Below are 140,938 nucleotides of genomic sequence, written 5' to 3'. Positions count from 1 at the left end.
AACTTCTGTAAAACCGCATAAAAAAAACTTCTACTTTCTCCCGTGCACGCCCACACGCTTGTTTACCAACTGAGACTTATTGATCGGGTTGAAGCTGCTGGTTGGTGTGTTGGATATTCAAGTGATGAGACCGAAATCTGCAAACTAAAACCAGCAGCCGAGCGAGAACGAGATGTCAATCAAACCCAGTTTTGCTTTACACCCACGCGGATGAAGGAAACCAACAAGACATTTAACAAAGCAGACGTTTTGACTCGTCACCGGTGGGAGAAAACCACGTGGCTGCGTTCCACTTAGCGTAGGTCCTGCTTTTGTTGCATGCCGGTTCACCGCCAGGGCTCCGCTGGGACACTTAATGGAACCGAGCCGTCGTTACGACACCTGCGTATTACTAAGTGTGACAGGCGCTGCTCTGAAAACAAAGTCTATTGAAAGTACTTGCGTGGTCGTATCATGGCTGTGTGTTTTTTTTTTTTTTAACTAGGGCAATATTACATAAAATTACTATTATATGTGGCACCTCGGTGCATAATAAAAATAAGATATTACAAGGAGAGCCAATGATAAACCTGAGATTTTTCTTTTTTTAAGGAGTTATTATGTAAAATTGCACTTCCTCTGCAGTGATGACAATGAGCTATGTTTATCTCACACCTCCTGTGATTATTTTAGCTGCGCACAGGAGGGATGAAAGGTGGGTTTACCAGAATCTTATCGGCCATCTGCTGAATCTGCTGGGCCTTGCTCTGGATCTCATCCTTCAGTTTGGTCTCGCGGCGCTCGACGATCTCCAACCTCTTCACCTGGTTCTCCAGAGTCTTCCTGCCGTCCTGCAGACGACGAAGAAAAGTTACGCGCAAAAAAAAAAAAAAAAAAAAAACACAAAAAAATGACTGAGTGTTTCTTTAAGGTTTAAAAATGCAGCATCAATTTAAAAAAACAAAACAAAAAAAAAACAGTCCAAAGTAGCGCTTTTTGCTATTTGGACAATCGTGACTGCAGGAACGGTAATTAGCGTTTAAAACTTCCACTTCAAGGTAAAAATGACTTTTTAAGCATTTGCATTTGCATTTGTGTGTGTGTGTGTGTGTGTGTGTGTGTGTGTGTGTGTGTGTGTGTGTGTGTGTGTGTGTGTGTGTGTGTGTGTGTGTGTGTGTGTGTGTGTGTGTGTGTGTGTGTGTGTGTGAGAGAGGTCTTTGGAGCTGCGTGTGAATTTGACCCTGTGCATATTTTTCCTTCCTTTAACTAAGCCATAACCAAATTTACATGTCTAGTGCTTGATGTGAATTTCTGCTTTAGAAGAACTCAAAACAACCTCAGAAAATAAAGTAGATTCTATATTTAACTAGTGACACTGCACAAGCAAATATATTATATATATATACAAATATAAATATATATATACGTATATATATACATACATACATATGTGTGGCAGAATTCCTGCTGGTATCTGCTTGCCTGCATTGTGATGAGCAGGAAGTTCCTTGTTTGTTTATATGAGATCTTCATATATTATATTATATTTGAAGGACTAATTAGTTTTCTCAAAAGTCAAAATTCAGATACATGAAATGTCCTATTGCATATTGTCTTGCATATTGCAGAAGCTTGAACTACTTAAAATGTCCTTTTATGTGATGCAGGAAGTGATGCAAACCAAAACACCGGAGCCAAATGAGAGCGGCAAATTACGGAGGTTCAGTTAAATAAAAGGTTTTTAAAAGCTTCTTTTCTTTTTTTTTTTCGTTTGAGTTCAATTTAGATGTGAAGGCATTCATAATTTCCGCTCTAAAATTGGCCTGTAAAAAAATAAAAACTGTGTACAGAAACAGTTTGTCAGTGTTAAAGGAGACGCAGGAGCTCCGAGCCTCAAGAGAATCAATTAGTAGAAACGTAACATGCAGCGTAATTAGCTTCGTAACAGCAGTCATCATAACTGCCTCTGTGTTTACACGGCCACAGATTTGACACTTCACAGTAAATAGAACATATGTTTGGGCCTTATTTATAAAATATATATATATATATATATATACTTAATTCACTGTGATTGTTGGGGCGGAGGAACAGCCCATAAACAATTCTGATGTGAGACGGATCCGCATACCAGGAGACACAAACGTCACGTGATCACCGGGGTCTGTCTCGACGTGTTAATGTGTCCTCACGAGACGCAAAACCACGTTTACGACAGAACATACTGTGCTTTCCGGAGCCAGATTTGTTTACCCGACGAGGGAAGTTTGCGATGTTGCAAAGCAACAGATGTAATCCCGTGCGGCGGCCGTACCTCGGTCTCGCGGAGGCGTCGGCGCAGGCTGTCGCTGGAGTCCTCCTTGTGCTGTAGCCGCTCCAGATCCCGCTCCATGCGCTCTTTGGCCACTTTCATACCCTGAAGGTGGTCTGTGGCCTCCGAACTGGCCCTTATTGCCTAGAGGTTAAATCAGTACAAACAAAAATAAAATAATACATCCCTAATTTCCAAAATCTCATGTTTAATTACTCACGTGGGTCAAAGCAAAAATCATATGAACAGGAACCAGTATAATAAATGTGTATAATAACAATAATTGAATGATCAAATAAACCACTTGTGCAGTATAATGTCTATAAATGTATTATCTTCTTAGTATTACATACATATTGTGATGTGTGCACATGTGAGGAATAACTGTCATCCTTTTGTTAGCTTCTGTTGCTACAGGTAAGCAAACTACTGTATTTGGCTAATATCAAACCAAACTACCTACTTCATACTGATTATTTCACTGAGTCTTCTCCTAAATTTGGGCTCAGTCAGCCTTGAATATCACCACCGCTGCCTCGGGTACTCGTGGCCAAAAAAAAAAAAAAAAAAAAAAACCATGGCACTTCTTAAATGTTCATTCGCAGGGAAAAGACAATTAAGGACGAAATTATCTTTACTAATGAGGCCAAACTGTTTGATTGCCGATAATTAAGCAGTAACTCCGGCTTCATTATTCTCCGGCCACAGATTAAATCTGACTGACAAAACCACAGTTTGAGAGAGAGACGGAGAGAGAGAAAAAAAAATAAAAAATAAAATAAATAAATAAAAAGGGGGGAGGGGAGGTCAGAGAAGGTAAAGAAGGAGTTTATACACTCATCTGAAAGTGTAAAACGATGTAACATCTCTTGCAGTCGGAAGCACAAGATCATATAAATTATTCATAAAGCATCCAAAGCGCATATATTCTACCTTGGCGAGCTTCTCTTGAAGTTCCTGGATCTTGGACTGCTGCTCAGTGTTGGTCTAAAAAAAAAAAAAAAAAGACAAATATGCATATGTAAAAGATTATCATCCTTTATGGAAAATGTCCTCATCTGGAAAATATTTTTTCAACCTCACCGATCACACAATGTTATTGCAACGGAAATAACTTCATAAACTACCTTCTCCAACTTGGTCACCATCTCCTCCGCTTCTGCTTTGCTTTGCTCTTTGGCCTGCAAAGATTTCGGGAAAACACAGTGATCTCCCTTCCAGAAGTGATCGTGCCAAATGCTGCCTTTTGTAACTCAAGGAAAAAAAAAAAAAAAAAAACACCTTACAGTGACTTCAAGTTTACATTATCTTGATAACATCGTGTTAAAACGCTACATTGAGGGCACAACTGCAGTAGAGAATATGTACAATATGTGTTGAAAAAAAAAAAAAAAAATGTGTCCGAAGACTTTTGAATCACGAGCAGCTTTAGTTACAGTGTGAACCTTCTGCATCCTGTGCTGGTAGTCCGCAGCCTTCCTCTTAAGCTCCTCGCTGGCCTGTCGAGAGTCTTTCAGCTCCGATTCGTACAGGTCGCTACGGCGACGGGCGGCGGACAGGTCCTCCTCCAGCTGTCTGATGGAAACGCGCATCTCCTCCAGCTGAGCATGATATTCCTGCACAGAGGCATTCAAACATCGGAACAATAACAATAATTCAAAGAGCGCACGCGTCTGCGGGGAAAAAAAAAAAAAAAAAAAGAGTTTGTATTCGTATCCAGGTAACTTGACCGTATTTGTTTTGCATCCGTCAAAGGCGTCCCGAAACCAGCGAAGCAAAATTTGGAGAAAGCTTGCCGGAGCAATTATTGCATCTCTAAAGTGGGAAAACAGCCCTGCAAGCGGCCGTGTTGTCTGACTTAAACTTGAAGAAAAAAACGTTCTTGTTGGAGACAGCTGCATTATTCATCACGGGAAATGTATTTTCACATTAGCACGCGCTAAAAAAAAAAAAAAACAAAAAAAACTCAAGCGCATTAAATCCCCCTCTCCTCCCCCCCCAACGTAGAGCGAAGGTAAACAAAGGGTCGATGCGTAAACGTCGATGCGTAAACGTCGATACGCGCAGAGAAAGAGGGAGCGCGGAGAGGAACAAAAAAAAAAGTTGATCGGGCCCGACGTCGCTCGCACGTGTCTGTTAAACAGTAATCAGTCACGGCCAAACAGATTTAATTTCAACCACCTCATCTGCTTACAAGGCACATCAGCCCGCCTGTCAGTCTAATAAAAAAAAGTAGCATCGTGTTGCAATCCAGGGAGACACAGATTAGAGCAAGTGAAGCGGACGGCATCAGACATGGTGAAAACCTGCCCAGGGACCACGGGAGGAAAATTAGCTCCGGCTTACTCCGGCACATTTGTGGTGATGAGGAAACTGAAACGTTGATTAATGTGCTCTCTCTCTCTCCGGGTAACCAACGCGTCTATCTTCTTTCGTTGTTTTTTGTTGTTGTTTTTAAAGAGCTTCGGCGACGCACGACAGGGAGGTTACGTACGTAACCACTGATCTCTGAGTGAAGAGGCCGTGTGCCTAACCGTTCGCATGTACTGTATGTAGGACCGGTGAGGGTCAGATAAAAAAAACAACAACAACAACAACAAAAAAAACCACCAGTATGGTGTCTTTGCACAGAATAATAGAAACCTGTGCGACTTCCCCTCCGATCGTCCGAGCAGGTTGACGGTTCCCATCGGTGGGGATTCACTGGATCTCCCCGGGGAACCGCCTTTTATCCGTCAATAAAAGAAGAAAATCCAGGCAGTTCTTAAACATAAACGGCGACTCGGTTTAAGGAAATCAAAGATGTGTGACTTCCGATGTGATGTAAACAGTTCGGGGCCAGCGGAGCGCTCAATCGCAGTTTTATTACAGAAAACCCACTTACACCCACCGGTGTTAGAAAACAGGAATTGGGGATCGTCATACTTGTGTCGGGGGAAAAAAACAAAACACATACGAGACCAGAAACGACAGATAATCCAGTGCAAAGTCTGACCGTCACCCTCAAAGCTATCAACCAATAATAATAATAAAAGTTAGCACGAAACCGATTCCTCCCAAAGGTTTTTTTTTTTTTCCTGCTAATCCGCGAATTAACTGTCAACTAAACCCCTCGCATTGCGCAATAAATGTTTCCTCTTTGCTCCTTTACTTCCAAACGGCCTCTTTTCCATACGTTTGCAGCTTCTTTTACTGTATATTGAATATTTTTACTGGCTTTGGTACAGAGTCTTTAATTTCCTCTGCAAAAATTAGTCTCACCCTCCCCACCCCACCCCACGCCCTCCCCAATATCTCCACTGCCTGCTGATCCGACACTCCTGCGTGAAAACGATAAACACTGCGGTCACGTGACGGCGCGTGGGCGACAGATGCTTTTCAAGATGTAGCCGGCGTAAACACCCTGCCGGGAGGCGCCGCCGGGAACACGGAGACGCACGAGCAGCAAACTATCCTTGGAAAAATTTGAAGATATGCGGACTGCGCGGGTTTTTATTTTTTTAATTTTTGGGGGGGAGGGGGTGTTTCGTTACGATTTATCCATTAAAAGGTTTTTCTTTTAAGGAGAAACCATGAAAAAGAAGCTCTCACACGTCCGGCTACGAGGCGCTCGGTTGAATATTCATACTCACATTTTGCATTTAAAGACATCCTACTAACACGGGTGTATATTTTGAAAGGCCCGGGGACGGAAGACGCTGATCGAGCTTGGAAAATTCCCAACAGTTGCTTTTGTATCACTGCATGCCACTTGTCGACAGTGAATACAAAAATGCACACTCAGCTTTGTTGGGCGTAGCTCTACAAAGACACGTGCTAAAATTAATATTAGCTTTGCAGTGTTGCTCGCAAAAAAAAAAAAAAAAAAAGAAGATATTCACACCCAAACACCCTTTTTTGTTTTGTTTTGTTTTGTTCTCCTCCTCCTGAGGGATCCCCCACGCTTCAAACAAGAGACAAGGCGGATGGTGATACCGGTCTGCATCCAGAGCAGACAATGTGATAACTCTACTCACTTCACGCAGGGATTTGACAGTCGTGTCAAACTTGTTTTGTCATTTTTCCAGCATATATTTTCCATCACTTTCTGTGTGTGCCATGAATGCCTTTGAGAGGAGACCGTATGTAAGTATGGACCCTTATGTATGAGTCACTGCAATGAAAGACCACCGTCCTCGGAGAAAGCAGTCAGCGGGTTGCAGCCAAGATGGCGGCCTTTTAGTAAACCCTTTCTTATATCGCACTTTTCAAAAACAGGGTTATAAAGTGCGTCGTGAGGCGCAACAGAAAACACGCAATGATAAAAGCAAATGAAGACATAATTCAATCAAAAACAAAAGCAAAAATACAAATTATTAAACAGAATGAAAAACAAAGGGGAACAAATTGGGGCAAGGAAGCGCCAATAAAATGTCTTTAGCTAAGTCATGAAATCAGATTTAAAACACGAGTTTTCTGTCCGAGCCCCACAGACAAATTCTTCCATAAGGTGTGGACCAGGATAGAAATATCAAAGATTAAAGAAGGCCCCGAGGTTTCTGGAAGCCATCTGCCAGTTTAAAGACAGGAGACCTTATCAGATTGGAGCCAAACATGAGAAGTTTGGTTTTGTTGTGATTCAACAGTCGAAAGTCACAGATTTCTGTCTCATGAAAGTTCCCCAGAGACATAAAGCTGGACATCATCAGCATAATAATGATGACAGACGGGTAAATGTACTTATAAACTGTACGACAGGGAACCGAACTGCAGGAACCCCTTTTCCTACTACAGTATATAACATGAGGTGTAAATGTAAATTCTGAACTACAACGAGTTATTCAGCGTTGGCATGTTCTACCTCCAAAGGGTAAGCGTATGCACGTAATAATAAAAGCAGATTTCAAATCCTAACATTAAGGGGATACGATGTAATCCTCTAAGACGCATCTTTACTGTGTACGAAGTGATGGTCAGAAAAATTCTCTTTGCGAAACAAGAGCGAGCCGAGGCCCCGGCACCTCATCACGACAGCCTGCCCACTGCATCAGTGCTCACTCCACTCGTAGGTATATGGCTTTGGTCGCCATGGCAACCCTTGCACGATGTATTCAGTGCTTGGTAACCAGCACTAGTGTAGGCTGAGGGAAAAAAAACCACCAAAAAAAACAGGGTTGCTTTTTCTTTTTTCTTCTTTCTATTACCTTTTAAGAAGGGGAAAAAAAAAAAAAAAAATACCTGCCGCATAATGCCAGGAAGACGATTCGTCACGCGCCGCATCTGTTGTCCTAAACTGTCAGTTTTGTAACGGCTTAATTCTCGCAGCTGGCAAACGCTCTGTCGTGAGTGCGCCGCCACGCATGCAAAAAAATGCATGAGCTCACACAGACACTCGTACATGACATGCCACACACTCATCACTTTTGGATTTTGGTAATTAAGGGCTGTTTGTACAGTAAAACTGCTCTTGTCTCTTTAACGGCGCTCCTGATTCCACAGAGATTCCCACCGAGCTGCACTTTACATGGAGAAACTACAGATTGCACCATCAGACTTGACTAAACAAACTAGAAATGTGGTGTTTTGCTTTTTCTTGCAAATAAACCAAACACATGAATGTATTTTTTTCCTTTGTTGTGAAGTGATTTTTTTTTTTTTTTTTTTTCTCCCTGGAGTCTTCAAACACTGAATATCTTCACAGAGAAGGTGCAAACAATAACAAAAGAAAACTGTGCAGGATCTGCATTTCTTTACAGGGTTCCCTCTCTCATTCAAAAGGTAAATTCTCTGACATAAATGTGGTGATTAATAGGGATAAACTGCAACGTACATATAGATACAATCTAGTAAATTTGCTGATACATTAATGGAGAAAATATTTATAGATAAAAGAACTGAGAGTCTGAAACAGTCTGCGTTGATTTAAACGTTAGCGATAGTCCAATAAATCCAGGACAGCTACATCTATAGTCCAATAATATATATATATATATATTATTTTTTTAACATAATGTTAGCCATGTGAAGATCAGAGTTCCCACTCTAAGTCAAATGTCCAAGAGCCATCGTGAAGAGAAAAAAAAACAGCTGGCATGTCTAAATACCGGTTGAAGAGGCAAAGAATTGATCTAATATTAAAAGGTAACTAGCTCCCAAGCTAATAAGCTACGTTTTCAGTAATGTGCAGAAAAACGTGCACATTAAAAATAACTAGCGAACTCGCGTTACAGCTAGACACATGGAAGATATTACATTTTGATAAATGGCAACTAAAATTTAAACATGCCAACAAAATTCCCAGATATTCCATGATTTAGCCCGAAGAAATGATCAAATTCCCAGAGTTTCTCGGTCCGGGAAAGAGTTTTTAAAATTCTCTGACCAGCGGGAACCCTGTTTGTATCGTTTATTTGTAGAGATGTTCAAGGATGAACTAAACTAATTCAAAACCTGGCATACAGCTGGAAACATGTTTGGAACACCGGAGGGGCTTTTAATCTGAAAGGGAAACAGGAAGTCGCAGGATTCGGATGGTCTAACTTCAGCGATTCGGTCACTCATGTAGTGACTTTGCTGTTTACAATCCCTCCCCCTCAAAAAAAGGTGACAACAATAATAATTGTAAGACATAAATAACAAAGAGGGTCCTGCATCACGAGGCCTTTCTGCACATGCTGTAGCTGTTTCATATTTAGCTGACTGCACCCCTACAGAGTGTGGTGGGGGGGCTCCAGCATCATCTGCCTGTCTAATTAACACTCACAACCCACACAGTCAGCCTCGGTGACTCGACCTGCTCCATCTGACTGCTGTTATGAAATACTCTTAATCTGCTTCTCCCGTGACGTTTCTGGTTTACGCATCGCAGTTCTCCCTTTCACTGCAAAAAAAAAAAAAAAAAAAAAAAATCTGCCACTAAAATATATATACTGTATATATATATATATATATATTTTTTTTTTTTTTTTTTTTCATGTGGTGCATAACAAGGTGTCAAGAATTCACTCAAATGGACAGAAGTTTGGTTGAAATGTGAAACGATTGCAGCTTCAGATAGATAATCGCCGAGCTCCCTTATTTCCTCGAGAGCGATTTAGTTTTAATCCCAGGAGATCGGGGGTAAATCGAATAGATATCGAAGACGCGGTCCTACCTGCTCTTTGATCTCTTGCAGTTTGTTGCTCTGCTCCCGGATGTCGTGGAGGAGCTGCAGAGCTTTGTCGTCTTCCTGTGTCACCTCCATTCGAGCCTGTTCCAAACTGCGCTTTAGACTCTGAAACCGACACAAACACAAGTTCGCTCAGTCGACAGTTTTGTAGAATAATTACAAAAGCTTTGCAATAAATGGTTATTACGTAAAGTTTTTGTGTTTTCGGTGCTACTTTATGAGCATTTTAAAGGCTGGTTAATTCAACTAAATCCTTCAAATCCAGCGCACCCACAGCAGACAAATCCTAGTATGCATGTACACACACACACACACACACACACACACACACACACACACACACACACACACACACACACACACACACACACACACACACACACACACACACAGTGTCCACTGAAGTGGCTACGGAGCCACTCACACTGCATTCTGTGATGTAAGTCGCCAGGTCCTGCTCCAGGATCGTCCTCTGAGTCTCTGAGGCCTTCAACTCGATGTCCTTCTGCTGGAGCACTGACTCCAGGTCAGACATCTTCCTCTGGACAAGTGAGATCTCTTGCTCAACCTGGAAAGAAAAGGAAGAAAAAAAAAAAACACGTAGCATGGGCCAAACCTTTCTTTTGACATTTTTTCGAAAACAAATTTTACGTCTAACTCTTACAGGGTGGGATGTCTTCTTAGTAACAACACACTTGTAGCGTGAGTGTGAGTCTGTTTGTCTGTCTGTCTGTCTGTCTGTGTGCGTGCATCCATGCAAGTCACCAGGTCTTGCATTTGTTGGGTGGCACATGTCATTTGGTAGTGATTGATGGTACAATTAGATTTGTCCATTACAGCAATAAAGGGCTTTAGGAGCACTGGGGGACGGCAGCTGGCAGCATCGGGCACAGATAGTCTCAGCACGAGAACACAGTCAGGATATAAACACATGATCGCCAAAACACAAACACCACAACAACACACCACAACACACCACTGCACCACAGCACCACGACACACCACTGCACCACAACACCACGACACACCACTGCACCACAACACCACGACACACCACGACACACCACTGCACCACAACACACCACTGCACCACAACACCACAACACCACAACACCACTGCACCACAGCACCACAACACACCACTGCACCACAACACACCACTGCACCACAACACCACAACACACCACTGCACCACAACACACCACTGCACCACGACACCACAACACCACTGCACCAGACCACAAGAGACTACTGCACCACAACACCACCACACCATGACACCACTGCATCACACCACAACACAACACACCACTGTACCACCACACCATGACACCACCACACCACACCACCACTGTACCACAACACCACACCTCAACACACCACACCACCATGACACCACTGTACCACAACACCACACCACAACACACCACCGCACCACACCACGACACCACGACACCACAACACACCACTGCACCACAACACCACTGCACCACAACACCACAGCACCACAACACCACAACACCACAGCACCACAACAACACCGCACCACAACACCACAACGTGGGGCTGGAGCCAGAAAAACCAAAGGGTCAACATTGTACTGGAATCCAGTTTTACTGCAAATAATCAGCAGAGATTCTACAACATTTTTAAAAAGAGACACACAGAATCATAAAATGTTGTCGTGTCATAAGAAATTATGGAAGTAAACATACTGTACTTATTAACTCATTGGGTTCTTGTAGATTTCCTATCGTCATCCTTCTTGCGCAGGCATGCGGAGGTGTTATTGCCGTGGACTGGATCATTTCATATCACACCAAGACATCAGTTTGGAAATCACACGGACGTCATTGCCCAGTCATATTATGACAATAAGTCAGCAAGGGTTGTTCTTGTTAAGACTATAATGTATGTCTGTAGTGGGATGGAGGCGGTGAAGTGGTTCAGCTATGCTGGTCAGGTCCACACTTTCCTGAGTGGAGCACTCTTTTGTTCCACAACTTATTTTACACAGTACTGCAAAGCTGATTGGTGGAATGCATTTAACTACATGCTAAATTTGACTTTCTGTGTTTTGTTAAGATTTCAAAGTAAATAGGTTAATACACATAAACTGTATAAAAGGGGGACGTACTGTAGCTTCTGGGTCTGAAAAATGAAGCCGATGCTGCAGTGACTGTAATACCCTCGATTGCCACTAGAGGTTGGCTCCATAGACTCCCATTCAACTTCTCTCATTAAATACAACGTAAATAAATTCTCTGTGTTGTTGGCTAAAGTCGCTCCTTCTTATTAGTTTTCTGGTGCTCCATCTAAAAATTATTCCGTCCTTAATTACGTAATAAACTTAGAAAAGCTGTGTTTTTTTTTTGGGGGGGGGGTGCAAGTCTATTTGATTGACAGGCCTGTGGTGCAGTCAGGTTATGGCGGGACGTAGTATCGCAGGGTGTCCAATCAGATCCACCGCTCGCCCCCTTTAACTCTAAAGATAATTTTTATCTTTAGAGTTAACACATGAAAGCGTTTTCACTTCAAATGATACAAGTTGTTGATGGAGAAAAACATGAATTAATTTGGCCTTTTAAACAAAATGAATGATGTTTAAAGTCTTTTTTTTTTTTTTTTTAAATCATTGCCCGAGATAACAGCAGATGGAAAAAAAAAAAAAAAAAAAAAAAAAATAACATGAAGGGAATTTAAGTGAAAATAATGAGAAAATTGGTCGAGGAGTTACACAGCATATGATGGGAGGGGAATTGCATGCTGCCTGTAAAAAGGCAAACCATGTCCACCATACTGATGTGTTGCATTAATGATAGCTTTTTAAGTGTTTCATTATTTAGATGATCCTACTTTGACCCCTCTTATTCACAAGTTTTCCATTTCATTGGAAAGATCATGTAACCTTTTATTATTTTATCTTTTTGTATGCACCAGTTACAGCGTACATTATTATTTATCGCTATATTTGTCTTTTTTTTTATATTTTAAAGATTGTTTCATTTGTTAGATTGTTTCATACGCATAAAAAAAAAGAAACAGCCTCAAGGACAGCCTCATCTTCAAAAATAGTCAAAGAGAGTGATGTGGAAAAAACATAAAACACAACACACACACACACACACACACACACACACACACCAGCTCAACTGATAAACAGATGTCTGATTTTGCTCACTCCAGAAAACAAACTCTTACCATGTGAAGATTAATACCTGTGACATGTGTCCGGCAATTTCTGGCTGGTTTTTTTTTTTTTGGTGGTTTTTGCGGGAACGAGGTTTTTTGTTTTGTTTTTGTTTCCCCGGAGGGAGACGGTCTTATCTGGAGAGTTGATGGATGCAGTCAGTAATCTGTGGGAGAGTGAAGAGAGCGAAGAGAGATGGTCGATAGAGAATAGGAGGAGGAACGTGACAATAAACAGTCTTCCTGCTAAGCCTCTCCTGAAAAGTGAAGGGCTGACTCAACGCTCTTATGTAAAACACTCACCTTTTGTACTCGTACTGTATGGATGACTTTCAGTCTGTCAACTGGAATAATTTACCAGCCATATGTTGTTCTAATACCCACAAGAGAAGCGCACTATAATATTCACCTATATAAATGTTTTTGTGTTGAAGCGGTAAACAAGGGATATGCAGCTATTTAAATGATTAAGCACGTTTTTAAAAACAAAACTGTAATGCCAACAAGCACTTGAGAAATTCACATAGCACACAGGACTCTCGTTTATAAAGTGACATGATTACGCAGATGTATGCTGTATGTTGTTCACGACGGAAGTTATTATGCTGGTAAACCACCGGGGGATCCATATGGTGCTGACCCGATAACGCTATCCGTGTTCTAGCTTAACTGAGAACTATAAATAGCCCGCTCACGCTCAGCACAACAGCCTCTTTTTTTTTTTTTACCACCGCTGGATATATTTGGCAAGCTTTTGTGATCAAGTCGCAGGCGGAAGAATGAACGACGGAGGGAGAGTGTCTATTAAAAGCTCACCTCCCACTCCTCCCTCCAGGAAAAAAAAAATAAAATGCTCAACTCTGTTTTTTTGTTTTTTTTACTGTTGCACGACAGAATATATAAATAAGAAATACGGTCATTTGTTTTGAGTCTTTGTGCTCAATTAGTTACCAGGACAAAGACACGCTGCCCAGAAGATGACACGTATTATCCTCGGTAAAAAAAAAAACAACAACAACAACAACAAACAAACTATGCAGATTTTGCACATGAACAATGGACACTGTGAATCTCAAGCGGCGGCTCTGTTGCCTACTAATATTTGCACCAGAAATCTGGCTGATTCAGTCATTACGCGTAGAGGCACATTTTTTTGGGAGGAGGGGGGGGAGGGGGGTGTTCAGTGACACAGCAGGCCACGCGGGCGCCTCAAGCTGCATCGCAACCTTGCCTGGAACCGGCTCCACTGGCACGGCACGGCGCCGGAGCAGGTGGCCCGAGATGAGTGATCATGCGTGAGCGAAAGCGTCAGCCGAGGTGAGCTTCGTCGCGCACCTGCTGATCCTCCGCCCGTACGCACGTTACGTCTTCTTCGAATTCTCAGTTCTGCGAGCTAAACTCACTTCTTCTTATTCGTTTTCTGGCCGTCCATCTAAAAAAAAAAAACAACAATATCGCCACGGATTTGAAGAAAAAAACAACAACAACAACCCCGAAAGCCGTGTTTTTCAGGGGGCGTGTCTGCTTGATCGACAGGCCTGCGGTGCAGCCCGTCGGTGGGCGGGACGTCGTGTCCTCGGTTTCCGATCAGACCGAGTCAGATCCCCAAAGCTCGTTCACATACGGTCACTTCCTGCTCCAAACCGCTCCCGAACAAGCGAAGTCGGCCAAAATCTGAACTCGAGGCTTCATAACTGCTGCTTGTCAAAACATAATGATTCAATCTAAAGCTCGACCACCGAGGGGATCATCTTTATCTTTAGAGTTAACGCATGAAAGTGCAACAAAAACAAAAAAATCCAACAGTGCAAGGTGTCGATGGAGGTTTCTCAGCAAAAAAACAACAACAACAAACAAAAACTAATTTACCAGTGCGGGTGTGATCCCCGAAAGATTTCCATGTGTATGAAAACCGTTTTGAGACACTGAAGACTTCTTCATGTGCCCTTTTGGTTTCTGAGTCCTGCTGGTTGTCAGTCCGACACCCGCTCTAATGAACACCAACAACACTGCGTGAGCCAGCGGTAAAGTTAACTCGGCGCCACCCCCAGCAACGAAGCGCCAGATGGGATTGGGATCTGGCTGTCTACACACACACACACACACACACACACACACACACACACACACACACACACACACACACCACATCACAAGTGCTAGCTGACTGCCCGTAATGAGCCGAGCTAACAGCAGCTGGGCTCCTCCTCTGCGATAATTAGCTCCCCGAAAGCAATTACTAATAGCTATACTTTTAAAAGCTCATTATAACTACAGGAGATGCCGCCTGACCATCGTCTGTGTTTACCAAGCAGCTCTCCCAGAAAACAATCGCACAGTTCTCGCAGGTAATAATAATCAAAAGCGCCGGCGATCAGAAATATTGGACCAAACGCTCATCGACATCAGAGCAGCAACGTTCACAGGAGAACATCGGCTTCCAGCTCTGGTTGAGGAGATCTTCTGGGTTGTTTTTTTTTTCTTCTTCTTCTTTTTTCTTCGTGGGTTGAATAATGTGTGCTGAGCTGTGACTCAGAGTTGTTGAAGAGGAGGAGAGTGCAAAGAGGTTGCATCCCAGTCATGGTGTTGCTCTACATTCAGTCTGGGTGACCAGGGGCCGGGGCTACTGTATGGTCCGTAGGCAGCGGTGAATCACGGACCTGTTGCAACGCTGTAGTGGCACAGATTCCTCTCTTTAAAAAAACAAAAACAACAAAAAAATAAATCAAATAAAACCCTAAAAAAATATAAAAAATAAAACAAGCTCGCTGTCCTTCGTCCATCTCCTCCCCTCCGCCCGTTTGATCTACCGGACCGACGCGCTCTCCACATAAACTAAACAGACATTTTATGCCTATTGTCATGACAACAACAGATTAGCAGTACCACGGCCGAGCAAAGGGAAGATTGAGAGCCTCGGGCTTCAGCCGTCGCAGCACTTCTCTGCTTTAAACAGGGCTCCAGAGTTTCCTGCTAACATCGACAGTTTTGAAGATTAAGGGAAGTTTAGCCAACATCAATTTGTAAATGCAACTTTAACCATAGAATCTGCCTGATATTACCGAGGCCATACGATGTTTGTTTGTTGTTGTTGTTCTTTTTGTTTTCAGGTGTAATTTTCCGTATTAGGTTTCGCTTTGTATTTGTTCACTTTCGGTTCATTTCTTGTATTCAGTAGGTTTGTGCGTTGATGTTTTTTTTTTTTTTGTTTTTTTTTGGGGGGGGGATCCTTATTGTGTCTTATCCAACTCCATTTATGGTGTCTTGGCAGTTCACATGACTACTCATGTGAATATAGACACAGCTGTTGTCCTTGTTTTTGCTCCAGGTTGGATGTTTTTGTCCTTATTGTCCTCATCACTCTCTGAAAACTCTCTGACATTTTGGAGGCCTTGTGCATTTAGACTGGTTAAAACAACTCGTCCAGACTATTTCGGAAAATATTTTCAAGAGTACTCGGAAGTACAAATTAGAGTTTACATTTTTTACGTTACATTTTTAACCGACTGCTTGACGACGAGTGGCACTGAAGACTCTTATTCTTGCGGCATGAAAGCTCTTCACCAACACAGTCAAAGGAATTCGCAAAGGCACTTTTTGTTATATGAGCACTTAGAAACAGTTAAAAATAAACGGCAGCCATTTACATTTTAAACCCGCAGTTCTCAAGCAGCCACTTGCGGGAACGACTTGCTGTCGATGTGAGAATTATTTCAAGTATCCAGTGGAACACGTTGCAATAAAAAAAAGGGCTGTAAACCCAATCAACTACAGCGACAGTTAGCCTTTAATCACTAATTAGCCGGCCATTTTTTTTTTTTTTTTCGGTTCCCCTGAACTCTCCACTGACACGGCTGTCCCACATAACAAAAAAACAAAAAGGCATTTCGGCTCTTCTCACCGGGAACAGCAATGATTACCAGACCGGCACCCGAAGGTTCTGGCACCGGAGTACGATCCATTCGTGGCGTCCGACTCGAATGATTATCACAAACTTACGAAAGTAGGCTGGAGCACTTGGAAAAGCAGTTCAAAACAAAAACAACAACAACAAAAACCAGCCCGTCATTATATCACAAACCCAAACGACAAAGAGGATCAAGTGTGGGCTTGTGAAGGAGCCTTTCGGGGAAAGTGACACTCGAGGATACGGAGCAGCAGGGATCTCTTCCTGTTTCTCTCTCCCTCTTCCTCTTCCTCTTCCTCTTCCTCTTCCTCTACTCTACCTCTATTCTGCTGAGTTTCTTTTTCAACATGCACAGGTGTCTTTGCCGTCTACCGTCGCTTTGGGTCGCCTCCGCAAACAGGTAACGACAGAAGAAACGACAACAGATGCGGCAAAACAAATTTCATCAAAATATAACAAGCAGATTAAAAACAACAACAACAACAACAACAACAAAAAGAAGCCCACTCCTCGTTAAGTATCGACCACATTATCCGGTTTGTTTACATAATACTTCCTCTGTGCATATACTGTACTGTGGTATTTATGATGATATACTATCTATCTATACGTGTCTCCCCACACTGCCTCAACATTAATATTCTGTTTGGTGCCCGGCCTAAAGAAAACAAAACTCCCGTCAGTACTGTAATTTGTGATGCAGCTGAATAGGTGCCAAAAAGAAGCTCCCTTCACCTCTTCCTCTACCCTTAGCAAAACCTGCTGTTACCATAGAGATACTTTCCTCCAACCACAGCCTTCAACTTGTTAAGACTTCTTCTTCTTTTTTTTTTTGCGCTACCGACTTTGTAATTTCTGCACCGAATCTCAGACCCCACATTTACTTCCAGCATCCTTAAAAGAGACGCACGATCGGCATTCCAGACGAACTTCGTCTCAAAACTTCTTCCTATAGATTAATCTGGCAAAAAAACAAACACACAAAAAAACAAACACACACAAAAAGAAAAGCATATATAAAACAGCGGAGAGTTGGAAACGCCACCGCGGGGGGGAGTGACGGCCATCCATCTGTACGAGTGTATGCTACAGCGGGCTCGGGCGATGAAGTGAGATGGGCGAACAAAGACAGAGTGTCGTGACCGAGAAGAGTGTTCAGCCCTGACAGGACGATACACAGCTGCTGCAGCTGCACGGCCCGACCGACGTTATCCGCTCGCTCCGGGGAAAAAAAAAATCCTCTGTGCCCCTGGTGCCAGTCAATCAATCAATCAAGTGACAGCTCCAACAATAACAAAGCACAGCAGCAGTTCAGGCAGCGATGATTCTGTTTTATTATTATTATTATTATTATTATTATTATTATACCCCCCGCCCCTCCCAACCCACAGCTCAGTCGTCAACACTCGCCTCCTTCTGCATCTTTTAATAAGTCACAACAACAACAAAAAATAGTACAGCACTTACTGAGAGGACCCGCTACAGCCGACAGGTTTTGTGTTGTTTTTTTCTCTCTCCGCGGAGCTCCTGTTTTTCAGACGCGGCACCTCCTCATCCAGCAAGCCCGTTCACGTGGGGTCTCCCTCGGAAGCCACCAGCCGGAACGAGAGCTTCGCTGGTTCATCAAATTCGGGGATGTCATCCTGGCTGGGGAGAAAAGTAGAGCCGGAAAAAGGAGAGAGAGAGAGAGAGAGAGAGAGAGAGAGAGAGAGAGAGAGAGAGAGAGAGAGGGAGGGAGACAGAGAGAGAGAGGGAGAGAGAGGGAGAGAGAGGGAGATGAGCTGTGGCAGGGCAGGAGAGCTTGTGTGAGGCAGGCAGCGAGAGGCGAGAGGAGATTACTGCTTCCAGAGAGCGGAGAGAGAGGGAGGGAGGGGGGGGGGGGGAGGGAGGACGACACATAGATCGCATCGCACAGTAATGCAGCAGACCGTCGATCACATACTGTGAAGAGAGAGTGTGTGTGTGTGTGTGTGTGTGTGTGTGTGTGTGTGTGTGTGTGTGTGTGTGTGTGTGTGTGTGTGTGTGAGGGGGGAAGGTAAAGAAAAAAAAATGAAAAAAAAAAGGCAGATCTTCGTCTCTCTCTTCTCTTTATCACACGCTCACCCTCCTCATCATCACCCCTCTCCCCCCCCCCCCCACCCCAACTCCTTCCCCCCTCCTCTCCCCACACTACTGCAGCAGCCGTCGCTAATCGCAGTGAACGTGCGCAGCCCGACACGCGGAGCTTGTACGTTCATCTCGGTTTCTTTAAGACTCCCCTTTTAAATCGCGCGGCTCGTTAGGTGTTGTTGTTTTTTTTTCTAAACGCAGAAACTTACCAGCCTCTAAATGAGCAGCGGGCTCTCATAGGCTGTCCGGGCCAGAGGATGCTATTCACTGGGAAACGCCGGCTTTCACCTGCAAGTAAACAAGAAGGAAAGTCATTAAAAAAAAAAAAAAAAAAAAAAGAGATGTTTTTTCAATTAGTGCAAGGTTGTTGTTGTTTTTTGTTTTTTTTTGCAAGAGCTGCAGGTTTGATTTATAAATTCAGCCATCATCGTCCGATTTCTACGCATTAAAAAAAAAAAAAAAAACACCAAAAAAACCAACTATATATTTTTTTTCTTTCTAGAGTTTTGACTTTTCACATTTGGATTATTCCTTTAATTTGATTTGCGTACAGGAGCTGGCGAACAATATAACACGACCCTGCACGGGCAAAACTGTGACCGCGTCGCGGAATAATCTCTAAAAGCACTTCAACAAAGTACACTTGAAGCTGATCCGGACAGATCGTGTAAACTGGACCAAAACGGGGGGGGGGGGGGGGGGGGTTGAGGGGGGGGGGGGCAGTAAAACATGTCATGTCCCAACCTAACGAGGTCCCCGGTGGGTCGGACACACTCGCTCACGTTTACTTCAATTTTCTCGTCCTCGTGCAAAACGCGTGGCGAGTGACACGTCACTGTGATACCGACTTGTAAACTACTACACACACACACACATACACACACACACGCGCGCACGGTGACAGATCACACACACGCGGTAACAGATGGCAGAAACCTAACCTGGAGAGCGGCGCTGCATCAGCAGCAAGCGGAGGGGACGAAATGCTTCGAAGGTGACAGCACAACAACACGATCAACGACCACGAGCGGGACTTATTAGTGTCATTAATTACTTCTTCTTTTTTTAGGACCGCAGTGCCGACCAAAGTGTCTGAAAATCCTTGGTTTAGTTGTATAACAATTGAGTTTCTTTTTTTTTTTTCTACCTATGAGGCCACGCAGGCCGGCGTAGCATCATACGCTGGCCTGGAATCAGATCACACCTCCACCATCTCATCTCCATCTCCACCATCTCATCTCCTTCTCCACACATCTCATCTCCATCTCCACCATCTCATCTCCTTCTCCACCATCTCATCTCCAATCTCCACGCATCTCATCTCCACCATCTCATCTCCATCTCCACCATCTCATCTCCTTCTCCACCATCTCATCTCCAATCTCCACGCATCTCATCTCCACCATCTCATCTCCATCTCCACCATCTCATCTCCATCTCCACACATCTCATCTCCACACATCTCATCTCCATCTCCACCATCTCATCTCCACCATCTCATCTCCATCTCCACCATCTCATCTCCATCTCCACACATCTCATCTCCATCTCCACACATCTCATCTCCATCTCCACCATCTCATCTCCATCTCCACCATCTCATCTCCATCTCCACCATCTCATCTCCATCTCCACCATCTCATCTCCATCTCCACACATCTTCCCTACAGATGGGAACTGATTGAATTTGTCTCTTTGCTCCTTGAATCCGAGGTGTTATTGATATTTTTTGGGAGATCAATTGTTTCTTTGATTCAGACAAGCAGATCAGTAAGTGTAATCTGAGGAACTAATCTGAGGAGTTTGCTCAGCCTTTTAAAGAACGGCTCAAATTCTTCAGAAAAAAAATGTGTAAAGGTTTATAAATAGAGCTGCTTTCTTCACATTGTTAGAGGTATGTGACACCTTTTTTTTTTTCTTTCTTTCTTTCTTTCTTTTCTAAACCTTCAGAGCTAATACATATCCTGTTGTGGTAACCAGCATAACTGAGCATCTACAGCTTAGTGATGGTAAAAGCAGACCTGCCATTACAGATTAAGTAGTAAAAGAAATAAGGCTGTTCATGTTCATGTTTAATGTAACAGCTTAGTGATTATAATTTAGTGCCATCAGTGTGAATAAAAGGGCTCCTTCTTACAAAGTGATTTGAAGCACCGGACTGCCTGGCATGGTACTGACGTTGCCTAGCAACATGGTATTGTATGCCTGAAAGACCAATCACAGCATCGATTCTGAGGACGGCGATGGAAAATTACGATGGTGTTTTGTTTTTTGTTTGTTTTTTTTTCCAGCGCGTGTCTTTTCACCGGGATGTAAAGTGCTGTAATTAATCCCCGCCGGATCAGATTCAGATTCCGTTGTCAAAAGAAATCTCAAATGAGACTTGGATGACCAGTCGGAGCAGTTTTACCTCTCCCGGCGGGCGCCGCGAGCTTCCCAAGTCATTTAAACAACGGGGACGCCCGTGTAAAAGCACTGCCATCCTCCGGCAGACCGTTGCAACAAGCCTCGCCGCTATACCCTGGTGTGTTCTGTCATGTTTGGTGGAAGGGCGGAGAGTAAACACTGCAATCTAGAGGCTTGAAGAGGCTGGTTTTTGTTACATAACAGGAAGCCAAACCTTGCATTAGTTGAAATAAATAAATAAATAAATAAATAAAAAAGCATAGTCACGCCTGTATGACTAAGGGTTGGTGTTACATAAGAGCAGAACACGCAGTACTGCTCTCAATATTCACTCTAAGCCGCCACTATTAAACACAATACGCTGAGAGAGATGCTGGAAAACATACAAAACAATGCTTTTGACGTTGCTGACAATCCATCGCAGGCGGCAGCAGCGTGTTCATGTCGTCCGAAGGGGTAAAAACGTCTTTGTCTTTTCAAAGGAATATCTTAATATTTCACACGCTCTTTAAGACCATATTTTTCCCTCATGAATCATTAAGCATAATCTGCATCAATCAAATCAAATCACATCCCTAAAGGGAAAAAAAAAAAAAATGATGATCATTCAAAAAGAACTGCTTGTTTTATAGCACTGATCAACCAACCCCCCTCCTCCCCCACACCCACCCCCACCCCCACCCACACACACACGCAAATACTCGTGATGTGTGTGGTTCTTTGTGATAAAGGATTGTTTACCCGTCGTTTCAGGTGCTGTGAGTGTAATATCAGTCTTTTTCCCATAGAGGGAGCTATAGTCTAAAAAAAAAAAAAAAAAAAAAAAAGCAATCTGGATTTGTCTCCAGCCAAAGAGGAGTCAGTGTGGTCTGATGGGATGATGTGTCACCAACAATAATAACAATAAGCTTTATGCAAATCGCCACATTATTCACCTGCAATTACAACAATGTAATTTTAAGTAGAAAAAAAATATATATATATATAAACGTTACATATGGACGTGCTCATTGTGTTGCAGCGTTAATCGTAATCTGCAAGTAAATGTTAAAACAATACAAGCTGTAATACAAAGGTGTGATTGTTTTTACGCAAAGGTTGTTGTTATTCTCCCCCCCCCTTATGTTTGCCATCAACTCAACTAAGATGATGTGGGCCTCTAAATTAATTCGGCTTAGTCGGTTTGTCAAAGCAGCGAGATTTTGATTTTGCTCTGAGGAAATCATCCATTATCCGCTGCGTGCTACCCCCCACCCCCACCCCCTCCTCCCACTACCCCCCTCCCACCACCACCACCCTAAAGCGATGGTGAACCCTGCCAGCATGTGACCCACTTCTTTTGTGCCTTCCAGTTCATCAGCTCAAGAGGCTTTGTTTGTAATCGTTCCTCACCAGTACCCCCACACCCCCACCCCCACCCCCTCCCTACACCCTAACTTCATCTGTACTCCACCTCCCCAACCCCCCACCCACACACACACACACACATTGCAATATCTCCCGAGGGCCTTCCTGAGTGCATTAAATCTTTAACCTTTGACCTGTACTCACAGTAACCTAAATTTAATCCTTATTTTGATCTTAATCCCAAATGCGTGTCTAAATTAGCCTGTTAAAGTTAGCCAGCACTTCTCTGGAGATGTTTTCTTCACTTTTCTACAAGAGGTCCAATTTAATGGTAGTTTGACCAAATGTTTTGACATTTTATTTTTGATGAATTGAACTAGTAGGTTTTAGATTTAAGTCAAATTTGTACTTCTTATGAGCCAAAACTTGCAAGCAGGGGTAGGATTTTCAAAATGTATCAGTAGTAAAGCACATATGTACAAAATAAGCCAGTTCTTCTCTGTTAATTAAGATGTTTTACTTACTTTCTTTTGAAGTCTGAAGACATCTCCTCCCACCAGTGCGAACAGGAAGTCAACTGATCCGGACGATTAATTGTTTCATGTAAAAGTTGCTTTTTTTTTGTGCCAATTTAAAGGTTTCCAGAAACTGATTTCATGTATTTAAATCCATTGATATTTATTCATTTGTATTTTACTTACTTATTCATTTATTTTGTACTTTTGTTTTTGCTATTCTGTCCTATTAATTCCACGTTGCTGCCTTTTCTGTACGAAATAGCGAGTACTCGTCTGCACTGTTTGTAAATTTACATATTGTTCAATAAAGTTTATATTCTTTCAAAAATTAAAAATAAAAACGTAGCACCACCGCAACACAGGAAACTGCCGACTGGTTCAATCCACTCAGCAAATTCAAGTCTCACATTATTACTTGCTTACTTACCCATTCCCCCCAAAAAGTAGAGTATTTAAGTGTTATTTACAGATATGGAATTTAATTACTTCACTGGCTCTAATATTCGCATTTTACTACATTGTGGACGGAACACTTTTGGAGGACGGGAATTGAGTAAAAGTGTTCAAAGTCGCGTCATCGAAATATCGCGATATTGTTCGTGTTCTCTTGAATTTACACGTGATCTCGAGTCCTTACCAAAAGAACCACAAGACAGAGGAAAGGAATAATTTAATCATTCCTGCATGAACAATAAACCTGCAGTTTCAGGCCCAAACATACCTAGTTAATTAATTAATTTTGCATTAAAGGCTACATGGAGAAATTAAAGGAATGCAATGTGTATAAATGCTTTATTTTCTGGAAAATAACTGATAATTACACTGAGTGACAACAAACGTTTCCTAGTTTTTAATTTTTTTTTAATTTTTTTTTTTAATAAAAGTAATAACTTTCGTCTCTTACCAGGTTCTTCTTTATAATTTCATAGTAATCAGTGTTGGGAAGATAGCTTTTAAAATGTAATGGGTTCACACCAGTGTACTGTCAGTTATTACATTTGATTACTTTTTAAAAATGTTTTTAACACCTCAAAATATTAAAAAAAAAAACCCAGCAGAATAAATTTGATCTATTAAATATACATTTTACACCAAAAAGAATACATTCAAATGTGACCCCTTTGAAATCATCCTAAGTGTATTTAATACATATTTTTGTAACTGTAACTGATTACAACTACATTTATTTTGTAGTTTAATTCGCCTGCAGGTAACTATTTACATCAAATGTGCAAATTAATGTACATTTAATTACGTGTAACATCTGACTAATCCCCCAACAGAAGTCTTAATATTTAAAACCAGGCACTTTTATCTCATTTGTTTTCAGGGGTTGGTCTTGCGTCACCATTTTCGTGCATCACTTAAAGCAACCGTCTGTTCCCGTTTTATATCTTCACGTGCTCGTTTTACTGGATGGCACAGATGTTGTGTGAGCAGCACCAAAATATGGCGCTATCATCTTCAGCCAATGGGCTGACCGTTTGTAACAGGTTTGAGCTCGGCGTCACTACCGTGGCGGGAACGCGCATGCAAGAACGGGAACGAGGCAAGAACGGAGGCGTCGGGACCGCGCACATCATGTTTTGGCTGGCAAGCGCCTCCGGTGTAACAGGCTGATCATTATGGGGGATCCAGGACCCCGAGACGGGACGGACCCTGACCGACCGACGGCCTCCAAGAGCTCATCGAGTCGGTTTATACCGGGGTAAAAAAAAAAAAAAAAAAAAACAAAAAAATATTCAGCGCGTCCGGTGACAAACAGCCAGTCAGCGAGCTGCAGAGGAGGCGGCTCTTGCTGTGGATTCAATCAGAGCCGGAGCCGCGGCTTGCTGGGTTAACGAGGAGAGGACGTGAGGAAACTGGGAAGGCAGCACTTTACAGTCTTAGCTGGATCCAGCTCGGGATTGCGACGATAATGGATGAATTGTCGATTACCAGCCGGTCCGGTCAGCCCAAACCAATCGGAGCAGGGTGGGTTCATCCGGAGTGAAATCGGTCGCCTCCTATTTGTCGGCTTCTCCTCCGCCGGGCGGCGATGTCCGCTTTCTGCCTCGACCTGCAGACGTCTGCCGCCGTTTCAGCACCACTGGAGCTGGACAGCGACTGCATGGAGCCCCGGGCCGGCCCCGCCGCTCAGGAGCCCGGCGGCTTCCAGGGTCACCCGCTGCGGCACGCCGGCTCCGGAGGCCTCGGCATGGCCTTGGAGGAGGAACTGGCCATGCTCGCCGGGGAGCGGGGAGGCGAGGAGGAGCTGTCGGACCTAGAGGCGCCTGCGGTGGGGCACAACGCGGACTTGTTGTCGCTCTACCGCCAAAAGGAAAAGGACTTGGTTTTAGCTGCTAAACTCGGCAAAGCGTTGCTGGAGAGAAACCAAGACTTGACCAAGCAATACGAGAAAATGCACAAAGATCTCAACGAGAAATTAGAGGTAAACTAAGAAAAGAAATATCATGTGCTTTAGTTTTTAAATGCCCTGCCCAAGTTTCTTTCTGGTTTCTCCTCAAAATATCATAATCCGATGATCATGTTTGGGCCTGCGCGATGTAAACAAACTCGAGGGGATCACAACCAATGCTGGCTGTTCGAGCTGCCTACTGAACGTGCTGAAAGTTGATCAAAGTTGCACACAGAGTGACTTATTTCTCACACCGTGTTTACGGTGAAGGGTGGACAGCTGAGCTTTTTTTTATTCTTGTTGTTTTTCAAAATGCTTCAACACAAGCCAACACGTGGCCTCAGAAAATAAAAATAAAAAATAAAGCACAAAGACTAATCCTGTGGCTGTTCAAGGCCTTTACTGTATCTACTGTACATCTGTTCCAGCCCGTTTGATCCATATTCATCCTCACGCTTGCAGCTCAGAGGAAATAAGCCGCCTCTTAATATCAAACACTCCTTATAACCGATGCTGCCAGCCGGGATCCTATTTAACTGTTGTTGTTGTTGTTTTTTTTGTGGTCTTGTTATGATGGCTCTTTGATCCTTCTGTTTGTGAGGGCCATTCATCCAGAGGTGAAAATAGCGGCCACGCAAATGCCAGCTGCTTCAGCCCTCGGACTTAACCACCACCTCAACAACAACAACAACAAAAACAACAACAACAACAACAACCCCCCCCCCTAGCTGAGCTCTGGCAGCCGCTGGTGGTGCAGTGCATCTGTCCACCCATTCATTCCTATCTAGGAAGCAGCCTATTATCTGAGCTGTCACTCCAGGAAGATCGGTTCGCTTCTAAAGATCACTGTTACGTCCTCACGGCGCACTAAACCGGTGGTTTAATTTTTAAGGCTGTCGTCAACGATCACTTTCTGGCACTTTTTATGTTTCTTTTTTTACTGCAACTTTAGTGTCTGCTTTATGATGAAAAATGATTGTTTTCTTGTTCATTTTAAAAGGTTTAAACAGTTACGCAGTCAACTGTAAAATTAGAAATAAGTCTCATAAAGGTAATAAAAAAAAATTAAAAAAAAATTGAGGAAGAGCAACCTGAGCCGTCACAAAACCTTTACCATCAATCCAACGAGTCTGTTGACGGACCGGCATCTTGGTGACACCCTTGATAGTTTCATTTGTAATTATGCTCAAAGCAACTGAATATGATTTTAATCACACCAACTCTCTCTCTCTATCTCCCTCCATGCACACGCAGCACTTGGAGCAAGAGAAGCATGAGTTGCGGCGGCGTCTGGAGAGTCGAGAGGGCGAGTGGGAGGGCCGCGTGGCCGAGCTGGAGACGGACGTCCAGCAGCTGCAGGGAGAGCTGGAGCGCCACCAGGTCCAGCTGAGGGAGGCCGACAGGGACAAGACCAAGGCCATCAGCGAGCTCTCCGAACAGAACCACAGGCTGCTCGAGCAACTCACTAGGGTGAGGAGCGGCGCCGTGTGACCGTGTGCGCGCTTGAGATGTTACTGCTTCGGGCCGGCCGAGGCCAATCTGCAAGGAAAATTTAATTAGTCATTATGTCACGTGGTCTTAATGCTGCTTTAAACGCCCTTCCACTGTAACAGAAACATATCTAAGGGAAATGCCAGTGTGTGTGTGTGTGTGTGTGTGTGTGTGTGTGTGTGTGTGTGTGTGTGTGTGTGTGTGTGTGTGTGTGTGTGCGTGTGTGTGCGTGTGTGTGTACAGTATGCGTTTCTGCCTGGCCTGGCCTCGGGGCCACTCAGTCCAATTCCAGTTTGCCTGGCCGGGTTGACATAAAGTACTCAGCCAAGTGAGGATTCATCACCCCTCCGGGCCGATCCGTTCAACCTGTCCCTCGCCAACTTCACCTGAATTCTGCTAACTCATCACTATAACAGCGGAGCTTCTGGGTGTTTTTTATATTGAATAATTTAGAACAATTGGACTGCACACTTATGCAATAGCACTCTGCATATTGACAGGTAATTTGAGTGCAGTTATTATGACTAGATCGGCTCTCAGGAGATAATCTGACGAAAACTTCAATTCAAATCAATTTTTATTTTAATCATGTAGCGCCACATCACAACGCAGGTTATTTCGAGGGATTTAACACAGTAAAGTTCATACAACAGAACTTTACAGCGTTATACAGAGGAACCCAACAATTCCCCCGTAAGCTAGGAGGAAAAAAAACTCCCTTTTAACAGGAAGAAACCTCCGACAGAGGGAAGGAAGGAAGGAAAAACTCCCTTTTAACAGGAAGAAACCTCCGACAGAGGGAAGAAAGGAAGGAAAAACTCCCTTTTAACAGGAAGAAACCTCCGACAGAGGGAAGGAAGGAAGGAAAAACTCCCTTTTAACAAGAAGAGACTTCCGACGGAAGGAAGGAAGGAAGGAAGGAAGGAAAAACTCCCTTTTAACAAGAAGAAACCTCAGACGGCAGGAAGGAAGGAAGGAAGGAAGGAAAAACTCCCTTTTAACAGGAAGAAACCTCCGACAGAGGGAAGGAAGGAAGGAAGGAAGGAAAAAAGGAAGGAAGGAAGGAAGGAAGGAAGGAAGGAAGGAGGGAAGGAAGGAAAAACTCTCTTTTAACAAGAAGAAACCTCCAACAGAAGGAAGGAAGGAAGGAAGGAAGGAAGGAAGGAAGGAAGGAAGGAAGGAAGGAAGGAAGGAAGGAAGGAAGGAAGGAAGGAAAAACTCCCTTTTAACAAGAAGAAACCTCCTACAGAAGCAGACAGAAGGCTGAAGGCTGAAAAGAAATTGACAGCAGGTGGACAGCGATAGAGCTGAGAGTGCTAACGCTCGTAGCTGCAGCCGATTAATCCTTTGTAAGGAGCTCAGCACAACACCTCAATCTGCTCAATCAACATCAAATCAATGACACGAAATCCAGACAGAGCGGCAACTTCAATCATGACCGCTCTGCGAACAAATATACCTTTTATAGATCAAATATAGCCAATAATATTGCTTTATTGAATGCGACAGTGTTCTTTATTGGGTTTTTTTTGTGGCTTCGCTTTCCACTTCTTCATAAACCGTGTGGCTGAGCAGCATCATCGCTAACAGCTGTTACGTCCGAGGGATGAGCTTACTGTGTCGTGCTTTCTTGCATGTCAGGGCATAAAACACCTGTAGGACCAGTGGAGCAGCTGCAAACGGAGGCATCGCCTCACTGACTGATGTCTATGTAGTCTGGCAGCTGGTCCCATGTCAGGACACCCCCACCCCACCTCCCGCCGCCGCAACCCCCACACCCCTACCTCAGGTTGCTCTGATAACCCAGTCAGCAGGGAGAGAATGCGATCTGCTGCCAGGCAGCCATACGCTCCTCAGAGAGGAGGAGGAGGAGGAGGAGGAGGAAGGAGGAGGAGGAGGAGGAGGAGGAGGCGGCGGCTCTTTGTGGCTCTCTTCTTCATCTTCCATCAGATTTTAAAATCAGCCCTCCTTTGCCCCCGACAACGTCATCACATCGCCATCACGGACCCGTTCAGTCCCTGTGGGTTGCAAAAAAAAAAAAAAAAAAAAAAAAAAAAAGCAGGCACTTAGCATAATTAAACTGCATTTTAATTGAATTGAAACGCGGGTGTCGGGGATCTATACAGATACTCCCTGAAAGTGGTCTGTATTGTGCGGGGGGGGGGGGGGCAGCATATCTTGTGGTCTTTGTGACTCAGTGAAATTCACGAGAGCTAATTGACTGCATCGATCCAGATGTCATGATTCAGTGCGTTGGGCAGACTGAGGGAGACCTGCTGGGTAATAGAATAAATGAGGTCAGCCACAGTACACACACACACACACACACACACACACACACACACACACACACACACACACACACACACACTCGTTTCTTTTTCTTTCTTTTTTTTATTTCATTGGTGAAATAGTCGAATCTATTGAGGACCAGGCCGCTGATTGATGTCGTTGTTTACATTAACGCACAAACAACGAGGAGCAGATAAAAAAAATTAAAAAAAGGTTTAACCGGTTTGTAGCACAGAAAGATTAGCTGTGTTTGATTAAAGAGGCCAAAATCTGACTTATTAGTAAACAAAAACACATTTTAATTCATTAAAGATAAAAAAAAATCTATGAATATATCTTGAAATGAATAGAAAATAAAATCACAATGAAAGAATAATGAAACGACAGGACCAAAAAAAGAAGGACATTTTTTTACATAAATGCAGAGCTATAGACAATTAGAAATAAAATTGCTCAACGATGCATTTATTTGTTTTTTTTTTCATGTTTAGCTACTCGATAATGTATTTCTTTATTAAAAAGATTTAAACCATAGGTCTATTATAAAAAAAAATGTTTTGAATCAGTTTGAACTTTTCCTTTATTTAGTTTATTTCAATATTTAATGATTTCCGCATTTTTATTTGTGTCTTCCTGGATAACATAAGTTAGTTTTTATCTCGGGTAAAGAACTTCCAGTTTTTAAAAGTAAACTTTTCAGCCAAAGATTAAGATAATAAAAAAACAACTGAGGGGTCAGTTCCCTGACGGAGTCTTCTATTGGCTGCAGCGGGACGACCTTGAGGAGGCAGGGCACCTCACAGGAAGTGATGTAAGTCGCCGGGTAAAATACGGCGCTGAGGGGATTAGCTGTAATCCGCGCTAATAGTCTTGCCATATGCATTTAATCGGGAACCCGAGCGACTCCGATCCATACTCTACTTAATTAATAACAGCAGGTAACTCAGATATTTGGTAAAGAAGATAAAAAACTAAACAAAAAAACAAAAAAAACATCTCCAGCTCTGTTGTAACGTCTTATCCTGGGCCGACACAAATAACCCCCCTGTGGTGATTCTTCTGTTGGCTTACTGTGTGTGTGTGTGTGTTCCAATAGCGGGGGATAAAACTATACATCCTACTCAATACGGTCGGAGAAAATAGGTTCCCATCGATCCGGGAGGTGTGCGAGTGTCATGACAGCCAATCTCCTCGGGCCTAATCCGATCAGAGCCGACCAGCAGAAGGAAGGGGACCTTTTCTGTAATTACATTACCGCACATGCTGGAGAGAAGAAAAAGGGCTGAGGTTTGCACCGACTCCTGCAGCAAGTGTGCACATGGCTTTTTATTGGTCATTTCCACCTCCCCTCGAACCTGTAGGATAAACACTTCATCAAACGCTGGCAGCCGCCTGCAGTGACTCATTCGAGTTGTTTATCCGAGGCTGTAATTCGACCATTTCTTTTTTTTTTTTTTTTTTTTTTGGCCTGTCGTTTACGCTGATTTAACAAACCAGTGTAAAGTGAATATTTTTCAATGACTAAAGCAGGAAAGATCTGGCATCCTATGTTTTGTGTGTGTGTGTGTGTGTGTGTGTGTGTGTGTGTGTGTGTGTGTGTGTGTGTGTGTGTGTGTGTGGCCTTAAAAGGTAAACATTAGACTCCGTTTCACTCCTCCGTTGAACACATAAAACGTCTGCTTCCCATCAGCCCGAGGTGTTTGCTCTCACACTGACACCTTGCAGGATTTTGTTACGCAACCGTTTGAACTGTGTGTGTGTGTGTGTGTGTGTGTGTGTGTGTGTGTGTGTGTGTGTGTGTGTGGGGGGGGGGAGGGACTAGACGAGGCAGAGCGCTCTCGGTGTGAAAAGTGACTAAGGAAAATACCAGAAGCACGCCAGCCACTTTCTCCGCGGTTGCTATGACAACAGAGTGACATGAAAATGAAGAAAAAAAAAAGTCCATGTGTCGTTACCATGGGGATGGGCTTTTTCAAAGCGCCACAAGGATACGGAGAGTCTGGCGGCGGCCGGGGTCGCGCAACCGACGACCCACAATGCACCTCTCTCTCTCTCTCTCTCTCTCTCTCTCTCTCTCTCTCTCTCTCTCTCTCTCTCAGCCTGCAACAGGAAGGGATGTGGAGTTTTTGACCCTCCTCCTCCTCCTCCTCCTCCTCCTCCTCCTCCTCCTAGAAAGTAAATGTACAGGACTTGCTGTAATGTCAGAGTAAAGAGACTTTAAAGAACCACGTCCCTCTGCTCAGCCCTACTTTTGATGCCCTGGATTCAGGCCGCAGAGGTCTGATTTTTTTAATTTAGTTTGTCCTCTCGTGCCGATAATGCCTGATCTGGGATCCGAGGACTTTTACGTCGCAGACTAAGCGACTATCAACGAGCCCGCGGTCGAAATCTGTGGGTTTTTTTCGGACACGGTTTTCAGCCCGTCAGCTGGTCGGGGGCCGGTGGGTCAGATGTCACGTTTGCCTCGGTGACCCGCCGTGAACCGCACATCTGTTCACAAACACAAACACACATCTGGCCACTCTCACTGAAGTTGCAGGCGTGAGCTCATCGTGATACGAAACAGTGACTTCAGGCCAGAAAAAGAAATGGCAAATAATTCTGAGAATTTGCTCAACGTTGGGTTTCACATCTGCTCCTCTCCTGGAGGGTCGGGTAATTTTAGGTTGTTTTTAATATATCTAGCGAGTACGCGTCACTTCCTTTCACAGTCTTCTTAATGTTTTCTAGGTTACAGCACAGTAGTGATAACGGACAGCAACTAGCCTCCTCTACTTTTCCTCTGACGGTTCTTGTTTACATGCGGCAGAAATAATCCCTTAATCGTTGCTTTTCCAGACTATATTTTATATTTACGCTCTAGAAGCTCACACGTTCCTCCCGTGTGAGAAACGATCAGCGCTTCCACTCCAAGTTAAAAGTCAAATCCCCTGATTTTCACTGACTGTAAAGCTGAAAACTCCCTGACCTATAATGAACAGGAAAACAGAGCTGCCGTTTCGCTGAGCAGACAAGAAACAGACACATTATTTGTATCGCCATCAGCCTGCAAGCTCACAGGCGTTTTCAGGGCAAGAGGTTTCTCCCATTAACCGTACTGCATAATTATGATCACACACACAAGGTGTGTACAAAAAAAAAAAAAACTCAGTCTCCCATATTTGATAAATCTAGATTTCGCTTTTTTCTGTCGTCTATTTTTATTCTTTGAAGTCATCATTTTGTGGTCGAAAACTCTTGAAATTGACATTTTCCTGCATGTTTGCTTTGCTAAGCAGCAACAAGAAAAAGGCGTCATATCTTTACTGAAGTGTTGGCCACTTGTTGAGGAACGGAAAAGGGGATAAAACCACTCAGTGGGAAACACGTAAGTGTTACAGCATTATACAGAGGAACCCAACAATTCAACAAAAAACGTCTCCCCCCCTCCTCCCTAGACGACCACACGCTGCTACATGCAGACAGACGTGAGCTGAAGTGGACTTAATGCAGCCACACAACCAGCTGTTGAGCCCGCTCAAGATTTACAAAAAAAAAAAAAAAAAGCTGCAGCGGCGCCACCTAGAGGCTGAAATTCATATCGACGACTTTCACTCGGCGATTGAAAAACAAATCAGAAGAAAATCAGGATAATTTGAAGTCAAATTAATGCGTTTTTTTTTTTTTTTTATTAAGTAAGAATCGAGCGCTTTTTTAGGAATTTGCTGTTGCCATGGCGATGATGCTGATGCCAACGGCAGCTTCCCCGACTGCAGCTTTGCGCTAATGGTGCTCCGTGCGGCCCGATCCCACCTGTTCAATAAGCTCCAGGGAGTCCGCTGCCTCGTCCAACACGCCGAGCAGATCGATTCTTTTATGAGGCTTTTTACCCGAAAGGTAAAAAAAAAAAAAAAAAATGCTTTCATTTTTTTTTTTTTTTTGGAGGATCAGAGCTTATCAAAGGCCCCATTTAACAGGAGCAGACTGTGCAGGGCTGATTTACACCGTGTCAGCTGTGTTTTTCACGTGCGTTATGTTTGCTATCAGACGCCAGATGAGTCACCGCTCGGAGGGCAGCAGACGAAAAGATGTGAGCTTTCCAATTTAACGTACCGGGATGATGAAACACTTTTTAATAATGCACGGCGAAAAGAAATGCAGCAATTAAAAATGGGGAACTTCACCGATTCCTTTCAACGGAGACATTTCTTTTTCAAAGTAAAAGCGGATTAAATGAATGTTCCTGTTCTTGTGTGTCTCTCCTGTGTCCAGGCTGCAGAGGTGGAGAGGCAGCTGTCCACTCAGGTCCATTCGTTACGGGACGACTTCAGGGAGAAGAGCATGTCTACGAGCCAGCACATGACACGACTAGAGACTCTACAGGCTGAGGTCAGAGCCGCCACCCCCCCCCCCACACACACCTCCCCCTCCACTAACCTGTACCACACATCTTTTTTTTATTTTACGCTTTTAAGTACAGTTGTACAATTTTAAGAGTGCACGCAGCTTTGAGAGATCTCCTACTAAAAAAGATCAACATCAATCCGAAGACAGAAAAGCTCAGGTGATCTGAAAGAAGAAAAAACAAAACGTGTTCGTCCTCCTACAAGTGAAAAGTTTGATTTATTTTCAATAAAACGCAGCGCTGCTTGATTCAGGAACGCGGAGGACCGTGGCTGGTGTTACTTCGTCTTATATGACCGGGAGGTTCTGGGAACTTTTGCTAGAAAAACTTTAGCGAGATCAGAGGGGACCAAATTCTGTCCAATGAAGGGCCAAAAAAAATAGATATTTATGTTATCCATCCATCCATTATCTATATCCGCTTTATCCTGAACAGGGTCGGGGGAAGGGGGCGGAGCCTATCCCAGCTCACTTTTGGGCGGAGGCGGGCTACACCCCGGACTGGTCGTCAGTCCATCACGGGGGATATTTGTTATATTAAATTCAAATGTATTATAATTTACGGAAAACTATCATTATAAATCTAAATGAACATTTGACCAATAATACAAAAATAAATTTAAAAAAAAGTCTCATCTTTTTGTTGTTTTGTTTTGTCCGAGTTCCGTTCTCCCTCCGGCAGGACGAACGAGGATGTCTCTGAAGGAGACTCGTCACAGATACACCGCATCAGCGTTTACGTTGCGCGGCCGATATACAAAAAAAAAAAACCCAACTTGTTTTACCGAAACATAATGCAGGAAAAAGATGCTTGGGAGTGAATTAGAAAAAAAATGTCTACCTGGTTCAATATAGTTCATTGTAATTATTAAATTCAGTGTGCTGATGTCAGCGTGGACAATAAACTGTAAAATATATTACCTATCTTTGTCATGAAGGTCAAAGGTGTTTAATGATCACATTTGAGGGACCGTTGTAAAAACGTCTGAAAGAATATTAACTAATATATCAAATTTTATCTTTTCATTGGCCTTAAAAAAAAAAAAAATAACAAAGAAACGGTATGAGTTGGGTTCTGCTTTAAAGGGCCGGTGCGTTGTTCTCATTATTTGATAAGTGAAAAAAAAAAAAAAAATCGTACGTTAGTGTTCACATTTCACTCTCCGGTCCTAAAACACGGTGTTTTATTCCGTCCGTGGGAGTTCTCTCAAACTGGATCTTTTCTTCTTCTGCTGTGATCTTAATCTTTACGTCTCTCTCCTCACCCATCCCTTCCTTCTCGGGTTCGGAGCAGCAAGGGCTAGAAGTGAGTGCTCCCCTCCACCTCCCACCTCCCACCTCCCTCCCCACACACACACACCCTCACGCCGTCTATCGGCCGGGCCAGCACGCTGCATGTGACGCCTTGTAAACAAACAGAAACAAGGATTGCACCATTTTCATCTCCCGTCACCTCACGTGACCTCGTTTTTAGGATTTCTTTTTTCCACAACGACTTTAATAATCGAACGGAATAAAAAGCCAAAGAAGGGAATTCGTTCCCTCACATCCTGAATGCCATCCCCGCCGGAGAGAAAACACCCAGACTGCAGAGCCTTGCGCTATAATTGGGAGAAAAGGCTCCTGCTCTATATTTAGCCGAGGTACTGCAACGTCTGGGTGCTCCCACTTCTCAAACGCTTTGGCTTTTTTTTTTTTTTTTTTCTCCCTCTCTCTCTCTCCATGACATGTGCTGATGACTAAAGGCTTTTCGGCCTATTTGTGTGACATATACATATATATATATATATATGTATGCCAACATGGGTGAAGTAGATTTTATTCTGGTATGGTGATGAAAACAACTGATTTCACGCTCCTGCGCTGTGAAGTAGGTTACCAGATGTAGGTCAGGAGCAGTGAGATGGATAGGAAAGAAAAAAAAAAAAAATTAACCGATGTTTGTTGAATGGGGGAGGGGGGGGGAGCTGGGAGGGGAAGCTGCACCATCAGGGATGGGATGGGATGGGGATGGGGATGGGGGGAGGGGGGGAGGACAACCCAACAGGAACATGTTGTGTTGCAGCGGCTCTGGCCTTCTCCTTGAAGGCCGTCACACAGCCGCTATCAGGCTTTTAAGTATCACCCAAAACATTCCTGGAGACGAGGGTGGCAGCGAAACTCCTCCGTCCCTGCTAGGCAACAAACATTCTTCAGGCCAGTGGGAGTGCTTTTTTTTTTTTTTTTTTTTTTTTAATTTAATCTTGTGTAAGAGCCCACAGCGTGCCTCCCAGTGAGAAACAAAAAGATTGGAGCCTTTTAATCAGGTCCATACAGCTGCATCATCCGGTTGGTTGTTGTTGTTGTTGTGTTGGTTTTTTTGTTGTTTTTGTTTTGCCTGCCGTCCACCGGGAAATCTAAATCGGGCTTTCTGGGACTTAACGCTTTTTTTTTGTTGTTGAACACGTTAGATTAAGATGCTGTCGGAGAGGAAGATGGAGCTGGAGCGCCGGGTGCACGTCATGCTGGAGGAGAACCAGCTGCTGCAGAACACGGTGGACGACCTGCGGGAGAGGACGCTGGTGCTGGAGAAGCAGAGTCACGAGAAGGACCTTCAGGTACGGGACACACGGCCGATCCGAGCTCTGAAGCCGTGTTGGTGGACATCGGCTCGGCCTCTCAGACCTCGGAAAAAGTTCTTTGATTATTATTATTATTATTATTATATATTTTTTTTTTAGCAGCGTTGAGAGTCCCCCGGTTTTCAACTCGCTCTCTCTTGCGTCCCAGTTGCGGCAGAACCAGCTGGAGCTCCAGGAGGTGCAGGTGTCCCACCGGCATCTGACCGCCAGGTTGGAGGAGCTGACGGAGGAGAACAGCCTCCACACGTTCACCCCGCATCCGTCCAGCCTGCTGTGCGAGATCGAGCAGAGCATGGAGCAGGAGGAGCAGGAGCAGGAGAGGGAGCAGGTACGGGACGTCCGCGGACCCGGAAAGGAATTGATTCAATCACCCGAAGGAGGCGAGTCGGTCGGTCACTGACGTGTAAAGTTGCGTCTGTATTTTTTTGGTTTTTTTTTTCTTCAGCTGCGTCTCCAGCTGTGGGAGGCGTACTGCGAAGTCCGCTCGCTCTGCTCTCACCTGCGGGGGAACGACGTCACCGACTCGGCGCTGTCCACCGACTCCTCCATGGACGAGTCCTCGGAGACGTCCTCCGCCAAGGATGTGCCTACCGGGAGCCTCCACACCGGCCTGCTGGAGCTGCGGAGGCTCACGCAGAACCTGCTGGACGGCAACGAGTCCACGGTGAGTCCACGGTAACTAACGGCAACGCGGGACAAAAAGCTGGGAGGGAGTTCTTGTGATTTAAGAGAAGAACAAAGTGCTCAGTGTTTATTATAGCGGAGGAAGAAGAAGAGGAGGGACCCACTTATTTGGGTTTCTTTTTGAAGAAAGAAAGAGGAAATGATAAAGCCGGGGCCTCCGTTTCTGTCCGCATGAAGCTTGTTGGAATGAAATGGAGAGTTATTCTGTGTTAGTGGGCTTTTCTCGGTTCGACCACTTATTTCCAAGCGTTCCCTGCAGTTAATCCAAAATTGTTATAATAGAGACACGGTGACCTTAATCGCGGAGTTAAAGCAGCATCTGACCTGAGGTCAGACTGGACCCGAGCTGCCCTCCTGCAGCCGCCTGAACCCTCAAGATTAAAACCAAGTGGGACAGACAGACAGACCGGAGTCGGCCACTTGTCTCTGGACACTTTGCGTGACGTTTAAGTCGGACGAAAAGACAAGCGTGTTTACCTCGTGGGTCGCACGTGTTCCCTTCCAGGGACCTTTGTTTACCTGATCCTCTCTAGGAAACACCTCAGTTTGACGGGACGGAGCCTCCGGGGGACGAAATCTGAGCGACCGGCGGCGCCGTCTGCTGCCAGTGAAGCGTGTTTGTTGAAGTGGTTTGTTGTGTTTGTTGAAGTGGTTTGTTGAAGTGGTTTGTTGTGTTTGTTGAAGTGGTTTGTTGTTGTGTCGGTGTTGAAAAGGGCTCGAGGCGCAGCGACGAGGAGGCTCTGGAGGAGCAGGTGAGGAAGCTGGGAGACGAGCTGAGGGAAGTCAGGGAGCTGTACGACGCCGAGCAGGACAAGACGCGCAGCGGGGAAGGGGAGCTGCTGCAGCTACACAACCAGGTAACACACAGCTACACAACCAAGGTAACACACAGGTACACAACCAGGTAACACACAACTACACAACCAGGTAACACACAGCTACACAACCAGGTAACACACAGCTACACAACCATGGTAACACACAGCTACACAACCAGGTAACACACAACTACACAACCAACAGCTACACAACCAGGTAACACACAACTACACAACCAGGTAACACACAGCTACACAACCAGGTAACACACAACTACACAACCAAGGTAACACACAGCTACACAACCAGGTAACACACAACTACACAACCAAGGTAACACACAGCTACACAACCAAGGTAACACACAGCTACACAACCAGGTAACACACAACTACACAACCAGGTAACACACAGCTACACAACCAGGTAACACACAGCTACACAACCAAGGTAACACACAGCTACACAACCAAGGTAACACACAGCTACACAACCAGGTAACACACAGGTACACAACCAGGTAACACACAGCTACACAACCAGGTAACACACAGCTACACAACCAGGTAACACACAACTACACAGCCAGGTAACACACAACTACACAACCAAGGTAACACACAGGTACACAGCCAGGTAACACACAGCTACACAACCAGGTAACACACAACTACACAACCAAGGTAACACACAGGTACACAGCCAGGTAACACACAACTACACAGCCAAGGTAACACACAACTACACAGCCAAGGTAACACACAACTACACAGCCAAGGTAACACACAGGTACACAACCAGGTAACACACAGCTACACAACCAGGTAACACACAACTACACAACCAAGGTAACACACAGCTACACAACCATGGTAACACACAGCTACACAACCAGGTAACACACAGCTACACAACCAGGTAACACACAGGTACACAACCAGGTAACACACAGCTACACAACCAAGGTAACACACAGCTACACAACCAAGGTAACACACAACTACACAACCAGGTAACACACAACTACACAACCAGGTAACACACAGGTACACAACCAGGTAACACACAACTACACAACCAGGTAACACACAGCTGCACATAAAATGAATGTCAGACGAAGGGAAAAATCGCATGCTGTTGAATTTAAGCCGATGTGCTACAAAATATGTGAAGAGCATCAGATCGTTATTGTTCAGGTGAAAGAAGGTCACTCAGCAGGTTCGGGTGGAGCTCAGCTATGTGAATAAACGTTACCGAACACGAGTAGCTCTCGGGCACTTACATTTGGTCCAAGTAGCTCTCGGATGAAAGAACAAACAGCTGGGAGACGCCCGATTTCAGGAGACGCTCGCGTCTCGGAGTAACACTTCTACGACCCGCTGCGGGTCCATTCGGTCCCGTTGCCATGGCGAGTTGGGCGCATTTTATCTGCAATGTAGGACATCGCTTCAACCCCGTTTCCTCTCTGCCAGGACGGCTCAGTCTCTCCTGTGGTTTTGAAATGCCATCTTTCATAGTTTTACCCAAAACAAGGCCGGCGCGCGCGCGCACGCACACACACACACACACACACACACACACACACACACACACACACACACACACACACACACACACACACACACACGTGTCGCTTCATCTTCCCTTTAACTGGGTCGACTTCCCCCCCCCCCCCGCTCCTTTTTTCGTGTGACCTGCAGATGGCGCTGCTCTCCGTGGAGATGTGCTCGCTTCGAGAGGACAACGAGCGAATAAGGACGATGGCCGAAGTGCGAGAACCCAGCGAGCAGCTCCAGAGCGCGATCCGAGACCGAGACGACGCCATCGCCAAGTAGGGTCACGCCACCGACGGCGATAATAATAACCCAGTTCGATCTGTTCGATAAAAACGCAGGTTTTCCGTAATAAATAAACGAGTCGTATAAAGGACTAATTCCGCCCTATAACAAAGTAAACCAATAATAATAAGTTGACTCGGTTATTTGCCGACATTATTGAATACGGTGACTTTAAAGAAGTCTTAAAGGGTCTTAAAACAAACCCTCGGATTAGTCCAACTTTTGGAAAAAAATGGGGGTGAAAAGTAAAATTACAACCCAAACTTTGGAGAAAAACAAGAAGCTCTTCAGTTTACAGAACGGTTTCGATCTCCTGAATTTACTGTTTGCACACAAACTTTTTTCTTAAACTCACTTGTTTTTTTTTTTTTACCAAAGTGATTTTTCCACAAAGATTTTAGCCGTTTGCAACCTTCCTGTCTTTTATAAATATATTGCCATGTTCATTAAATTCAAGCCTCAAAAACTAGTTTGTTCTGGGTTTTTTTTTGTGTGTTTTTTTTTTTAAGTTGACGTTTTCACTCGTTGCAGGAAAAGCACAAGTGAAAGAAAGTTTGTTAACGCCGGCTCGACGACCTCGTGTGTCGACGGGACGGTGGAACGAGGCTCATCTGAATGGAACGCGGGCGTCGTTTTATCTTATCAGTGACACTCGTGCTTTTCCTGCTACGAAACACCACAGATTAAAAACAAAAATTAAAAAAAAAAAAAAAAAAAAAACACGTCTCCTCTGTAAATTTGCTGCTTATCGGTTCCAGCACACGAGACGATTAAAACTAGTTTCCAGTCTTTATGCTAAGCTAAGCACCTCGTGGCTGTGGCTTCGTACAGGCACGAGAGCGGTATTGACATTTTTTGGAGTTTTCTATTTTGGCCTCTGACGTTGAGTTTCTCCGTCCGCGTGTCATTGCAGGAAGAAAGCGGTGGAAATGGAGCTGGCTAAATGTAAAATAGACATCATGTCTCTGAACAGCCAGCTGCTGGACGCCATCCAGCAGAAGCTCAACCTGTCGCAGCAGCTGGAGGCTTGGCAGGTGGGTTCAAGTGTACAAGCGACGTAATGGTTCCTTTTTTCTTCTTCTTTTTTTAACGTGTTTTGTAAACGACTGCTGACAAAGTTTGTCACGTAAATATGGACGTTACGTAAATGAGGTCTGAGTGAATTGTGGAAAGCCGACTATTTAAAAAAAAAAACATATTTAAGAATGAAATGACACTAACTGCTAGAACAGTTTTTCCCGCTGTCCCCCCCTCCCCCCTCCCCCCCGTAACTTGCGTTTGGTGTCATTTTTAACTTAAAAGCTGCTAACAGAAACTCTGCAAACTATCTAAACCAGTGGTTCTCAACTGGTGGGTTGTGGCCCTGAAAGTTGTCCGTGGATGTGCGAATGAGAATTTTTTTTTTTAAATTTGGACTTCAAAACTTTTATTTTGAAGTCAACAGAATTTCTGCTGCTGGCCTTTTATTTTGAAGGGACGTACATTTCTTATGACACAGCTGTTGTTACGGCAACGATGACCAAAACCTAACAGTCACCGTAGCAGCTGGATCTAATTTGTGCATTTGTGAACAATCTCGGATTCAAGAATTTTTTTTTAATTTCATACAATTTAATTTAGATTCCTGAAACTTGATGACCGTACGCTTTTCAAATAAGTTTAAACTGATGACGTCCCTATAATTCAAAAATAAATCTACCTTGTCATTTTTTGGGGGGTTTTAAGCCCCAGCTGCAATTATCTTGCACTTTTTTTTGTTTGTTTGTTGATTTAATGTTTTTTTTTTTAAAGCCGCGCGTGAAAGTTATTGTGTATTAGTGCGCTATTTTGTTTTGAGTTTTTTGCGACATAAATTTGTGTTGCAACTTAAATGACCGATAAAAAATTGCGGGTCCTGAAACGAGGCCGGTTGAGAACCGCTGCACTAAAAAAAAAAAAAAAACCATTCAATTAACTGCTGAGGGTGTGTGACAGTGTCTCGTTTGTGATGTGAAAGGACACTGTGTGTGTGTGTGTGTGTGTGTGTGTGTGTGTGCGTGTGTGTGTGTGTGTGTGTGTGCGCATGTCTCCCCTCCCTCGTCCGTAACAAGCAGCTCTTTCCTCTCTCTTCTCCTCCCGCCCACAGTTTGCCTCCTCAGGGCTCTTTACTGTTTGGCTCTTGTGGTTTCTGATCTAGTGGCCTTTCTCAGCTTCCGTACCACCCTTTCACCCCCGTGGTACCCCCCCTCCCCCAAACCCCCTCCTGCCTTAGAGGTGAGCCCGAGCCGTGCCGTGCCGTTTTCACCCCGACTAAGCCATGCCGAGCCATTCCATGCCACGGTTAAACTTTACTCAGGAGAAAGAAGAAAAAAAAAAAACGCCCATCTCAGCTTTTTTCTTGTTTTGAAACCATAAACCAGCACTGAGAACCATCGAACACCTCCAACCCTCCTCTTCATGCACACTTTATTCTGTTGTTGTTGTTGTTGTTGTTTTTTAAAGGGGGGGGGGACTCATCCACTGGTCAGCTTACCTGCTGAGAGACGAGTACATTTTTTATTTTTTATTTTGGATGTCACTGAAATTCAACAAACATAAAATACTGTTGTTGTTGTTTTTATTTTTATTTTAATTTGACATCACAATAAGTGTCCAACTTTATTCAGCAGCATGTCAGAGCCCTCTGGTGGCTCAACAACTACTGACAACAAAACGCGGCAAACGTATTTCATCTTTTAAATCAAAGTATTTGGTGAAAGTTAGAAACAGAACTTCCTGCTTTCGAACAGTAAAACTCGAATTAACGAGACGTGACGGCAGCTCTCATCTTTACTAGTTTTTTTTTTTGTTTTTTTTAATCACTAAGTAATTTTACCTGCTCAGGACTCCAAAAAATTATAGAATCAGAGAGGGAAAAAAAAAAAATACATATTGGCTCACAACAAAATATACCACGAATAGATATGGCTTATTTTACCTTAAAAAAAAAAAAAAAAGTTGGGAATCGTGATTTTTTTTTTGGATTCGTTTTCAGCTTTCACCATCAAAGAGGTTCGGTTCTGCGGTCTCTTCTTATATAACGTGTATTATGGTAATTCAGAGCAGTAGATGATTTCTAAAGTCATATTTAAGGCTGGGGTACCAACCACACAAAGCGCCGGCAAAAAAAAAAAAAAAAAAGCATCCGAACTGGGCTGCATGTCATTTATGATTGATTTATTGATATTGAATCAATCATTGTAATCAATATCGAACAAGGTAACTCGATCAGTGGGTCCAACCCCCCTCCCTCCCTCGCCCCCCCGCGACTCACATCCCATCCCTCCTCTCTTGTTGTGACATTTCCACTACCTGCCGTTTCGCTCATTCTCTCCCCAACACCCCCCTCCCTCCCCAACCAACCCCCGTCTTCTTGGCTTCCAGGACGATATGCACAGAGTGATTGACCAGCAGCTGATGGACAAGCACCAGGACGAGTGGCGCTCTACCTCCCTGTCGGGGCCGAGGGCCCACGGGGGCCAGTCCTCGAGGCGAGCTCACCGCATCGCCGACCGGGACAAGAGACTTTTCTCTTTTTTCAAAAAGAACTGAGCCCGACCCGAACCGGACCGGACGCCCTCCGCTCCCCTCCCCCTCCCCCGCGCGCAGCAGACAGACAAGAGAGACAGACGAGGGTGACGGAGGGTGTGACATCACAGCACAGGGGGGTAAACAACGCAGCCAAAGACGGGCAGTGGCGCACACTGAGGTTTGTGGGCGGGGCGGGTGGGAGGGGGGGGTGTCATTTTGCACTTTATCTGTCCCATTACTCTTCTCCTTGCTGATTTAACTGGTGACTGCTGACCACGAGCGAAGTTATACGAGCAGGTACTCCCCCCCCCCCCCCCCCAGAGGCTTTTGGCTTCAACCTCCCCCCCCCCTTCCCCCTTCCCTCTCATAGAAAGCTATCGGTCTTAAGAAAGCATGAACAGGGTCACAAAGTTTACCTCCAAAGAGGAAGGTTTCCTTGCAGTGCCTACAACCGTCTCTACTATCCCACTGCCAACCGTGTAGAGAAGGCAACACTATGTACAAACTCCTCCTACTGTATGCATCTCTAGTTTATCAGGCCAAGGAGTGCGGGGAGAGACAGGGACGCGGCAGGATCACGATAATAGACGGACAGGGGACGGGGGGGACGGGGGGGACGACCGTCCTCCGGGTTTACGGAGCAGCGATGCTGCAGTCCACCCGTGTGATCTCTCAGGTTTATTCACTTGTTCAGAGGAACACAGCGTCACGTGTCAGGACCGTAGCGTATGCAAATCATATAAAAGAAAAAGTTTATTTACTTGTTAACATTGTCACGTGCCTGACATTTATTTTTCCGTCAGACACTTATGCACATTTTTTTTTTTAATTGCCGAGTCATCCAGCGTCCCACAAACTTTGGTAAATATAATGGCAGATTGTAGACATACTCCTTGTACATAATTATAATAATGTATTACAGTGAGAGAGTATTGTATGGTGAGACACAATTTCACAAGACGAAATTGTTTTTTTTCCCCTCGATATAAAGGGTAATATTAAAAATCTCTCAGTGTTATCAAATTAAGTTATGAAAGATTCGGATAGCCAAGACTGTCCTGAAAAAAACAAGATCAAGCCTGAGTGGTTTGCCCCGATAATGACCGAGTTATGAGCTTCAAATCGGAGGGAGTTGGAAATAGCCGAAATTTCCTATAAATTCGGGGACGTGTATTTGACGCGTAAAAGCTGCATTAATCAATATATATTTTTTTATAAATTGTGGGTCAAATAACTATGTTTGATGTGAATGGGATTGCTTATAGTTAAACCTAAAGAGAATTATCACCCGACTCTGCAGCTCTTCTTGAGCCCTGTGGAGCGTTTTAGCCTTTTTAAGCAAGTTGTTTTGGATGCGACTTTACTGTGAATATTTTCCTTAAAAATGTGTTTTGGGCCTGAAATACGACCTTAAATTACTGCTAATGTTGTAATGCTGCGCCTGCTGGATGTATGAACATGAACCTGTAACGCTAACAACATTAAAAAAGTCTCTTAATTAATTTACAGCTAGTTCCAAAAAATAAACAATTAGTGCAGCTTTAAAAAAAAAAAAATCAACAAAGTAGCAGAAGCATCTTTGAGCCGAACAAAGGCTGGATCCTACATTTCCCATAATGCAACAGACACTATTTTCACATATTTCACAACCCAGGTTGCTGCAGTTTTTGTTATAAATTTTTAGTTTCCTAGCCCACGTTTCGATAACCCCGACGATGTCATCAGGGTTACAGTATATTGAATTATATTATAGTATAGTATATTATATTAATACATAATAAAATAAAGATGAATCTTGAGCAGGAGAAAAAGAATCCTTAAACAAAGTGAATGTAATAAAAACAAAAAAAAAAGCACTTTTCCGTTGTGTTGTGAACTCTGACATCTGAATAAACCGTCGGGGGGCTGCAGTCGTTGACGCCATCTGTCCAGGTGGTATTATTTTTCTACCGTTTGCGTTAAATATATTGAACATATTTATCACATTTTTTTGAAGATTAAAAGGCACCGTCCAACATCGTCCCTCCCCCCCCCCATGATGTCAATCATCCTAGTTGACCAAAAGTTTAAAAAAAAAAAAAAAACTAAAAAAAAAACGTTTACATCCGCTTGAGATGGAGGCGGGACCACCGTGGGACGCTCGTCGACTCACGAATGACCACGTCAAGAGTTCATATAGTTTAAAAAGGCGCGTGAAGTGTGCAGAAGCAAACACGTGACTTCCTTCCGCAGCGGGTCGACAAAAAAAAGGTCTACCTCCATTCTCATTGCTTCGGTACTTCAAGGTCACTTTGATTTCTCAGCTGTCGGGCTTCCATTTTGGGCAACATATCTGTGACTCCATCGGTAAAAACAACGATAACAACAACAACAACAACAACAACAAAAGCGGTACGTGTTGACCTGAAATCTCCGAGCGTGAATGACTTTTCCCGGTGTGGCGCGCCGGTGCGTCTCGTTTGTCTTTCTGTGTTTTGAACGTCACGTCTAATGCAGCTGTGCAAACCTATGCAGATGTCTTCGTGTCATCTCAGCTGGTTGTTGGGAAGGATCAACCCAAAGAATGATTTTTACAAAAAAAAAATGATTAAAAAAAAGTCGAATAGGTTTGGATTAAACTGATATATTTATAAGAAAAAAAAATGCATACCTTTTGAATGAAAATCTTTTTGTAGAAAGAAATATTCCTGTATGATGTTATTTGTAGTTGTTTTTTTTCCCCCCATTATCACTTGTGTGTATTTTGTTTTTTTTCCATGCAGTGGAGCTGGTGAGAGATATTCCCGAGTACTACTAATATCCATTCAAATTATTCACCAATTTAATGCGCAGTTTCCTGGAAAAAAAAACAACCTAAGAAGCCAAATGAATGTCAGTTAAAATGTTGGTGCCAGATCGGATCACCCGGAGGGGCCCACAGTGATTGGTTGTTCACCTGTCAATCAACTAGTCCTTAACCCCATCCCTACTACAACATGACAACCAATCGGAGGCAGGGCGTCCCTCCCGCCGATCCAATCTATCACCACCTGTCAGGTATCAATACAGGAGTGTCCCATAAATAAATAGATTGGTCCGGTTGACAGTTCATGACACCACTTTCTGATGAGTCACCCTTTTGTAAATGGTTTATAAAATGGAATTAAATAGCTTGATTGCAGGTTAATTTGTTTACCAATGCTTATGTGGATTAGTTATAAGCCGTTAATTAGAACATCATTTTGGGGCGGCCGAGCTGCGGAAAATCTCCCTGCAGCGGCTGCTGAGTCATCGGTAAAGTCATTAAAAGAACAGTTCAACATATTCTGACTGAAGATCAGGTCTCACTCTCATATCTGCGCGTTTAAACCAGCAGCCGGTTCGCTCGGCTTCGCAAAAGAGTGGAAACGGGGAGCGAACAGATCCGACAGCTCCAACATCTGCCCACCAGCATCTTCAAATCTCACCTCGGTGTTGTCTCTTTGTTTCTTTAATAGTCAAACTGAAGGCTTCTGGAGCTGTTTATTCCCAGTTTTCAGTGTTGGTGCTGAGCAAAGCTGACTGGCAGCTGCTGGTAGCCTCGTATCTATCACACGGACATGAGAGCGGGATGAGAAAGTCACTAAATATATTTAGTAAAATGTTGAACTAAATAAATGGTATTAAACAGGGTGGATTCACTTTTTTAATGAGCTAAAAACAGAAGTTAGTAAGTCATCTGTGATTATCAATGTTAATAACACAATAAGTTTTGGAGTTATTGCAACAGATGAAGACTATTTGTGTTACTGAACTTAAAAAAAAAAAAAAACAGCCTGAGAGATTTTGGAAACGCCAAATATGTTTGTATTATTTTTCTATTGCACTTTTATTTAACCAGGAAGTCATCACACATATTTTTCATAATAAATGTCCTTGAAAAAAAAAATATTGATAGAGAACCAAGATAAGACGGGTATAACTCCAAAAACAGGCCACAAAATCAGATGTGTTTTCTTCCCAAAATCAACTTAAAATGGCAAATTAAATTGACCTAACAACAGCTGACATATCAGAACTCGTAAAGTAGTCACAATAAACAAAACTACTTTATACCACCAGCAGCCAGAAGACAAGAGTCCAGTCTCTGCAGCGGTGGCTTGAATTCACAAAGAGCCAAGCTGACGCTTTATTAACCATTAATAGAGCGATTTAAAAGCTCTGCATAAAAGGGTCTCTTCTTAGAAAGTTCTTTGCCTGCTCTGTCTGAAAGGACGTGATCTGAAACTCTGACAGAAAGACAGGGACACTTTTATTTCTGCCGCCGGGTGGATTGAAAAAAATAAAATAAAAAGGCACTCCTGTCATAACCAGACTTTTTTTTTAAATTTCTGTCACATATTCTGGTTCTGTCAACACTTATATCCAAAACTGCTGGTTTATGTTTTTTTTTTTTTTTCTTGCATTGTTTCTCTGACGCTGTAACTGATTCATTTTCCAAGTGAAAGCTTTTTAAATTTTTTTTTTTTTTTTTAAACATTGTCTTTTTGTGGTAAACATCCCGATGCTGCCGCCGTGGCTCGAGTGTGTGTGTGTGTGTGTGTGTGTGTGTGTGTGTGTGTGTGTGTGCGTCTGTTGCTCGTCTCTTCTTCTTTTTTTTTTAATTCAGCGCTTTCGTTGGGCTCATTGTGCTCCGTGCGAGCGCTTCCATTCACCAGACAAACACTGTTTCACTTCACACACAAAAAAAATGCTTCAAACTATTCAAAATATTTACCATGCAATTTTTCTTAGGATTTTTCTTTTTGTTTTTTTTGTACGAATAAATACTTTGAAATTTGCTCGTCTCTCCCCTGACTGGCTTTCTTTTTCTATCTGTGTTCAAATCTACGTTCCCCAGAGTTTAATGCTTCCCCCCCCCCCCCAATTTAAATGGAAATCAAATCGAACCTTTTGATACGGTCAGAAATACTTGGGAAAATAGTCGGGCTTTAATAAAACCGACGACGTGATTCGACATGGAACGTATGGTGGTAAAAAACTAAACTGTGCTCAGCTGAATAAAGACAAAAAAAAAAATGTCTTTGAAAGAGGTCATTACTTCAGTGTTAATACTCACCTTAACAGGAGAATGTCGCGTGAACAGGTGCTCTGAAGCTGCAGCTGTCGCTCATCGGCCTTCACTGTTAGCTCAAAACACCTGAGCCCGCCTTTCCGGGTCCATTTTTACCCGCGTAAACGGACCGACGTAACGCGGTCGTAAAGCGGAACGTAATGTCGTAAAAAAAACAAAAAAAAACAACAACAAACAGTTGCTTTCTAGTCTGGACAGAAACGTGTGACCTCATTCTCCATGAGGCATTTGGCCGGAACAGTCTTGACTGTTTATAAAAGGTTGAAGTAGATATTTTATCCCAAAAAAATAAACGTACTGCTTTTTATTGTGGGATTTATGCTGTATTAGTGAATAATTTGGGACTTTTTATGGCTTCTACAAATCAACATCTATAAATATTAAAATAAAAATGCTTTCTGGTATATGGAGCGTGGCTTTTAGAAAAGCATTTACAAGGAAATGTCTTAAGCCAACAGCCCGATTCAAAGTAGTTGGCATGATATCATTTATGAATTTTCAAACAATCAAAACAGTCGCTTTCTCCTTGAAGTTTTAGGAAAATACATTTGAGGCCATTTGGGAGAAGTTAAAAATGCATCCACCCTAAAATTACATATTTATTTAAGCATATAAATATAAATGTATTTATTATTCTCTCAATTTAAAAAAAAAAAAAATTCGAATTACACTGTAAAAAGTTGAAAAGATGCAGTACTGTGTGAATTTGAAGATGGCTCTAAAAGGTTTTAAGTATTGTGTGAATACAAATGAAGAGAATATGTTTGACCAAATATTTCAAGCCTTTCAAACAGCCCATGATTAAATATGAAATACTTCCACATGTGGTCAAAGCACAATAGAAAAGTCAAAAAATTTCATCTAAAGAGTGTTTGTTGTTAATTGCCATTTTTCCACTGCAGAAAGTAAAAAAAAATTTGTAAAATGAACAGTGGAACCAAACAATAAAGATTTGACAATTTGCTGTGAGAAGTCTGTTTCACTTAAGTAAATATAACAAAAAGAAATATTCAAATGCTACCCAGCAGTACCGACAATGTAAAACCACCATATTACTAATAATTTGTAGAAAATGTTTCGTTTATTTGCTCCGCTTTAACTGCGATTGTTTTTTTGTTTTTTTTTAAACCTGTCGCCGCTTACGGTAAAAAAAAAAAAGTGAACATGATCATAAATCAAACCCGAAACCAAAGTCAGACGGAGCTTTCCCAAAAGACCAGTTGCACACGTCCTCTCATATAATTTTTATTCACAGAAAAAGCCACAAATAAAAAGACACAGGTTTTCAAAATGAAAGTTTGGGCCGAGCCTCAAATCACTTGACGGAATGAGATCGGTCATTATGCGTCAAATATTTATTACTTTAAAACGTTTATTACTGATTAAATTCATGTAGGGAAAAAAAAAAAAAAATGAATAGTACATCTTTTCTTTTTTTTTCTCCAGTGTACAGCAAACCACAGCTGACGAGTGTGTTGTTTTCAATGGTAGCACACACATGGGGGAGGGAGGGAGGGGAGGGGGAGGAGGAGGAGGAGGAGGAGGAGGGGGGCATGTTCAACACATGCGCAGTTTTCGGGGTGTGTGTGTGTGTGTGTGTGCTAATTCTGTGTGTATGTTCTATATTGAATATAAACACACAAATATATTTATATATACATACACGTAATGAAGAGAAATCATAAGAGTGTGAGATTTGATGCCGTTTTCTCCCCCCCCCCCCCCCTCCCCCGAGGTTTCAAGGATCAGGATTCAAGGATCCCAAAAATCGGGAGTCTCTGCGCTGAAGGATGAAAAAGTTGTCCAGCAGAAACACCAACAGCTCTCTCTCTCTCTCTCTCTCCTTCTGTTTATTACTCTCCCAATTCAAAAAATAAAAAAAAATAAAGGAAATAAAAATAATAATAATAATTTCAGTAATAGTCATTGTACGGCTGCTTCGGCCTTTTGAGACAAACACGCCGGGAGATCCAGTGCTTTGCAGTTCATCCCCGTTTTTTTCTGTTCTTACAGTCCCTCCCTCCCTCCCTCCCCCCCTCTTCCCTCCCAACAAGTCTTCTGCCACGCTCTCATCACCGATGACACACAAAAAAAAACAACAACAACAACAACAACAACAACCCCAAAAACATAAGACGTTCAACTTTTTGTTAAGAATATTCTGCAAGATGAGCAGATTGACACGCACCCTTCAAAACGAGGCGTTTACATGCTCGGGAAACAGAACACGAGAAGCCGGATCCGGAGGGAGAGCTTCACCTCGACGGGCCGAGGTGAGCGCTGTCGCTGCCAGAGGTGATGATATGTGGCTGTTTGAGGGGAGGGGGGGGAGAGGGGGTGATGGAGGGGGGGGGGGGGAGCGCCTCCTGAGGACTCGACAGGGTCCCCCTTCAGACCCCGATTCACTTAACCTGGAGGAGGGCGGGGCCACTACGGCAACAGTCCAGTGAGAGGCGCCGTTGAGCTCCTGGTGATGTTGTGTTTTGTTTTAATATTGGCAGTATTGTTTTGTTTATAAAAAAAAATAATAATAATAATAATAATAATAAAAAAAATAACGAAAATGGGATGGAGGTTTAAAAAGCAAAACTCTGAAAGCACAGTAAGACTGCAGTGAACTTGTCGGAGAGGTTCGGAGCTGGACGTCCCGGAGAGCCCCCGAGAGTGGATTCAACGGCCCCCGCTGCACTTTAAAAGTAAAAATACAAAAAAATGAAAAAAAAAAAAAAAATCAAATCAATTATCGTTGGCTCAGCACTACTGGGAGTTGGAAAGGGAGAGGAGATGAGAGAGAGAGGAGCGGGGAAGCTTGGCAAAGTATAGACAAAGAAAAAAATAGAACAACAGTAACATGAGAAGTTCACCAGTTCTGTCCATCGGATTAGTTGGCTAAAAAAGGTTGTCTACCCAATCACCATCATCATCACCATCATCATCATCCTCCTCCTCCTCCTCCTCCGTGTGATTTTTGTTTTTTTTTCCCCTTTCTCTCTCCCAGCCATCAAATCAAATGAAACAAAACCGAGCAGTTCATGATCGGTGTCTGAAATGTTGAAAACTGTGGCGAGGCGGCGTGATCTCCGCTTTTACCCAAGACAACAAAAAAAAACAAAAAAACTCCAAAAATATTTTTTAAAAAATACAAAGAAACAGATAACCCCCCCCCCCCCCCCCCCCCCCCCAAAAAAAAAGAGACAAGAAAAAGAGTCGAGCCCTCCTTCTTCTCAGGCGCAGAGTCTCCCACCATCGACTCCGAATGTCCCATGTGCAGTGGAATGAGAAGGAGAGATGAGATACCGATGAGAAGAAATGAGAAGGGGGGTGGCGGCGGGATGGGAGGGGGGAGAGGGGGAGGTTATGTAGATATAAATCTTGAGCATTGTGGCGGCCGCTTGTCAGCTCGCAGATCCTTTTTCGCACAAAAAAAAAAAAAAAAAAAAGTAGGACCTCAGGTCAATAGTGCCCATCTGCTGGTTCCAAATAAAACTTGACTGACGTCTAATAAAATCTGTACATTTTTCTTTTTTTTTTTTTTTTGGAAAGTCTTCATGATTAGTTTGTCCAAAGGGGACATTTTATTTCCTTTTTTTTTTTTTTTTTTTTTTTTTTTTTTTTTTTTTTTTTTTTGGTGGGTTTTTTTTTCTTTTTTTTAAATCTTTCACCATATATTTATTAAATCTTTATCTGCTCTTTTAATTTAGATGCTCCGAGTCCCATCGCGTGTGTGCGCGCCTGTGTGTGTGTGTGTGTGTGTGTGTGTGTGTGTGTGTGTGAAGTGAAGAAAGAAGAAGAAGAAAAAAAAAAAAAAAAAAAAAAACGCCGCCGGCCTTTTTTCTTTTTCTTTTTTCCCCGTTGATGGCTTCCGGGTTTGCTAGCAGCACTTTTTCTTTCGTTTACTGTTCCGGGTGAGTTTGACCACGTCGTTCTGTTGCTGCTGCTGCTGCTTGGCGAGCACTTCCTTCTTGGCTCTCAGCACGAGCTCCGTGATGCAGTTGAACATCTGCGGGAAGGAGAAGCACAAAACCGACGGGTGAGCTGCAAAGGCGGGCCGGATCGGGACGCACGAGAGCCGCGCCGCTCGTGAAAACGTGTGCAGATCCGTTTTAAAAATATATCTACTCGGCATTTCAGTAAAAAATAAATAAATTAAAAATGGGAGAAAAAAAATTCCTCTCGTGAATATCACGAGTTATTTAAGAAATAGTGCGAATATTTTGGGAAATACGCCGATTTGCATGACAGTTTGGGAAAAGGCGAAACAGCCGATATCAGCCAAAAAATATCAATCTGACACTGGTTGCCTGGCAACATCGTAGCGATATAAAAAAAAAAAAAAGCTAAGCTAACTTCGGTGATGAGAGATTATATAACTCTTCCAATACAACGCTAAGCAAAAAAAAAAGCACATCATCGATTTAATTTCTCATCATGAAGGAAAGATTACAAACATGAACTACTTTCAGATTTTCAAATATAAGGAATTGCTGCTTTTTTTTGTTGTTGTTGTTGTTGTTGGTCTTTGCGTTATCGTGAACTGTTTTGTACTATCGGTCGTACAAAACACGACATCAAGCTGGCTGTAAAGTGAGAAATTGTTGTTATTTAATAAACCTGACATTATTTAAAGGTCTCGTACAGTGTCGAGTCAAAATCTTTTCTTTTTTTTCGGATTATAAAGCAGGTCGAGGCGCTCTGTGAATACCGTGAACGTGTCTACACACTCTGCCCTCTAAACGAACCGTTTGGACTTTGTGATGTCACAAGCCCACGCTCTTATCTTGTCTTATGTCCGTCCTCAGCAGGACCAACTGTCTAACCTTTAACGTGGAAAGTAAACTGCAAGACTGAAGGAAAACCTGATTGGCCCCGAGCATGCGTCACTCAGAAAAGAGTCAACCAATCAGAAGAGAGCGTCGCTGAATATTCAACGCCCCTTAAAAGTCAGAGCTGGTTCGAGCTCCAGAGAGAAGCTCGAGACAGACGGAAAACTAGACCGAGATATTGTTTGGGACTTAAAACCATTTAAAAAAAATATACTTTTATGGGTATCGAGTCTGCATCGGCAGATACGTGGAAATAAAAAAAGGACCTTTAAACCGTGAGGTTACCTCTTCGACGTTGATGTTCTCTTTTGCGCTCGTCTCAAACAGGCTGATTCCCATCTGCTCGGCGAACTTCTGCGCGTCGGTCGTCTCGACCACCTTGGAGTTGGGGTCGTCGTTTTTGTTTCCCACTGAAAACGGAGGGAGGGAGGGGGGGGAAGAAAATGTCGCAGGAGGTGACGCAACGGGAACAATTCGACAAAGTGTGAAGGGCGTGAAAGTCGTATTTTTTTTCTTTTAAAGCGCGGCGAGGAGGAACGCGCTCACCTAATATTCGGCACACGTCGTCACAGTTCTGGTTGATTTCATGTAACCATCGTTTAACGTTGACGAAGGACTCGGCGCTCGTGACGTCGTACACCACGATGACCCCGTGCGTTCCCCTGTAGTACCTGGAGAGGAACAGGGAAAGACGCAGTCAGCGCATTTTACATCGAGCGACTCGCCGAAACGATATCCACGTCCGCTGGAACACCTCAAAACCAACACCTGGTGGTTATCGGAGCGTAAAGAAGCACTACAGAACTGAAGCATGAAGCAGTGGAAAATATAAACAATATGTTGCAAGATGCTATATAGAATAGATTATAAACGGGGTAACAGATTATGACAGCGTAGAAAGAGGAGGATAAAACATTAACAGAAAGTCCCCCCCCCTTTTATGTCTAAAAATCCGAGGCGCCCAAATTCTAATCCAAAAATTCATGTTATGTAAAAAAAATGACATTACATTCAAATGTAATATATCATTATACAGGAAATTAACATTAGGAAACTGAAATAAGATTTTAACCTGCTTGATGGTCATTTTTTATTTCTGCAGAAATTACTGTCAAAACCATAAAGCATCCATTTATGATTCTTTTTGGGGAGAATAAGCACCGGCTTCTCATATGCTGGGTGTGTGTGTGTGTGTGTGTGTGTGTGTGTGTGTGTGTGTGTGTGTGTGTGTGTGTGTGTGTGTGTGTGTGTGTGTGTGTGTGTGTGTGTCGGGCCAAAACAAAGAAAGTGAGGGGCCCAGACTTGGCCCACGGGCCCCAGATTGGGCAGCCAAATGGTTGACAGATAGCTAAAAGTAATGCATAAATGACTGAACTGTCCAACTTTTGCCGCTGGAAGTAGTAACGGTACAAATGAAAACCAAACTCACTTTTACAAAAAATAAAAATAAAAATGCAATCCAACTTCATATCCACTTTTAAACAATCAATTTCTAGATGATATCCAATCTATAATCAATTAAAAAAAGACTGACAATCTCTGGGACATAAGTGAAGTCAATAAAAATGTAGTTGCCTCAGTGGAGGGTGTAATTAATACTGACGTCCAGCAGGGGGAGACAGATCGTAGTTAGGACGCTACAAAACAAAACAAATGTCTCCAATAAGCCCGTGACCTTTATCGAAAAGGAACAGCTGTCGAATGACATTGCGAACACTTGAAACACATCAGAGCAGTGTGTGTGTGTGTGTGTGTGTGTGTGTGTGTGTGTGTGTGTGTGTGTGTGTGTGTGTGAGATTGACCGGGCCACAGAAGTGAGACCAGCATCATCTGTGCCTCACACACACACGCGCACACACACACACACACACACACACACACACACACACACACACACACACACACACACACACACACACACACACACACACACACACACACACACACACACACACCACAACCAAACCGGCTCTAAACAGCGGCCAGACCTCAGAAAGGGAACATCACCAGTGTAGCTGCACTGCGCCAAACAAACACAAAGAACCTTTTTGTCGGACTGACCTGTGTGTACGTGTGTGTGTGTGTGTGTGTGTGTGTGTGTGTGTGTGTGTGTGTGTGTGTGTGTGTGTGTGTGTGTGTGTGTGTGTGTGTGTGTGTGTGTGTGTGTGTGTGTGTGTGTGTGTGTGAGTCTGCCGTGACAGTGTGGGGATACAGTGTTGTCCCCAATGTCCAACAGTAATGGGCCAACAGACAGCAGGGGTGGTGGACGGCTGTGTGTGTGTGTGTGTGTGTGTGTGTGTGTGTGTGTGTGTGTGTGTGTGTGTGTGTGTGTGTGTGTGTGTGTGTGTGTGTGTGTAACCTGCTGTCACCTTTACTGCAGCTAAAACTACACAAACAGGGTCATAAAATGTTTATATACTGGACTAGAAAACTTAAAATAAATAAATAAATAAATAAAATAAAAGTGGCTCTCTGGTGGCCGCGGAGAGGGTGGAAAGGGTTCGGGGGGGAGGAGGGAAGGAGGCGGGGGGGGGTTGACCACGTGGTCGCAAACGTCCTTGGTACGAGTCCGAGCGTTGCTCCACGTCCTTGCCATGCGTCTCTCCCACCTCATTTCCTGCCAGTCAATAGTAATTTAGTTTTTTTTCTAATCTCGTTATGTGCTCTTTTGTTTAAGGTGGGGGTGGGAATGGGGGAGGGCCGGGGGGGCGGGGGGGCTGCTCGGTGGAGAGATTCCTGCACAACGGGACCTAACTGGGAAGCTCACGCGAGCGCTTGTACATAATAACGGTTACAACGTACGTAATAACGACCGTCAAGCGAGGTTTCCGCCCGGTTCGACGCTCGCACGGCGACGTTGTTAACAGCTCCTGAGTGCAGCCTGCCACTCAAAGTTAAAAAAAATAAATAAATAAATAAATAAAGGGGGGCGGGGGGAGTGAGTGGGTCAGATGACTGCAGCCGGGAGCTGGAGATCACATCAATGTTGATCCTTTTTTTTTTTTTTTTTCTTCCCTCCATACTGTGTGATTTGACGGCACGTTTACGCCCCCGCATGCGATGGAAAGTCCGTTTTCTGGCGGAGACATCGTTCGTTTGGTTTTTGACGACGTGAACCGGAGCCTCAACAGGTGGAGAAGACGGCGCAGACAGAAACGACGGAGCTGCTCGCGTAAGGCTGCTGTCGTCTATATTTTATTATTAACAGCGGATCTTAAATACCGGATGATTAAACCCGCGAAGAACAATCACGCAGCTCGGCAGCATCTAGGTAGTCTCGGGTTTTTACCTCAGAGGGGGGCGGAGACTGTAAAAAGTTGAAAAGGGTTTTATTACTCTAATTTAAAGCTATCTGCAGCCTGATGCGGAGATGGAAATCTAATTTAGTATCTGGTCACGCAGGTAAGTTTTAATCACGTGTCGCAAAGAAATAATAGATAATAAGGGTCGAAACGGAAACACCTTTTTGGATAAGTCAACATTATAATTACTAATATAATACAACATGGTCAAAAGAAATCCATACAGATTCCACTTAATGCTGAAAACATGAATCCTAAAAAAAAAGAAGAGAATTTGTTTTTTATTAAAAAAAAACATTTTAAAATCTAAGGATCACATTGTTTTTCTGCCTCTTGAAGCCTGATTACTTCCAAACCGACCTAAACGAGACGTAACCCAGAGTTTTACTCCCGAGTCGAGTCTAACGATGCGCTGACGTCTCCAAACGCCGCTCCGACACGCGAACCCGTTTCCGTTGGAGAGTCGCCGCTGGTTTTGATTTGTGCGCCGCGACCGGGCACCAACGCCGAAACGGATAATTAAACAAAATGTCCCTCGGCGGGCCCGATTTAGCGTCGCCGGCCTCGTGTCGAGCACATGTTTGACAGCTGCGCTCCCAGAGGGAAGCCCCGGGTCTCGCGCCGCCCGCGTTAAACGACAACAGCATCGAGTTGATCCGTGTCGGAATAGCAGAATTAAAAGAAAGAATAAAAACCAGTGAATTTATCGTCAGTAATTAACCTGTGTAAAAAAAAAAAAAGTATATTCCCTGCTGTCATAAAACTGCTTTGTCATCCGACGTACTATAAAACCAGAATCTAATCAGCCTTTAAAATGTGTGCTAACTCATTTAACTGTGGAGTTAAATGGCAAAGACGTCTTTTTTTTTTTTTTAATTTTAAAGGTATAAAAGCTCTCGTTTGTGAACCCGAGTGCGACTCGCTCGCTTCCATAAAGCACGAAGAGACTAAACGACGCCCAGCGGCGCTGCAGCGTGCGACCAGCGGCGCTCCCTCTCACATCTGTAATTAGGATCTGCGGGGAAATTCCGCCCAAGTTTCACAAAGCAGCGCCGGGTGACTCTCGTCGTCCGCCGAACTGCTTCCTCACACAAAACCTCATTTAAAAAAGTGTGTGTGTGTGTGTGTGTGTGTGTGTGTGTGTGTGTGTGTGTGTGTGAGAGAGAGAGAGGATCCACTCACGTGGAGGTGATGGTGCGAAAGCGCTCCTGGCCCGCCGTATCCCAGATCTGTAGCTTCACCTTCTCCCCGTTGATCTCCACCGTCCGGATCTTGAAGTCCACGCCGATGGTGGTGATGTAGCTACCTGGAAAACACAACAACAACAACAACAACAACAAAAAAATCAGAATTTTAACGGAGCGGCAACAAAAAACAACAACAACAACAAAAAACAACTTAAGACTGTGAGGAAGAAGCGCTCACCTGAAAATGTGTTGTCTGCAAATCGCAGCAGGAGACTGCTCTTTCCCACTCCTGAGGGAGGAAACACAAGCAGAGGGCGAGAGTTACAGTACTGCTTTGTAAAATACTGAAATACATCCACGCCGAATAACCGTGCGTCGTTTTTGAACACTTGACTTTTAGCTTCTGAACAACAACAACAACAAAAAAAAACCGACGTTTGTCTTGAGGAGTTTTGGGGGGAGGGGGGGGGGGAGCTTTTTCCGCACCGAACTTTCAGTCCGGTTTTGGTTTCGCATATTGAATCGTAGCAAACCAAAAAGTGAAACCACGACAGCGAGTACAAAAAAAAAAAAGAAAAGAAGAAAAAGTGGAGACGTCGACCTGAGCGGTCGTCCTGATGCTTGTGTACCTAAAGATTTACTGCATACGGAGTTATACCTGTTGCACGGCGTGCAGGGGTTTAATGCGAGCGGGGTTACGCCCTTTACCTGTTGATTCAGATGACGCTCGTCGCTACAGAAGTTTCACAAAAACAACACAACAGATAAAAAGAAAAAAAGAGGGGACGGGATCCGGACCGTGGCTCTCAATAGGTCGGCTGTCAGGTAACGACTGGGGGTTATAAAGTGGGTCTGGGGTGGGACTCAACCCCGCAGCCCTGTTGCTGAGCCTTACCTATTGTGCTATTGTCATCTCGTGTTTGATCGGTCCACCCACCCGGCATTAAGAGCTCTCAGGTTGCCGCGATCTCCCACGCCACAGAGTTTTGTTTCCGAACAAACAATAACCGACGGGCATCAAAGCGAGAGAGAGAGAGAGATGGTGAGCTTTAATATAACGTCTCTTCCTGCTGGCAGGCTTTCTTTCTTTTTCTTTTTTTCTTTTTTTTTTGCAGCTTGGATCTTGTGTGTGTGTGTGTGTGTGTGTGTGTGTGTGTGTGTGTGTGTGTGTGTGTGTGTGTGTGTGTGTGTGTGTGTGTGTGTGTGTGTGTGTGTGTGTGTGTGTGTGTGTGTGTTATGCGGCAAGTAGAGGAGGGGCCGTAAACATTTAATGAACAGAACTTCATCAAAACCACCTCTCCACGAGCAGACAGGTGTTACTGTGACGGGCCAGAGGTTTAAAAATAAAATTTAAAAAAAGTCAGCCTCGGTGTACACTCAGAGTGGGACGGAGGGGGAAGGTAGGGGGGGGGGGCACGAGGTCAGCACATCTCCCCCCCCCCCCCGCAAAATAATCTTTGTCTGGCACTGACAAACCAGCAGTAACTTCCATGCTGCAGCTGAGTGTGTGTGTGTGTGTGTGTGTGTGTGTGTGTGTGTGTGTGTGTGGGACCCTGTGTGTGTGTGTGTGTGTGTGTGTGTGTGTGTGTGTGTGTGTGTGTGTGTGTGTGTGTGTGTGTGTGTGTGTGTGTGTGTGTGTGAGCTGCAGAGAAAGGGGCTTGCTGTGCTGGCCTTGTCACCCCCTCTTCCAGCTGATGAGGTTAGTGCCAGGATCAGGAGGGGTGGGGGTGGAGGGTGGTGGTGGTGGGGGGGGCTGTCAATGGATGCAATGATCATCGCTCACAAAAAACAACAACAACAACAACAACAACAACAACCCCCAGACGTCCAGCAGGATGAGGAGCACTGGGAAAGGCACGTTTTTCCCAGTCACCCTCGATCACGTGTGCGTCTACCTACCTGTGGCTGCGACCGTCAGAAAGACACTGAAGTACCAATCAGTATTTTAATCTCAACAGATACTCCGTTTGTTTGTTTGTTTGTTTGTTTGTTTGTTGATAAGTCTCACTTCAGCTGTAGTGTCACCAGCTGGGTGTCTGCAGTGCAGCATTCCTCCACTATCAAGGCAAGCTGAGGGACCTCCATTGCTAAACCAGCTCACTAAATAACCCCCCCCCAAAAAAAAAAATAAATAAAATAAATTACATTGGAATAACTCGACCTGACCGAGTCACGTCATTTCTTCAGCCTCTATAAAGGAAACCTGAACGAGCTGCGGTCCAACAAACGGTGACAGCTGATCTAATGCGAACCGAGTAACGTTAGCTTCCGGCTAACCGGAGATACAAAACAAGAGGCCAAATAAAAAAAATAAAAAAACAACGCCGGCACCCCTCGTGACTGTGTTTAGGTTACAGTGTGTGTGGTGTTTTTAATTATTTCATTATGGAGCTAAAATTAATGATACCAAAAAAAACCAACAACAACAAGACCCAAGAAATGTTCCGAGACCCTTGAAGATGTGGAGGCGGTATCCGGCCTCAGGGCTGTGACAGCCCGGACGCACCAACCTCCGCCCTGTCACTGAAATATGGCGGATGTGTACATTTCACAAAACAATTAAAATAATAATAATAATAACGCGCTGTGAACACGTCGGAGGAGAGGACACACACACACACACACACACCCGGGCTGGAGCTGCACTTTGGCGGTTTCTCTCGTTAAAAAAAAAAAACACGACAAGGCCCACTTCCCGTCCCGCATCCCCGGCGTCGCCTTACCGCTGTCACCGATGATGAGCAGCTTGAAGAGGTAATCGTAGTCCCTGGCCATGCCGGTAGCTGCTGGGCTTCACCCCCGCCTTGTGCCGCTTCTTTTGCTCGGTTTCGCCCGTCCCGACTCCCTCGGCCCGTAAAAAAAAAAAAAAAAATTCCACCAGCTCCCCAGATGCCCCCCACCGGCGCGAAAGACAACCAGTGAAAAAAAAAGAATAAAAAAAAAACCGTAGGGCCCCCCCCCCCGAGCCGGCGGCGCTTTTTTTTTTTTTTTTTTCCTTCCTTCCTCGGGGTTTCGCGGCGTCAGCAGTCCTCTCCCTCCGCTGCGAACAGCCGGAAACTCCGCTTCCTTCTCTGGTGGAGCTGCACCCAACTGTGACCCGGGGCCTCACTGCGCAGGCTCCAGCTGCACGGCGCCGCCGTCCCGTCCCATTGATGAACACTTACACTCCTGCTACTACAGGGGCGGTGGACTCCTCTCGATTCACAACAAATACAAGCAGGACTCAATACACCACAAGATACTCAAGATTTTTTTTTTTTTTTAAACACAATAACAACCGTGTAAATATAGTAATTTTTTTTTATTTTTCTTTAGTATATTAAGACATTAACACTATCTAGGTTAGTTATCAAGGAACATAAAAAATGTAAAACCAATTTCTTTACACTTTTTGAGATTTGTTTCTCACAGACTGTTTTTCCTCATTGTGCCTAAAAACCTCCAGTTTCTGTTCTGATTCTGTTCACCGTCACTCTGAAAATCCGATTGAATCACATTTTCAAACCCACCTCTCGATGCGTTTTGAATCCGATTTAAAAAAAAAAAAAATGCCATATTTCATGTTTTGTTTTTTGCCATTCAGACTTTCAAAAACGACTCCAGGTACAATCCAGATATGACCAAAGAACAGACGAGGCTGCCGGGCTGCGACTGGGGTTTTTATGGTGACGTGAATGTGTCCACCTAGGACACATCGAAGGACCACCTGCTCGACTCACGTCCTCGATCAAAGAAATATCCTGTGATTCTGCCGAGCTAATCTGTACAGGAAGTAAGAGAGATTTAACTGAACTGATGGCTACAGAGAAGTAACTTACACAGGCTGTCTACCTGATGCGTGTTTCATCAAAGCCTCGTCTATGTTTAGTTTTTGTTTACTTTATTTTAGTCTGTAATTTCTGTGGAAGAGGCCCCGCCCCCTTCACACAGCTCCACCGCAGCGCAGAGCCCGACCCTCCCAAACCCGCCGGAAGAACTAAATCATTTGAGCCTGAACCAACGGGATCGGACTGGGCCCGACGGTTCAGATTGCAAATTACAAACGGTTCAGACATTTGCGAAAGAGAAACCTGTTACATTTACGTTAAAACGAGGCTCGGACGAGCAGAGATGTCTCTCCGTGTTAAGAGGCCTCTCGGTGACCCCCGACCCCACCTCTGAAGAAAAACATCTGTCCAATATTTCACACACCACATTATGAAATCAAGATCTTTTTAATTTTTTTTTATTTTTGCATTGCCTTTTTACAACTGTATCACTGACATAAGAATTATTTGTAGTCTTGTAAGAGGCTGCTTTCCCCACACAACTCGCACAATAAAGTCCAAATAAAAGTCAAAGATAGGGGGGGATTGTTTCTTTACGGCGGCGGCGGCGATGCTTGAAATCATTTTGGTAAAATAAGTAGCAAAACACTGAGATATCCCCAAAAAAAAAAAGGAAAAAAAAGAAAAAGATTTGGCATAGTGTTTTCCTAATGCAGTTCGGTACAGGAGAATAACCTGCACACCGCAAGATAAAAGAAACAAGTTATAAATTGGGCTTAAGGGCTGCTAAAACAATGAGAAAGATAAAGGAAAAATAAAATAAAATAAATTTGTCGGGGAATACAGTATGTGGGGGGAGGAAACCAGTCGAAACACTACTCGGCCTCAGCCGCTGAAGGGCGACAGTGTGTGCGTGTCTGGAGGGGGTGGGGGGGGGGGGGTCGTCATACACCGATGGTTTGTTTATTTATGTCAGTCAAGCCTGCTGTTGACGTCTGCGGTCGCCATTTCGATTGCGTAGTCCCGCTCCTCCATCATGTTAGGATGGTGTCGTCGATCTCTTCGTTGGAGTCCTGGAGGCTGGCGATTTTCTTCAAGGAGCGGCGGTGACACTCCGACAGCAGGTCGTTACTCGCGGAGTCCAGGATGGCAGTCATACTCTGAAACACACAGAGGGGATGAAGAGGTTAAAATATATATATAATAATAATAATAATCATCTTTATTTGTGTAGCGCCTTTCATACGAGCAATGCAGCTCAAAGAGCTTCACAGACAGAATTACATGCAGTGTTTCACATAAAAACAGATATAAAGGAACATTTAGAAATAAACAAAATGAGATGTATATAAGAAACCGATAAAATGCATAAAATTAAACCCAAACAAGAGTTAAAATATAAAATGAGCACTGTGCATTTCGAAGGCGCGGTAGTTCGAAGTGCGAGAGAGCTTCAAGAGCAACTAGCTGAAAGGCTTAATGTAAAGAGAAATGTTTTTAACTGAGCCGATATCTAACAGCTGGTTTTTGTTTCACATCTTTGGAGAGCAGCTGACAAAAAGCTGAATCCCCCAATTTGCTTTCTGCTGTTTGCTGGGAAAAATAAAATAAAATAAATAAAATCATAGAAAAGTGTGTCCCTTTATTATGTCAACGTAAGAGCGTTTTTATTCCCCCCCCCCTCCCCCGGAGACTCACCTGCATGGTTTCGTCGCCCTGGCGGAGTCGCAGCAGGTTGACGATGGTGTGCTCGCTCTGCGCTCGGACGCTGGTGTTCTTGTCCTTGGTGTTGTCCAGCAGACTCTTCAGCAGCGGCTTGACGAGCGCGACCTCCATGGAGGGCGGAGACGGGTCTTTGAACACCCACCAGAGCACCCGCTCCGACACCAGCCTGATGTCGCTGGACTGGTTCTGGAGACACTGGCGGGGGTTCAGACGGACAGACGACGGAAAGGTCATGACGGAAATATAGACCGGTCAAAACAACAACAAAAAAACTAAAACAAAACAAAAGTACTCGTCAAATCAGCAAATTATTTTTGCAGGTCGAAAATTCGCATCCGGTCTGAACGCAACGTACAAACATGTCGTGGCTTTTATGTATTTATTACCAAACACACCTCGTATCTGATGTCTATCGGTCCGACGTCAGCTGTCATTATGAGATTTTTAGCGTACAACTATTTGCTAAGTTTTGAGCTGATCACAAAAAAATTAAAAATTATTATTATTTTTTTTTTAAATCACCAAAAACACTGCTTTTTGAGGAATGGAAAAAAAAAAAAGTATGAAATTATTTTTAGACCGCCAGAAAAGTAATAAGGAGAGACTTCAGCTAGAAAAAATGAATGACTTAGAATTTCATGAGAAGTTGAATGGGAGTCTATGGACATTTTTTATTTTTTAGCCAACCTCTAGTGGCACTCGGTGGTATTGCAACTTGAGGCACTTCCGCATCAGCCTCATTTTTCAGACCATGAGGCTACGTCCACTTCTTATACAGTCCGTGTTGGAAACAAATGATGCTTGACTTCAACATCATTAGCCACGCCCCTCTAGTCGCTGATTGGTCCGGCCTTCAGAGGCTTTATATCAACGGGGTTTCCAGAGAACAATCACAGCAAAGACAATTGAAGCAGTTAAGAATAGTCAGGTGAAGCCCGACTAACAATAAAGATCCTTTCAGTGACTTATTGGGAACTCACTTCCTCACTCATACAAACACTCACACATGCAAAAAAAAAAAAAAAAAAAGCAGAAATGGATGATTATGAGCGTGTTGAAACGGTTTCTGTTTCACCTTCACAAACTGTGTGATCATGCGCTGTGAAACGGTCGTGGCTCCCTCCGTTTTGAAATGATGCCTCATCAGGAATCCCATTCCTCGGATCCCACTGGTGGCGATGGGAATCTGGAAGAGGACCGGGGTCATGGCGTGCAGTGACACGGATGACGACAAACGGGATTAATTATGCTACATTTATTAGATTATATACATTTGACAAAACTTGAGAAAATAAAGGTATTGTTTTTATTGAATTCATCTGATTAAACTAACTGTTGAATCTTAGAAGTAGTTGGTATAATCTGCAGCACTCTAACAATGAACAAAGGCAACAGTCAGGAGACAGTTAGCTTAGCATAAGGCCTGTAAACCGAGGAGCCAGCTGGTCTAACCAGTCTATCCATCACCTCTACAGCTAATTCATGTTTTTTTTTTTTTTGCTTCCATAAATTGTGGTTTTTATCAGTGGGTTGGACTACTCCCTGGTTTACCGCGCAACCAGCAGAAACTTCAGGAAGTCCAAGACATTGCTACAGCGTGCAACTCCTAACATGTCAAACTATTCCTTCTAAACGGCGGGTTTCTAAGAACCGTTTGTGAAGACGTGCTCTCTCTCTCTCTCTCTCTCTCTCTCTCGCTCTACTCACCCTGTCGGCGGTGGCGTTGGTTAAAATGGTTTCCGTCACAGTATCGTAGTACTCCTTCGCGCACAGCTTCTCGGGCGCGCACTTGACGGCGATGGCGAGCGCCAGGCTGCGGCCGTGACGCACCATCCAGTCCACGCCGGACACGTCCGCTGGAAGGGGGGAGAGGGGGGGGAGGCAAGACGGGGCGTTAAGCTTTTCATCACGAGTAAAAGCCCGTTTTTTTTTTTTTTTTTTTGGACACTCGGGAGTGAAAACGTTAAATTCCTCGACTTTCACAGAGTAAAAAAAAGCTCAAATTCAATCACCTATAACGAACAACGTTGTGCTGAGTAGACAAAAAAAACCCATTTCATGTCTAAATATGGGAATACAATTTTTAATTTGTAATTAGCTCCTTATTAAGCTCCATCGTCACTCTGTCAGTGAACATTAATGTTACCAAGCAAACACACTGACAATAACTAACGTTACAGCTACATACTGTACACGGACAATATTACATGTTAATAAATGGCGACTAACATCTAAACATGTAAACAAAAATGCAAACTTCCATATAAAAAAAAAAAAAAAAAGGAGGAGAAAAGAACACTTCCTTAATGTAAATACATATCTCATAGGAAGCATTTAGGGGCCCGTTGATGACATTAAGACCGAAGAGACTAAAACTACACACGCACACATGTATTTTTGTTTGACTTCAGAGACGTGAAGGTGAACCCGTGTTGAAATACCGACCCAAGACGTGCTGCAGTAGCACACTCTTCAGCTCCTCCTCCGACAGGAAGGCACACAGCTCACCGATGCAGCCGGCGGAGGCCATACGGGTTGCATCCTGCGTGCAGACACGCAGACAGACAGACGCGCGCACACACACACACACACACACACACACACACACACACCAGACAGTTCTGCGTCATATATTCTCAAACCACTTTTTTAGAAAACCACATCCTCTAACCTCGACTTCCGTTTTTCTACAGTAATAACTGAGAAAGCGACACCTACACCCCCCTCAACCCACCTCTCCCACACACACCCCTCTGCGAAACCTCTTTAAGTGCCAATACATTTGGTTTCATTATTATAAGTTATTTCATTTCTTTAGCAGCTATTACAAAAATACTGAAGTGGGGAAAAAGAAAAAAAAAGTTGATGTGTGGCCAAAGATTAAAAAAAAAAAAAAAAAAAAAAAAAAGAAGAGGCGTCCCGCTCCTCCCGTCATACCTCATCGTGTCCCAGCATGCCGAGCAATGTGGTGGTGATGTTCTTGCGGATGGCCGGGTCCACCTTCGATCCGGCCCCCTGGATGACGAACCTCAAGGCTTGAAGCATCGTCTCCCTGCGAACGCAAACAACGAGAGTGAAAACAAAGAACCCTAAAAAAAATTTTGGGACACAAACAAGTAATTCTTTTTCTAAAACAGAACTTTATAAAAGAGTGACAGATGACGTGTCCTGAGCCGGATGTTACAGAGCTAAAATTTTTTTACTTGCAAGTGCTCTCTGGTGGCCAAATTGTGTAATGTATTTACTATTTTCAGAAAATCCCAAACATAACTGCCATTTGTTATGTGATGAGCTAATATGAGCCTCTAGTTAGAAATATTTTGGCACAAATGTGAAAAGCAATAACTGTTTTTCTTTCCCCGAGTAAAACATACAGTAAATAAGACGTGCTGACACCACGCAAACCTTATTTTGTGACACTTAAAATGAAACAATATCTGACTTTGAAATTTAAAAAGAGAGCTTCATCAAATTTCTGTCGCTTATTGCTCCGATTTCAAAATTTTGGGGAAGTAGAATAACTCGGCTATTATTTTCAAGCGCGTTAAAACAACATTTAAAAGGATCGAGTGTCACACCTGACGCCGGAGTCCTCGGCGTTGCGGATGGCGGCCAGCTGCTCGGTGAAGAGCGGGTCCACCTTGGTGTGGATGGACACCAGCTGGCCCAGAGCCTCGGCAGCCCTCAGCCTCACGCCGCGGCTCGTGTCCTGCAGCGCCTTCAGGAAGGTGGTCTGCAGCTGCGGCAGGAAGGGCTTCAGGGCGATGCCCACCTGGAAGAGGAGGAGGAGGAAGAGGAGGAGGAGGAGGGTTAGAGCTTTGGATCGCCAAAGATGCCGTTGGGCGATCTGTTTTAGCGGATTCGGACCTTGGCCAGCAGCAGGGTGAGAGTCTCCAGCAGAGCCGTCTTCACCGTCCAGGCGAAGCGGTCTCCAAGGATACGGATGAGCGGTCCGGTGATGTTGATGACGGAGGGCCGCAGGGCCTCCGGAGAGGTCAGCTTGATGACCCCTCCCAAAGCTTTAGCCGCCTCCTCTTTCTGCTCGGGGCTGCCGGTGAGGACGCCCTCTCGGAGGACCGGCAGGATGCAGGTCACACCCTGCGCAAACAAAGAGGGGGGGGAGGAAATGATGAACAGGGCTGCAACTAATATTATTTACATTCATAATTGATCGGTCTGTGAACATTTTGTGATTAACTTCTTAATTGCCGAGTCAACAACGGGTCATTAATATGTGGATTAAGGTACATTTGTGATTTTGTAGAGCACAAAGTGACATATTCAAATTGCTTCTATATTTTCTGAACAGTCAAACATCCAAAGATGTTAAATTTACTGCGATATACAGCAGAATGCAGATTCTGCATTCACAAATTGTTGTGTGGGACGAGGCATCAGTCCAAGTCTCTGACCTCACGTTAGATGTCCAAATGTTTTGTTGTTTAGTTTAAAGCAAGAATAAACGACTGCCGTGATCTGATTTTGGACTCTTACAACGCGTGACATCGTATCTGAAGCCCTGCTAAGATGTTATAGTTTAAAAGAAGTTAAAAGTTGTCATCGTCTGAGAAGACGGGAGCCGAAGGGAGAAAAGGGGTCCGGGTTGTTTACGGCGTCCGGAGCGACCTCCTTACCTTCTTGGGCAGACAGAAACCGGGCAGGTGTTGACCCTTCACGTCCGCCGCCGCCGATCTGATGTCTCGATGCAGATCGTCGATGAGAGCCAGCTGGCTGCTCGCGTCCAGTTTCTGCAGAACAAAATGAAAACCGAAGGTCACGTTCACTCTTTGATTCAGAGACGATCCTCAATTTTGTGTTCGCAAACGAGAGGCAAATCTCGCGCGCCTTCTTCCGACTCGCCTTGGTGATGGCGTTGATGGCGTCCCAGCTCTGAACCAGCACCTCCGGGTTGGAGTCGTTGAGGAGGCGGATGAGGCCCGACAGCAGCATGCGCGTGTGGGCGCTGTAGTCCAGGCGGGTGCGGGCGAAGTAGGCGTTGAGCATGGTGGCGGCGGCCTGCCGGAGGCCCGAGTCGGCGCCTCGCGTGGCCTCCAGCAGGTCCTCGATGATGATCCGCTGGCCCACTTCGTCCTCCACGGAGAGGATCACCGTCTGACAGCTGCACAGCTCCTGAAGCGAAGGAAACGCACACCGGCATGGTTAAAAAAACAAAACAAACAAAAAAACACTGTTTAAAAACAAACGAGGAGCAGAATGGAAGTTTCAAAATAAAAGCAAATGTTGCCCAAAGTCCTTTAAATAGATTCAATAATTTAATTGGTAAGGATTATCATGGTAATTTAAGACTGAATCAATTTCATAAAAGCCTATAATATCAGAAAATTATCAAAACGGTTCATGTCGTGCTTTTGAAAGCAAAAGAAGAATATTAAAAAACGATTATGGACAATGGAGATTAAGATTCTTCTTTTGCTTTTAAAAGGACGACATGAAAGGAAAGCTGCTGCTGTTCAGAGGGGAGTTAAACCTGCACTGTTTGTGTAACAATGGCAGGAGATATTATATTTTCTAAATATAGACCCCAAAGGGAGCATATGGAGAGAAAATATATATATATGTATATTAAAAAAAAAGGGCCCAATATGGAGCCGTGCGGGACTCCACAGGAGCGAAGAAGAAGAGATCTGAAGAGATTTTACCCGCGCTTCGTCCTCCGTTCCGAGCTTCCCTTTCAGGGAGGAGAGCAGGGCGGGCAGGATGACGCCCAAGTGTCGAGTCAGCGCGTCTCCAGCCACAGCGGACAGGAAGGCCAACACTCGGGTGTTCACAGGAGGAGCCGTCAGCTGGTACGACAAGCGGAGCACATTCACTTTATTAGATTAAAAAAAAATCTAGATGAAATTAGGTAGATTAAAAAAAAAAAAAAATTTAAAACATGAAGGCCTAAGAATAAAAGGAAAAACCGACGTCGTACCTTCGGGACCAGGTAAGGCAGCACGGAGCGACTCTTCACCGCCATCACTTGTTTCAGGCCGTCCAGAGCAAACTCGGCCGTTTCGTCGTCATCCTGAGAAAAAAACACATTCGGAGCGTTTAAAAAAAATAAAATAAAAAAATCGGACGGTTTTAAAATCCTTTCGTTATACGTGGTTTTTCAGATCGTCCCTCACCAGCTGTTTGAGCAGGGTGGGCAGGATGTCATCCAGCGCCTGGTGGCCGATGGTCGCGTGGAGCTGCTCGAAGGTTTTGGCCGCGGCCTCTCGGACCTCCTCCAGAGGGTCGCAGAGAGCCTTCCTCACGGTGGGGACCAGCGACTCGGAGAAGACGAGCACCTGCAGCACAAAACGCCATCAGCCTAATGAGGTGTTCAGTCTATTACAATTACAAAAAAAAACATGAGACCAATTTGTTGACAATCACAATGGAAAAGTTAAATATAAAAATGTACACCTTGATATTCAAACACTTGGAAAAGTCTTGTGGTTTTGAATCTACAAAATTAATGCAGAACAGAACAAAAACTAGCTTCATGCTTTGCCGTCACTGTGGAAACCTTTTGTGTGGAGATTTAAAAAAGAAAAAAAAGTAGCATTGGGTTTTATTCATTATATAAACTAGTAAAAAAAAATTGTTTGGTAAATCAATACTAACTAACTTGGCGACTTTGTTTTTGTTATTAAATTCTATGCAAACACTAGTTACACCTGCTATAGATATATATTAACTCATCTAGAAGATTAAACTAATGTGCAAATATTTAAAAAAAAAGAACAAGAAATCTTAATTTTAGTGTTTTTTTAATAATTAAAATAATTCTAATCAGTGTTTCCCCAACCAGTCGCCCAAAAAACAAAACAAAATATAGACATAATCATAGAACTGGAGTTACGTCCAGTAACTTCTGTTCATTTACTTTTTATTCATGTGCACCCGCTTCATTTCAGCTCAGTTCGAGAGTCGCTCATGCATTTCTTTCTGTCACTGAACTAATTTGTCTGTTTCTCTGGAGAGTCTGTTTCATGAGTTCATATGTTTAAATAATTGTTTAAGCAATAAATGCCCCAAATTAAGCTACCGACGTATAAAACCTTGACCTCGCACCGCTGAAAACGAGCCCAGAATATATCTGCATTTTCAAAAAGCACCCTGACCTGTAATGTACCGAAAGCAGTAAGGATGCCGTGTCTGCGTGACTCACCGCGTCTTTGCTGGTGGACTTCATGATCTCGCTGAGGCCGATGCAGACGCCCTGCCTCTCGTCGCTCTTGTCGGAGCGCAGCCCCTGCTCCAGGATGGGGATGATCTCGGGGAGGATCTTCTCTCCCAGCTTCCTCACCAGATCGCCCAGCGTCCGAGCTGCGATCTAAAAAAACAACAACAACAAAAAAAAAACACAACGTCAAAAACGTCTCAGCGTGGGAACTTTCACACCCAGCAGGGATGAAAACGGGGTAACGGAAGCGAGAAGTGAGTCGTACCGTTCTCTTGTCGGGGCAGGTCGACGCCAGGAAGCCCAGCAGGAGCGTGAAGAGGGTCGGCAGGATCTCTCTGAGAGTCCGGGGCGTGTTGGACACCACGATCTTCCACACGTGGAGGGACGCCTGTCGGACCACCAGCTGGGTGTCCGAGCGGCCCATGTAGAGCCCCGAGAGGACGCGGTTACGGCGCTCGCCGCCCAGAGCGGAAATGATAGCCTGGGACGGAGGTCAAAGGTCAGCAGTGTGACGACAAGCATTAACCTGGATGAAAACGGCGCAGGATTTTGCCTCGAAGAAAACCCAACGTTATTCGTACTTTGTTGGACGCGGCGGTTCCGAAGTTGTCGTCCTCCGACGCCGTCTCCGTCGTCATCTTGCCCGTCACACCGGAGATGTGGAACAGCAGATCTCCCAGCAGCTGCACGGAGCTGAACCTACGGGCCGACAAACAAAACGGAAAACGCATCAGTCAACGTACGGGGTGACGTTTATTTGGATCTTTCTGACACGCGTTATGTCGTTTCTACATCCGACCTGATTCTCCACAGGTCGTCGAACAGGCCTTGTTCCAGCTCGGGCAGCAGCAGCGCGATGGCGGTCTCGGCGTACATGCTGACGATTCGCTGGCCGGCTCGCAGCGCCGTGTCTCTCACGTACTCGTTCTCGTCGGCCAGAGCCTGGAGAGGGAGAAAGAAGAAGAGGAGGAGGAGGAGGAGGAAGATGAGGACTTAGCTGCATGATGATACACAGTAATCAAACTGACTGGAGCAGCAATCTTTCAGATTTCAGATCAATTTAGAATCCCTTATAACACCACCGATAGGCAAGATTTTGCCCTTTTGTAAACCGGTTTAGGATTAAATAAATCTGTCTTTTTTTTAACTTTGGGTTGTGACCACTTGAGCCCGGTTCTGTTGGAGGTTTCTTCCTGTTAAAAGGGAGTTTTTCCTTCTTTCTGTTCGAGGTTTTTTTCTCCCTTTAAAAAGGACAGGTTTTTTTTTTTCCCCCTCCTAGTTTAAGTGGAAATTGTTGAATTGTTGTTTCTCACTATAATGTTGTAAAGTTCTTTACTGTGTTGTTAAGTGCCTTGAAATAAACTGTGTTGTGATTTGGCGCTATGTAAATAAAAATGAATTGAATGTCTTCAGTGCACAATAACAGGACAGTGATTTAAAATGTACATCTGGCACCGTTGCTTTCGATACACATAGTTGGAGTTAAGAGTCGTACTTAAATGGTACAAAAACAAATGTGAGTGGCCGGTACCTTGAGAATGCAGGGGATGATGGGCCCGACGTAGGGCGTGAATCTATCTCCGAAGGTCACCGGCAGGTAGATGAACAACATGATGTAGCCGTCTCGGACGTGCGACGCGATGTCCACCTTGCTGGCGGTCTGCACCACGTCGGGCATCAGCTTGTCCAGCTTCTCCACGCCGAGTCCAGCCATCACCTCGGCCAGACCTGAAACAAGACCGACACGGGAGATATTCAGCGACTCCGTAATCGAGCGGACGACCACGGCTTAAAAAAAATCCAGAGCGGGGCGGGAGGAAGACGCCGAACCTTGCGCGGCTCCGGAGCGGTCCACGGAGCTCTGCTCCGACGCCAGCGTCTCCATGAGCCACGGCAGCAGGTCGTCGAAGCAGGACTCGCCCATCCCCTTCACCATGGCTCCCAGGGCTTTGGCTGAGACGGTACGCACCTGGAGGAGAGGGGGAGGAGTTTAAAACACACACACAGCATATGTTATGACCGTGAAAGTGTTTTTTTCACACACACACACACACACACACACACACACACACACACACACACACACACACACACACACACACACACACACACACACACACACACACACACACACACCTCAGGCACCGGGTCCAGCAGGGAGGCCTTCAGCCCGGGGATAACGCTCGGCAGGTAGGGCGACAGGTCCTAGAAGCAGGAAAACACACCACACCGTTATTCATTATTTTTTTTAAAAAGAAGTCTTTGGAGGAGCGGGTCGACTCGTAGCTCCGGTTACCTTCTGGTCAGTGAGGGAGTACATGTTGCCGATGATCTGAGCGGCCATCTTGCGGGTGTCGGTGGAGCGGTCCTGGAAGGCCCTCTGGACGATGGGCATGATGAGGGCCAGGGAGGGCGCGTCGATGAAGTGGACGAACTTGGTGTCCAGCAGCGTCTGCAGGCACGTCTGGGTCCTCCTGGACGGTTCGGTGAGAGCGTCCAGCAGGATGGGGGTGATGGCTGACAGAGGAACAACAACAAAGAGGTTAGAAATTACTCAGAAATCCTCCAAAATGTACTATATTAAAAACAAGCATAATTTTTTTTTTATGTTGGATTTTAATTTATGTCTGACAGACTTAAAACATTTCTGGAAACATTCCTGAGGGAGTAACTACATGATATTTACAGAATTTTAAAAAAAGTAAAAAAAAAATGCACATTTAGTGCCAGGTGAACGGACTCACCCAGGATCTCGGGGTTGCGGATGACGGAGCCGATCTGTCGGAGGGCCTGCTGGCCGGCCTTCTGCACCTTCACGTGGGAGTCGGTCAGCACCTCCGTCAGCTTGGGCACGATGCTGGGCAGGCAGGAGGACAGCTGCTTGGGCGCACAGTAAGCCATGGCGCCCAACAACTCCACGGAGCCTGGGAGCAACGAGAGGAGAAGGTCATTTTATAGGATAGTAGATATTTAGTTCAGTAAATGTGCAGCAGTATTTATGATTTCCTTAGCTTTCTAAACAATATCCAAACATAGCAAAAAAAAAAACAGAGTTAATCTAATTGTGTTTCTTCCACCGCCACTTTCCAGACCTCCCTGCGAACCCTGTGTGCTTGAAGTGAGTTCCTCACCTGCTTTAGTCCTCCAGGACTCCTCCTCCAGGGCCACCAGCAGGGACGGGAGGACCAGCTTCACGCCGTGGGCACTCAGGTTCCTCATCACGGCTTTGGCGCAGTCATCTGCAGCCTGGAAGGAGGAGCAGGCGTGTTACAGCTGCAGTTATAACGTTCGTACCAGTTTATTGTGATCGTCGGTATCAAAAATGTTGGATTTTTTGACATCTTTAAAAAAAATTGCGATGTAATCTGCTGAGTATTAAAGTGAGTTTTTTTGCAGTAAAATTTCAGGAATTCGAAAAATGTTCAAGTGGAGAAAGGTTTTTTTTCTTTGCACTACATGAAAGAATGATATGTAATCAATTCCTGTGATAATACTAATAATTATGCTGTACATCACAGAAATATTTCAGTTTATTTGATTTAATCTTTTATTCAACTCAGAAAACCGCAGGGCTCAAAGTTACAAAAAAAAAAATCTCAAAAGTGACAGCGCTCTGACTAAGAGATACTACAAAGGCTGAATCAGCTGTCAAAACAAGAGCTTTAAATGCTGTTTAATTCATGTTAATTTAACACGTCGGCCCACGATATGCAGGTCTCTCATTTTAGCATACAGTAATATGTAATCACTTCATTTGATAATAAGCATTTAATTCCCGCAAAATATCGTCACTTCTGGGTTTTTCAGCTTTTTCCGAGTTTTATTTTGGTGACGAGAGGTGAAAGCGAGATATTAACCCGCAGTGCAGTTGGGACACGACCCGCTCACCTCTCTAACATACTGGTTCCCGTCTCCGAAACAGAGCAAGAGGTGCGGCAGCACGTGGACCACGTACGGCTCGAACAGCTTCCCCAACATGTTGCACAGCATCTCGAAGGCAAACAGAGCTCCTGCAAGACGCAAGACAGATGTTAATCTGGCAAACGAGGGTGTGAAACCCCAAAAAATAAAACCAAACAGTCCGGCGGCGGGTTTGCATCCTCACGGACCTTCCCTCCGCCGGAAGTTCTTCTTGTCCTGGATGGCGTCGGTCAGCGTGGCCATGATGTCCTGCTGCTTGAGTGCCAGGATGCCGAGACCTTTGACCAGGCCGGCCAGCCCGTACGCCGCTCCCTTCCTCTCCGCGTACTTGTCGCTCTCCAGCAGCAGCTGCAGCAGGTTCCTCACGATCCCCGCGGCGTCCTCCTTGATGGCGGGCACCAAAGGAGGCAAACAGCTGGCCACGGACTCCTGGACCTGGTGAGGGACGAGAGATAACGAGGTGAGTTCTTTCATTTTGTGTCCGGGAGCGTCGGCCCTTTTGGAGTCCGGATGAACGAGGAGGTAATAAATATTCCCCTCTCGGATTGCTGCTCACCTGCTGCGAAGGCGTCGACAGCGCGGTGATGAGCTTGGCCATGATGGGTTTGACCTTGGGGTCGTTCTTATCCAGATGTTTGGCCAAGGAGCCCATGAGAATGACCACGCTCTGACGGACGGAGTCGTAGCTGGCGTCCTGCGGGGCGTTCTTCAGGAACTCCTCGAACACCGGCAGCAGGGAGCTCACGTTGTCCTGACAACGTAAAAAAAAAAAATTTTTTTAAAAAAAGCCGGGGCAAAAAACATTTAACGACATCTGGCTGCAGAAAAAAAAAAAAAAAAAAGAAAGAAGAAGCGAGCGGGTACCTTTCCGTGCGTGTTGAGCGCCGAGAGGGCGCCGTCCAGCATGCAGCGCCGCACCTCGGTGTGGCGGTCGTTCAGAGCGTCGGGGACGAAGAAGAGGAAGAGCGGCGTGACCTGGGATTCCTCCAGGTACTGAGACAGCTTGTTCAGAGCCAGAGCGATGCCACACCTGAAGGACACGTGTTCATTAAAAAAAAAGAAAGAAAAAGAAAAGAGCTCGGTGCACAATAACAACCAAAAAAAAAAACAGCTGAATTTCATTTACAAATACTCTAAGTTTATGGTGTTTAGTATTCCACTGTATCAATGGAGAGAGTCATACATTAGATGTGACATAAATTATGCAAGATGAAAAATGCCAGTCTTGCGATCGCAATAATTAACGCAAATTCAAGCAATCGCTGCAAAATTTGCAGGAGCTTGCAATTTTTTTTTTTTTTTTTAACTCCTGCGATTTTCCAGCAAAAAATGTCGTCAACAGAAGATGTGCTGGCTTAAAGTTTGGGACATAAAGTCTTGTCGAACAAAAGCTCGTTTTAGTAACAAAAACTCTCCTTTACTATATACAACTCCTCATTTCCAATCAGAAAGGCTCTGCTCCTGTTCTTCTATTCAACCAAATAAAACTCTTGCATTACTAGCGGGAAATGTGGTCTTCACATTAAAATGTTCTTATTAAATACTCATTATCAAATGAAGTGATTTGCATATTTATTCCTTTATCAGGTAGTACTTACAATTTTTTGTTATTTTCCTCCAGACTTGATTATCGCAACGCGATAGGGGAAAAACGTGCAACGACTGCAGCCGATACAAAACGCTGCAAAAACATGAACCAGGCGAAGCAATCTTATGACTGTAAATCCATGTTTTAGAGCTGATTTTACGATGTTACTGCTTGTTTTACTACATCTGCAATCAGCTGACTCTTTATGAGCCCGATTGCTGTTTGGGATCTTCAGACGAAACCTTTGAATCATTCCTGACTACCGACTTCTCCTCAAATGTGTTCGATGTGTCTCTGATTTCCAGCTGTGAAACTCCCGGCTGTCTTCTGAAGACGAACTTTTATTTTATGGCGCTGGTGGGTTTTGTATCGTGTCATCTTTTGATTATCTTATCTATATCTTAAGTTGCTGGTAAATGAATCAAATGATCATTATTATTATTATCATCATCACCTGGCCTCCCACTGATCAGGTGGAGATTCGGAGATGACTCGTCCCAGACCATCCAGTACAGGCGGCGGCCTCTTTAGAAGAAGAACAACAACAACAAAAAAGATACACTCTTTTGGTTATTGAGCTTAAATTCATCCGGCAGTAAGAGAAGCTGTTTAAAAGTCGGGGAGGTCTTACATAGAGTTTCTGATGGTAGAGCTCGGTGAGCTGGCCGAGCACCGTGGCCGACTGGTCCCGGTACTGGGACACGGCGCTGGACAGAGCTTCAGCCCCGGCGGAGCGGATGGCCTCCTCGTGGTGAGTGACGTCTCCGATCAGCAGTGGGCAGAGTTCGGGCACCAACTCCAGACCCAGAGAGTCGTAGAGCCTGAAGAGGAACGCGAGAGACGAGACATTAACAACAGTATTTTTTTTTTCTCATTCTGCTTCACAGTCCAAGAAATATACAAGAAAAAGAAAAACATATTTTAAAACAGCATATGGAGAAGAGCAGAGTTCAAATTGACAGTATTTAATGGTTGAACGGTGGAATAATCGTAAGCAAAGTCAAGAAACGTTGATTTTCTGACCACAAAAACGTTTTCGTAGAAAGTGAGCGAGAAAGCTCAGAGTTACGTACTTTTCGGCCAAAGCTCGTCCCTCCTCCTCAACGTCGAACTTGGCGACCCAAAGCCTGCGCAGCAAACTCATCCCGCTGGTCTCCGTGCTGTCGGTCGGCAGGGCGAACTCCATCTCCACCAGCCCCTGAACGCAACACAGACGGTCACGCATGGACGCGCGTGCGCACAGCTTTGGTCGCAGGTTTTTACCGTGAAACGTGTTCAAACGTGCGCTCCCGTCGCCATTCAAAAAACGGCTTTCGTTACGACGCGAACGCGAGGCTCACCCTGAGGGCGGCGTCCCGCACGGAGAAGCAGGGGGACAGCAGGGCGCTGAGCAGGACGTCGATCTCCTGCTGCTCTGCCACTGTGCAGCCGTCTCCTCCTCCGGCGCTGGAGCACAGATCGGTCAGGCACTGAGACGCCAACACCTGACAACACAAGAGGGTGTTTAAAAAAAAAAAAAAAAAAAAAAGAAAAATGATAAAAAGTGTCAAGACGCAGGAGAGAAGCGGCGAGTCTGTCCTCACGAGGACACGGAAATAAAACGGATAAATAGTGCAACAGTCAATAGGTCACATACAATGAATGTATGCTATATCTGGAACAAATCTCTCTCTATTATCCTCAATCAGATCGATAAAGCCTTCAGCAAAGAAACCCGAATCGTACATGTCAATAATACCAAATGTATCATTAAAATTATACTTTTTTTTTTTTTTTTTTAGTTATTTTCTGTGGCTTTGTTGTTCGGTACCATCACTGTTATTATTATTATTATTAGGTTACTTTATTCTTTGTGGAGTATGGTCTCCTTTCTTTGTGCGCCTAATTATTTCACGTCTTATTGTTTGTATATTGTTCATTTTTTTGTTTCTTTTTGTGTGATATCTCGGTTTGTGTCTGCGTATTTTTGCACGTTAAGGACCCTCCCTGAAAACCAGATGGTACGTCTCAAGGGGTTATTCCTCGTGAGGAATTTCCTATAAATCTAGTATGTAAACACGTATACATGCATAAAACCTACGTGTATATAAATCCTACGTTCCTTAATGAACTGTTAGTTGTCGTTTACCTGAAGTCTCGGCGTGGCTGTGGAAATAATTCTGGTCAGCAGCAGCAGCATGTTGACACGAGGGAGCAGCTCTGGTCCGTTCTAACACGCACAAAAAAATAAATAAATAAATAAACAGGAAATGAAGCCGTTCGACTGTTAAATAAACGGCTAAAACAATTCGATTCCCATCTTTACGTGCACTTCGCAAGACGGAGAAGACGCGCGTCGCCGTACCTCGTCGATAGTGATGTCGTCGGCCTCGGTGTCGGCCCGCAGCTGCGAGTGTTCGTTGACGACCTGCAGCGCTTTGATCATCGTGTTCTCCGCGTCCTCGTCGCCGCCCGAAGACTCGCGGAGCGTCGCGTTGAGCAGCGGGAAGCAGAAGGAGAACGCGGGAGCGGAGAGAGGAGTCACGTCTGATGAAGTTAGAGGAACAAGAGAGCGGTCAGGATGAAAAAAAAAAAAAACTAAAACGGAGACCGTTTTTTTTATTTTTTTTACTTTCATGATTGTGCTCACCGCCCGTCTTGCCCTCTCTCTGCGGGACAGTGTAGATGTGCAGCAGCATCACGGTGCGGGTGGCGGCTGTGTCCAGCTCCTCCTGCTCCCAGGCCTCGTCCAGGTCGCACTCGGGCTTCAGCAGCCGCAAAGTCACATGACCCACCAGCACAGCTGGGAGGACAGGAATAAAAAGTGAAGAGTTAAATACTGAAAAGAGAAGCCGGGACGAGAGCTGTGTCGATTAATAAGACACCGAGACAAGGAATGTACCCAGAAAGTGGAGGTGTTTGGGCATGAGGCACACGCCGATGTCCAGGAAGACCTGCTGGATGCGCGGAGCAGCCAGAGGGGACTGGAGGAGGGGCATTAGGACCTGGAGGACGGTGGGGAGCTCCCTGGTGATCTGAGCGGGTTTCTCTTGGAGAATGGCCTCCACCAGACCCACCACGCTCTGCAGCTCCACATCCAGCTGGAGGACGAAGGAGGTCAACAAGGGAGAGAATTTAATAAAACACACGTCACACTGTCAGGCTTTAAAGAACTGATTCGGTGGCTTTCGTACCTCTTGCAGTCTTTTCCGAACAGCGGACTCCCTCTCCAGCTGGATTTGCATCATTTCCTTCTGTTTGCTGGTGAGCTGCACCTCCTCCTTGATGCCTTTTTTCTTCTTTAGCTCCTGCCAGATCAAACAAAAGGGAATTTAAACAGATTTAAAATGAGTTCTTGATATTAACACGCGTTAAAACAACAACAACAACAACAACAACAACAACTGGAACGCACCTCCTGTAACTCCTGCTCGATGATCTGCTCCTTGTAGGAGTAGGCCTTGTTCTCTCGCTTCATGTTTACTTTCTTGGTGTTTTCCTTCTGGGCACTGCAGGAAGTTTACAGGTGGGAGTTAATAAAAAAAAATTAAAAAAAAAAAAAAACCCAAACAGGAAGTTGAGAGTTCAGAAGTCCGGCAGGTTTTGTGTGCGTTTACCTCTGGAAGATGCTGTTGTCGTACAGCTCTCCGTCGGGCGTCTGCATGATGGCGTACTCCTCCCTGGTGACATGAAGCAGCGCCGGTCGGGAAAGTCCGTCGGCGACGTGAGTGATCACCCGCGGCAACAGCTTGTTGGGGGAGAGGCCCGAGAGGGCGCCGACCGCGTTTCTCACCGCCTGCGGAGGAACACCACAACGATAAATATTCAGACGGTGAATGTGTAGAAACTGGCGTTGCTCGTCGGGATAATAAAAAAAAATTTTTTATCCGTGACGCTGACGTGGATGAAAGTTGAGGAAAAAATAAGGCGCAAAACACCTGGTACGACATTTTATTGCGATTTATTTTATTAGCCACGAAAAATTATTACTATAAACTGATTTTATATGAAGATTTTCCTTCACAGTGCAAAATTAGCTCAGATTTTTTAAGTTTAATTTTTTTTTTAACTGATTTTATTTTCCTTTCACATAAGACACATGAATTTAATGTCTCTTTGACCATATTTAAGCGTGTTTTCTTGCTAGTTTCCATTTAAATATAAAGGGCTAATTTTAAGGTAAAACAATTATAAGTATTATATTCCATTTCTGCCAACAGCTCCTCACAATTCCTCCACACCGAACCTTTAATGTAAACTTGTGTCACGTTGAAAGTAGTGCAGAAATGCTGCTTGTGCAAAAAGAGTTTATTCGGCCACGAGACCAATAACGCAAATCTCACATCTGGTATGTAAATAAAGTTTGATTTTAGATTTTTTTTTTTTCTTGTATATATATCATCAAAAATTCCGGTTTCTTTACAGGTGTCATCAAAGTGTGAATAAATCCTGTAAATAGAAAGATACGCGTGTTTCACGTCTGACCTGGTTGTCGGCGTTGACCTCCAGCAGATGAGACAGGATCGCCTCCAGGTTCTTCTCTATAAACTCTTCGGCTTTGATGTTCATGGAGGAGAGCAGGACGGGCCAGATTCCGGGGCGAGCTTCAACTGGAAAAGACACGCATGACGCGAGTGAGATCACAAACACGTCTCCAACGGACCCCGAGGGTTATTTAAACCATCTAAAAAAACACAACAATTCGGAGAGCGATTCGTACCTATGGAGGGATGGTGGGCGACGATGAGGATTTCCATGGCCAGGCTCTCGGCTTCGGCGGGGTCGCCCCATTGGCTGGCGGAGGAGCAGACGACGCACAGGGCGTCCAGCAGGACACGAGGGGGGACGTAGCCGCGCCCCACCTCGGTCAGCTCGCCGGATTCGGTCACCAGGACGTCCTGCGGTAAAACCTGAATGACAAAAAAAAAACACAAATTTACAAATGGGAGTTAAAAAAAGAGAGAAAGAAACTCAATACCGTGGATTCACAGGAGGCCCGAGTTGCGTCATCAGTGTGTACTTTGTGTTTGTTGATGACCACCCGCAGCTCTGCCAGGAGGCCGTGGGCCAGACTGGAGCCGCCCAGCGAGGAGAGCAGCTTCCTGACGGTCTGCTGCGCCTTCTTCCTGACGCGCCAGCTCCGAGACAGCACGACTGCAACCGCGGCGTGATGATACATCCTGCAGAGCGCGGCGACAGGTGGAGGAAAAATGTCAGCGAAGCACTGAGGGAGGCGGTGAAATCAAGACAAATCTGTGCATCAAGCGGAAGTCCAAACAGAAAATAGTGCACACGCGTGTAACTTCGTCCTCACTTTCAGTTTTTGTTCAGCATCCTCTCTTTAAAGTAAATCTTCTATTAAACGCAAATTAAGCATTTTAGAAAATGAAGCATATAAAAACGACACATTTTAGCACCTTAATCATAAAAAGTATTTTAAACATGCAGCGTTTAATTCGTGACAACATGATAATTGCTGTATAATAATAATAAATAATAATACATTTTATTTATATAGCGCTTTTTAAAAAGTTAAAATGATTAAAACAACACAACAAAAGTATAAATCAGACAATAAACACATTAAAATCTGCTGATAACAGTGAAAAGCAGCTTTAAAAAAAACAACAAAAAAGCAGTATTGTAATTATAACGCATGTAAGAGCTTTTTTTTCATGAGCATTGTTATTTCATGTACTTGGGCTTATTGATACAGTCAGTGTGTATGATATCAAGCATAATTTAATTATTAGAAAATCTTGTGTCCTTGTGATAAACCGCATTTGGAAAGCAGTTTAAATACCTCCCCCCAAAAAAAATGCATTTCTAATACAATTTTATTATTTGTAAGGAGTAAATAATGATGTAAACAGATTGATTAAAGAGTTGGTTCTGTGTAAAAAAAATTACGAGGTAGATTCCCATAACAATTTTAGCACCAAACAGCAACAACGGTAGAAAGTTTGGAAGAAGTAATTTAGCCCTTTTTGCTGGTTTTACGTTATATAGTTGCTGCATTGTATGATCGGAAAAGACTCACTGTGATTTGCTGGTGTTGAGCCTGTGGGCGTGGTCCAAAAACAGCCTTTCACAGAGCAGCAGCACTGTGAGCAGAGCTGCAGACAGAAACAAGCCATCACTTTAATGTCTCTGCCTTTTTAAACCCACTTAGAAGTATTCAAAGCTGGTAAAAAATAAAAATAAAAAAAATATCGTACTTTCTTCGCTGCCCTGGGAGAGGAACTTCTCTGTGGTGAAGAGTGGCTTCTTCTCGTCTAACACCAGGTTCCAGAAGGTGGCGAACTTCGCCTCTGCAGAGACAAAAAGACAAACAAATAAATAAATAAGTCACTTTTTCGACTTCAATGTTAAAAGTTCTCTCTCGCAAGCTCCGTAAGTGAGATTGAGAACATTTCTGGAACAAAAGAGTCACCAGCTTGCGTCTCCAGCAGAGCGAGTCGACTCAGGAGAACGGAGGCGGCCACGCCCTCCGCGAGGAGAGCATGCTGGGAGTTTTGGGCCAAGGCCTTCTCGACCGTTTGGAGGAGTAAAGGCACGAGGTCCGAGGCCACGGCCAGAGTGTCGCCTGAACACCGGGGGGAGGAGAAAGGAGACGAGAGGTCAGACAGAGGTCAGAGGCGCTGGACATTAAAACGTGCGGTGAAATGTCGCCCCCTGTAGGACGGACCTTTGAAGGCCCCCAGCGCGGCCTGCAGGTAGGCGTGTCGGACCAGGGAGGTGGAGGTCTTGAGGGTGAAGGCTTTCTTCAGCCAGTCCAGCAGAGCGGAGGGAACCTCCACGGTGAGGCGGCTGCTCCACTGAGAGAGCACCGACACGGCGTGCACCAAGGTGCCCTCGTGAACTAAAACCAAGTGAAGAAAGGTTAGAATAAAATAAATTTAAAAAAGAGTTTCCAGCACCAACACATACACTTGTATTACAGGCTCTGAGATAAAACTGACATGTAGAAGAAATTTAAAATGTACAATTCATACTATATTTTTTGATCCCCTACGTGCAATAGTTATGTTTTTCTTTACATTTCACTGTATTGGTCAAGTTGGATTTATTTATTTTGTGTGTATAGCTTCTTGTATTTGTACATTGGTTTGTACTTTTTATTTTAATTTTTTACATTTTCCTATATATCTTTCTTTTTTATTCTATTTGTATTGTATTCTTAAGCTGTTGTGATCAAATTTCTGTCACAAATTTCCCACAAAGTCTTTTCTCATCTTAAGGAGAGCACACTGTAAAAAAAAAAAAAGAAAATCTCTGCCAAAATAGAAGGGGAAAAAAATCCCACTTAATTATAGGAGATAATGAAATAATTATGAATTCAGTTTCTTTGAAATCTTAATTTAGCACGCTGAAAAAATGAAGGCAAAGAACAGGAGAATAAATCACTAATTTAATACTGAACCCCGGTGGAGTAGTGTAGAATTAAGCCTTGAAGTGGATATTTTAGAGACATTCTCCTTGTATTTAATTACAAATGACTCAACGATACAAGTGATATTTACCAGAATGAATTCAAATGATCTGCCTGAGAAAGAACACTAAATAATCCACTTATACTAAAAACAAAACCCATTCGATATTAAATCTAATTATGAGATTATTTTTCTGGGTTAAGATCCAAAGTGTCGATACCTTCTTGTTGTAAAAAGGGGATGAACATCACGGTGACCGCCGAGCTGAGAGTCTGGCTGGAGGTTCCCGACACGGCGTGACGGCTGCAGCTGGAAATCCCTGCGACAGGACGGGATTGGATTCATTTTTATTATCGGGTCGTAAACGAACAACATGCCCGGGGCAAACAGGCGCACGAAACATGGTTAATAAAAAAAAAAAAAAAGAAGAAGAAGAAAAAAACAGAACCCAGAACGACATACATTTTCTAATGATTTCCGACAAATAAAAAAAATCATGATGCTTTTTTTCCCCCAAACTTCAGCAACAAAAGGTAGAAAATTAAAAGTATTAAAGCCGAACAACTGTTCCTTTCTTTCAGCATTTTTATTAAACATCGATATTCTTATGGATTCATTCTCATTCAATCTGCCTCTTTCACCGGTTCAGAGGACGGACTCCTGTTCTCTACTGTGCTAATCAGGATCTTTGATTTCATGATATCTTTTTGAAATTTTTCTTTATTGTATCTTGTTGACAGATAATTAAAAGAGGCCTCTTACCTGACAACACACTCATCTTCTGGGCAACAACTGTGAGTTTTCCCTCAGAGCCTGCAACCACAAGAATTATACTTCAGTTTAAAAAACAAGATCAACACAGTATTTCAGTCTAATGAGAAAACAACGAGTTCACCTCCGAGGATCTTGAAGAGGTGCGTGACGATGTCCTGCACGGCGGTGGGGTCGCTGCACTGCTGGGCCAGGTTCTGCATGGCCTGGACCGCCTCCTCCATCAGCTGGGAATTATTCGCTTTCAGCTGGCCTGAAGCACAAACGTACAGCAATAATTATGCTAAATAGAGGGTTCTTTTATTCTTTATTATTATTATTATTATTATCAGGTCTGCAGAGTCGGTGACATCTTTTAAATCTCATCTTAAAAACATACTTTTATCGGAGAGCCTTTTCTGCTTTTGGTTGATTTTTCTTTTATAGCCTGTTTTAATTTGTTTTCATGGCTGTTTTATACGATCATCGTGTCGTTAAAAGACTTGTTGGAATTCACTTGTTTTGTTTTAATGGCTTACTTTAAGTGAAGCACTTTGTAACTTGAGTTTAGAAAAGTGCGATACAGATAAAGTTTATTATTAAGATAATAATCAAGCATCAGCTGAATACTTACTTGCGATGGCCTTTCCGATGTCCATGGCGTACTGACTGAGGTCCAGAGTGACGGCGGACAGCAGGCAGGAAACGGCTGCAAAGACATCGAACGGCGTTATTTTAACGGACCGCGTGAGCCTCAAACGTGCGAGTAGCTTACGGTGAACGCGGTAAAAAGCGTCTCACTCTGCATGGCGTTCTCCGGGCTGCGCAGCATCGTCTTCTGCAGCGTCGGCAGCAGCAGCTCCTTGAACTCCGAGTGCGACACGTGACGCAGCACGGAGCCGCTCTTGTCCAAAACGTGCTGCTGAGGTTTCGTCTTGCTCATCAGAACCGATTTCACGTACAGGTCCAACATGGCGCTCTGGAGAACAGCAGACACACACACACAAAAAAAAGGTTGTGGACACTGGATCTCGACTGATCCTCGTTAATAATGAAAAATAAACCTCACCTTGTGCTTCTCGATTGTTGCTTTGTCTTTCTGAGCAGAGCAGAAGTCCAAACACACGCCCAGCATGGCCAGAGTGGTCGGGCTCTGGTCCAGAGTCAGCAGAGTGCTGATGTACTGATCCACCAGTCCAGGGTTCTGGTGAAGACAATCACACCGTCAGACATTTTTTTGTGTATTACAGCTGTTCTCAAATCACAGATTATGTTGTTTATTGTAATAAAAGGCTTCGTTCTAGACGGCATTTAGTTCTAAAACGGACTAAAACAGGATGTGTTTTGTGTTATCGAATTATTGTATGTTTTTTTTTAAATCCAAAATTATTTTAATCTGATTTTGAACAGACAATTTGAAAGCACATAAATGCTTCTTTTTCTGAAAGTAGATCTTCCACTCTAGAAACATCAATGTGTGTCTCTGCGTGTCACATGTACTCACATCCTCCCAGAGGTGACTGAGATTCTTCAGACTGGACTTCTGAGCCGTGTTCTTGGCTCCGCCCACCACCTCGGCCACGAGAAGGCTCTGCACCTCCACCTGGAAAGCGAGGCGATACCAACAAGCAGTAAGTAAAAATGTGAGGCAAATCCTTTGTTCATACAAATAATGTTATTTCAGTTTAAAATCGCTGCCTTCATTGACCATTTTCTTCCAGACGGGTCCTTCTCTCTTCTCTGGGGCGGAAAACACGGCGGGGACGAGGAGGCAGGTCCACGACAGGCCGACGAAGGAGGCGGAGCCTGAGCACTTACTGCACAGATCACGAGGCAAACGTGAGAAGGAAGAAACAACCACGACAACATTCAACCAGAGACGGGCTCGTCATGTGTTCTCATCGAATCAGTTGCTTTGTTTTTTTTAATTTCCCTTTAAATCCAACTATACGCATAACTTTTTTATTTTGCCGTTTCAAATTGGTTGATCGTGTTTCTTATTTTATAAAAACGCTCGTCGTAATAATTATTGTAATTATAGACGGCACTCGATATAATTCTTGCTTACAATGCCGGTCAAACACAGGCTGAAAAATTACAGATGTCTAACGCTGACAGATGAACCTGTTCTCTTCTGAGTATCTCTGGATGGAGGAATTAAATCAAGTCGTTAGAAATGTCAAACTTCACGGGTGAAAAAGCGGCGGGTCCGAGCGGTACCTCGGATCTCCATTTCTGCTGACGACGCCGCTGTTCAGCAGGCCGTGGAGGAGGCTGGTCACCAGGATGTCGGGCTGCTTCTCAGCCAGCTGCCCGATGACGGAGAGCAGCTCTCTGCGCGATGCAGCGTCCCTGAGAGGCAACACACACACACACGTGAACACAAAAATAAGGTACGAACACTCGGAAACGAGAATCTTATTCTGCGTCTCAGACGGGTTGTTTTTTTTTTGTTGTTGTTGTTGTTTTTTTTACAGAAGCCTACCGATATCTGTGTGGAGTGAGACAGAAGAGTTTGCATAGTCCTTTGATGGCAGGCTCTGGTAGCTCTGAAAGAACAAAAAAACAAACATTTTGGGTTATCGTTGACTGAAGGTTTAAACTAGTTATATTATAGAGCAGAGAAATGAAATAACTCACCTTTGCCTTTGATGCACTGTTTCAGGTCTCCGAATATCTGCTTGCGCTCCTTTATGCTGGCTGTGGTCACGTTGACGGCAAATTTCTTCAGCGTGTCTGAAACCTGAAGTCACATTTTTTATTTTTTATTTCATTTCAGTGACGCCGACAGTCCGAACCGAAATATCTTTACGTTTGTGATCACGTGAGACAGCTCGGCGATACGATCGATAGTCCGGATCATGAGAATATTCTGCATATTTCTTAAATGCTCTAAATGACCGACGGTACCCGATACTAATTTTTCGGCGCCACCTCGGTCGAGGCTCTGCGGGCGACGTTCAAAGACGCGAGCTTCCACAGCGTCCCCGTTTCTCAAGTTTACCAATCAACAATTTAGGACTTTTAACGTTAAAACAAGACGTTTGCGTCCCGTTCCTCCTTCGCTGGGACAGTTAAGCTTCAATGTCTCATCAGACGTCTTGAGACTCTGCAGCCCACGAGTGTGTGAAGCCCGGGGGACGTGGCGATTTTGCAAATACTGACCAGATTTGTTGCCGTGGTAACAACAAAAGGGAGACGAGTGGCGCCGTACCATCAGGGGGTGAAATACAGGGTGACAGCATCATATTTGGGATCTTAATTGTTAAGACACACAATGTGTGTGTGTGTGTGTGTGTGTGTACAAAATAAATAAATATATTGGAAAAAAAAAAAAAGTAAAATGGCAGTCGACAATGAAGAACTGGTGGTCGACAAAGCACAGGAAACAGTACCGACTGATGACTTTTTTTTACATATTTAGGACACTTCAAAAGTCATCAGGTCCCGAAACGACACCTGGCTTATTATTGGGGGGCGTGGCTTAGCCACCGCGTCATCACACACGCGAAAAGATGCTTTGCGCTTTAAACTCGATTCAGAACAAAAAGGTCAAAGTACCGGACGAGTCAGTACAGAAACACGGTCCTCCGTCCGCGACGGCGGGTCACCGGGAGCTCCTCCTCGCAGCGGCAGCTCGGTGTCCTCGAGCCGCGCTGACGCTACGTAGCACCGAGTTAGCAACCGGCTAGTTAGCCGCCGCCGCCGCTCGCGGACTCCTCGCCCGGGTTTCCCCACAACGCCCCAAACACAACAACGTGACCGGGGGGGGGGGGGGGGGGGGAAATCGGCACTCAGGATACCGCGAATTTCGATGTCGCTTTAATTTATTATCGTTCTCAAAGCGAATAACGCGCGATTCAAAAAAATCCAGTCACACAAACCTGCGTGTCCGCAGCCATCTTGCCGGTCTCGTTGCAGGAAGGACTTGTCGATATCACTTCCGGGTCACGTCGGCGACGTCACCCTCTTTTTTTTGTTTCTTTTTTTTTTTCCTCCACATTTTAAATATAATCCATATATTCAACATAACCTTAGATGTTTTTTGGGTTTTTTTCTATTTAAATTGTACCCTCGCACTCAATCGGTTTAAAAATAAATTATAATTAATGGTTTCTGCACAACTGTGTTGTGTTCAAAATCTATATCTATATCTATCTATCTATATAGCAAACAAAAAATGGTTGGTTTGGGAAAATTAAAAGAAAATGAACTCCATTAAAACAACATTTTGTACTGTTTGTCCTTTACCCTTTGAGTTACCATTAGATAGAAATATAAAATAGCTTGTTTCAGTCTTTTTGTTCTGCATAAGAATCACCAAGACATTTTTCCCAGTTTATCTTTTGTTAAAGTAGGTCAGTGAGTCGGGAGCTAAGATTCACTGAGAAAAAAAAAAAAACTGCAGTATTTGTTACAAAACAGGTTCAATAAATGTTCTCTTTATCTCCAAAAGGTCAAACTTGAAAGGAAATCTGCTCTTCGGGGTTAAGTTTGGTGTCACTGCTGGGAAGAAAAAAAACAACAACAATGCCTTCGTCAAGCCATTAAACCTCAAAATAAACTGTATTAAAGAAAACGGCTCTATTTTAATCCATGAACAAGCTGCTGTCAGTGAGCTATTGGCTTGGTTCATCCAGACGAAGAGGACCACTGAAAACTGAAACTGTAGGATTTTTGTCTTTTTTGGGGTAAAAATTTTAATTTTCCTCCAAGCACCAAAAACTAAACTCCTTTAAACAATACGTGCACCATTGTATTATTATGGCAGCAGAAATTTCACAACCAAAATTATCCCAATTCATCCCAAATTGTATTTATTTATTTTTTGTGTATAGTGTGTGTGTGTGTATTTACTCATTGGTCTTACTTTTTTTTTTTTTTTTTTTAATTCCTAACTGTGTTTCTACGCTGCTGTGATGACTAAATATCCCCAATGTGGGATTAATAGTCTTATTTTATCTCCTATCTGCACAGAGAACACCAGATATAAACCAGAAAATATTTTTCTTTTATAATTTGTGTGGACTAACTGTTATGCTGTGTTTTTTTTCCCCACCACGTGGAGGCTATTGCACAGTATCAACATCATAAAACACGGAAACATAAATCATTTTATTGCAGAGTCTTTAGCAATTGATAAAGTCTAAACATTTTTTTTAGAGGGTAAACACGGACACGACTTATCTCCATGGTGACAAGAAAAACAGTTTGCGTCAACATGTCAAATCCATAAAACAATCAGCTTCGCCTGCTGTCTGGCTTCGCCGCCCGGGATCTCTAGATATGAATGTTTTTGTAGTTTTTCCACCTGAGTGTGAAGCTGACACCTTTGAATTAAATGTGAATATGTCTTCATCTCCTTTTTTTTTTTTTTGTCTTCATTTTAACATCAGCGCAGACTGAGAGTTTTGATTATTAAGGTACTTTAGTGGTAAACGTAATTATTTTCTCAACAGATCACCTGCACCTCCTGGATTTAGACACATTTTTTTTTAAAGTTTTAATGCACCAATAAATCTCTAATCTTTAGGTAAACAGTAGGTATCCATGGTTACGGCGAAGATTACAGTTCAAATGTGCACGGCAGATGAGATATTTTCCTGGTTGCTCTGCATATTTATCTGAAGTAAAAACAATAACCACCAGGGGTCACTGATCATTCTGATATTCTACAACAAAACTGCAGATTTAACGTTTGCAGCTAAATATTAATAATATAATTCATTATTTTCAACTTAAATTTAGATCATTTACAATATTTCAGTTTTAAATGTCAAGTGAAACACCATAATTGGTTTGTATCAACTCAAAGTTTGGTATTTTAAGGCTGGAAATTTGACAAAAATAACACAAGATATGAGTTTAAGAGATGAAACTGTTTTCTATGCACATCTTGCATGTTAATGTGATGTATGGAAGAGTTTCAAATAAAGTGACCTTAATATTTTGTGTTTTTGGGGAATAATATCAACAACAACAAAATCAGCGATTGTATGTGAATAAAAAAAAATCGAGAGAATTTTAAATGAAAATGAATCGCTCAAAAAATATATAAAACACCCACACACATTTAATGACCAAGACAAACTCTGAGAACATCATTTTACAGCTTAGATTTTATGTTACAATACATCCGTTCATTCTTCCTCATTTAAAGCCATCTGAAGCTCGCACATATTTACAAAAACTACAACAGTAAAAACCTCATCGTGTGTGACTACAAATATTTGTAATTCATAGTTTTGTGGAGGCGACATACCAATTATGATTTTAACAAATCTTTCGTGATAGCGAGACTAAACGGGGGACGGCAGCGGACCGATTTGCGACGTGTCGATGTGCTTCCGACTACTTTGAAGACTTTTAATCTGCGTGTGAACTGCTGTGTCCTTCCACGTGTAGACACCTGACGTCTAAAAAGTAATAATAAGAAGAAGAAAAAAGAGAGAACAAGCAGCCGAGTAATCACTGGTACCATTTTAACATACAGAGCGGGACCGACACTCCCATAAATATCTCAAAAAACACAAATATCGCAGCCTGAGCGGCTCAGGCAAAAGACGCCGGGAGTCCCGGAGTCTCCTCGTTTTTTTCCATGGCCTCCTATTCACTTCGTGTCCTTCAATTCTCCTTTCAGTCCTCGTATGCTATCCAACGACGGCAAAGATTATGAGTCCAACAATGATGAGCGTCGCCACCACTCCGATGGCGATGAACACCACCTTCATCTTCTTGTTGTTCCGCCTTTTATTTTGCTTCACCTGGTTGGCGGTCTTTTCAAAGGTTTTGCTCTGGGGGGGAGGAAAATACACAACACGCATATTAGAAGATGTTACATTACGTTATTGTGCAGCTTGTGGCTGTGTCGTCGCAGGCTGAGATAGAACAAGATAAATGCAGACTAAGAAAATATATCCAGTGCAGAAAAGACATCTTTCGATATCGAAGCATCAAAATCTTTGGCTACGACAAACTACAAATCAAATTTCTGGCTATTTAGTTTTTCACGTAATTGAATGTGGGGTACGATTCTCGGCTATAATCCAAGGAGCGCACAGCTGCCCAACGCAGTTTTCTGGGATAAGGCACACATCAATATTTTTTTACCCCAAAACTCCTAAAGACAAATCCACAGAGCTCCTCCCAGCTCGCGGCCCTTTAGCCTCTTTCAGCTAATTGTTTTGGTTTTTTTGTCACATTTCCTTTGGACCGTCGCTCTCCTCAGCAGTATCATGTCTGGCTGCAGCAGGCAGCTGTTTTAGTAGTTACATATTTCCCACAGGATTTATCGGGAGAACAACATCGAGCTCAAATTAAAGCGTATTAGTCTTACACTCAGCACACGAACACGACCCCAAACGAATGTTTCTCCGTATCTCCTTGAGGTGTAAATAAGCGGCGAGTTTGGCGTATTTACTTCAAAGTGCCACCAAGTGGACAAAAGCATGTATTGCTTGTTTAAAGCTACCATTTTTTTGGTTGAGACCGTGGGAACAATATAACGTACGTCTGAACAATATGGATCCAGAAAACACAACATTAGCATTCGTTTTGTTGGTCACGTACGGAGGGTTTAGCTGGAATTTTTGTTTTTCTTTAAAACAGCTGCTGGGAAAAAAAAAAAGCAGTGAGACCGAACCAAAAAAGTGAAGCCTCCGACATCAAAAACCAAAACAAATGAGCTGAAAGACACTAAAATGCTCCACATCAGTTTGACCTTTTGCGTAAATAAAACGATTAATTTGTGCAACTTTAAAATTCCCAGGAACTTATGCGGACCCTGAACTTCAGCTTGATATCTGATTTCCTATTTCTGTGCATCAAAGTGCTTCTTTAACGTAAAATTTCACTCCCTTGCTTTTCTTAGTTCTCTGGGGAACCGCTTCAACAGCGTCACGTAACACCGACCTAAGGGGGCAACGTGGGAACGACGTGGCCTGTTGCGCAACCCCCGGACGGACATTGGCCTCGTGGCATGTCCTGGACTCACTCTATCATACCCAGGGAGACCAGCTCGCTTCATTCATCTTAGGAAAACAATAGGAAATGCCTTTCTAAATATAGCGCCATAAAACACAATCAGGATGTAAATTGTACATCTGTTTTCCTCCCCAGCTCCACCTAAGGTGTATTTATAGACGTCGATATGACATTTCTCAGGTTTTTTTTAAATCCCGAGGTGCCGATTGGAAAGGGAGTGTGTGTGTGTTGTTTCCTTTCAATCATTCACCTCACATACTTATTAAACTTTTACAAACATGTGATGTTGACGCTGGGTTGTGAAGGTTTTTTTTTTTTTTTTTTTTTTTTAAGTATTTACCTTTTCCAGCAGGTCGTCGGCTCTGTCTTCCAGGTCGCCCAGTTTGCCAGTTCTCTCGTCGGCCTTGTTCAGGTTGTCCAGCATGATGACCCTCACCTCCTCCACGTCCTCCTGGGTCTGCTGCAGGCGGCTCTTCCCGTTCTCCTGTTTTCCAATCGACACACGCATTGTGGTCAGAGAGTGACACATAACCTGATTTAAGGCTCACATTGACTGAACTTTCACACAGGAAAATAAAGATGGATAATCTTCTTTTCAGATGGCTTACGAGATGTGAAACTCTTTATGTTTTGGGGATAAACAGAAGATCTCTGTTATCATGGCCAGTCACTGCCACCATGAAAGTCATCTACGCAGCCCAGAATTACCGCCCTAAATCAAAAGTAAGAGGAACTTATGGACGCCCACTTTAAAGGCGCCATATTTGTAACTTTATGTTTTATATTTAGCTTTAAGTACCGAAAACCATCCCAACATAGTTATACATCTTCTCTCTTAAGCGTCTCGCTGGAAATCAAACAAGAACAAGCGCTTTTGTGTCTGTCTCTTTGAGGCCCAGCGATATGAATGATGCTGTCCTCTGATTGGTTAACTCTTTTTTTGAGTGACGCACGCCCGGGCCAATCACAGATTTACCTATGTCTTGTAGCTCACTATTTCTGCTGATGGAAATGCTTTTTTTTTTTTTTACATAAAAGGTTGGTCAGTGGGCAGATATGATGACAGGAATGAGAGTTTGTGACATCACAAACTTAAGGCAGTGCAAACGGCTCATTTTGAGGTACGGTTGCTGAAAACATACTGTGTGCATTTCTCAGTGGACACTTTGACGGTATTTATAAAGCACATAGACCTGCTTTATAGTGGAGGAAAAAAAAAAGGAATTCTAAATGGAAACAATACGGGACCTTTAATTTCCAAGATTTGAGGCTTTGATCAATTATAGGATGCAACCCGTTTTTCAAGTAGATTAAAGCAACATTAAGTCCATTAATTTGTACCTTTCTTGAACGCAAGGAATTCTTTTTTAAGAAAGCAGAAGAACAAAATTATCATCAAAAAACTCTTTCCACTACACTAAGTAGAACTTGTGGTACAGAAGAAAACAGGAAGTGGTTATGAGAACTTAAAGACAATGAAGCAGCAGAACAGGCTTTCCCCAGATAATGACACTATAGGAGGACAGTTTAAAATGAGCAAAAACAAGAAGAAGAAGCCCAGAGCGGGATATTTGGAGAGCAGCTTGACCTCCAGAGTCATTTGTATCCTGACAGCTTGTTTTTTTCTTTGTTTTTGTTTTTTGTAACTCGTGCACATTTTTGCCCCTCTGAACCCGTGAGAGGATACCGAGCATCTCAGAGGCTGATGGGAACAGGAAACCAACAGACAAGATCAAAAAACAAAAACAGGTGGAGCATCTTCGCTCGCTTCCTGCATCACCGTTGCATAACCCTGAGATGTGGTTATGAAGTTGGAGGGTGTGTGTGTGTGTGTGTGTGTGTGTGTGTGTGTGTGTGTGTGTGTGTGTGTGTGTGTGTGAGTAAATTTCTGATTTACACGTGTCCTGTAAAAGCTACGGTTATCTCACTCTGGGCACAGCGGCCGAACAATAGCGTGTGTTTAAAATTCAGCCGGCGACTTCTTGACACAGGAACTGCTGCCCATTCCAGTACCCCTCCTCGCTTCCTTCCTTCCCTCCCTCCCTCCCTCCCTCCCTCCTACCTGGAAACCACCCAACCACATGTCATAGCATGCTCATTACAAGTCCAGCAAGAAACTTCATCTGTGTGAAAAAAAAACGTGTGTGCTGTGTGGATTCCCAGTCCAGTAGGTTGGAAAGTTACAGAGTACATTTACTCAAGTACTGCACTTCAGTACAGTTTTGAGGTACCTGTATGATAATATTTGATTTTATACAAATTTAAACGTCCACTCGTCTACATTTTAGAGGGAAATATTGTACCTATGGCTCAATCACATCTTTTTGACAGCTTTAGTTACTTTTAGGATGAAGATTCGACACAATGGATGATATAAACAAGCTTTTCAAATCTAACATATTGTTAAAACTAGTAAAGACGTTTGCTGTCGAGGTCGCATTTCAGAGAAAAACTGTGTTGTTGTTTTTTTCATCAGATGCCCTCGACTTTATCTGCTGCTTCTGGATATGAAACTAGATATAAAGTAGTTCAAAGCAGCTCCACCTTCAGGAACTACAACAATTACAGAAGTAATAATGTAATTATGTCATATATAATAATTTATCAGTCAGAGGGACGAAAAGAGGAACTTTTACTTTCATACTTTCACTACATTTTACAGCAAATACTTCTGAGTAGGAATTTTTAATGCAGAACTTGGCGTATCATTTTTGTATTTGTAGTTTTGTTTCATCTGAATACTTCTTCCACCTCTGCAGCTATGTAGTAATAACAATCTGGTGTTTTCAATAACAAGAAACAGAGTTCATTCATTCATTCTTGAGGAGAGCAGACATGAGCCCCCCCCCCAAAAAAAAAAAAAATTAAAAAAAATACATGACTAAATAAACGGACTTAATCTTTAAAAGATAAGAAAAACAAGAGAATATGAGACTTTGTTTAATATTCTCATATTCACATAAAACCTGTTTAGGCTCACTTAAAACTTTTTTTTTTTTTTGCGTAGCTTTGATTATTTATTTTTGTATTAAAACATTATTCCAGCTCACTCACACATCATTTCTGGATAAATATTAGGTATAAAATGTAATTGCCTGCCCACTACGTGTTTTTAAAGGACTTCGCCCACAGATAAAGAGTAGCCAAAGCATAAATAAAAAAATTAAAAAAAAGTTTTTCAAAATTTCCAAACAATCTTTTATCTCTTCTTTTTTCCTCTCGATCTTATTTTATTCAAACTCTCACGCCAGAATAGAAACCCCCCCTCCAGCCCATGGGAGGCTGGTGTCAACTTACCATGTCTGTCGCGTTTCTCCCTCGCTGTGTTTGCGTCGAAGCTGTCAGTGAATCCGGAGCATTTAAAGGACTCGAGTCAAATCTATTGTAACCGGAAACGCAGCAGACCAGTTCTGCGGCTTTTCAGCTTGTTTCTGTTTTGAAACCAGTCCGTCCAGACGCTCTGGGACTTTCTTTCTAATATTCTATATGTATATATATATATTTTTTTAATTCTTTGCCCGCTTTCTTTTCGGCTGCGAGCTCCGTCCTCTCGTCACTTTCACTTCTCTCCCTCCGGCTGTCTTTCGAGCTGCTCCACTCTCCGTGACGCGTTCACGGTATTCCCGGAAACATTACAATTAAGAAAAAACCCGTCACGTGACCGGCTGACTTAATCAAGTTCGGACTTCCCCTTGGGTTCATTATTGAACACGACGCTTCAAGTAGCCCTACAAACTTGCACTGAAGTATTTTAGTTTTATTTATGCGACTTTTATATATTTTATTTATGGTTATTTATTCTACTCTACTTTCAGAGGGAAATATTGCACTTTTTACTTATATTTTACATTCCTCTCACAGTTGTAGTTACATTTCAGATCAGAGTCTTTCATACTCTTCCTGTCCAGTGAAAACCATGTATCTCCAAATATGATGATTCCTTAATTTGACCTTTTTTTTTTTTTTTTTATAAACTGGAGGATTAAATGTTTTTGGGTTAAAATTCTTAGACACTTGGTCGTGGCAGCCTGTTGCAGCAGCTCCCCCTCGGGATGCTGCTGCAGCGAAAGAATTAATAGAGTACAATAAAATAAAATAAAAAAATAAAACTATTTAAAAATCTAATCTCAGCTGGAAAATGTCACAAAACTGAAAACAGGACTGTGTTGTTGTTTTTTTCCCCTCTTTGCTGGTTAAAAGTCGACTTTTCAGAGACTTGTGGTTCCCATAGAACAGCATACAAACATTATGATGATCTTACAGAAAATAATGCGTTACTGTAAGATTAAACTAAGAAAACAGCGCACAATAGATGTAGGGAAAGCGTGACGCAATTTTAAAACCATTCTTCTTTCATTAATAACTTGGTACAGTCAAACCTTTGATGTTGCCTTTTAGCATAATTACAGCAAATATGAGGCTGGAACACATCTAATTCATGACAATTCATAAAACAAACACAGATCTAGGCCTGCATGATGGTTTATATTGCAGCTGGGTTGAGGAATAATATGGCAGTAGAAGGAGTTCTTACAACATGTGATTTCTCATATTACTTGGGAGAAACCTGGAGGATATGAAACCAGTGTCAGACATCTGTAGTCAAATATCAAATGATGTGATGTCCAAAACTTCCCTTACATGCTAGTTTCTATGTTCCTTCTGAGTTGACATTTAAATTGGGAGGGGGCAGCTGAAGGCACCATCGCTCTTTGCAGTCTCTCCTTTCTCTCCTTCATGCAGCGGTGTGTGTGTGTGGGGGGGGGGAAGTGGGGGTTAAAAAGAATTGCACAACAGATGCATCATAAAAACAACCTCATACGCTGCTTCACTGTTTGTCATCTGAGACTCCTGCAGAGTCCGACTCTTTCTCTCCTTCTCAAACATGTTGTTGGAAAGGCCTGTTGCAGACTTACTGCAAGAACACTGTGTGCTGTTCGGTCCCTGAAGGGTGTTGCCTACTTTCATGGGCTGTGCAAGATTTATAAAAAAGAAAAAAAAAGGTGACTGCTGGTCCTCTCTTTGAGAAATATGTGTAATATTCATATAATATCCCCAAAGGGAGCCTGTGGAACTCAGTGGTGCATTTACATGTGCATTGTTTCCTTCAATGCAATTCTATCCTGTAATTTTTGGTCCCTTTTTTTTCTGTGAGAACAAAACAATGGAGCGCTTGTCTCGCAGTAAAAAGACAGAAATGTGACATAAGTCTCTGCTGTGACGTGTTTCGGGTCACAGAGACCAAAGAATCTATTTTATTTTGCGAAACGGGACACTTAGTCACCATGCAGGCTCTTCATCACGCGTGTTTCCGTGTGTGGCTTATGATAAGGAGCTGACAAGCAGACAACACAACTCTATTGTAACTGCGTCACTCAGGCGGCCAATTAAAATTCTTTCCAACAGTCTTTGATTTCGTCCATTGTGAATTATGCGCCAAAGAAAACATGCTGTCCGACCCCGTCTGTTTATCCCAAAAAAACCGCTCCGGACATAATTAAGAGATGGAGACGTGTTGTTGTTTTTTGTAATCTGTATGAAAGGATGCAAAAAGACAAAGCAGACAAACGCAGGATCTAAAGCTTAAAATGTCACGAATTTTGGAAAGTAGCTAATATCAGAAATGGGAAGTATGGTAGTTCACGCACTTCCTCCTGAAACATTAAAAGGGTAAATCACCTTGTTCATATGAATTTTTTTAAATCCACTCATTTCCTCCTGAAACATTAAAAGGGTAAATCACCTTGTTCATGAGTTTTTTTTAAATCCACGCATTTCCTCCTGAAACATTAAAAGGGTAAATCACCTTGTTCATTAGTTTTTTTTTAAAAAACAAAAACATGCTGATTTGTCTAAAATACATCTTATAATACAAATTATTAAAAATTAAAATTAAAAAACAAAAACAAATTCATGCATATGTTTTTAAAGATTTGGTACAGTTTTCTTTACACCTAAGTCAAACATCTTCCCTTTGCAAACAAGATGATGCTGAGCAGCAAGTGGTGTGGTAACAGAGAGGACAGTCGAGGGAAGTGAAACTAAAAACATGAAAAAGATTTTTTTAAAAGAGCTGTTGGAGGAATAAAATGCTGCAGTATTCTGTTGTGGATTTACCCCACAGAGTTTCAATGTTGGAATCGTGGGTTTTTCATGTGAAGTCAAACAAATTAAAAAGAAACCGATAATAAGTGTAAAAGAAGTGTATTCTTTTTTGTTATTTTTAGGGAAACTGCCTTCAGTCAATTCTCTTCATGATGACATAAGCCTGTCGATATGTTTGTTGTCTCGTTAAAGAGATGAGGGACCTTGCTTGTGTTTGAGTCATGGTACCACCCAAGGCCTCGCCTTCTGTTAACACAGGGTTAATGAGAAATCATGAATAAATACAGTTAATCTAGAAAGCATTACATCTAATACTGTTGATTATAACGGAGTGGAAACAGGAAATAGGCTGTTTTTTCTCAAGCTAAAGCTGTTGTGAAAAAAAAAAGTGTCCTGTTACAGTCTGTGGTTTGGAGACATGACATACTGTAGATACACAACCACCTGAACTTTTGCACCTTGTACCACTACCATATAGTTATTGATAGTGCAGTTTAGCAGTCTGTAAAATGTATATAATGTACATAAATGTATGTAATGTAAATAAAAATGTTACAGGGAACATATACTGTAGTTTAATCCAGTATAATATAGTTATCAATAGTATAGTGTAGTCTAATCTAGTCTTGTATAGATTTGGCAAAGATTATTATGTTACAGTTTCTTTTCAGTTTTGCATTGTTTTGTGTTGGAGAGTATAGCAGAGGGTACTGTAGTGTAGTATAATGTAGTTGTCTCACACTATACTACTATAGTATAGTGTTGTTTTGCAATAGTGTATAGTATAATATAGTATAGTATAGTTTAGTATAGTATAGTTTAGTATAGTATAGTATAGTATAGTATAGTATAGTATAGTATAGTATAGTATAGTATAGTATAGTATAGTATAGTTTAGTTTAGTTTAGTTTAGTTTAGTTTAGTTCAGTGTAGTGTAGTATAGTATAGTATAGTATAGTATAGTATAGTTTAGTTCAGAGTAGTATAGTATAGTATAGTATAGTGTAGTTTAGTTTAGTATAGTATAGTATAATTTAGTTCAGTTCAGTGTAGTATAGTATAGTATAGCATAGTATAGTATAGTATAGTTTAGTTTAGTATAGTATAGTATAATTTAGTTCAGTTCAGTATAGTATAGTATAGTATAGTATAGTATAGTATAGTATAGTATAGTATAGTATAGTATAGTATAGCATAGCATAGTATAGTTTAGTTTAGTATAGTATAGTATAATTTAGTTCAGTTCAGTGGAATGTAGTATAGTATAGTATAGTATAGTATAGTATAGTATAGTATAGTTCAGTATAGTTTAGTTCAGTGTAGTATAGTATAGTATAGTATAGTATAGTATAGTATAGCATAGTATAGTATAGTATAGTATAGTATAGTATAGTATAGTATAGTATAGTGTAGTATAGCATAGAATAGTATAGTATAATTTAGTTGAGTTTAGTTCAGTGTAGTATAGTTAAGTTCAGTGTAGTATAGTATCTTGCAAGAGGATGACATCATGAAGATGATTAAACAGTAGGCCTAATTATAATTACCACACGGTCAGAATAACCATAATATTCTCTTTCTCCTCTTCGGAGTTTTTTTTTTTTTTTTTTCTCTCGTGTTCAGTTAACGGACCGTAATGGACCGTAATTTTTCCACGTTTCTGGCTGGGGGCTCTGTTATTGTTTACTCGCGTGATCAGCTGATCGCGCTGAGTAGCCCTCTACTGCTGCTGCTGCCCGGAGCGAGGCCTGAGATCCCCGTTGAACTTCGGAGAAGACGGCGGGGTTACAGAGCCGGAGCTAAGCTGAAGGCGAAAAGGAGGAAATACAAACCATCGGTACCGGAGATCTTAACGGGGAACGTGAGGTCGTTGGCCAACAAGACGGACGAGCTCGGCGCGCTGGTAAAGACCCAGAGAGAGTACCGGGAGTGCAGCATCATGTGTTTCACCGAGACATGGCTGCACTCACATCTCCCGGACCACAGCGCGGCCGTACCCGGCTTCAGGACTGTTCGGGGGGACGGAGACGTTGTTCGGAGCAGCAAGAAGAAAGGTGGAGGGATTGCAGTCTATGTGAACGAGAGGTGGTGCAATCCCGACCACGTGTGTGTGAAGGAACGTTTCTGTAGCCCGGACATTGAACTTCTAGCCGTGGGGATGCGCCCTTATTATTTGCCAGGGAGTTCACGTCCGCCATTGTTATCGTTGTTTACATTCCTCCATCAGCTGACGTAGAGGCAGCAGTGGACACCATCCACTCCACTGTGTCTAAACTTCAGACTAAGCATCCCGGTGCATTTTTGGCAGTTACTGGAGACTTTAACCAGTCTGGATAAAGTACTGCCAACTTTGCACCAGTATGTTAACTGCCCCACAAGGAACAATAAAACTCTGGACTTACTGTATGCTAATGTCATGGATGCATACAGTACTACTGCCCTTCCCCCCCTTGGTAGATCAGACCGCAACCTGGTCCTGCTGACTCCCAGGTATGTCCCCCTGGTGCAGAGGCAGCCTGTGTCCACCAGGACTGTGAGGAAGTGGACACAGGAGGCTAAAGATGCCCTGCAGGACTGCTTTGAGTCCACGGACTGGGATGTGCTGTGTGGACCACATGGGGAGGACATCAACAGCATGACGGACTGTATCGCAGAATACATTAAATTCTGTGAACACACCACCGTACCATCCCGGACTGTAAAATGCTTCCCCAACAATAAACCATGGATCACCAGTGACCTGAAAGTTCTTCTTAATCAGAAGAAAGCAGCCTTCAGGTCTGGGGACAGGGAGGAGCTCAGGAGAGTGCAGCGCCACCTGAAGGAGAAGCTCAGGGAGTGCAAGGACTCCTACAGGAGGAAGCTGGAGGCCAAACTCCAGCAGAACAACGTGAGGGAGGTGTGGACCGGTATGAAGGAGATTACTGGGTTCAAGGGGAGAGAGAGACAACCAGGGAGGAACAACCAGGGGAGGAGAGGACAACCAGGGGGAACCTGGAGAGGAACAACCAGGGGGAACCTGGAGAGGACCAACCAGGGGGAACCTGGAGAGGAACAACCAGGGGGAACCTGGAGAGGAACAACCAGGCGGAACCTGGAGAGGAACAACCAGGGGGAACCTGGAGAGGAACAACCAGGGGGCTCCCTGGAGAGGGCCAATGAACTAAACTGTTTCTTCAACAGGTTTAGTTCACCACCCTCATCTGTCTCCTCCACACCTCACACCTCCAAAACACCTCTGCTGCCTCCCCCCCCCTCTGCGCCCCCTGGTGAACTGCATAGAGCTCTCAATCTCAAAGGGCTCTTCCTCCATCGACACCTCGACCCCCCCCCCCCACACACACACACACACACACCCCCTCACCCCCCTCTCTGTGACGATAGGCCAGGTTAGGAGACAGCTGGAGAGAATCCACCAGCGCAAGGCTGCAGGACCTGACGGCATCAGCCCCGGGGTCCTGAAGACCTGCGCCGTCCAGCTGGCTGAGGTCCTACAACACCTCTTCAACCTGAGCCTGAAGCAGGAGGAGATCCCGGTGCTGTGGAAGACGTCCTGCCTGGTTCCTGTCCCCAAGAAGACGACTCCATCTGGCCTCAACGACTACCGACCGGTTGCCCTCACATCTCATGTGATGAAGGTGCTGGAGAGGCTGGTCTTGGCCCACCTCAGGCCGCTGGTGAAATCTTCTCTGGACCCTCTGCAATTTGCGTACCAGCCTCGTGTGGGAGTGGACGACGCCATCATCTACCTGCTGCAACGAGCTCAGTCTCACCTGGATGGAACCGGTGAATCTGTGAGAATCGCCTTCTTTGATGTCTCCAGTGCATTCAACACCATCCAACCACTGCTACTGAGTGAGAAGCTGCGGGTGGTGGGGGTGGACACGTCCATCGTCTCCTGGATCACCGACTACCTGACAGGCAGACCACAGTTTGTCCGTCTGGGCAGTGTGCTGTCTGATACGGTGGTCAGTGGTACTGGAGCTCCTCAGGGAACTGTTCTGTCTCCCTTTCTGTTCACCTTATACACCACTGACTTCCAGTACAACTCAGAGTCCTGCCATCTGCAGAAGTTCTCTGATGACTCTGCAGTGGTCGGTGTATAAGGGATGGACGGGAGGAGGAGTCAGTGGTCGGTGTATAAGGGATGGACGGGAGGACGAGTACAGGGCAGTAGTGGAGGACTTTGTGGAGTGGGCGGGAAGAAATCACCTGCTCCTGAACGTGGCCAAGACCAGAGAGATGGTGGTCGACTTCAGGAGGAAGACGACGGCTCCTGAACCGCTGAGAGTTCTGGGAGAGGAGGTGGACATGGTTGAGGAGTACAAGTACCTGGGTGTGTCCATCGACAACAGACTGAACTGGAAGACCAACAACAACGCTGTCTACAAGAAGGGGATGAGTCGACTCTTTTTCTTGAGGAAACTTCGATCCTTCAATGTGTGCAGCAAGATGTTGGAGATGTTCTACCAGTCTGTTGTGGCAAGTGCATTGTACTTCGCTGGGGTCTGCTGGGGGAGCAGCATTGGAGCCGGCGACACCAACAGACTTAACAAACTGGTTAAGAAGGCCGGCTCCATCATCGGCTACAATCTGGATAGTCTGGAAAAGGTGGTGGAGAGGAGGACGCTGAACAAACTATTATCCATATTGGATAATCCTGTCCACCCTCTCAACCACCTGCTGCAGGGACAGCGGAGCACTTTCTCTAAAAGATTCCTCCAGCTCTGCTGTCACAAGGACAGATACAGGAGATCATTCCAGATACAGGAGATCATTCCTGATACAGGAGATCATTCCTGATACAGGAGATCATTCCTGCCCACTGCCATAAGACGTTACAATAACTCACCTCTGGCAAAATCCATCACAGTACAATAACACTGTTGACTGTGTTTCTTGGTTGCTTGTATATTATATATATATATATATATATATATATATATAGATATATATATGTATATATATATATATATATATATATATATGTTGACTGTGTTTATTGGTTTGTTGTATATAATATATATAGATATATAATGTACTGTATATATACTGTATATACTGTGCATTTTATATTTTATATTTATATTTTTTACTGCTATTTACTGCTATTTTATTTTATTGCTTTTCTATTATATTATTATATTCTATTATTTTATTCTATTGTTTCTATTATTGCTTCTGTATGTATGCCGCTGTGGCGAAAAAAATTTCCCCTCGGGGATTAATAAAGTAAATACCTACCTACCTACCTACCTTATCACGATTACACATCTGATCTACATACAAGTTCATTACACAGAGTATATACATACATACTTAGAGTATGTATATACTCTGTGTACTGAGCTTCAGTCTGACTGAGACTTTGTCAGGTCAGAGCTGCCGGGGTCACAGTCCGGGCCAACAAAAGGCTCGTTATGGGAAAAGCTGCACCAACACAAAGGTTATATTCAGCATGCTGACCGCCCTCCTTTCACATCATTGCCTGGCGCTCGGGCATCGACGGTAGACTCACATCCACATGACCACAACAGTCTGAGTCCAGGCTGATTTCCCATCAGCAACAGAACGGGCTTTGTGCCGGTGTCAGAGGCTGTTGTTCCAAAAACTCATCCGGCCATTTGTCATGCAGTTTAAAAACATTATAATTTCAGTCACAGCTTGTTGACAAAACAGCCCATTCACACTGCGAGGATAGAGAGGCTCACTGTTGTTGATCGAGCAGGAGAGGTGAGTTTGTCACAACCTGTTCAAGAGTCTGGGTTTCTGTTTTTGCTCAGCTCAGTTGTCTTTCTGGTTTCGGTTTGGAATGTTTAAAATGTTTGGTCTATTTTTCATGTTCGATCTTGACATCGTATGAAAGGGATGGTTCACCTCTATTCTCAAAAGGTACTTTTGTTGACTTTTTGTGTTTTTTTTGCATTCGTTTTACATTTTCAAAATAACAAAGACAGATAAAGAAGTGAAAATTGCTGCTTGAACAGTGGAGACATTCTGGCGATCAGCCTCACCATCTGGGTGTGATTTGTACCTTCTTTTTTTCTTTTTCTTATCGCATTCTTTAAAGTGCTCAAAGTACAATTTGACCCACTTTTGTTTCAACGTTTTGGTTTGCAGAGTTAGATGACCTTTTCTGCCATGCGATTTGAAATACCACATAAACATTTCAGTTTTGCATTTTTGCTTCGACTTTGTTTGTATGTCTGAAACTGAAGCTTGTAAAACGCACTGAACATCAAACTTCAAGTCAAGTGAGGTAAAATGTGCAGTAACACCCTTCATAGTTTCACCAAGAGCTCATTTGAAGCAACTCAGAAGTTTTTGGGCAATCCCTTCTGCTCTACTTACTCGAGTCTCAGATCGGCCTGACTTCCTGTCTCCATCTTGTGGCGGAACAACAAACAGCAAAATAAATACTCAGTAAATATTGTGTATTCATCATGAATCTCCAAAATAAGACACCAGTGAATGCTGCTCAACAAAGAGTTAAAGATAGTGTGAAAAAGTATATGGCAGGTACGGGGGAGGGGGGCTTTTAATTTGAAAGGAGAACTTTTAATTTGACACAGCGACTGACCTTCTTGCAGCTGGAGCTCGTACAAACAGCGAACGACCTCGGCTTCACGCAGCGAGGACCAACACACGGAGAGTGTGTGAAAAAATACAGATCGGGACCGGTCCGTCACAAAACCACAGAAAAAAATATACAGACATCACATTCAACATAAATAAAGCCTTTAATAAATAGTTTCTAAAGGGCAATTTACACTCCACTTACACTTTTATTATGAAAAATAGGTTTTTGAATATAATTTTCGAATAAGCTACGACTGTAGGGGCCCGATTGGTTGACATGGACCCAGCGGGGTGAGCCTGGCAGGGGCTGTAAACGATCCGTCTCAGCTGGATGGCTGGAAGAAACTGACCGAGTGTGTGTGAACACACGTGAGCCTTCGAACTGACCTTTAACAGCACACGCTGGTGGCGTGTTTATTGAATTAAAGTACCACATGTTGAAGCGTGGAGAGCTCTTGTGCCTCCAGCAGCTGTGAATGTGACTCAACTCAAATGTCTGTATGCACAGTCAATCCAGTACCGTGGCAAAGCGTGAAATATATATATATATATATATATATATTTCACGCTTTGGCATGTCTAGGCGTGACAGTGACACGTTTTGAAAGCGTGAAATTTACACACGGAAATGTCACGTGATGAATGATCATGTGACCAACTTAGCACAACAGAGGACTTTTTTTCTCTCTCGCAGTATTAGGAAGGAGGTTCGAATCCAGGAGTGACACTTTTTATGTTGAATTGGTTTTGGTTTTCTAACCCCAACCACAATTGTTTTTCTCCTAACCCCAACCGTGTGCTTATTCAGAAACCCCAAACACGCGTTTCAGCTATAAGTTTAATTTTCCAGTAAATCACATACGCATGCAGCAGGTTTTTATTTTCATCTACCGCAGGAAAAACGTGTAACTGCGCGCCTAGACGGGCCAAGGCGTGTCTATTTCTATTTTGCCGTGATACCCGGCAGGAACCGTTGTGATCACACGATCAGGGCTTGGAGGTGGGAGGCTGAGCGCCGACCGGGATGACCCCGGTGGCCAGCAGGATGATGAGGAGGACGACGATGCCGACGATCACCACGACGACCGCGATCAGCTTGGCGTTCTTGCACCTGTAAGACCTCTCCACTCTCTCAGATGTCTCCCCCAACTTTTCAGCCTGAGCAGGAAGACAGACAAGACAGGACGTTAAAGAAACACATCGTGTATTCCTGACATATAGGTCCACTTTTCTTAATATTCATTAGCTTCATCCGCTTAACAGCACACGATATACTATACCTAAAAGAACATGTATCGCCATTCTAACACGGCAACAACACCAAACACGTTAAACATTAAAAGCACAGGTACTTTTTCATTGTGAAAGACTTTTAACGTTTTGGTTTGTCAGTGGATTCCTGTTATTCCACCGGTGCGTGCAGGCTCACGGGCACGACTCACTGTCATGACTCATGTTATTACACGCTTTTCTGGCTATGACTAACCAAAAGGTCTTTGTAACATTGCAAAGTAATTCCTCTCATGCAAGCATTTACTGAAAGAGACACAATTTCCTGACATCAGGAAAGTACAATGATAGTTTGTGTACAGGAAGTTTTTGGGTATCGAACTTTTATCACTTAAAGAGGTGCAACTGGAACAACGTCTGACTCAAAAGCACTTAAATTAAAGTTTAAGTAAGAGGAAGGTGTCTACTTCTGCCATTAGGGTTCAAGTGAGGATGATGAAGTGATAGTTTAACGACGTCTTAGTCTCAGTACACCAAAGAAACTGTCACACAAATCGTAGTAAAACATGAACTCAAGAGTTGGACCGACATCTTTTTTCATCTTCTCCGATTTGGCCAACAGGTTGTCCGCATTTTCGATTGCGTGAATCATTTTTTCCACGTTGTTCTTCATCGTGCCTGTGACATCATCCACCTGATTGCTCAAGTTTTGCAACTTAGTTTGTGGCGCTTCCTCTGCCGCCATGCTTTCCAGGTCCTGGGAGAGAAAAAGACGTTAGCTGGTAAGCGGTAACGCGTGCAATAATTTCGCCAATACAGCTTTTATTTTGAATGTTTACTTTCCAAAGAATGAATCACTGCGACTACTGAAGGTTGTGGAAAGCAGCAGTGGAAAAGAAACTAAGTACATTAACACAAGTAGTGTGCTTAAGAAATATGTACATAGAAATATGTATGCTACACATTTTAGCAAAGTAGCTCAAAGTACACAAGTTAAAATATTTTGAAATGTTAAAATGCTGCAGATGAAATGTTGCAGAATTAAAGAATTAAAAGCATTTCATGTATAAGATGAAGATGGATTGGTTCAGTGGGGAAACCTTATGTAGCATGGCTGCTATCATCCGCGGTGTTCCTCAGGGCTATATGCTCGGTCCTTTACTGTTGTCGGTTTGTATGTGACCCGTGGTTCATGTTAACTGCAACTCCAATATTTTTATTCACTGTTATGTCGACGACACACTAATATATCTATCCGTCAATTCATCAGACCTCTTCTCAGTTACGTTACTCCCAACGTGTCTCCACGTCCTGCATTTGGCCTTGAATCATCAACATTACTAAATTGTTGCTGTAATTTGCAAAGGTTAGCATGATGGCGTGCTAAAAAAATATTTTAAAAATGGTAAACCGTACACCTGCTAAACATTCAAGTATCAGCATGTTGCAAATTTGCATTTTGCTTCAGCTCCACATGGCTGTTGACTTCTTGCTCTTATACTAAGGTAACCAAGCTTTTTTCTGTCTGTCTAGACTTTGAAATAATCTTATTAAAGATGGCCTTTTTTCTTTTAAATATCTTCACATTTTCACAGTGAGGCATTAAATCTTAATTTCCAATGTCCCTCAAACCTCAGATGATAAGTGAAACGTAGTATGATAAAAAAAAAAAAAAAAAAAATCCAAAATCTTGTTCGTTTTCAAATCAAATATAAAGCAAAATTATACATAAAAACTAGATTTCATCAGCACTGAAAGAAACTTGTACTCTGGTTTGAGCTTGAATGAAAAGAGGAAGTTAAAGAGACATATAGTATGAAGTCAGGCAGGTTTTTTTCTCAGACCAAAAAGAGTGTTTGCGGTGACCTCTGTTTGCTCTGAAGAACAAAAAAAAAAGCAGCACCCGATGGCCGAGACATTCAAAGAGAAGTTTGACCTCAGAGTAATTTGTATCCTGACAAGCTTTCTCCTTCACCTTTGACTTCTGAGCCACGAGAGGAAACCAACATCTCAGACGTTGACGGGAACAGGAACCCGACAGGCAGAACAAAACATTCCCGGCATCTTGATTCTTATCTCAGGAGGAGGCGTGACGATTTTTATTTTTTTAGGATGTAAGCAACTGTATGTTACTGATGACTGTCCACACGGCCAAAAAATATCTATTACAGAGAAATTATCGGTCTTGTTTTATATTGTTTTGTCTTTTTTCTGCAACTGGTATCTGAAATTAATCAAATTAAATTAAATCACAATTTGTCGTTTAAAAACAACTTTGCAGCTTTTCCTTCATTTCCATGTGTAACTTTACCCTCAGATTATAAAGTATCAGAGTATATTTTACAAAAAGCATTCTGCCAAAAACAAATCTGTCTTTTTTTTTTCTTTAAACTTTACAGTACAAAAGAAAAATCGGTGTAATATTCACTTACCATGTTCGTCTTGTCGCTTGCTGTGTTTGTGAGCAGCCTGTCCCAAATCTGCTGCATTTATGGATCCTAATCATATGAAAACTTGAACTTCTGGAAAAACAGGACATCAGTAGCTGACCTCACCCTTTATGAGCAAGTTAGACACAAAAAAAAAAAGTTGCCCGCCTTTTCTGACAATCCCATGAAAGCTAACAAACTTTCTCTCCATAACTGTGAGCCCGCTGGTTTCCCATCGTTGATTTACACCTGCAAAACTAATTAAAATCAGCGTCATGTGTTCTTTGTGTTCAATGCAAACCAGAAAATGTTGGCATGCGGAAAGAAGCACGTTGACATGTTAGCATTCAGCTGGAAGCACTATTTTGCGGAGACTGTTGGTTTCTGTTGAAAACAGTCGATTAAGTTTAAAATTCAGCACCAAAAAAAAAAAAAAAAAAAGTTTCCCTCACAGGTTAAAATTACTGTCTTTGTCAGGTCTGCCGCATCTTGTCAACCGAATTAACAACTGACCTGCAGTCAGGTGTGATTCACCTGTTCCAGTAGAAAAAAAAAAAAGCACGTGCGACTCTTTTTGTGAACTCGTGTTTTCTGCTTCAGTCTCTCTGCTTCCAGATGTTCGTCAGCGCTGAAGATGCTCCAGTGGTGACGACCGCCAGCCGGACTTTTCGCTCGGTTTTCTGGCTGCGATAACCGTCCGGGAGCACAGCCCACTCCGAAGGGCGGACCAATCAGCGAGCAGTGTCGGTGGTTCACCGCGTTTGTCCCGCCCCGCTTTCCTTCTCTGGGATTGGATGGCTGGTGACGGTGACGAGCGCGGAGCTAATATTTTTCCAACTGTCGTTGACCGGAGAAAAAGAATCGCTGCACGTTAATGGTTCAGCGCAGAATAAACGGTCAGGACATCGTGGAGCTGCTGGCTTTCATTAAAATAATAATTTTAAAAAAATGCTGTACTCGGGGGGGGAAAAAAAACAAAACGCTTTTGTGGACACTGGGCTAGACGAACGCCGCTTGAAAGCAGGAAGTGATAATTAAAAAAAAAAAAAAATGTTAGTTCAAATCCCACTGAAGGTAAAACGCAAAGAAAAAGTTATCAAAAAACAATAACGTGACAACAAATAATAAAAAAAATTCTAAAAATACAATAAAAAAATGTATCAAACGATTATAAAAAAAAACCCCTAATGTTTCACTGTGGTGCAGCCATGGAGGTACCGTTACCACGGCAACCACACAGCTGAAGAAAGTTGACTAATTAACTACTTGTCACAAAGACCTACTTTGTTTTACAACTTTAGCAACATTGATTTTTTTTTCTCTCTTTATGGATCCAGATCATTTATTTATCATTTATAAGATCATATCAGAGTAAAATAATTTTTTTTTCCTATTGATTATTTGTGTGTGAAAAGCAAACCAAATTTTCGATCAACCACACACTGTCGCCATCTTGTGGCAACTGAGCAAACAACAAAGGAGACCGTCAGGAGACAGCAGTGGTAAATACTATTTATTTCATATCGGACCATTAAAACCATTAAGTACCATAAGTCATCAGAAGAAGAGGAGATTTCCAGAAAATCAAACATTTTCAGTGACAGAAAGGCAGAGCAGGAGTCTGGTAAAAAAAAAGACTCCTTATTCATAACCTCGTCTGGAAAAATGATTGACAGCAGAGTGATTGAACCGTACCATTTTAGGATGAATCAAGTCTGTCTGTACAGAGATCACATTCATGAAATCAAATATTGATTAGGAAAAACAATTAAATCAATAACTGCTAAAGAATTAGAGACTTCTATTTATTAACACGCTGGTTGTAACAGCTGCAGCAAATATACATATCGGTGAGAATATGTTGACTATATACAGTTCACGAGTGGACGAGAAGAAGAAGAAGAAGGCCACATGTCTTGGGGGTGGAGGTGGTGGTGGTGGTGGTGGTGGGGGGGGGTAATTCTGTGAGGGGCCCCTGTTGTTTGACATGAGCCCAGCAGGGGGAGCCGTGTCGGGGGTTGTAAAAGTGATCTCACCCAGCTGGATGGTTGAAAAAGAGCCTGATCCATCCAACACTAAGAGGTGTGTGTGTGTGTGTGTGTGTGAACAGCCTGGCCCCCCCCCCCCCCCAAAACCCCCACCCCCCTCCCTCCCCACAAAAGTTGCATTTTAAATAAACATGCACTCAAACACATCGAGGAAACAGTTAACATGATCCCACAGAGGATTAATGTACAACTTTGTGTCTTTCTTTTCCAGAAAAGATAAGACACATTTCTGCATTTCAAAAGCACTTTAACTGCAAATAGTGTTGTTTTCAATGTGCGTCGATAATCCGCAGCAAAAACACCACGGACGGGTGAGGCGTGAAGTTGATAAAGGTCAGATGTTATTCAGTCTAGATTAAGAGAAGTTTTGATTCATTTTAATGGTCTTTTTTTTTTTTTTGACTAAAATTTGTGATACCGAATTGGGTTTTACCGAGAGGTGTTCCTAATATTTTATCCACCCAATTCATTTAAACGTGAGGGGCAAAAAAAAAAAGAAATAAAATAGGAACACCTCGGTATAATCCAGTCCACCACAAATTAGTCTCCAAAAATAAACACGAAAATGAATCACCGCATCTCAAATCAGACAGAACAACAATTAAGTCATATTTAGGTTTTTGTATCATATTTAATGCCTCAACGGTCAGTAGTTTAAATATTGTGGTTGGTCATTTAAAAAGGTGCACTCCTAGTTTTTGTGCCGTTCCAACAAACACGATCGTCCTCCTGTAACAGATGTTTTCTCCGTGCATAAAAAAAAAAAAAAAAGAAATAGTTTCATAACCGTCTCCACAAAACAGCAGTTACAGAGCTGAATAACTAAAACAGTGCTGGAGTGTATCCGGCCGACACACTGTTTACTTCTCTAGATTGTCTGAATGTAAAGAAGCTAGAGGCACTTTGCATGAAATAAGCCCACGAACGGTAACATGCACTCATAAAAATATGCCGTGACCTAAAACTTGTTAGTTTTGTGAGTGTTCCTCCACGAAAAAACAAAAACAAAAAATTCTGAATATGTTGGCTGATTTCTGGAAGTTTTCCAATGCTTTAAACTGTACCAGCTGTCCTTTGTAAAAAGGTGCGAATCAGTGGGAAAAAAAAAATTCCCGACGGACGACGACATTAAGATACTGAAGGAATCCATAATAATAATAAAAAAAAAATAACTGTTGAGTTTTAAAGGATTTAAAAAAAATAAAAAAAAAAACTTATGTGTCATTAAAGTGCCTCAAACCAAAGAATGAAATATCTGAAAGTTACCAGAAGAAACTAAAAAAAAAACTAAAAAGTTTTCACCAGACAGCAGTCTATATATTACTTTGTATATTGTGCAATAGGAGTGTGTTTGTGTGTGTTTGTGTTCCTTCAGGGTTTTCCGGGAGTGGGGGTTATGGGCGGCAAGGGGGAACCGACGGGGATGACGCCGGTGGCCAACAGGACGATGATGAGGACGATGATGAGGACGACCACCACGATGAGGACGATCATCTTGACGTTCTTCCACCAGTAGGTGCGGGCCACCTTCTGGGACGTCTGCTTGAAATGCTGAGCCTGAGTGGGTGGGAGGGGGGAGGAGGGGAGATATTTGACATCAGTGTTGTATTTTTGAGGTCCGACAAGTGATGAGGTGCAACTGGGAAAAAAAAAAGCACGCACGGGGTGTTTTCGACATGTTTTCTAACCCTAACCAGACAGACTGGTGTTGTTGTTGTTTTTTTGCAGCCAGCCCCCTGGTGGCCCTCAATGGTATTGCACTTTGTTGTCTACTACTGCATTAGCTTTACTTTTCATACCAGGTGCCCGTTTCACAAAAAGCTCCCCAGTTCAAAGAGTTGCTCCGAGTGACCAAAAAAAGTGTAAGAAATATTTTTAGAATTATGTTGATTAAAGTCAAGTTATTCACAAAGCCGATCAACCAAACACACCTTTTATAAAGGATGCGTCACGCCGAGCAACAGGGTCGACCCCACCTTTTAATTTGATCTTTTTGCCTTTTAATAGCGGGACTTGGTGGTAAGAGAGATCTGCAATACTCAAATTTAAGGGGTTTCCAGAAAGTTATTATTTCACTGCAGAAAAAAAAAAAAAAAAAAATCACAGCTGCATTTAATGAAATTAATTATGACTGACGATTCAGCTTCGTCAGTTTCAGGCTCCGATCTCGGTGATCGATGGCTGATCGGCGATCGGCTCCTCGAGACGCAGCATTTGTTATCAAATTTTTGGACAAAATATCGACCTCGAAGCGGCTCTAGACGGCCCGCGTCTGCATCTCGGCGAGGAAAAAAAAAGCCACACTTCATTTGTGCCCTGTAATGTCCTCAATACCAAACTGACCTGTTCTACTGGTTTACCTGCAGACTACCACTGACATCATTATGTACCAGTCGCTTTCCTTACACAACATTGCTAATGTAAAAAAAAAAAAAAAAAAAAAGGTCTAATAAACTGCACTGACCCCGGCCTGCAGATCCTCGGACTTCCCCATGAGGTCGTCCAGCCGCTCCCCCCGGGCCAGGATCCGGTCCACGTTCTGGGTCATGATGTCTTTCACTCCATCTACCTGGTCCTTCAAAGTCTGCACCTTGTCCTTGGGCTCCGGCTCCGGCTCGATCTCCGGCCCCCCCCACTCCTGAGACGGTGCCGAGAGGAAAGAGTCGGAATTAGCGGCAAATACATGCAAAACATCAAACTGTGTGGAAAAAAACAACATTTCCTGTAATTTAGCCGACACATTTTCTTCGTATTTAAATGTGTTTGTAACAAGTAGAGTCAGACTGATACTTAGAATTTTTGGGGGTTAATGTTCATATTAAAAAGGTAAAAAAAAAAAAAATTCAGATGTCAATACATGGGACTGAAACGTGGCAATGAAGGTGGTGATAATTTAACAATCACATCAGTGCATTAAAACAACTGAACTGAAACGCAATAATCATAAATAACTATGAATTACAAACACACCGAGCTGGAACAATTATTAAATAACTTCCATCATCTTTTTTCGACGTAATGAGCTGGAAAGCAGTGCGGCGTGCAATCAAGAGGCAGGGAGGAGAGCTAGTGAATTGCATTGTGGGAAATGTAGAATCCAGTGGGGTTTTTTTTGGGGGGGGAGCTGGACTTATATTTTAGACAGATGTAATAATAATAATAATAATCATCATTATTTGTATAGCACCTTTCATATGAAAAATGTAGCTTCACAGCAAGAGAATTATAGATATAAAGGAACATTTAAAAAAATACAGAAAACAAACGAGATGCACGAGAACAGATGAAATGCATGAAATTAAACGCAGATAGATTTGAAATATAAGATGCAGTACGTCTCTTGTAAGTTCTTTCTGAACTATTGATTCGTCGTACATTTTTTTTTATTCTTATATATTAGATATATTTTGACCGTCAGGCCTCAAAACATCAAACAGACAGAAATGAAATGAGGAAGATGAGCTGTCCTTTCTCACATAGTCGTAGGTGTGAATTCAAAGCAGAACTGTGTGTGTGTGTGTGTGTGTGTGTGTGTGTGTGTGTGTGTGTGTGTGTGTGTGTGTGTGTGTGTGTGTGTGTGTGTGTGTGTGTGTCCCATACAGGGACTTCCACGTCCCGTGAGTCAGCAGCAGACTGTAAAGAAAAACGGTCTCTATGGAAACCGAGCAGGTTTTGCTGTGTCATCTGTCCTGTCACCCTTCCCTTTCGTACGGTATCTCCTCCTTCATCTGTCATCTTTCCTCTTTTCAAAACCTTTACAGAGTTACTTCCATGTAGCTGCTTTCGATAAAGTTTTCTTGCTGACTTTAAAAAAAAATATTTTTTTTACACATTTTTATTTCCCTATTAAATCGCGCGATGGAGCACGTTTTATCCGACGTGAGGCGTACTTTAATTTACCTGCCGTATAAATCAAGTTTATTCTCTTTGTCGTCCCCCCCCCCCCCCCACACCCCCCCCCCCCTGTGTGTCAGAGCTTGCAGCTCAGTGAGGCTCACTAATGGCCGACACCTTCTTCAAATATTTGACGTGTCATAAAAATATCCGATGTGCACGGAAAGTGAATTCAGTCTTCCGGTAAAAACTCAGAAAGCCTGACAGATAAGACACCTTTTAATTACTCAGCGGATACGAGGAAGAACGAAAAAGAAGGAAACGCACACTGAAATGAAAAACAGATCAAATAAAAAAAAAAATTCCTGTGAAAAGTGTTTGACTTTGGCTGTAAAAAGCAAAAGATGGATTTTATTTGTCTTGGTAGGCTTCATATTGAAATTGTCCTAATCTTTGACTGCACAGGAGATTTAAAGAGACCGCATGCAGACACGGGATAATAATACATAATTATAACTAATAAAGGCTGCAGGGTAAAAGGAAAACACAGTTTGTTGATTTAGGTCTGAGTCACTGTTCAAAGTTTTTTAACTGTTCACCTCAGGAAACAACATTTTCACTTTGTTACTGACAAATGACAAAGGAAGAACTAAATAAACGTGTTTGTAAAATTGCTTAAAAATGTTAAAAAGTTGCAATTAAGGAATAATGTCATTATTAATATTCGACTATTCTTAGTTTGACTCCTTAAGGAGCTTGATTTCAAACTGCACCGGTAGTATAAAGTGTAACAGGTAGATTATATAGAGTCAAAGAATTTGTTTGAATGAATTCAGAATAATATTATATCTTTTCGTGCCTCTTGTGCAGTTACATTAAAACATTACTGGTTTAAAACATTCAAAATATGAACTAAAAGTTGTGCCCGTCTTGCATCTAACTCCCTTTTTATTTTTAAAGGAATGAAGCAGTAAACACACCGATTGGCTGAAACCCAAACAAAGAGGGAAAAACAATACTTTGCGTTGACTTGCGCTGTTTGCTTGGAAAAGTAGCTTATAGTATAAAGTTAAAGACGGAGTTGATATGTTAAAGCTTACAGTTTGTTCAGATGCAGTCGAGACTCGTTCGAACAGCTCGGCGTGATTAGCTAAATTGGGTCATTTTCTACGTAGCTACTGACCAAATTTCACGTAGCAAAAACAAACCAATTAAATTCAAAATTGTTTTTTTTTTTAGTGCCACTAATGACAACACAAACCAGAAAAGCATTTCAAAAGGCGTCAATATACATGTTTGGCAGTGGCTGTTTTCTCGCTAAGAACAAAGGTAAGCAAAGTGTATCGTAAAATATAAACATAACTGCCATTTTTTTTAAGTCAGTCCTCTACTGGATCTTCACAATCTAATTACATAATAATCTGTTATTTAAAAAGAAAAAAAAAAGCCAACAGCAAGGCAAGAATACGTAATATTAAACCGAAATGCATATTAAACTGAGAGCTGGTCTGAGGACACTACAACGACTCACTATCGCCCCCCTAAGGCACAAAGGAGGATTACGGGATGGGGTCTTAAATCTTACATAGGGCACCTTTAATGTCATTAAATTAAGTTTGCAGCAAGCAGCGAGCTCCACCTGTAAAAGCGGACATTTTAATGCAACTGAATTGTTGCATGCAGGAAAATATTTACAAGATCAAATGTGGCAATTAAGAGGTTTAAGGAGCCATCCGGCTCAGTTTAAAAAAAAAAAAAAAAGTATATTATCTTAATCAATAGGAGAGATAAGTTAGCATTAAAATGCTACATATGTTAATGGTGTCAGGTTAGAGGCGTCAGGCTAAAAAAGAAAAACGTTTTTATCAGTTATTTACTGGGATAAAAACCTGAAAAAATATACACTAACCAATAAACGCTTTTATTTGTAAGTATCCGGCTTGGTTTAAGTAAATCAAACACGGTCGTAACTCCATGAAAAACTATATTTCCACCATAGTCTGCACGAGTTAAGCGGTGGCTCTAATTAGGCCATTTTGTCAGGCCAGTCTGGAAGTTCCTCTCTTCAATAAAAAAAGTTAAAACGTGCGGATTTTTTTTGGTTTTTTTTGTAACTTGCTTTCAGGTTACAGGAACAGGTTTCCCTCTCGGGTAAGTTTTTTTTTTTTTTTTCTGGAAGTACACCTGCCGTTGAGCAACGGTGACGGCCGGGACATTGTCTTCACAACACAAACAAAAAGCTGCAGCCATTGTCACCTACCGGATCCGTGTCCATGTTGTAGGAAACAAAGCCCTCCGACCGAAACCCGACGGATTAACTTTCTTTAAAGTTGACGCTGTATTTTTTTTTTTTTTTTTAAAACCACGTTTAAATACTCGAAAGTTTGATGCTCCACCGAAGCGAGTACGTTTCCTCCTCCGTTTAATTTCCTGGTTGTTGTTTTCTCCTTTCAAACTGAGCTCCTTCGGCTTCAGGTGTCACGTTCTTACGAGACAGCCGCAACTTCCTCCGCGCGCTTTCAGAATAAAAGCGCCTGAAGTCGCGTGAAAAGAAAGCGAACTTCAGAAACGGTATGTGACTTCATGATAAACTTGAGCACTTTTCAAAACTAAGTCACAAAGTTCTTCACGGAGAGTAAATCATATTAAAAAAAATATGCTTACCGAGGTGAAGTGTACATTATATAAGGGACAAAAATTCCAAAATAAAATATTGAACAAGAAATTAACGTCAATTCTACAAAAAAAAAAAGCTCAAATTAGAAAAATAAATCACGGTAAGATTTTCAATAAAAGTATATATTTTTTTTAGGAGGGACTTGACTGACTCAGTTTAATATCCTCAGCCGGGCCGTTCCAGTCTCGGGGCCCTGATGGCAAACACACTACCTTTAGCTCACAGAATTAGTTTCCGTTTTACTTAAATAGAAATTCAAACGATTCTCTGCAATCAAATCACTGAGGAGAGAAAAAGTCCAAAAACTCCTATAAATTCCTGTTTTCACTGATAAATGTGGCTGTTTTGTCGCAGCTTTTATTTTGAAAGCGCACCTTTGCTTTCTTTATTATTGTAAACTGCATTACTTTTTCGGCTGTCCCTCTTCTTTCCTTACTATGGCGTCATTCCAAGGTGTTTCCCATCACGTGCTGGCTGTGGATCCTATTTACTGTGTGACTATTAATCTCTTTCAAAACATTTTGTATTCTTCTCGGCCGAACTGAAAGGTGTTATGTCATCTTTTATGATCAGACAAAAGGACTGAGCAAACGTGTCTTAGAAAAAGTAAGTAACACTGGCATCTGAAGCTTCGGAGCTTGTTTGTCTCTCCTGGTTTGGAGCATATCAATATATTTTCTAATCTGATTTAGAGTCACTTTTTTCTGGTTATTGTCTGTCTTCACGTTTCAAAAGGGGGCAAAGTGACAACCAACAGCCAGAAAGTGTTGTTTCCAATCTCTAGCAGGGATCTGGCTCATTATTCACTCTTATCTCTCCACCACAGGAAATTGACGCCAGTCATTTCTCAGTGTGCTGTATTGCCGAGCGATATGAAATCTAAATAGATGGTTTACAGACTTCATTCATCCAAACGGGGAAATTAAAATGTCCAGCAGATCGGACACAAAAAAAAAAAAATCAATCAAAAAATCTGGATAAACAAACAAAAAGTCAAAAAAAAAAAAAATCAACCCATCAATAAATAAATAGATGAATAAAATAAAGTAAAACACAGTCCGTTAATATCCTAGAAGCCCTGACACGGCTAACGTGCAACTCCTTCCTCATAACACGTAATAACAGAAGAGCTCTAGATCAGAAGCTGCTGTTTGTTCCACGTCACAGATTCTACTCAATTAGATAAAGATGTTCTTTGTGGTGAGAGTAGAACTAGTTATTCCTCATCATTTCCTGGATAGATGACATTTAACCAGCCCTCGGGAGTTAAACTCGAGCCCGTCTCGGCTCAGTCTCGCCCCCCCTCCCCCCTCCGTCCTGCAGTTGTCACACTGCGTCCCAACCTGCCAGCAGCATCATCATCATCATCATCAGCCCCGACCGACCGGTTTTGCCTCCCTGCTACGGAGGCCCGAGCGCTGTTCATTAATCCACCATTGTGTCCGAGAGCTGCTGCAGGCTGCCCCGAATCACAGCCAGCTAAAAATAAATCACAGCCATTACGTCCATTTGGCAAAAAAAAAACAACAAAAAAAAACAATCTGCCTGGCAGGCGTTTTGAAAGTGTGCTAAGAAGACCGTCCGTACGAATTAACCTCTGCACGGGCATTTTAGAAAAAAAAAAAAGAAACGGCTTTTTATTTCTTTTGACAATATACATCTTTTTTTTTTTTTTTTTTTTGTGGTCGAGCAGTTAAATTATCTACACGCTGGATAGGAATCAGTCGTACAAAATAAGACACATTATTCTAATAGTAGAAGGGATAAAAACAGATTCCACTTTTGCACAGTTCCTAAGATAAAAATGTTTTTTAAAAAAAAGGATCAGAAATAGTAACAGGAGAGCTTCACAGAGAAACATTAGATGTACAAAGTAAAGTTATGAAAACGTAGAGAACGAATAGCAGAGATTCTGCGTACAGATTCCCGTCTTTCATTTCTTCTTAATGGCCTTGTCTGATGATGATATCCGACATGTCGTCCACCTTCACCAGCTCCAAATTCTGTCAAGAAAACGACGAGATATTATATAATACAACTCAAAATTTGTAAGAGATGTGTAACTCTGTAAAAATTAAATATTGAATGACTAAATTTCTGCTTCAAAAACCCTTAATTTCTTTTCAAAATGTTGGTACGTTATGTCACATCCACAGGAAACTGATATATCGGTATGCTATAGTTATTATTTAATCATATATATATAAAAAATATACGAGTGTTTCATAAAACTTGCACCAGAATCAAAAAAAAAAAAAAAAAGTGACTATTTAGAAATGATTTGTTGTCACCTGTCAAATTGGACTTGAAATAATGAACTACAAAAACAGAGTTTCATTTTTTTCATATCAAGTTTGATGTTAAACAAAAACAAACCAGATAAAAAAAAATTACAAAAAATAAAATATGGAGTTTGACATTTAATTTTTTTTTGATTGGAAAGTTAGATGAGAAGATCAAACAGCAGCTTTTCTTAGTTCCACTTTTCTAGTTCACTAATTAATTATTTTAATGTAGTTTGTTTGATTTGTACACAAGTGCAACTATATATATATATAAAAAAGATGATTAACGATTTTTCTGGGGTGTTTAAACGATGTGTACTTTTTCCTGGTTGGGTAGCGGTTGCCAAGCAACCAGCAGGAAGGCGCCGATCAAGGAACTGATCGGTATTTTATTGCCATCTTAGAAAAGGGAGAACCGAGTCTATTTCCCTGTTTCCAGTCTTTATCCTGAGCTAACTGGCTGCTGACTCGGCAACAAAATAAATATTTGTTGAACTAATACTATTCAACTTCAAAATGTTTATTCCTCAACTTCTGCGGGAAACGACACCGACCTTTTCGTTGGCGAGATGAAGCAGAGCGACGAACGCCAGCGGCACCGACAGGTTCTGAGCCATCGTGCTGGGCAATCTGCAGCGCCGCAAAGACGCAGAAAGGGTTTAAGATTAAAATGTTATCTCATCCTTAAAAAAAAAAAAAGAGATTATAAATCAGCAGAAAGTTTATTAACTGTTAAGAGTTGGAAACCAATTACACGCTCAGTGACCAGAAGTTGGAAATTGAAAAGAGGAAGACACAATGAGTGAATCTGTGTTTCGATGAGATGGTGTAAAGAACATTCACTTTGAACGAATTCAAAAAGCTGAATGACGCGTCTAAACTGCACGGCAGTTCGAAGCTTTAGTGCCAAAAAAAAAAGCTTTTTGAAAACATTCAAATTTCACGAAGTTTCAACCTTTGTGGAAGCAGAAGTTTTTAAATTCGAATAGTTGCTCTGATGTGACGTAAATCGAGGTGAATGTGTAGGTGGACATTATTCTTCACGTGAATATGGGCGTTTTGGAGGTAAACGCTCCCTTCTGCACTTCCATACCTGATTCTTGACGCCAACAAATAGACAACAACAAATGTAGCCTGCACAGATTTGATGTATTTGCATGTGGCGAGTGCTTTATGTGCGTTATCGCGGCGTCACAACGGGAGTTTTTTGTCTCCCCGCCGGTACCTTTGAAGCAGCGTCTTCGTGGTCTGACTGAAGACTTTCTCGCCGCACACTTCGGATTTCTCCACGGTCTCCGCCACCTGCTGGAAAAACATGAAAGGGATGGAAAATGAATCAACCCGACCGTCTGCCGGTCGACGCGTCTCCGAGAGGCTTGAAAAACAAAAACAACAACAACTAAGAACCGATTCATTTGCCATCACACGTTACTTCCTGCGGACGAGAGTCTCGGTGCAGAGTGATTTACCTCCGTTGGTTTCTCGGGGCTGTCGGTCAGGAGAGTCCACATGCTGGTCTTGAGCCTCTTCATGTCCATTTTCTTCGCCGTCTTGGCGTAGTTGATCTCGATCTTGTTGACCTGAACGCAAACAAACAAACAAACAAACAAAGACGATCGTAAGCGTGTGCACGAAGAGAGACGCTTCCCAACGCAGTCCCGTTGACTCACCCTGTACGGTTCGGGCACCAGGTCCTCCTCCCCGTAGGTGGACACGCCCTCCAGATCTTGCGAGGGCGGAGCTACGCCGTCACCTGAAGGGTGCGCGTCGTCCGAACCGGCGAAGCCTTCGACGTCGTCGTCACTGTCGCCTCCCTGAGACGGAGGACGAGATGCCGGAAAAAGAAAAAAATGGATGTGGTTTCGAGTCAGTCTTTGCTTTCATGACCATCTGCGTCTCATTCCTCAAGAGATTAAGGAGTTCTCACTTCTTTTTAGCTGCTTCTACAGTGCAGCTGTGACTGATCGGTCTTCACGTTGTTTTTAAAGTAATCAATCAAGAGCAGAACAATCAATTAGCTGGAAACGTTCAACCTTTTGATTGGATAGAAGTTGGGAAAAAGTCACGCAGGGCGAAATCTAAACCAGGCTGAGGTCATCGTCATTTAATATAATCTGTATTACTTTCTATTAGTTTTTATTTTGTAGTAGTATGGTGGGATATGATTGGTCCGTTTGCACCAATGTCTCTCGTTAGTTAAAAAAAAAAAGATTTAACATCTAAAGTTTTCTCCTCCAAAACATGGTGCGAATCCACCAGACAGACAGAATACAGGACCATCCTGCATTAGTCCGACCACGCTAACTGAAATATGGTATCATCTTAAAGGTGGTATCACCTTCCACTTATCCCTCAATAATAACAATAAAAAAAAAAGTCTGTTAAAATAGAGTAAAAAAAAAAACATAAACAAAATTGCATTAAAATCAAAAGGTGGTGTGAGAAGTTGGTTTCAGACCTGAAGACCCGGACAGAAGTTGGCCGTGTCGTTGGCGTTGTCGTAGTCGTAATCTCCGATGCCTTCTCCGAGCTCTCCAGACAGCCTCTTCTGGCCTTCTTTACTCAACTGGAGTCAAACAAAACCAAATATATCCTTTGAATTATACGGTGACTGTAGCACGTCTCTTACTTGTGAGATTTAGAATAAAAAAAAATCAGATGAGTGTGTGTATTGTTTTGCACAAGTCGTGTTTGCTGGACATTTTTCTGATGGCGTTGTGTCAAGTTTCCTTTTTGTTCTTTTGTAAGTTTGATGCTGTAATTTTCTGGAAGATGTGCAGAGAAGCCCGTTTCAACCGTGATGAGAGAAGCCTCACCGTGCTGGAGGGTTTGAGGCTGAGCTGGGAGAGCGTCTCCGGGGGAAACTGGAAGTCTGCCGGGAGATTTGTTTTCTTATTGCTGGCATTGAGCGCAGACTTGGTGTTCGTGGTGGCAGCCTGCGAAGGGAAAGCAGACGACGTTAAGACTCGGGTCGTATCGTAGGCTTGTATATAAAAGTGGACGTAGCTTCCGGCTTCGGAAAATGAGGCCGACGCGGAAGCGCCTTAAGCTGCGATACCACCGAGCGCCACTAGAGGGCCGGCCCCAAAAAGCGACGGTTTGCATTGACCCCCATTCAACTTCTCGCATCAAATTCTCAGTCGATACATTTTTTTTTTACACAACTTTCCTGTATGTCATTCGCTAAATTCACTGTGTTTTTGGGGGCGTGTCTGTTTGATTGACAGGCCTGTGGCGCAGTCAGGTTACAACTATCGGTGGGCGGGATGTAGTATCGTCTGGTTTCCAATCAGATCGAGTCAGACCCCCCCCCCCCCCCTCGCCCAAATATGGTCACTTCCTGCTCCAAACCGCTCCGAACTCGCAAGATGGCGGCGGACAAATTCTCGAGGCTTCATAACGGCCGTTTTCAAACCAACGGGTGACGTCGCTGTTAATTGCCGCTTGTGTCGGACACAAGCAGAGTCGACAGGCCTCCTACAGACGTTCATTCGACGAGTGAACATAGTTATTAGAGCTTGTTGTGTCATCATGCGTCTCAAAGGCAGCATCAAGATCCGGTACTCGGATGAGCAAATGTCCTGGAATATTTATGAGAGATGATTCAAAACAAAATAAATAAATACAAATGAAAATAAAGGTAGTTGTGTCTGACCAGTTTAAATTCTGAAATGCTGTCAGGTCCAGAACACCCACATGGTTGAGGACATGAGAGACGTGCTCACGCTGATCCTGTATCTTCATCTATTCTGAACAAACTGATCGTTTAATGGTCAGAAAGTGCAACTCGACAATATGAGCGAGGCGGCATGAACGCTGCATTAAATCCAGCTGCGCTTTATCAACCGCGCTGCCCGAGCAGAGACATAAAAAGATTTCCAGACGCTTTAACCGCGACACCGGCTGCATCAAAATGAGTGCCCACAAGTGCTGCATGGATCCCGTGTTGCCATGGCTACCACACACACACACACAAAAACAAAAGGGGGCACCTTATGGCCTTAATACCTCCATATTTATTAATGGATTAAACACGCGGAGACGGATCACCTCTGACTCTGTCGTTGGGTGTCAAAGCATCGGACTGAAATGTGGAACATAAAACCTGCCTGTAGGGAAAAAAAAAAAAAAACCCTGCCAGAGTTACATTTCAAAATAAAAGCGTCACGAATTCTGCTGACAAAAATATAGATCAGTCAAATGTTCTAAAATACGAGATGGATGTGATGAATGTTATCGTTATGAACTATTTCAGGAAGTTAGAGCTGTCAACAAAGACACGATACATTTTGTTGATTATGTGGAAAATCAATTCTAAAGTGACTTTTTTGGTCCCATTACACTAATAGTCCTTTTAAAAATGGTTATAAGTGTGGTTAACACGGGCAGCGCAACCTAATACTTTATAATAATAATACTTTACATTTTAGAGAGTTTAAGAGGAGGGAAGTTGTATTTGGAAAGAGTGTCAAAAATGTTTTTTTTTTTTACCCTTGTGGTGCGGAAGTATGTGTCAAAGTTGACATCGTCACTGAAGTCGATTTCAAAGGTCTTTTTGGGTTTCCTCTTCCGCGTCTCCTTGTCAGGCAAATGATCCACTATATGACATTAAGTACGTAAAAAAACAAAAACAAAGAAAGAGGCGGAGAGATGAGACAGATCATTATTGTTCAGTAGGGGAGGTCAACTATTAGAAAGTCATCTCGGCCGTTGGGACAAAATAAGACAGCCTCACAAACTCGGTCCATTTCTGATGCACTTCTGGTATCGTTTTAAATAGGGACGCTCTTATCGTTTAGCGTTAATTTCACTCACACTTGTGCTTTGGTTTGAACTGCCAGTATCCCGGTCCGGCCCAGGTGGCCATGGTCCTGGGGCTGAAGTACGAGTACTCCCTGGGCTGAGAGGACAGCTGCAGACACATGGTGGTGATGTCTCCGCCTCCGATGGGAATCACGTCCCTGTACGATCATCACGAGAAACAATTCAAACCAGACAACACGCACGTTTGTTTCACCAGCCCGTTCCCCTAAAACCTCCCCAAGAACAAGTTTTAGCCCTCCAAAAGCAGTCTGGACCCTCTGGGGACGTCAAAGTTGGTCCCCACAGTGACAAATTACATTTTTGGTTCAGACCGGGATATAAAAACATGCACGCACACACATCACTCGTTTATTAGCTCATTTTGTGGCGATGATAGTTATTTGTAATTATATGCTATAAAAAAAAAAAATGAATGAATAAGAAAACGGAGGAAAAAAGTTCAGCGGAGTTCTTGCCTTCCTTTGCCGGAGCCCGAGGCCTCGCATCGATCCCTGTGCTCCTTGGATCCCTCCTCGTAGTCGCCCGATCCCTCCTCGTAGTCGGCGTCGAAGTCGGGGCCGTCGTCTTCCTCCGGCTCGGGCTCGGCGTGCACGTCGAACACGTGTTCGCCCTGGTTCATCTTCTCCAGGAGCTGATTCGTAGTCTGAAAGAAGGCGCGCGGTGTTCGGAAATATCACGACGAGGTGCACGTTTTAACAGAAGACGCGTCACTTGGTTTCCGGCAGCTTTTAGAGTCAGCGACTACAAAATGAAGACTTTTGGAAGTGAAATTTAAGATCTAACTTTGAGTTGTTTTTTTTTTTTAAAGAGGAATCCTAAATACAGACTCGCAGTGCTTTTCCAAGCCTATGTAATGACTTTTGAAGCTAAAATGGCAGCGTACAGTGCATTTGTATGGTAAAATGTTGCCGAGAATAAATTATGAACAAAATCAATCCAGACAGTTTAACAAGTGAGACCTGCAGGACGTGAGACCCCGTCACCGAATCACAGTGCTTTTGACACCGAGTGAAGATGATTGGCTGAATCTTACATCTCCACACGCGAGAATAAATTTCCCGTTCTGAAAGCACGCGCTGAAAACCACCGCGTGAAACAAGCTTTCTCCGTCTCTGCCACTGCTCACCACGGGAGGTCAGGAGGATGACGCACTAAGCGGAGTTTTAAAACCACTCTGTCGCATTATAACGTTAAGAGAAAACGCTACACAGCAGATCATTTTCTGTCACCTAAAACGATCACCTGATATCATAAATATGAAAGAATTTCACGTGAATGCTTAATTTTTTTTTTTTTTTTTTTTTTTAGGTTTGGTGGTTTGTCTGACCTGCTCGGGGTTCCAGCTAGTGAAGGAGAAGTCCTGCAGCGAGGGGCAGATGGAGCTTTTCTCCTGGGAACGCTGCAGTCCGGCTGTCAGAAAACACAACGCAGAAAGAGAGAGACGGGGGTTTTAGCAGCTCCGCTGATGATGACACACAAAGTTCAGAGAAACATTCAGTTCATTTATTTTATTTTTTTTTACCCATGAACGGGGATGCTGAGACGCCCTGTGGAGGTGGAGGAGAGTAGGAGGGTCTGGACTGCAGCAGGTTCATGTAGGAGGGAAACAGCAGCTCGCAGCGACTGCTCTCGCTGAAGAGAACCGGCAGGAAGACGCCGGCCGTGCTGCTCTCGTCGAAGGACGAGGCCATCCGGTGAAACACGGGGTCCACCTGGAGCAGAATTTAGCACCGTGACCTCGATGTGAACTTAAAACAGGCTGAGCAAAATATCCTTTCTGTGTGTTGGTCGAGAGGGCCGGGTGATGTCATCGTAATGGAAATTTCTCTCCCGCAGAGGTCGATTTTCAATACGATGTAGGGGAACTAAATTATGGCTTCTTCCACCTCATTAAAAAAAAAGCTGATCCTCCATAAAAACGCTTTACAAGGTGCTTTAAAAAACATTTAACTGCCGTTTATTTTTTTAACTGCAACATACGCATTTACACTCATCCATCGCCACACTTCTATATTTTTGCTTTTATACTGACTTTATTATTTTTGCTGTGGTTGCACTCCTGCTTCTCCCTGAACTGCGCAGCATATTTTTTTTATCTTGTAAAATCTTGTGTGTTTTTAGATTTGTGCAAAAATAAATCAAATCAAATCAGAACAAAGGAGAAAAAAAAACAGAAATCTCACAAAGCATCTTCTCAGATAAAAGCTCAGTGATCCGTGTCTAATAATTGATCCGTATCGCACTTAAACTTATCAGTCATCAGCCCGACATTCAGCAGCAATAAGAGGATTAAAAATACTTTAAGGGAACGATACGCTCAAACTGCAGAGACGTCGTCCATCAAAGTTAAGCAAAGTGACCTCTGTACTTAAGTGCGGGCAAAACGAACCTTTCTCTGAGTTCAAGTCAGGATTTAAATAAATATTAAAATGAAAAAATAAATATCAAAACACAAGTTCAGCTCCTGGGTTCCTCAAAAAGCTTCGTGTGGACGCAGCGGCTCTCGACATGAACCGCTGACACAGCATATAGTAAATAGTAATAATATGCGAATAACGCTTTTTATGACTACAAAAAAAACACAAAGATCCCAACGTACCTCGCACTTCCTCTCAGAATCAGCACCGTTGATGTTGCTCAGGTTCTGCTCCACAGTCCTCTTCGGAGGCCTCTTCTTCTTCGGCTGCTTGGCGGTCACTTCGCCTTCATCGTCTCCGTCCGCCCGTTTAGAACCGTGGTCTGCGGAAAAAAGGGAGAACGTTTCAAATATCCGAGCGACGCCGGACCGCCAGAGTTTTACAGCCCCAGCTGCGGAGGATTTTGCTGTATTTCAATATTAATCCAGCCGAGTCGAGGAGGCTCTCACCCTCTCCGGGTTTGGTCTCAGCGCCCAGACCACCCAGCACCCTGTAGGCATCGGCGTGAACGGCATCCACTCTCACGGCGTAGATCTTCGTACTGGCATCCAGCGTGCCGGCGGCCACCTTCGGGACACACACGAGAAACAAAAGATGCAAATATTACACAAACCGAATTGAAAAACACACCACGTGCAGCAGTCGCCTTGAAGAAAAATTTTCATATTTTAAAGATGTAATCACAGTCCCTTCAGACCTTTGTGATAGTGTGTCTGCAGCTTTTATTCTTATTATTTTATTCTTCAAAGTAAATCAACTTCAAGATTATCACCTATCTGATTCAAACGTAAAAAAAAAAAGTATATAAAAAAAAGAAGAAGTCTTTCAGACATCGGTCACACATTGTTTATGCCAGACGCAAAATCTGAACTTCAACAGATTTCTCAAAAGTTCAAAGACTTTCGGGGAAACCAGAGGAGTTATTCAAAATGAGTTATCATAAAGTGGATAAAAAAAAACAACAACAACAAGAAAACATACCTTGAAGTTAGTGAGCTCAGAATCCTTCTGTTTGAGGATATCAGCCATGTAATCAATCAGATGAAGACCAAAGGCATTTTTGGTGGTGATTTTCTGCCAAAAAAAAAAGATAACTGCATTAAAAACATAGAAAATGGAAAAGAGCGGTTATCTTTAAAGAGGAAAAGGAGAACAAGCATGATCACATCCGTCATAAATCTGATTTCTCTGTGATCCAGACACTACGAATGCGTGCGCACAGTTCACGCGTACTTACATTCTCAGTGGAGAGTTTTATGCAGGTGGAGTAATGCTCGGAGATCTGCGCGTTTGACAACTTGGGCACGGCGGCGGGAGTCCCCACGGCGCTGCGTACAAATACGGGATTGTCTTTAAGCCATCGATATATACGCGACAGCCGGGCGTATCGATATTGTTCGTTAATAGCCGTGATTCAAAATCACATGTCAAGACCTTTGTCTCTGCAGGTTTACCTGTGAGACGCGGAGTCGTTGAAGGAGGAATCGTTGGCGGATTGCAGGTCGATGACCCTCGACCTCCTGCGCTGGCGACGCTCCCGTTCATCGTCGTTGCCGGGGAAGGCCGCCAGCAGCGGGGTGCTGCAGGCTGCGGGGGACATACCCTTGTTCTTCAAAGCGGACGACGTCCACTTTTGACGCACATGGGACATCGGTGTGGACGCTGTACTCATCTTAGCTGGAGACGGAGAGGGAAATAAAAAAAAAACAACATGTCACCTTCAAGATACATAGCTGGATATCATACTTCAAAGCTTTGAGAGATAAAGATGAAATATGTATTTGTACAATATTTTACGGTTCATATTTCTGAAGACATACTATAGTATGACTTTTTTTGACTGGATAACATTTTTTCAAAGTTACACAGGATTCACTGAAAAGATAAAAAGTTTGGGGGGGAAATCAATTCTTCAGGAGCAGCGTGCAGCCTCGTAGATGTTCACATCAGGTGGTTTTGGTGGTGGCGGTGGTATGGTATGGTATATACTTTATTAATCCCCGAGGGGAAATTTTTTCGCCACAGCAGCATACATACAGGAGCAATAATAGAAACAATAGAATAAAATAATAATAGCATAGAATAATATAATAGAAAAGCAATAAAATAAAAAATATGAATATAAAATATAAAATGCACAGTACATACAGTATATATACAGTACATTAAATATCTCTATATATTATATACAACAAACCAATAAACACAGTCAACATATATATATATATATATATATATATATATACATACGGTACAGTATATATCTATATATATAATATACATACAGTCCGAGACACAACTGAGATACCAAGTTTCACAAGTCAAGCTGAAGCAGACACATTAAGAGTATTTATTCAAACGTAAACAAACAGTTTGGGGTGGGAATAAATAAAATAAATAAAAATGCCTCCAAGTTCTCCTTCGCTCGAGTCCCGTTAACTCGATTCAAACGAGCCTCGCTCGGCTCGAGTCCCGATCACACGTAAACAAAAGCACTTCCGTCGCGTAGCATTAAACCGGCCGTCAGCGGGCGATTTGAGAAAGCAAACGTCCGCCTCGGCGCACCGTGCTCGACCTAACTGACCCGTGCGAGCTCGCCGCGTGTCGAACCGGACCAAAACAAACGCGGACGGGTCGTTAGCCCGCCTGCTAACGGGGCTAACTTTACACGCGAGTTAGCACAACAACAACGCCGGCCTCGGCTATGAACGGTCATTGTTGACTTAACTTGACCACGAGACCTGCTCAGTTCGCTCAACTTACCTCGAAATCTCGAAAATCCGACGCCGCCTCACTGGCAGTTGCTATATTTTCTAATACAACATCCGAGAACAGAGAAAGATGGAGTTGTTCTTCCTGCTCGGCGTTTGAATTTTTGCGCCGAACGGTTTACGTAAACCGTAAACGTCATGACGTTAAGCCACGCCCACTGATCGTTTTTAATTCTCTGACAGAAAAAAATAAATGTCCAGTAAACTCACTGTTTCACCAAAATAAATATAAATTAAAATGAAGAATTGTATTATTATTATTTTTATTATTATTATTATTATTGGTAATAGGAGTATGCATATCGTTTTGGATATTACTTGTAATTTTTTATGGCTATAGGTTTATATTTATTTATTATATATTTAGGTTTGTATTTATTTGCATCAAGTACTTGCTTTACTATTATTGACATTATGCTCTTTTTATTTTCTCATTTTATAATTTTCATACATGAAAAATCTGAATGTTAGATTACGCTCAGAATTTAGTAACACAATAAAACTAATTTGCAAAAAGTCCTGTCCCTAGGTGGCTGAAAATAAAGTTTAGATTTTTGTGGCAGCAATGCTGGAAAAAAAAATGGACATTGTATTGCTATGACACAAATATCTGCATGCACATTTCCCTCCCTCATTTTGGCACAGTGTTTTGATTGTCATGATCCCCGGCACTATGATGAGTCCTGTGATGTACAGGTGGTCTGTTCCTTCACCAGAACCATCGCTGACTGAAAGCACTGAGTGTCTTTCCAATGTGCAGACATATACCAACAGCGTTGCGTGATCCTGTCGGGTCAGGCGGAGCACGGCCGGCTGGGGGCTGCAGGGCACTCAGCTGTGATTCAAAACAAACAAAACAACGTCACATCACCGGAGAGGAAAAAAAAAGCACACATGCACCATTCGACCGTGTTTTATCAAAATTGCCTGCAGAGCAAAGCCAGCATAAACAACAGACCTGCATCAGTGTAATTCTATTAAAATTGAGCAACATTGACCCGTAGTGTTCCTTTACACAACAAACATTCAACAATTTTTTAAATATTTTTTTCTACTTTTGTCAACTTGGAGTTTAGTAAAAGTGAAATGACTTTCCTTTCATAGCACGTCAGCCCACACGTCTCCGGGGGGCTTCTTTGCACCTCAAACATCACGAGTTCACATTCATAAAGTCGAGATTGTCAATCCGCACATCGAATTCTCATTAATGCACAGCAGGCTATATAATTACATTTCCTCCACGCCACTGAATATATGCAAAGTGGGAAAGATAAAAAAAAATTCTGAACAATACTGTAATAATCAGAGAATTAAATTAAAAAAATATGAATTAATCCATCATTAGTCTTTGAAAAAGGAATCGAGAGGACGGGATGAGAACAATGAAAAAGACATTGGCTGCTCACTAGATGGCAGTAAAAAGTAAGACTCCAATGTGGGCGAGTTAAAACAAATGCTTATTTGGCATTCACGCTAAACAACATTTCACCTTCTCCTATTTGCTTTGAATTCAAAATTAATTACTCCGGATAAACTCTGTAAATGTCCTTCATTTTGGAAGGATGCTTCCCCCTTGACTTTTTATTCTGCATTTGATTTGCTGGTTTAAGTTCTGATCATGTCAACCTTGTATGAGTCAAGACAGAAACTCTAAACTTTATTGATGGCAACCAAAACTTTTACTTCTTATTTGCTCAAAAATAACAACTACTGAATTTTCTAAAGAGAGTCCTTAGATCTATTTAGTTCTGCTTTATACAAACTATCCTGCATCTCAACTATCATCTCAAAAAGTCAAATACACATAATTTATGTGAATTACGTGCTGTTTCCTTCATTTTTAATATCCCTTCAAAAAACAAGTAAGTAGGACGTTTCAAAGTCATATGATTTCTCTCTAAAGGAACGGCAGCCTAATTGAAAGGACAAATGCTGCTTAAATGGCTTCATTATTGTAACTTTAATCCTAATAAATGGGTAAATTTACAGTTCATTTTTGTTGATATATGTACATCACAGTCGACATAATTTCTGCATGTTCCCTAAAATGTATTCAGCCTTTAACTTTCGTCTTTTGGAGAATATTGGCTGTAAAAACCCAAAGAATTTGCTATTTAAATGTGCCCCGGAGATTTGAGCCCTGAGTAGTGTCTGCAGGTGCAACGTCTGACTGTTGAGAGGATCCAGAAAGTCCTGTTAACTTCACAAACCTATTACTTTGTCATCAAGATAATAATCGAAGGCAACTTAAATATTGACGTAAACATCTTCCCCACTTCCTTTTTTTTTTTCTTCCCCTTTCAGCTGCATTCAACTGGACAAAAATAGGGTTCTGAATATCCAAGTTGTGCTTCTCCCTTCAACCTCAATGTAAACGATGCCTTTGCTTGTCTAGTACACGCTGCACTTGCCCTCTTTCATTTCAGTCTGATTTTCCACAAAGCACCCGGAGCAAAGGGACTCATGAAGCTCTAATGGGACTCTTGAAGCTGTGACTTCGAAAAAAAAAAAAACCAAACATCATTCATCTTTCTGCCCTTCTGTAAACCGCGCTGCGTAAACATCCTGATCACCGAGAGGGGAACTCAAATGCCTCTCTGGCGTGCGGTTTAATATTTTGATTTTCTCAAAAGTTAACACCCCATTAATCTCCCTGACTTTTTTTTCTCTGATCCCGGTTATTTTTTTTATTTTTGTAATTTTTTTTTAACGATAACAAAGGCAAGAACCGTCTCGAGCGGGTTTACCTTCCGAGGAGAAGCACTTCACTGCGATGTACGGTCGTGACATTAAAACGAGAGCGAACGTAAACGCGAGAGCAGCGAATGAAAAGCCTTTATAATTGTCGAGCGGGAAGTCGAGGCCGTCTGATCGATTCTCTCCCCATCTGCTCGTTGATGGGAGATGATGAGGACGACGAAGCGACTCTCTGCTTCTCGGGTAATTATATTCTCTTTTTTTTTTTTACTCAACGCTGAATATTTCTAGCTGGAGGTTCTTTTTAAAACAACGGATCTCGCTTTAGTTCTTTTTCAAGTTCGTTTACTCCGTTCCAACACTCGCTCTGGACTCTACACGCTGCTGGTAATTCAGAGTTAACGGGTCGGTTAACTTTGATCGCACTCAAACCGTATGCGGCGCACGGTTTGTGGCTACATATCTGCAAATGGAGTTAGCAGTTCATTATACTAACTATCTGTCTCCTCAATGTGGAGAAGCGCTGGCCAAATTCATTCTGCAGCATGCCAGATATCTCAAACATATACAGCGTGATTGAGCTGCGTGATCTCCAGCTATAGGGCGAACAAGGAGACAGATGGCGTGGCCGCCACGGAGCCCTGATCTCAACATCAAGGCTGAGTCTTGGATTGCACGAACAGACAGACGACAGCGAGTGAGCAGCGAGTTTGGGATTTCTGTCGCGCTGCAGAATGAATTTGGAACCAATCAGACGGCTCCCTGATGGCATCGCGGGATGGAAGCTTTTGCACAGCGCTGTAATTTACTTGATTACGTCTCGCTCACTTCGGAAACCAAAGCTGCGACCTTGTAGATGGCTTCAAGCAGATGAACAGATTGACAGTTGTTGGCGGTGAACCACTAAAGTGTCACTAAAGTGTCATGAAATCCCAAACGGAAGAGGGACGACAGAAAACGCACGACGACGAAAGCAGAAGGTTTTATGGAGAAATAAAAGCTTTTTCGTGTTTTGCAGTACGCGGGCCAGCATGCTGCTCTGGCGGTTCTGACCCACGATGCTTTGCGTGACGGAAGATACGACAGTTGGTGGCGCTGATGCTCCGCCCACAAAGGGAAGCAGATAAAGAAGAAGAAGTTACAGAAGAAGAAGAGGCTTTAAAAGGAAGCAAACTCGTTCCAAATCCTTTTTCTTTTTACTTCAAAGTTCACGCTGGAATGACAAGACACCCAAGGCCTTCAAAATAAAACAGGAAACACAAAAAACACAAACTACAAGAGAGACAGGAAACGACAACCATGTAACATTAACTAGCTGCTAACAAACAACGCAGGTTGGAAAATATTGCTTAAAAAATGGACGCAGCATGTGTGCTTGTATACAAGAAATCTCCACATGGTGCCTTTAAAGTACCGAGATGGTGTATTCAAAGGGCATTCTTGCAGTTGAAGGTGTAATGTATCTACAGTGGAGGGTGAAAGCTGGCATTTATCCAGGAGAGAAATGTCAACTCCCTGACCTCCACCGTGTCCGTGTCTTACATTTTTGCCACCTTTTCATCAGAGCCAACTGAGGACGGTCAGATAAACCGGCCGAGGACGGACTGTTTAAACCCGTAGAGACGGAAAAGAGCCTTTTTTTTTTTTTCTTTTTCTTTCAGGCAGCATGTTCGTTTCTCTTTCTACACACTCACAAACACACATTTGCACTCACGGAGGCCCACGGAGAGCGTATTGACACTTTCAAACACGCGCACAGGGATTTAGACGTGAGCAAACACTCGCGGACGTGCACGCAACGCGGGGGCATACGTGTGATATATTTCCACATCAGCGCAGCGTTTCCTCTGGAAATAAAAATTCTACGACCTCTTTTGAATTTATGGCGTCTTATGTTATATTTTTGCTGTACATCAGGGGGAAGAAGCTCCACATCTGAATAACCCCAAAGCCGTCCCATGAATACTGGTGTGCTCATATGAGGAGAGCAGGTGGTGGCAGTCCAGATGTTGATTTGATTTCTTGATCAGCTGATTAGAGAGTGAAGATTGTGATTAGCGCGACTGACGTGAGCCCGTCGAGTCGTCCGGCGTTCTGCGTGAAACGGACTCGCCTGCGGCCGATCACAGGGGAAAGTTCAACCGTCTGTATACGCTCGATTTTTTTTTTTTGCATTTCTGATCAATAATCGTAAAACTCCTTGAATAGGTCCAGTGCTGTTGAGGTATTTGACAAAGGACACGTAAACACCTCTAACTTTGTGCGGCGTGAAAATCTACCCATGATTTGTCGTCACCCAGTTGCTTTATAGTTATTATTATGGTCATAATAATAATTAAAAAAAAAAAAAAGAGACATGAAATACCCTCAAGCGTATTATAGAGTTAACATTAAGGTAAATTACGTCTCCTACAGATGTTTTACCTCCATTCAGAGTGCGCCAATTTTTGTTCCCAGGCAACGGAGCAAGATGAATAAAAGGCCGTCCCATTTCCATGACTGTGTGTGTGTGTGTGTGTGTGTGTGTGTGTGTGTGTGTGTGTGTGTGTGTGTGTGTGTGTGTGTGTGTGTGTGTGTGTGTGTGTGGCATCGGCTGGTGATGCATTCACAATTTCATAGGAGGGAGATGGAGAGGAGCCCCTATGGCCGCCGTTTCAGACATAACGATGCCGAGACAGCACAACAACAGGTTCGCGTCGCAGCAGCTGTTAAAGAACCTTTTCAGGACGTCATCTTCCGCATGGTTTCCCTCCTGAGAAATTAAGTTGTGCTGAAGAAGTCCTTTTGATAAGAAGCTGAGCACATCAGCCGAATTAGAAAAGAAAAAAATTGTCCACTAATTAAGATGAGCATGCATGAAATTGCTCATGTGTGTCTCCCAGCATGCTCCCCCCCCCCCCACCCGTCACTGTGTGTTGTGCTAATCGGCCGGCCTCTGTGGGGAGCCGGCGTTTGGCATTTCAAAGCTGATAGGACCGCAGTGCCGGGTGGGAAAGGGAGGCAGAGGAACGAGGACGGAGAAGGCCAGCGACAAGACAATGGCAGGAAATGGAAATAAACGAGATGACAGTAATCAGGGAGGTGAAGATGCCCGCTTGTCGTGCGCTTGTTATCGCTGTGACAGGGAGATAAGTTCAAGAAAGCATCGAGCAGACGTCGGCCATCGGGGTGAAATAGGAGCTTTGGTCACAATTAGCTCAAGTTGCTTCATTCCCTTGATGTAATCTGGTTTTATCAAAGGAAAGGATAAAGTAAGAGTGAGTGAATAGTTCGGGCTTCAGAGGGATTTAAAAAAAAAAAAAAAAAACCACCTGACCTGTGCTCAACAAAGGCGCAGCTTCCAAGAAAAATGAAACGCTCCGGGTTAAATAGACTTTCACAAGATAAGAAATCTTTGATATACATCTTTTCCCTTTCACTTTCATTTGTCCAGGACGAACCAGGAATCATTGTTTTCGTGTTCTTTTTCCGAAAAGTAAAGTTTTCCTGTAAATCACACGGTTCTACGCATGAAGTAGGTTTCCTTTTCGTCCACTACAGGAAAACGTAAAACTATCACGCCTTCGAGAGGCCAAGGCGTGCCTATTTCACGCTTTGCCGTGATACCGGGTTGCCGTGTAAATACGCGTGCGATATGATGTTTGCGGTGTCATTTGTCTGCAGTTGACTCTGAACAATCACTTCTAATCAGGATCTATCGGTTTTACCGAGTCACAGTCTGAAACAAACATAGAGAGTAGCGAGAGATTTACATGTTAATTGTTCCTAATTATTCTTCATCGCGGTAAATGCTCTGTGTTCCAGCGGATGCGATGAACAGCTCTCTTATCTGCCTTCATGAAAAGCACAAATGGTGTGTCATGCTCCGAATGCGCTCTGTGTTTTGAAATGGGCGAGATGCTGATAATTACGCTGCACTTCACGTAGGAATTAATTGAAGCATTTGGGGGTTTTGGAAAAATATGACGCATCCGTCGTTCCCCTACTGCTTGAATCAGGGTGCAGTTTGTGTCAATCACCCCCCCCCACCCTTTCCCCCACACATTGATTGTGAGGCTCAGCAGTCGGTGAAGACAAGTCGTAGGATTGAAATGAATTTTCTCTGCTCGTTCATTCCAGCAGGTGCAGAAGCTGACCTGTCTTTCCCCGGGATTTAATCAAATATACATGCTAATGGGACACAACGGTACATTTATGTAGGAGCGGTGATGCCATATCTTAAAGGAGTCAGGTGAGAACGGTCATCATCATGTGCCTGTCAAGCTGGCCTTCGTGCATCCGGACCAATCAGATGCCGAAACAGGCTCTCAGGTGGCAAAAAAAAAAAGAAAAGAAATGATGAGCGGTGCTGGTGTTGAGACGAGTGGCGTGATTACAGGCTGAAGTGAGTGAATGTGCGAGTGCTCGAGCTTCTTTATGTTTGATATTGTGGGGCGTTGTGTCGAGTTGCTCAGTGGGTAAAGGAAGGGGATAAAGGGAAGTTTTTTTTTTTTTTATTCACTGCCTGTCAAATTAGAAACGCACAAAATGTACAAAGATCCGGTTCTTTATTTAACTGGAAAAACTACTTTGAAGGTGCTGAACCCAATTTACAACAGAAACTTTTCCCTATCAATCCTCATGATGCAAAAATAAACAGGTTGGGAAACCTGATCATGAATGGTGGAGTCAGCAAATTCTAATCTAATAAAAGAAAAAATAATCTGCCTTTCTAGTGATGATCTTCATCCTGATTTTAAATTTTGATTATTGTTTTTATCCCTGGTGTTTTTCTTTACTTTCCTTGATTTTAATTACCGTTTCTTTTAACGTCGTTTTTATTATCGCAATTTTAATTTCTTTACATTTTATTTAACCTACATTTTTAACCTCTTATTTCTAATCTTATTGTTCTGTTTTGTGTTTTATGTGTGCATGTTGCTCCGATGTGAAGCACTTTGGGCAACAGGCTTGTATGAAAGATGCTGTATAAATAAATAAAGTTGAGTTAATACACTTTTTTTTATCATATTCAGCAAATATGTCCACATTTTGCTGGCTGTGCACACGCAGAACGGACAGCTGTGTTTGTCCACAGCGATGACTCTGTAAACGGGAAACAAAGAGGCTCACAACACTATTCTGGACGATCAGCAACACGGGGTTGTTGGTGCCAACCTCCAGTCAAATGCTTCGTGCTCATGTTCACGATTAGACAGAAGAAGTTACACATTTTCTTCCGTGAAGCAAAAATAAATAGATTTTAAACAACCAGACGGCTTTACTCGTCTTACTTAAAAGAAATCCAGATTGACTGCTTTGTTCCATTCAACCACCCGTCATACTTCATCATATAACATCCCCTCCTCTAGTGGACAGACAGGTATACTACGACTTGTGGTGTTGATACTCGACCGGTTCTGCAGATCTTTCGAGCATCTTTTATCGAATCTTTTTTTTGGGGTCTGTATTATGTTTTCACACATTGTGTCTTCTGGCCTGTCAGACGCAGGTGCATCCAATAACACTAATCACTGCTGCTTTTCACGGAGCTTTTCCGTCAATGGATCACTGGCAGGTTCGACAATGACTTCCACCCGTTCTTCCTCCGAAGAACCGTCTGTCAGTGCAAACATGTGCACGCGGGGTTTAAATCGAGCCGTATTGAATCCATCTTTGACAGCAGAGCTGCTGCTCCCAAATGTTCAATCGCGCAATCCTTGAGTACATCCGTTGAGCTCGCTGGCAAACCATCCTCTTCCTCACTTTTAGAGGATGTAAAGAGCACGATTTCCCCCTCGCCTCCAATTTAGTTTCGCCTGTGGATAGCAAGAGGAATCCTTAAGGAAATGTAAATTTGTTGGGGAAAACTAGAACTAAATGTAAGAGGAAGGCATCCTTTGCTGCTCACACAGAAACCCATTTGCAACCTTCTCTATGTCCCTTTCCTTTGAACCGCACTAAATGGCTTGCGGTGGATGGTTGGAGCGACAGTCGGATCCATCCCCGGTCGTACAGGACGCCAAGTGTGGCGAGGCAGGCATTTCTGTGGGGTTTGGATTTGGATAAGCTCCGCCTTGGACTCGCCATCACTCAGCTCATGTTGGCTCCGGGACCTCGAGTCAATTGCACCGACATTTCCTCCTCTCTGTGTGTTTCACTCTTGACTTGAGTGAGCAAAGATGTAATTAACAGGCAGCTCATTTCACGGCCTCCGTGACCTTCCCTTGAGAAGCGCGCTGCAAAAATGTGTGCGTCGTGGCACGGCCTCCTTTTTTAAATGGCGCTTTAAAGGACAGAGGCACAAGTACGAGTTATGTTAAAATAGAGTTAGGAAAGTGTTTGAACGGTATAGTTCAGTTTAGTTCAAAGGTGAAACAATAAACAATCGCAGCCATGTTTGGACACATAAAATGCATGAACCTCCACCCCTGTTGCCCCCCACTCCCACATCAGCGTTTAATAGGCTTTCCCTCCACCAGTTCAGCTGACCTGGCGCTCCATCTGAGCCCACACAGTGCTGCTCTCATTAACCAGAGGCCCGCAGAGCCGTGGCAATTAAGTTCGGCGTGCCGACCGATAATGACTGAAAACGCTTTGGTGACATCCCGAGCCGGTGGCTCGCCGTGTGTGTGCGGAGGTTGTTCGCCACCTGATGCTCCTCGTAATACATTAACCAGCAGCCCCTTGCAGTGATAATCACAGGTGCAGTCGATGCCACGGAGAGTAAATCCCACCGCGATGATATTACCGAGGAGTGGCTGTGGGCTGCGGTGCGGTGCTTCCCATTCAGCGCTGACGAGAAATAAATTGGAGAGAAGCTGCTCTGCCTTCCAGGTCTGTTTTGGGCTGAGTTAAAGTGATTGTGACCCGTCCTGCGATGACCTTTTTACGCTCGGAGAGTCTCTGAATTTCTGTTAAAGTCTGTGTGTAAAGTGGACACGGTGGATTCAGTTTGTTGTTTTTCTTTTTCTTTTTTTGGAGGGTCATCAGCCACCAGCTAGATTTTTGTCAGATGCACATCAGAGAGCAGTTTGTCTGAAAAAGCTGAAACCCAATAACCAGAGGATGAATAATTCAGGATAAGATGGGATATAAAAGATCTCTCATGGTGCTAAATAATCAAAGTTATGGTTCAATACCACTGCTGTATCACAGGAAGAAGTTCATGATCATGGATGTGTTATGAGAGCTGGTACTGGACACTAAGATGGCGCATATTCGTCCCAATCAATTTGGATTGTGGCTTTGAAGTTTATGGGAAATTGCCTCCTTTTTGTTTCTCTTTTGTTGTCGTGGTCACAATAATAAGTGTGTAGATAATGTCTCGGACTGATTGTGGTCATGCCAATAAGACACAAAGATGGGAAATTGTGTTCAAGCCTGTTTTTTTTGTCGGTCCATCCATCCACCCCAACCTCCTCCTCATATCGACTTAGTTGCTCTTTGATAACAACACCTGACTTCCTCCTTTGCTTCAGTCCTCATTACTAAAATCGGCTAAATGTTGTTTGGATGGCACTTGCTGAAACAACTGTCATTTTTCTTGGGGGGACAATCTCCTGCAATAACTTTAAAACACTCCAATAATTGGAAATAAATAACTAAAGTAGAGGGAAAACAGAACGCACACATACGGATGGGACGAAACACAAATCAGTGCATGCATGCATGCAAAAAAAAACATCTCTCAAAGAAACGCAGTAAATCCCATGAACAAAATGTTTTCTGTTTCTCACTCAGGGTTTTCCTTTTGTTCGTCCAAACCTGATTCTCACCGTCCCCCCTCCCTCCTCTCTCTGCTGCTCTGCTTTGTACGGATCGGCGGTACATTTGCATTAATTTCATCATCAAAGTGCAGCTGCTGGTCACCACGACCAGGAAATGACGTTTGCAACTTGTCCGCTGCCAATAAATCAATTAGACATTCTTCTCTTCATGCAATAATCCTCTGCTGGCGGCCGGCTTACATTGACAGTGTCAGTAATGATGATGTCATGACATCAGCCTGTTCAAACCACATAAAAAAAAAACGCTGAGTGGACATTGAGATCCTCACTGGGGACTGTCTAGACAGTCTATTGGATGTCAGGAGGATGTCTCCATATTTTGGGAGTACAGTGGGGGGATAGGAGGAGGGGGATGTTAATATTTGATTTAACCGGCGGAACTCATCCTGACTCCGTACGGGCACCATGTGGGCCCATCTAGCGACAGTCTCAAATAAGTAGCTGATGGTTCAAAATAAGAGAGCGTCTGTAATAGTCAGTTCGTGATCAAGAACCACATCATCAAATCAGATGCAGGCGAAGTGTTTATCGAAGATGAAATGCATGAGCAGCATCTGGCAGACGGGGGGAAAAGCGGGAGTGGGAGAACAGCTGTGGTGCAGGGAAAACTTCTGGGCACGGAAAAAAACAAGAGCAGACAGGTGTGCAGGGCGGGAGGGCGTTTACTGACGTACGACAGGAAGAGAGGTGTGGTGCCGCTTCTGAAATTAGCATTTTCTATTTGGCATGAAATTAAAAACTTGTAAAATCCACCTGATGGAAAATTGTTGCGCAGTTAATAAAACTGTAACTTTTTTTTATTTTTTATTTTACAGCATTTTTTAGATATTAGAGGAGGTCCTGGAAGACTTTGAGCTTGTCACACAAGTTGAATCTACAAGTAAAGTGTGCAAAGTGCGATTCTATGATTGCCTAATCTGGCGGAGTGAACATCTTTTCAGCCGAAAATATCCCTTTATAGGGTGACAATTGATTTTGATTTGACGTGGGAAACATTTTCAGGATAATTATTGCTTTCGACAGCATTTTTTGTGAGCTCGGCAGTCGTCATGTGACCTATCGAAAGTAGTTTGAAGTTAGCATCTCTCTCTGTTCACCTCTAATTTACTTGGGAGAGCAATCAAGGATGATGAGATGTTGCACACTGAATGAACACTGGAGAATAACAACAGCATCGACTGACAGGGGGTCAGAGGTCACTGACCTGCCAGAAAATGATCGAGGAGAGGCTGTCCCATCTGACATCAAACATCATGTTTATACAGAAAAATCTCCAGAGTGCCAGTCAGTCTTTTAATTTGCAACGACTGCCATTTGTCAAGATGTTTTTCAGCCTGCTGTAAAAGCTCTCAGTCACTTTAATTACAGTTTAATTATACATATTATACAAGTGATGTGGCACAAACTGAGCACGACAACATACTCAGCTGTGTCACATGTTTACCAGAGACATGCTCGGCCAAGAAAAATAAACTCTTGGTGAGTAATGGATCGGACCAAACACACACACACAAACTCCCACATCACCATATTTGATGATATCTGCTTGAGAGTTTCTTGC

At 43.1% G+C, this 140,938-nt stretch overlaps 8 protein-coding genes across 34 annotated transcripts in view; 1 reads left to right on the top strand and 7 right to left on the bottom strand.

The window, feature by feature from the left end:
- Positions 1–18,498, bottom strand: part of LOC138622648 (citron Rho-interacting kinase) — a 46,164-nt gene extending 27,666 nt beyond the window's left edge. For 4 of the 21 annotated variants that reach the window (XM_069701560.1, XM_069701567.1, XM_069701569.1 and 1 more), the window contains exons 1-9: positions 18,001–18,497; positions 12,656–12,793; positions 9,862–10,005; positions 9,423–9,542; positions 3,727–3,906; positions 3,418–3,471; positions 3,224–3,277; positions 2,294–2,434; positions 705–830 (exon numbers count right to left, since the gene is read on the bottom strand). In XM_069701560.1, the coding sequence (XP_069557661.1) occupies positions 705–830; positions 2,294–2,434; positions 3,224–3,277; positions 3,418–3,471; positions 3,727–3,906; positions 9,423–9,542; positions 9,862–10,005; positions 12,656–12,664 (828 nt within the window). In that variant the 5' untranslated portion in view covers positions 12,665–12,793; positions 18,001–18,497. Of the gene's footprint in view, positions 1–704; positions 831–2,293; positions 2,435–2,753; positions 3,000–3,223; positions 3,278–3,417; positions 3,472–3,726; positions 3,907–9,422; positions 9,543–9,861; positions 10,006–12,638; positions 12,794–16,527; positions 16,619–18,000 lie in introns of those variants that run through there. The other 17 variants (XM_069701563.1, XM_069701580.1, XM_069701571.1 and 14 more) reach the window with 12 other exon arrangements.
- Positions 18,499–24,462: 5,964 nt separating this feature from the next.
- Positions 24,463–47,787, top strand: LOC138622645 (BICD family-like cargo adapter 1). Of its 4 annotated transcripts, none has more exons than XM_069701557.1 (12): positions 24,463–25,344; positions 26,566–26,781; positions 33,346–33,462; positions 34,772–34,783; positions 35,928–36,074; positions 36,247–36,426; positions 36,544–36,762; positions 37,496–37,639; positions 39,302–39,432; positions 40,353–40,473; positions 41,616–41,692; positions 42,842–42,918. In XM_069701557.1, exons 1-11 carry the CDS (start codon positions 24,952–24,954, stop codon positions 41,688–41,690), a joined length of 1,755 nt encoding a protein of 584 aa, XP_069557658.1. In that variant the 5' UTR covers positions 24,463–24,951; the 3' UTR covers positions 41,691–41,692; positions 42,842–42,918. The 4 variants fall into 4 exon arrangements, 3 of the variants coding, with proteins under 3 accessions (XP_069557658.1, XP_069557656.1, XP_069557657.1); XR_011311024.1 differs by having other exon boundaries at positions 24,464–25,344; positions 41,565–41,692; positions 42,842–42,865; XM_069701555.1 differs by lacking the exon at positions 41,616–41,692 and having other exon boundaries at positions 42,842–47,787.
- A 3,281-nt stretch (positions 47,788–51,068) lies between these two features.
- rab35b (RAB35, member RAS oncogene family b) lies at positions 51,069–60,500 on the bottom strand. Of its 2 annotated transcripts, XM_069701558.1 has the most exons (6): positions 60,116–60,493; positions 57,631–57,681; positions 57,388–57,511; positions 53,450–53,574; positions 53,189–53,313; positions 51,069–52,080 (listed from the first exon to the last, which is right to left on the bottom strand). In XM_069701558.1, exons 1-6 carry the CDS (start codon positions 60,165–60,167, stop codon positions 51,952–51,954), a joined length of 606 nt encoding a protein of 201 aa, XP_069557659.1. In that variant the 5' UTR covers positions 60,168–60,493; the 3' UTR covers positions 51,069–51,951. The 2 variants fall into 2 exon arrangements, with proteins under 2 accessions (XP_069557659.1, XP_069557660.1); XM_069701559.1 differs by lacking the exon at positions 53,189–53,313 and having other exon boundaries at positions 60,116–60,500.
- Positions 60,501–61,587: 1,087 nt separating this feature from the next.
- gcn1 (GCN1 activator of EIF2AK4) lies at positions 61,588–87,665 on the bottom strand. The gene is made up of 57 exons (XM_069701554.1): positions 87,614–87,665; positions 86,370–86,472; positions 86,215–86,278; positions 85,950–86,081; positions 85,438–85,546; positions 85,234–85,332; positions 84,799–84,933; positions 84,531–84,708; positions 84,364–84,438; positions 83,875–84,003; positions 83,742–83,792; positions 83,200–83,298; positions 82,235–82,408; positions 81,980–82,132; positions 81,765–81,857; positions 81,587–81,662; positions 80,567–80,726; positions 80,267–80,456; positions 80,032–80,156; positions 79,164–79,342; positions 78,962–79,055; positions 78,741–78,854; positions 78,449–78,647; positions 78,197–78,349; positions 77,912–78,093; positions 77,696–77,776; positions 76,908–77,051; positions 76,641–76,765; positions 76,199–76,388; positions 76,022–76,092; positions 74,844–75,009; positions 74,536–74,730; positions 74,168–74,414; positions 73,947–74,068; positions 73,190–73,304; positions 72,803–72,982; positions 72,355–72,575; positions 72,195–72,263; positions 71,889–72,027; positions 71,590–71,786; positions 70,858–71,000; positions 70,640–70,757; positions 70,324–70,539; positions 70,044–70,208; positions 69,016–69,177; positions 68,820–68,912; positions 68,545–68,688; positions 67,745–68,014; positions 67,519–67,632; positions 66,752–66,982; positions 66,463–66,656; positions 65,822–65,936; positions 65,330–65,426; positions 64,592–64,740; positions 63,960–64,070; positions 62,858–63,079; positions 61,588–62,319 (listed from the first exon to the last, which is right to left on the bottom strand). Exons 1-57 carry the CDS (start codon positions 87,629–87,631, stop codon positions 62,194–62,196), a joined length of 8,016 nt encoding a protein of 2,671 aa, XP_069557655.1. The 5' UTR covers positions 87,632–87,665; the 3' UTR covers positions 61,588–62,193.
- A 2,113-nt stretch (positions 87,666–89,778) lies between these two features.
- Positions 89,779–95,277, bottom strand: vamp5 (vesicle-associated membrane protein 5). The gene is made up of 3 exons (XM_069701553.1): positions 95,010–95,277; positions 92,053–92,196; positions 89,779–90,523 (listed from the first exon to the last, which is right to left on the bottom strand). Exons 1-3 carry the CDS (start codon positions 95,010–95,012, stop codon positions 90,380–90,382), a joined length of 291 nt encoding a protein of 96 aa, XP_069557654.1. The 5' UTR covers positions 95,013–95,277; the 3' UTR covers positions 89,779–90,379.
- Positions 95,278–104,538: 9,261 nt separating this feature from the next.
- LOC138622583 (vesicle-associated membrane protein 8-like) lies at positions 104,539–108,162 on the bottom strand. Its single transcript, XM_069701465.1, has 3 exons — positions 108,059–108,162; positions 106,216–106,383; positions 104,539–105,554 (listed from the first exon to the last, which is right to left on the bottom strand). Exons 1-3 carry the CDS (start codon positions 108,113–108,115, stop codon positions 105,384–105,386), a joined length of 396 nt encoding a protein of 131 aa, XP_069557566.1. The 5' UTR covers positions 108,116–108,162; the 3' UTR covers positions 104,539–105,383.
- A 1,863-nt stretch (positions 108,163–110,025) lies between these two features.
- vamp8 (vesicle-associated membrane protein 8 (endobrevin)) lies at positions 110,026–116,436 on the bottom strand. Its single transcript, XM_069701552.1, has 3 exons — positions 116,198–116,436; positions 112,568–112,741; positions 110,026–111,660 (listed from the first exon to the last, which is right to left on the bottom strand). Exons 1-3 carry the CDS (start codon positions 116,210–116,212, stop codon positions 111,475–111,477), a joined length of 375 nt encoding a protein of 124 aa, XP_069557653.1. The 5' UTR covers positions 116,213–116,436; the 3' UTR covers positions 110,026–111,474.
- A 1,541-nt stretch (positions 116,437–117,977) lies between these two features.
- On the bottom strand, positions 117,978–129,747 carry ncaph (non-SMC condensin I complex, subunit H). 3 transcript variants are annotated; one of them, XM_069701550.1, is made up of 18 exons: positions 128,904–128,998; positions 127,595–127,817; positions 127,378–127,468; positions 127,122–127,214; positions 126,590–126,707; positions 126,323–126,462; positions 125,246–125,435; positions 125,051–125,133; positions 124,179–124,366; positions 123,715–123,860; positions 123,391–123,497; positions 121,716–121,835; positions 121,358–121,465; positions 120,570–120,713; positions 120,369–120,479; positions 120,125–120,201; positions 119,454–119,529; positions 117,978–118,617 (listed from the first exon to the last, which is right to left on the bottom strand). In XM_069701550.1, the coding sequence occupies exons 2-18, from the start codon at positions 127,810–127,812 to the stop codon at positions 118,558–118,560; spliced, it is 2,070 nt and encodes a 689-aa protein (XP_069557651.1). In that variant the 5' UTR covers positions 127,813–127,817; positions 128,904–128,998; the 3' UTR covers positions 117,978–118,557. The 3 variants fall into 3 exon arrangements, with proteins under 3 accessions (XP_069557651.1, XP_069557650.1, XP_069557649.1); XM_069701549.1 differs by lacking the exon at positions 128,904–128,998 and adding an exon at positions 129,680–129,747 and having other exon boundaries at positions 117,979–118,617; positions 120,125–120,204; XM_069701548.1 differs by having other exon boundaries at positions 117,979–118,617; positions 120,125–120,204.
- Positions 129,748–140,938: the final 11,191 nt, after the last annotated feature.

This window comes from Brachyistius frenatus, unplaced genomic scaffold, assembly GCF_029030835.1.
Source record: "Brachyistius frenatus isolate BFR_SWC_R1_liver_20210118 unplaced genomic scaffold, ASM2903083v1 Contig_37, whole genome shotgun sequence".
NCBI lineage: Eukaryota > Metazoa > Chordata > Actinopteri > Embiotocidae > Brachyistius > Brachyistius frenatus.
The sequence above is the reverse complement of the archived record's forward strand: the minus strand, read 5'-3'. Positions and strand labels throughout refer to the sequence as shown.

Excerpts from the sequence above, each read along its gene's own strand:
- LOC138622645 (XM_069701555.1), top strand. The coding sequence starts at position 24,952 with ATGTCCGCTTTCTGCCTCGACCTGCAGACGTCTGCCGCCGTTTCAGCA. Across the intron at positions 36,075-36,246 it reads GTCACGAGAAGGACCTTCAG|TTGCGGCAGAACCAGCTGGA; the intron begins GTACGGGACACA and ends CTTGCGTCCCAG. Across the intron at positions 40,474-42,841 it reads AGCAGCTGGAGGCTTGGCAG|GACGATATGCACAGAGTGAT; the intron begins GTGGGTTCAAGT and ends CTTGGCTTCCAG.
- rab35b (XM_069701558.1), bottom strand. The coding sequence starts at position 60,167 with ATGGCCAGGGACTACGATTACCTCTTCAAGCTGCTCATCATCGGTGAC. Across the intron at positions 57,512-57,630 it reads TGCAGACAACACATTTTCAG|GTAGCTACATCACCACCATC; the intron begins GTGAGCGCTTCT and ends TGTGTTTTCCAG. Across the intron at positions 53,314-53,449 it reads CGACGTGTGCCGAATATTAG|TGGGAAACAAAAACGACGAC; the intron begins GTGAGCGCGTTC and ends CTCCGTTTTCAG.
- gcn1 (XM_069701554.1), bottom strand. Across the intron at positions 71,787-71,888 it reads CCGCTCCGGAGCCGCGCAAG|GTCTGGCCGAGGTGATGGCT; the intron begins GTTCGGCGTCTT and ends GTCTTGTTTCAG. Across the intron at positions 68,015-68,544 it reads GAACGGAGGACGAAGCGCGG|GAGCTGTGCAGCTGTCAGAC; the intron begins GTAAAATCTCTT and ends CCTTCGCTTCAG.
- vamp5 (XM_069701553.1), bottom strand. Across the intron at positions 90,524-92,052 it reads CCGACGACCTGCTGGAAAAG|AGCAAAACCTTTGAAAAGAC; the intron begins GTAAATACTTAA and ends CCTCCCCCCCAG.
- LOC138622583 (XM_069701465.1), bottom strand. The coding sequence starts at position 108,115 with ATGCAGCAGATTTGGGACAGGCTGCTCACAAACACAGCAAGCGACAAG. Across the intron at positions 106,384-108,058 it reads CAAGCGACAAGACGAACATG|GACCTGGAAAGCATGGCGGC; the intron begins GTAAGTGAATAT and ends TTTCTCTCCCAG. Across the intron at positions 105,555-106,215 it reads CGGAGAAGATGAAAAAAGAT|GCTGAAAAGTTGGGGGAGAC; the intron begins GTCGGTCCAACT and ends CTTCCTGCTCAG.
- vamp8 (XM_069701552.1), bottom strand. Across the intron at positions 111,661-112,567 it reads CCGAGGATCTGCAGGCCGGG|GCTCAGCATTTCAAGCAGAC; the intron begins GTCAGTGCAGTT and ends CCACCCACTCAG.
- ncaph (XM_069701549.1), bottom strand. The coding sequence starts at position 127,812 with ATGAGTACAGCGTCCACACCGATGTCCCATGTGCGTCAAAAGTGGACG. Across the intron at positions 121,466-121,715 it reads GCCTCAAACCCTCCAGCACG|TTGAGTAAAGAAGGCCAGAA; the intron begins GTGAGGCTTCTC and ends GTTTGACTCCAG. Across the intron at positions 120,714-121,357 it reads ACTTCTGTCCGGGTCTTCAG|GGAGGCGACAGTGACGACGA; the intron begins GTCTGAAACCAA and ends CCTCCGTCTCAG.